This window comes from Microtus oregoni, unplaced genomic scaffold, assembly GCF_018167655.1.
Source record: "Microtus oregoni isolate MIOR12 unplaced genomic scaffold, Mior012 000018F_ref0000195, whole genome shotgun sequence".
Taxonomy (NCBI): Eukaryota; Metazoa; Chordata; class Mammalia; order Rodentia; family Cricetidae; genus Microtus; species Microtus oregoni.
Genome location: NW_024543077.1, coordinates 29,678,604 through 29,822,782, shown reverse-complemented (window position 1 = coordinate 29,822,782; position 144,179 = coordinate 29,678,604). Strand labels below are relative to the sequence as shown.

Genomic DNA, 144,179 nt, shown 5'->3' with positions numbered 1-144,179 from the left:
TGGAATCTTGCAGGTGGGAGAGGGGAATTCCACTATCTTCCTGAGAAAACATTCTGCTAGGAAATTTCTTCTCTTCCCTTTGATAATAAGGGGTGAGGGTCCCACACCTCTTGCTCCTGTGTCAAGGTGTTAAAGGTGTGCATGCCCACCAAGCAGCTAAAGGTGGGTCCTATTATTTCAAGCTATCCAGATTAGTGGAGGATTTTCCCATTCCAAAATCTTTAAGTAAAATCTCCCTCAGGTATAATTAATTCTTTGTGTATTGATTAATTCCAGAGGTAGTCAGTTTGACCACCAAAAATAGCCATTTCTACAGCCAAGACAAAAGAAATGAAAACAAAATTATTCTTGCTGGAGGCACAAAGTGCAAGGGAGTTATTTTCAAAACAGTGTTTTTCCTCAACAAAGGAAGAATGGGGATTTTCCTTAGGATGTCTGAACACACTCATGATATGTTCTCCCTTTTCTTAAGCATGCTAAATTAACAAATCCACTAGTGAACATGATTCCAATGTAAAAACAGATATTTAGGAAATCTTAGCACGAAGTCTTGTAGGAACATACGTAAATTAGACAAATGATGGAAAGAACTGACTCTGGCATGTTTATATTTTACCATAAGGTCTTAGTTGAAAATCAAGTAGATGACATTGTGAAAAGTAGATTGTCAATCTTGATGATCAATCTAAAAGATAACTGTACCAACACCGTATATCTCACAGACACAAAAGATAGAGAACACAAAACCAGAAAACTTCAAGGAAAAGTCACCTAAAAGCCCTCTATACAGTGCTCCTGGATGAACGGTTATGATGATCTCTGTTACTCTCAGAGCAAAGCTGGTTTTGCTCTGAGCAGGGTGGCAAGACAGAAGGCCACAGCTGCTTCCATGCAAGGTAAGAAGGAGTCCATTTTAACTAGACCTGGCTTGCTGTCTGTCTCAGGGTCAGGACATCACTGTAGAGAATTTCATTTTTTCTTTTCTCTAACCTTAAAGAAATCTTTAGTTATACAGTGTTTTGCTTGCATGTGCCTATGCACAGTACCTACAGAGGGCAGAAGAAGGGATGAGATACCTGGGACTTGAATCAGAACAAATGGTGTGCTAGCATGCAGGGTCCAGGAATGGAATCAGGGTCCTCTGTGAAAACACCCAGTGATGAGCCATCTATCTAGCCCCTCTTTTTAATTTAAAATTAATCTTTAAAATTTGTTAATCAAAAGAAAATACATCATTTTTTTTATTTCTTTATTCCATCCCTGCCACAATTCCCTGCCAACCTCATCCTTGTTAAGTGTGGGTAAATATGTATGCTGAAATACATAAATATGTTATACCCAAATCTGCAAAGTCTCCAAAAAGCCAACAAGGAGATCACATCCTATACATAAAAGCAAAGAGCCTTTATTTTATGCAAGTTTGCAAACTCGGTCTCTCTGCATGTCCTGTGTATTGGAATAACTGGAGAGCTCTGAACTGAGTTAGAGTTTGGTTTTGATAGTAGTCAAGGTGGGGGTGAGGGGTTTCTAAGGTTCAGGACCCCTGATTGGTTGACATTTGCCTAGGGGTGTCCTGGTGAGTGTGTGCTGGCAGGTGATCCTATCTAAAATGGTTGGAATGTTAAGCATTTCCTTTGGATGGTCTATTTTTGGGAGGTGCTTGGGTAATCTCAGTTTATATTGATATAGATTTTTGTAAATTGATACAAATTTACAGTTGTTTTGTTAGAAAATTATATATATATATACATATATTTGTTTTTAATCTCAATCAAAGTATTGTACCTATATACCTTATATAACAATTCAATGCAAATGTGTAGGCCTTTAAAGTTATTATATCAACTAATTAGAATATCATGAAATATAAATTAGTAGTCATCAATTATATTCCATCTTGTAGTTATATTAGGTATATTTTCAAGGTCAAGCTGAGATATATTTTAGATAGTCTATGACAATTGGGCATGACTTACCATGGGTATGTTTTTCTCTGTAAATATGACCAAAAAAAGGGAGTAGAAGTTTATGTTCTCTCTTTGTTAGTCAGAACTGGTGCAATCCTGGCTGTTGGTCATCATAGCTCTTGGGAGAATTACAGGACAGGAGCATCTAGAACAGTGGCATCTACCTAGTTCTCTATTTCTGAGTTTATTTTTCCTTTGAACCCTGAATAAATTGTAAAATACACTTTTGTGGTTTCTCACTTCAATAGGTAGCATGGTGGTGTGCACGCAGACTTGGTACTAAAGAAAGAGCTGAGAGCGCTACATCCAAATCACAAGGCAGCAGGTAGTGAAAAATACTTATATGTCCCTTGACCCAAGAATGAACAAGGAAAGGGGGCTACATTTACATAACTGAGTACTTCACAGTAAAATAATGACATCTTGAAATTTGCAGGCAAATGGATGGATCTAGAACACACTATATTGATTGAGGTAACCCAGACCCAGAAAGAAATATTGTATGTATTCACTCATAAGTAACATTTAGACATAAAGCGAAGAAACACCAGCCTAAAATTCACAATTCCAGAGAACCTAGACAACATGAGGACCCTAAAGAGGCATACATGAATCTAATATACATGGGAAGTAGAAAAAGACAAAGTCATGACATCTGTTAGTTCTCAAACACAGTGGTGTCTGTTATACAGCTTGTTCCCACGCAATAGAAAAGAACTTTTTCTTTTTTTTAATATTTATTTATTTATTATGTATACAATGTTCTGTCTGTGTGTATGCCGGCAGGCCAGAAGAGGGTACCAGACCTCATTCCAGATGGTTGTGAGCCACCATGTGGTTGCTGGGAATTGAAATCACGACCTTTGGAAGAGCAGGCAATGCTCTTAACCTCTGAGCCATCTCTCCAGCTCCTGGAAAAGAACTTTTTCAATCCTGCTATTGACATGATATTTTTATGAATTCTGATGTCATCATCACATTTCCAAACAATAATTATTTAGTTTCTACATTTCCTTATGCTAGAGGACCTGACAGACCCATATGGGATCTAATGTGTGCTATATATATATATATATATATATATATATATATATATATATGACAAAGCCTATTCCTGATTATATCTTGAACCTGAAAAAACAATGGAGTCAATTCTACATCATCTGGTATTAATTATGTGGTTTCAATATCCAAAGTTACTTTTTCTGCATATTGCAAATCAATAACTTTGTTGAGAAGTCCTTTAAATTCCCTTAGTACAGAAAATAGAACACTAAGACAAATAACTATTAAAGGGACTAAAGATAATCTAAGATAAACTATAATTATGCTCTAAACCTACATCATCCAAACCTCTCCAGAATCACAAAAGTTCTAATCAATTGATTATTCTTGCAGAAGGCCCAGTGTAGGTGTGGCATTCTTCTGGGAACAACTGTTCACAGATGTTTAGTCCTGTGCCATTAGGCAGAAATTCACAATGACTGGAAAGGTTACCGAGAAGTTTCTTTATGTCATGGGGACTAGAAAGCAGAGAGAAGGAATACACGAAAGGCCAGGGAAATATATAACTTGCACGGCACATCTCCAGTGACCTACTTCCTCCAACTATACTCTAAAGATCACACTAACCCCAAATGGTACCACCATCTGGGAAAAACAAGTCAATAAGCATGTGAACTATGGGCTCAATTCAATTTCAAACTCTAACCATGGCAATGAACTCCTAAGCACTAAAGCTAGACTTCACAATTGCTAGCCATTCTGTGTCATCGGTTTATCTAACATCTATCCATCTGTTCACACTGTTTTCATAATCTGCTTTCTAGGAGATCGCAGTGGGGCATGGGGGGATGTTAAAGTCCTTAGTGCAAGAATTAGATACCTGATTTTGGGTTCCCAGCACCCAAATAAAATGTCAGGTTCTGGATGCCTATGCCTGTAATTCCAGGTCAGGGGAAGAAGCAGACAAGAAGATTCCTGGAATTTATTGATTAATTAGAGTAGGAGAATTTGAGCGCTCCACTTTGAGATACTGTCTCAAAAAAATTAGAAAGACAGATTGATAGGTACATAGATAGGTAGGGAGATAAAGCACTTGGAGTCCAATCTCACGGCTACATGGAACTATCTGACAAACTAAACCAAAACTAAACAATGCTGACAGAATATCTGTAGTTGAGAGGCCTGAGAAGACAGGTGAGATTTTCTTGTAAGAAGAAGGAACTCAGTTTGAGCCCAAGAATCCATGCTGAAGAGAAAACGAAAAAAGTCACAAGGACTTTTAACACTAGTAATGGGAAAGGGACATGGAGACAAATGAGTACCTGGGGCTTGTTGGTCAGCTAGCCTAGTCTACTTGGAAAGTTACAAAGCAATCAGAGACCCTATCTGAAAAGAAATAGAAAATAAAAGTTTGATCAAATCAAAGGCCTGAAACCAGAGATTCACTTCTGTCTTCCAAATATATACACACACATATATACAATCACATACTTATATTTCCACAAGTATATACACACAGAATGCCCAAACATACACACACAGTTGTACAATAGCACATACAAATTCATACAATAGTACATACAATTCATTGCTAGCTCTGACTGTGTCTTTCTATGGTTATTTATGCTGGTTTATATTTGTAACACACATGCCCAGCTTTGAGTAGGTCTGATGTAAAAAAGATATCAGCTTCGTGACAGGTTTTGAATATTTTGCAAAGCAAATCTCATGTACAAGGAACATCTGTGGTGGGGTGATTATTCTGTTGTATACTCTGAAGAATTGTCACTCAATTTGCCTAAATAAAGCAATGACTGGCCAGCAGATAGGCATGAGACAGAGGGAGCATGTCTAGATTGTGTCACGCTAATAAATGTTTTACTATGTGGAGAATATGTGTTAACTTAAAAATGTGACAGGTAGTTAGTAATAAGCCTGATATATTGGTCAAGAATTTTCAATTATTAAAAGCCTTGATGTAGTTTTTGAACTGGTATGTAGGAAAGAAAAGACTGTGAAGGCGTAAGTCACAAACAATGCCACACCAATTCGGGGTTATGATTATTAGGGTGGTATTTATTTAAAGGGGAAAAAACTTACAGATCACTGTCCCAGGCAACAGCCCTCTATGCAACCAGGAAAGGAGTCTAGTTGCAGGAGGAGCAGGAAGTGAAGAGAGAGAGGAGAGGGAAGTGGCCGCTTTTTTAAAGGGAGAGAAACCACGCCCCAGTGGGCTGGTACCTCAGCGGTGATAGGCTGGAGGAGTGGGAGGACCTCCTGCAACAAGACTGTTTAAAAATGGCATTCCGGAAGAGCAGAGGCGTTCTGTAGGGCTGGATTGAAAGCCTCTGTCTAATAGCATCGGCCTGACCCCCAGTTGGGGGGCACCTAGCCAGGGGCTGTCCTCCCTTACTCTAGCCTTGCATGTACTTGGTATTAACCTAGACGCGGAGAGCGGGTCTCGCTCGGGGGTCAGAGAAGGAGGAGAGTGACCAGTCCTGGGCCCTTCCTGCATACCTGGTGGCGACCTGAACTCCAGCCCTAGGGAGTGGGCAGGACCTCTAGCCACGCCTCGCTCCCTGCTTTTCCTCTCCTTCAGCGTTGTCTACTAGCTACTTTTCCTGCTCTCTGTCCCAGGAGACGAACGTTTGAGCCTGAGATGGCAGCCACCCTGCTCATGGCTGGGTCCCAGATCAGACTTAATGCCAATGCCTTCTCGACATTTCTAACCATGTCTCTAATTTCAAGAAGAAAGGCTGGGACTAAACTCCTAGATGCTAAGTAGTGAGGAAGCATTGTGTGATTTCAGGCCCCTGTGACATTTGAAGATATGGCCATTTACCTCACTCAGGAAGAATGGAGACCTCTGGATCCTACACAAAGAGACCTTTACAGGGACGTGATGCAGGAGAATTAAGGAAATGTTGTCTCACTGGACTGTCAGATCAGGAACAAGAACGAAACAAACCCGAAAGAAGAGCTTAGTGAAGATGTGGAGTTTGTGACCATGTCCGAAGAGCCTATTGGGGATGCTGAGAAGAACCTGGAAAGCGAAGAAGTCTTTGAAAGTGGGGACAGGTCCGAAAGACAGTGGGGAGAGCTGACTGCAGAGGAGTGGGTCAGCTACCCTCTCCAGCAGGTCACTGACCTGCTGGCCCACAAAGAAGTTCACACAGGCATCCGCTATCACATATGTTCTCTGATGGAGGAAGGTCATTGGTTAAATAAAAAGAAACTGCTTGGCTCTCATTGGTTAGAAGATAGGTGAGAGGAGTAAACATAACAGAACGCAGGGAGTAAGAGGAAGTGAGCTAAGACTCCACAGCTCTCCTCTCAAGAGCAGACGCCTCAGAGAGACGCCATGCTCCCAGCTCCCGGGAAGATGGATGTGATGAAGCTCAGACCCAGGATGGACGTAGGCTAGGACCTTCCCGGTAAGCGCACCTAGCTGTGCTACATAGAATATTAGAAATGGGCTAGTCCAGGTGCAAGAGTTAGCCTAGAAGAGGCTAGCTAGAAATGGGCCAAGCAGTGATTAAAAGAATACAGTGTCCGTGTAATTATTTCGGGGCATAAGCTAACCAATCAGGCTGCCGGGGTGCTGGGAACGCAGCCCCGCTGCTCTTTTTACTACAGTTTTCAGTGTGGGGAGGCCTTCAGTCAGATTTCAGACCTCAATCGACACCAAAAGCGCACACGGGACACAGACCCTACAAGTGTTACAAATGCGGCAAGGGCTTCAGCCGCAGCTCCCACCTTATCCAGCATCAGAGAACACACACGGGCGAGCGACCCTATGATGGCAACGAGTGGGGGAAGAGCTTTGGAAGGAGCTCTCACCTCATTCAGCACCAGACAATCCACACCGGGGAAAAGCCGTACCACTGCAACGAGTGCGGGGAGAACTTCAGCCGCATCTCGCACTTGGTCCAGCACCAGCAGAGGCACAGGGGAGAGAAGCCCTACGAGTGCATGGCCTGTGGGAAAAGCTTCAGCCACAGCTCCCATCTGATCACACACCAGAAAATTCACACCGGGGAGAAGCCCTATGAGTGTAACGAGTGCTGGCAAAGCTTCGGGGAGAGGTCAGATCTCATTAAGCACCAGAGGACTCACGCGGGAGAAAAGCCCTACGAGTGTGTGCAGTGTGGAAAGGGGTTTACACAAAGCTCCAACCTCATCACCCATCAAAGAATTCACAGGGGAGTGAAGCCTTACGAATGTACCAAGTGTGACAAGAGTTTCAGCCGGAGCTCAGCTCTTATTAAACACAAGAGAGTCCATACCGACTAAGTCCTATATTCCTGAGTAAGAAATGACTCGTGGAGGTAGTTATATTTGATTTGATATCAGTGAGCTTCCTTTAGACTGACTTTCCTTATTGTTGGCCACATTTTCAAACATTGTAGAATACGACCCCTTTGAAATTCCGACCCACAGCGTTGGGGAAGTTTTCCCCTTCTCCAAAATAGTTAGTTTTCTTCACTGGTTTTATTACAAGAATCGCTTCATCAGAAGCAGCCCCCGTTCCTAGTAACTTGAAAGCTGAAGACCAGAGGACAAGATGCTGGTGGATGCTTAGTCCTGGAAATGGAGTAGGTTTTTAAAAAGTTGTTTTTTCCTCTCGTATCTTTGGCCCCAAAAGACTGTAGTGGGAATGTAGAACTGGACCAGGGTGGCCGCAGCTGCTCTGGAAGAAGGCATGCGGACTTGTCCTGGGTAGCCACTGTTCACACACCGCAGTGGCCGGGCTCATGCACTTCCCTTCCAAAGGGCTTTTTCCTTGAGTAGCTCATATTGGTACCTTGCCTTCTTGTGCACAGGATTCTGCACGCTGAAAGCAGTGACTGAATCACTTCCCTTGTTTCTCACTTGTATATAGCTTGCACACTTTTGAAAGCTACCCGAAGACACAGTGTGAAAGGAGAAGGGTACAAGGTTGAGGACCAAGGGCCCTTGGATGGTGGTGACCTTAGCAAGAGATACCCATTGATGCTGTCATTAATCAGGTTTATGAATTGTCTTCAGAAATCACTTTAGAGATCGCAGTGTGGAAACTGCCTTTACGAAAGGACAGGACCACAGGTGATGATGGAAGGAGTAGAAGTGGGTTGACTCCTTCAGGGAAGGGAGCACCGAGCCCTTCCCAGGGAGCGACAGTCATTTCTGTGTCCTTTGCCATCTAACTTTAACAGTTAGTTCACTCGCCCTTGTACTGCTAACTCTAGGGTTTGATAGGGCCACGCCCCAGTCTTTATCATAGCTTGCATAAAGGCATGTGTATGTATAGTGAAGTGTGTATTCTAATAGCAGAGACCGAATTCCTAAGAATCAGCATGTTCTTACGTGATGTAGACCATAAGATAGAACTGTAGGCATACTCCATGTGAGAGAATTCCTTTACTTTTCTTGTGTTATGGGAAAGAATTTGAACACTGGTGCGCAGGCGTGCACTCTCCTGTAAGGCTTGGTTTTGTACAGAACTAAACTCTTGCTCGTATGTGTCCATCAGTTGTGAGACAATGACTGGACAGTTAGGTCCTTTGCCCTTTCTCAGACTGAGTTATCTTCTCCTGTGATGAAACCTCTTTGGCCTCATCAGAAGAAATGAATAAGCCTAAAGAGGAGTGTGTTTCCCGCCTCCAGGTACAAAGAGTTACAGTGAGAGTTGCCCAGTGTCGCCCAGTACCTCAGTTCTCTTTATCTCAGCCCAGGCAGGAATTATGAGTAGCCCAGATATTGGTGCTTACTCCGTCCCCTGGGGATGGAAGTGGATGGAGCCCAGTGCATTTTATGGTGCGTAGTGCAGACTTGCAAATGTTAACATGTTTTTTTTTTCAAGAAACCTTTTTTTCTTTTTGCAGGGGTGGGGATTGGGGGTAGCACATGCCTTTAATCTCAGCACTTGGAAGGCAGAGGCTGGCAGATCTCTGTGAGTTCAAGGCCAGCCTGGTTTACAGGATCGAGGTCCAGGACTGCCAGGGCTACACAGAGAGTCCCTGTCTTGAAAAAAAAAACAAAAAACTTTTTTGTTGAAGTTCTTTGGGATTTGGCATTTAGTGCTTTCACTACAGAATCACTGCGAGCGTAGCTGGTGACACCTACCATGTCATTCACTAGTGACAGCCTCAAAAGCAACCAAATGAAAAGCACTCCGATTGGCCCCTCCCATTTGAGCATGAACTTGGGGCAGGCACGTGGTTTCTATTCTGTACGACATCTAGCCTGCTGTGGGTATTCACATTTTAACCGTTAGGTGACTTATGTATTCTTGGTAACTAAACTCAGATATGGCATCTGTATGTAGCCAATGACTTGGTTGAGTCATTGTAAGTGTCTGCTTGGGAGTAGCTTTTAGAAGACAGCACCTCTGATCCAACTTCATTTTACCCCTTTCTCTACCCGGTCCCCATCCCCCCAGCCCTGCAACACCACCTCCAGCCTAAAGGTTTTGCTAGTGTGCCATTTGCTGCTTTTGCCTTGTAAAAGAAAGGCTCAGGGAGGGTTTCTGATTGTCTTCCCATCTCCCCATACCTGTCTGCACCAGCTGAGTGCCCTCCCTCCTGCAGTCATCCGCGGCCCACTCCCAGTGCTGAGCTCTGTGGAAGTCATGCCTCTGTCACACTTCACCAATGCTGTTTGCATGCCTGCTGTTTGCAGGCCCCTGGCTGTTCCTGCACATATCCAGACACTCTGTGCCTGTGTTCTGTGGTTGTGGAGAGCGGATCCCATTGGTATTGGTCAGTTATCCTAGTGTCTTGTCTATGGCTGTATTATCCTAACAATATTCTATAATTAAAGGTATAATTTTTAAAGTAAAAAATAATAATAATGGCATTCCAATATGTGGCCAAAAATTTCAGATAAAATTTGAAACACCTTGGAAAAGGAATCTAAACACAAAACTACATAGACCAGTGAAGCTTCTCAGTAACTGCCCTTTTTTTGGTGGGCTATGCTAGAGATCAGTGATCAGAGGCTTGCCTCCTGTTACAGATGGCTTTCTGAATCAGCGTTTGCAGAAAATAGGCAGTTCTTTAAAGAGACATCAAGTTTACTCATATGGTGTCTTCTTTCTCTTTCTGACCTGAGAGTCTAGGTTATGAACCTGCTGGCCACACCCCTGTATTTCTGCAAATCAAAGAATGTTTGGATCCCTGACTTGATTCTCCAGGACAGACATGCTCAGGAGTTAAGGTCATGTGTTTGTGGCTGAAGCCCACCTTTAGTCTTTTATTCAACATGACTGCATCTTGAATAGTTTCTAGATAGCATTATTGGGAATTACCTTCAACACCTTCACAGAAATGTCCTTTCTTAGTCACTGTACTGATCTTCTTTGCTACTGTGCACTATATCATACAGAAATTTACCATACAGTTCTGTGTTCAAAGATATGATTGCTGACTTCTACTGCAGAATGGTATTTTCCCCATTTTTAATTCTGTGTCCAATTTCTTGATAGTTCAGAATTTTGAGTTATTTAAATGTATGATGATTGATTATGGTCTATAAACAAAAGTCAGGATAAGAGAAAATTTTAAACTTTGAATATAAAAGTGATGTGTTTACTGTCATTAATAGGTGCCACCAATAAATGATAACAACATGATTGCTCTTTCTGGCCAGCCAAGAATGATCTACAACCTTGTAGAATGAACTTAAGCATGGGTACACCTGAATAGTAAGTTTTTATGTTCCAATTATGGCCAATTGCTTTGGTTAAATAGCCAACTATCTTTTATTTATATTTATTTGTTTGTTTGTTTGTTTGTTTTTCGAGACAGTGTTTCTCTTTGGCTTTGAAGCCTGTCCTGGAACTAGCTCTGTAGACCAAGCTGGTCTCGAACTCACAGAGATCCGCCTGCCTCTGCCTCCCGAGTGCTGGGATTAAAGGCATGCACCACCATCGTCCGGCCGCCAACTATCTTTTAAAGACTTACATTTTCAGCTTGTTTCCTGATTATTTGTTTTGTACTTTTCCCTCAGTTGAGGAATATTTGGGCTCAGAAATTCTTTAAGAAGAAAGACTGCCAGGCGATGGTGGCGCACGCCTTTCATCCCAGCACTCGGGAGGCAGAGGCAGGCGGATCTCTGTGAGTTCGAGACCAGCCTGGTCTACAAGAGCTAGTTCCAGGACAGGCTCCAACACCACAGGGAAACCCTGTCTCGAAAAAAACCAAAAAAAAGAACAAAGACTAAATTAGTTTCCAATACTATCAGTCCTTTATTTCTTTTGGGCAAAGGATGAGTTAAGATGAACTTCGATCAGCCTTTTATACCTTACTGTTATAAATGACATGTTCATGAGGCTGAAAAGAAGGCTCAGCTCTTAGAACATTGGTGACTCATCCAGAGAATTTTTGATACCCAGCATCCATAAGACAGCTCACAATGTCTGTTCCTCCAGTCACAGGAGAGTAGACACTGTCTTCTGGTCATCACTAGTACCTGAGATACACTTGCTACACTCACTGGTCAAACTCCTACATCTAAGTTGAATTTCATTCCTTTTTAAGGTAACAGGCACATAAAGAAAACCTATTTAAAATATAGAATCAAATACACATCTGTCTTTTCAGTATTTGCCCATTTTGTACCCTAAGAGGCCAGAAGAATGCACCCGATCTCCAGGACCTCCAATTACAGGGAGTTCTATCCAATCAGATATGGTGCTATGAGTCAAACCTGGGTACCCAAGAGGAGCAGTACTCCTGAGACAACTCTCCAGGTCCCACATGTGTCATTATAATTCTTAAGGTAGAGGAGTCACATTGTTCCTTCTGTCTCTTATCACTTGAAGGATAAAGTCCACTATAGATGGTTGTCAAAGATTCAATGGAAGGAATGTGAATGGAATTTGTATATTGCTTCTTATTTTCATTGTTAAGAGACTTCTCTTTATGTGAGGGAATATTTAAAATGTTGGTTGAAATCAGTCTGACTCCAGGCAGATTTTATTAGGAAAACTTCCATAATTTGGGAGTCTTTGTCTTTTGTGATGTTTTTGAGATAGGATATGTCCACATAGCCATTGATGCCAGGTATGCATTATGTGGAACAAGCTGGCATCAAACTCACTGAGATTGGACCCACCCACACTCCTGTGTTCTGTGATTAGAGCCATGCACCTCTATGTTGAGCTGAAATGTTTGTAAAGGACTTATTGAGTAAAAAAAAAAAAAAACACATAATGAAAGACTTAAAAGGGAACATCATTGTTTTGATAAATAACAATATTTCTTCAAATTGTATTATTTAAATGGCCAAATAATTTCATATGTTCAAAATAATGAGTCATTGTTATTGCATTGTCAATTCCATCCATTTAAAAATGTTTGAAGTGTGCTTTTGTGACTACACCTGCGACATGATGTGCATGTAGCACAGATAGGAAAACTAACAGGGGTCTATGATCTACGTCCACGTTGTGAGTTTTAGTCCTTAAACCTTGGGAGTCATTTGACTGCAAATACACTGAAAGAAACTTCTTTTGGTTTAAAAATTATTTGTGAATGAGATGATGTAGGAGTGTGTATAAGTAACTGATGAAGTCAACAAATATGAAAAAATTCGTAAGAGTATTAGGGTAAACAAGATATAGAAGCCAGGTTATCAGACTTAGAGGCAATGAACTTTAATAAATGATGCAATTTTCTGGCATGTAATTTTGGTTTTGAGAAAGTATAAATACATGTCTTGTTCTCAGAATGAAGAAATTAAAAAAATCTGTGCTGGTAAGAATATTTTCACATGCATAGCAGATTGACTATTCAAATTGTCCCATGGTCCTCTCTTGTTGTATGAAATTGCATTTACAATTTGAAAAGAAAATAAGACTCTACTGTTGTAATATTTCTTCTAATTGAATTTGAGCACCAATGAGATGACTCAGTGGGAAAGGACTCTTATGGGCAAGACTAGAATCCCAACCTCGATTACATGTTGAATTTTTCAGGAAAATGGATGGAGCGAGAAAACATCATTTTGAGAGAGCTAACCCAGACACAGAAGACAATTATCACATGTAGTCAGTCATTAAGTGGATTTTAGTCATAAAGCAAAGAAACCCAGCCTACAAATCACAGTCCCAGAGAACTTAGACAACATGAGGACACTAAAGAGACATACAAAGTTCTAATATACATGTGAATTAGAAAAAGACAAGATCTCCCGAGTAAATTGGGAGGATGGGACCTTGTGAGAGTACTGAAGGGAAGGGAAGAGGCAGGAGGGGAGCAGCAAAAAAATGTAGAGCTCAATAAAGATCAAAAAAATTTACAAGAAAAGAACATTAATTATGGTGTCAGATAAACAGATGATTGCTGATTAGACTACATTATTACATCTATAAAACATGAATGAAAATACTTCTTTAAATACACATAAGGTATTTAACATTTCTTATTATTTATTTTATCAGTCATTTTAATGTGAATACTGTCAAATTCTGTTGAAAAACCACATACATTTGGAGCTCATCATCGACCCTTGGACTTGTATACAGGGGGCAGACATATGAGCATCATGAATTCAAAATAATCCCTGAATTTTTCCTGACATCCAAGCTAGGATTAATAACAAACAAAAGCTGAAGGGAATTTCTGAAAAGATAAAAATCTAAACCAGAAACAACCCAAAACATTTACTCAAAAAGTATGTTCCCACATGGCCTGACACTTCAATAACCAATGGGAAACAAGTATGATGGGTTTACCATTCTATACATTATAGCAGAAAAATACCCATCACTTGGTAAAGGCACAAAAAAAGATGAACAAAATCCATAGAAGTAATATAAAGACTACAAAATAGAATTCACTAAATGGATTTGCCACACATATAGCTCACTTTAGTACATACTTCAAATATTTCAATGTAGAAACCATAATGCAATGACCTCCACCAGTCTTGATTAAACATGGTATGTAATTTACTTCCCTCAAGGTTATGATAAAAATTTTTACTTAAAGCTAGAGAAAACTGTGATTTCTAAAGAAATTAACCAATTGTTGTCATGAATTGAACTTTCTTTTTTCTAAGAGTATGTTCCTATTTCCAGACTTCAAAAAGATATAAATAGACTAAAAATATATGAGGCACTAGAGTCATGCCTAGGTGAGAACTAATGTCAGATGTTTGACAGCTTCCTGTAATTTCTTCTGCAATAATATCCAAGGTATTATCTTTATGTGGATACAGAATGCACATTCAAATACACACAAATACACACACATACATCACATAACTACAATGAACAAAACTTTTAAGACAGTTTTTCACTCATGAAAACATTTCTCCTGTAAACATTCATTCATTTCTGTAAAAGAGGAGCTGAGAGTCATCGTACAGCTTACTTACACAATGAATTGGTTCATGTAAAGAAAAAGCAAACTTAGACTTGAAGTAAAAGAAATTAATTCTTCTAAGAAAGCTTTCCAGGCCGGGCAGTGGTGGTGCACAACATTAATCCCAGCACTTGGGAGGCAGAGGCTTTTCTAGGACAGGCCCCAAAGCTACAGAGAAACCCAGTCTCAAAAAACAGAAGAAAAAAAAACAAAAACAAAAAAAGAAGAAAGTTTCCCAGTAGAAATATCTGGTTCTGATCTCCTCTACTCTCAAGGGAATATTTCATAATATATGTCCAATTACTCTGTCATCTTCTGAACTAAGTTCCCAAACAGAGGCATCAATTGTATCTTGGCTCAACTCCAGGAGTTTCTGAAACATTCCAGTAAAAGAGGTATTCACATAAATCTTGAATCAGATTTATTTGAGAAGGAAGAAAACATGAGTATGAATACCTCTGCAAAGTGTGGAAAGGGACAGCTGCATGCTTAATGAGCATAAGGCTCAAATAGGACTTCTTAATAACCGAGAGCAAAGGAGATTTTGATGGTGGGAATTTGCTGGATTTCAATACCTGATCCTGAAAAAGCTCCGGGATGGGCTTGATTTTATGCCGAGGGATTCATTGCTTTTGTGCGCAGTGGACAAGGGTAGAGTTTGTTTTTATGGATCTGATTTGAGAGCCAAATTGTGTTTCTTTACTGGCCCCTTTTAACGTTGGCTGTTTTCAGAGAGATGTTGTTTCTTTAACTACTTCTAGATTCAGAGACAAGGTACTTTCTTTTGGCTCTGGTTTCAGGACCAATGTATGTTTCTTTAAATACCCTTTCTCCAACCAATAATGCTTCATAAAATGTTTGTCCATTAGTTTGCTACTTCAAACTAAAATAATAAGAGGTATCATGATGCTTGAACAAATTGTTGACACTATAAAATTCTTTTCTATACAATAACTGTTTTTGTTTAAAGAATAATTTACAATAAGCCCTCAGTTTTTTCCTCAGGTCCAAAGATTATGGTAATATGCACCACAAACTTAATCAGATTGATTACACACAAAAAGTCTTACTCCTATATGAAGCACAAATCATTCTGACACTGATTTTCATAGAGTATCACTACAGTATGATTTTTCTCATGTTTTTAAAGAACACACATATTAAACTCAGGGTTTCTCTATAAGATGTCTTATTTTACATATTTGGAGATGATTGGGAAAAAGGATTCAGGACAGATTTCATTCACATGTATCTCTCCAGTATGTGTTCTTTTATGCAATTGAAGATGATTGTGACATGCAAGTCCTTACCACATTGATGGCATTTATAGGGTTTCTCTCCAGTATGGGTTCTTTTATGATTTTGAAGAGCACAGTTGTGAGCAAAGACCTTACTTCATTGATTACATTTAAAGGATTTCACTCCAGTATGTGTTCTTTTATGCCTTTGAAGATGACTGTGTTGAGCAAAGGCCTTACCACACTGATTACATTCATAGGGTTTTTCTCCAGTATGTGTTCTTTTATGTTTTTGAAGATGACTAAGATAAGCAAAGGCCTTACCACACTGATTACATTCATAGGGTTTCTCACCAGTATGTGTTTTTTCATGGTATTGAAGGTGACTATGATGGGCAAAGGCCTTACCACACTGAATACATACATAGGGGTTCTCTCCAGTATGTGTTCTTTTATGCCTTTTAAGAGTACCACGTTGAGCAAAGGCCTTACCACACTGATTACATTCATAGGGTTTCTCCCCAGTATGTGTTCTTTTATGCATTTGAAGAGTACCACGGTGAGCAAAGGCCTTACCACACTGATGACATTCATAGGGTTTCTCTCCAGTATGTGTTCTTTTATGACTTTGAAGAGTACTAGGTCGAGCAAAGGCCTTACCACACTGATTACATTCATAGGGTTTCTCTCCAGTGTGTGTTCTTTTATGCGTTTGAAGATGACTGTGTTGAGCAAAGGCCTTATCACACTGATTACATTCATAGGGTTTCTCTCCAGAATGTGTTCTTTTATGCTCTTGAAGATTACTAAGATATGCAAAGGCCTTACCACACTGATTACATTCATAGGGTTTCTCTCCAGTATGTGTTCTTTTATGGTATTGAAGGTGACGATGATGTGCAAAGGCCTTACCACACTGACTACATTTATAGGGTTTCTCTCCAGTATGTGTTCTTTTATGCATTTGAAGACTACCATGTTGAGCAAAGGCCTTACCACACTGATTACATTCATAGGGTTTCTCTCCAGTATGTGTTCTTTTATGCATTTGAAGAGTACTAGGTCGAGCAAAGGCCTTACCACACTGATGACATTCACAGGGTTTCTCTCCAGTATGTGTTCTTTTATGACTTTGAAGAGTACTAGGTCGAGCAAAGGCCTTACCACACTGATTACATTCATAGGGTTTCTCTCCAGAATGTGTTCTTTCATGCAATTGAAGGTAATCCAGATGTGCAAAGTATTTACCACACTGACTAAATTCATAAGGCTTCTCTCCATTATGTGCTCTTTTATGCATTTGAAGATTACTTTTCTGAGCAAAGGCCTTACCACACTGATTACATTCATAGGGTTTCTCTCCAGTACGTGTTCTTTTATGTGTTTGAAGATTATCCTGACATGCAAAGCATTTACCACATTGAAAACATTCATAGGGTTTCTCGCTAGTATGTGTTCTTTTATTCTTTTGAAGATGACTGTGATCAGCAAAGGCCTTACCAAGCGCATTAAATTTATATGATTTTTCTTCATTATGTGTTCTTTTATGACTTTGATGAGTTTCATAATGAACACAGTCTTTACCATCTTGACTATATTCATAGGGTTTCTCTCCAGTGGGTGTTCTTTCATGCATTTGATGATGACTGTGATAATCAAAGGCTTTACCACATTGCTTAATTTCACAGCATTTTTCTCTGGTATGTGTTTTTTCATTCCTTAGAAGGTGAGTGTCATAAGACAAGGTTTTAGCATAGTGAGAACATACTGAAAATTTCTCTCCAATTTGATTTCTTTCAATCCTGCAAGGATAATTTACACATGTAAAAGCTTTACCACATTCAATATACTGTTGAACCTCAGATCTGTATGAATTAATTTCATAATTTGTTCCAGTTGTAAAAATGAATCAAATATTAATGTCTTATAACTTCATTTAAAATCATGTTTTCTTCTTTCATTAGGAAAAATATTTGTGATGATAATTCCTTTGTGTCATGGTTTACCATTTCATCTATACCTATCTCTATATTTTTCTATGATTTTTTCACATTTTTTAAAAGAAATGCATACACTGAGTGCCTTACGATCTTTACTGCATTCATAAATTTTACTGTGAATCCTTATACATTGACTAAGTGAACTAAGACACTAAGAAGTATTGGCAGACTTAGAACTCATGGGGCTTTTTTTTTAATGTGAAGTTGTTTATGTATTAACAATGATGGTAAAATACCAATTACTGTATACTTGCACTTAATTGAACAAGTATACTCTCCATGGGAACTACAGTTTATCTTCTAATTGTTCTTAATGAGTCGTATGCTACATCTTTCCATATCCATATTCTCATATGCTTGTATCAAGAGTTCACATATGATATACATAGTAAGGACGAATAGTAAATAAAAGATTTCCACATTGAATCCTCATGGTTTCACTTGCTGTTCCTCATAGACTTGTGGTATAGATATTAAGGTTTCTCCACAACAACTGCCCATTGACCCTTGACTCTAACTGCCACTTTCACTAAACTTAACAAGTCACAAAAAGTCTATGAGTAATCCAAGTCTTACCATGAGCTATTGATTTAGGAGAAAGTTTGCAGCTACACTCATCACTGAAATGTGTATAAAGTTATTGTCATAAGTAGCAAGAAAGAAATGGACTGGCAGATCTACTACATAGCCCTCACGTTGCTATGATTCAAATGGTGATTATCTGTTTAGTCATTGCTTCCTTGACTTTTTCTTTTTCTTTTTTTTTAGTTTTTTTCGAAACACGGTTTCTCTGTGGTTTTGGAGCCCATCCTGGAACTAGCTCTGTAGACCAGGCTGGTCTCAAACTCCCAGAGATCCGCCTGCCTCTGCCTCCCGAGTGCTGTTGACGTTTTCTTAAATGAATGCCTTGCACATGCAATTCACCTATGAGAAATTGAGGAATATGGATTTGTGAGAATTTAATAACCATCAATGCATTTAAAGCTGTGCTTATTTACAATGCTGCTTTTGATTCATTGTTCCAGGACATATTAGAAACTCATCAGAGGCACATTGTTATAAACTTGCACAGGAAAATTACCTTGTAGGTCTTCTAGAGCATTGACTATGTTCTTCAGTGTTACAGACCTCCAAAATGTACCCTGAAATACAGTACCAGAATATGTATGTTATATTATTTAATATTGTACAACAATTAGGTCATTCTCTTTTTTTAATTATTATTATTTTTTTTTGTTTTTCGAGACAGGGTTTCTCTGTGGTTTTGAAGTCTGTCCTGGAACTAGCTCTTGTAGACCAGGCTGGTCTCGAACTAACAGAGATCCACCTGCCTCTGCCTCCAGAGTGCTGGAATTAAAGGCGTGTGCCACCACTGCCCAGCTAGCTCATTATCTTAAGTGCACCTAAGAACTATGATTGTGTTACTCATCTCATTTTCTTCTTTCTAAATCAAATTACAGAACAACATTATAAGGCAAGGAAAGGTTGTCTCCATATTTTGAAACATGAAGGAAATTCATTTTTACCTGTAGTAGTGAGGTTCCTGAAGGTCTCCAGCATCACATCTTTGTAGAGATTTTTCTGGGAAGGACTCAGCAAATCCCACTCTTCCTGAGTGAAGTTGATATGTAGATCATCATAGGTCACTGCCTTCAAAAATATACCATACGTGTGTACATGTAAGCATGACAGTGACATCATTGGAAATGCATACTTCTTTGAAAGTACAGTTGTATGATTCTGGTGCTCCCCATTCTTATTCTGTGATATAGTCAGTTACTTTAGAAGTAAATTGAAAATTAGAGTCAATTCTGTCATTTCTATACAATCTGAATGGGATTTCACCTTATAAGAACAATATCTATTAACAGGGTGAGACAAGAAAAAAGATCAACAGTAAATTGTATGCATGAGAAAATTGTATGAAAAATTCCTCAGTATAGAAAGAAAAAAAGATACACAAATGGGTGTATTGGTTTATTGTGCCTTTAACCACAACACTGAGAAAACAGAGGTGGGTATATTTGTCTCTGAGTTGAATGCCAGTCAAGTCAATGCAATCAGGTCCAGGAAAAGTGGCAGTACACATTAAGACTCTGTCTCCATTGCAAACCTCAATAAAACAAACAATGGGATAGAAAAACTAACAGGCTTTTATTGAAGTTTCTACAAAGAGTTGTTTTCACTCCAGTTCTGTAGTCTTCTTCCAGACCCTGAAGTACCCTAATATAAACTTCAATACCAATAACATTTTGTAGAAAAAGAACTTCCTGTATAAAACAGTTAAAAGTGGACAGATGAAAACAGTAGAAATATATATGTTGGTCATAAATAATCAACACAGACCTGGAGAGGGGGCAGATTAATTCAGCACTCTTGCTGATCTTGAATGGAGATGGACAAATTTGCCTGTACTTACATGGGGATTATAACTATCCATTTTCCAGGGTAAGGATTTCTGATATTCTTTGATCACTTTCATGGTACATATCCATGCAGGCATATAAAACAGTCATATTGATTTAAAAAAATCAAAGCAAGCATAACAAGCAAGAAGATGTTCATACAGCTGCAATTTAATGACTCAAAATACTCAGGCAGTATTAATGCTATCAATCCATGGGATGGTATCCTGGGAATCAGAGAGATACCCTCTGTCAAATTTTAAAATTCAAGATAAGCATGAAGCTCAGCACAGCAGCATATACTTGACATAAAAAATACCTGCATTCCAGGGCCATCATCCAATAACATCACAACAAATAGAGCGAGGAATGATGCCTCCCTTTACTTTCAGGAATTTAGAGCCACACAATGACTCAGATAAAACAGCAGGTTACCAAACACTTGAGCACTGAATAAGAACTCTTTCTGCTATATCTTATGTGATTTAGAGATTGAGCCCATAATGATGGTAAACACATTTCAGTATAAATAGGAATTTGGCTGATTAATGTCAAGCACAACACAGTAGATATAAATGTCAGGAAATTACTTTAGGGTATTGAAACTCATAGCATACAATGAGGAATTTTATCTAGAAAGGCTTCTCCTGGTAAGGATCCACAGAAAATTGAAATAAAACCAATAAGGAGAGAAAGTTCTTCAAATACATGATATTTTCTGGTGGGTTGTTTATTTAATCAAGTACATTCTGAACCCAGTCACTATTGGTCCATGGTCAACAAATGAAAGAAATCATTTCATCACTTAGAAGATTCACATTTAATGATCCTTAAAGAAGGACTCTTAGAAGAAATGCAATACTAGCTCAGAATTGAGAAATAGATGTTTATTTATTAGGGATAGACTCACAAATCAGAATCCTATGCTCAAACTGAGATCAGAAACCGAATCATGCAGCCAGAAAGAGGCTGGACTCATGCTCTATACTGGCCTATATAAGAGGCCATGCCTTAGTGGTCAGGAAACCACTGGCTGTAAGATTTCCTACAGCGCCTTCTCCTTTTGTTTAAATAAGAGAGTTCTAAGCCCAATACACAATTCTATACTATGAATAAGAACAATATATTCATTAATTATCCTATCCTAACTAGTTTATGTCTTGTATAAAAACTTAGCCAAGTCATGAGAGGAAAGTAACTTCAACTATCTAGTCTTCAACCCCATCGAAGATCCAAGAAGGGAAATAATATTACTTGAGTAAGCATGAAGTGCAATCAAGCAACTTTCAAAATGTGTAACAAATTACAGAGACAACTGGCTCCCTGGGCAATCATCCAAAGTCTCATTTGCAATGTTGAAGCAACCAACTTTGGCAAAGACCTAGAATAACTGACCGACAACTTAAGGAGGTAGGAAAATTTTAAAAACCATCTTATCCTATCTTGGCAAGATTTAACAATCCTGCTTATCCATTTTGGATATCATGTATCTTGTCAGTAGTTGAGACATGAACATGTCTTTGCCTAAAGGCCAGTTTTGGCAAGAAGAAAACAAGCTCCAAGTGAAGTGACCGGTGTTCAACATTCTCTTGGAAATAGAATGATGCTACTAGGAGCAATTTTGTCTCACTTAAACATAATTCAAAGTTATTTAAATGCCATAATCTACAGCTCTTTGAAGTGGTTGAAGATTACCTATATATGAATATAATCTCTACGTATCTAAAGAACCTGATTATTCCAACTATAAAAACCATAAATGACTATTGATCTATAATTCTTAATACCTATAAACTTAAAAACTAAGGCTCATATTAGAATATTATACAAGGGGACTGGAGAGATGGCTCAGTGGTTAAGAGCATTGCCTGTTCTTCCAAAGGTCCTGGGTTCAATTCCCAGCAACCACATGGTGGTTCACAACCATCTGTAAAGAGGTCTGGTGCCCTCTTCTGGCCTGCAGGCATACACACAGACAGAATATTGTATACATAATAAATAAATAAATATTAGAATATTATACAATAAACAACTGAAACAAATGAGGACAATGACTTCAAAATGTAAACAATGTATAAGTATCTTGATCAGAGGTAGAAATGTATGTTGCAATATGATAAATATATATTAATCCATAAAAATGTTTTTAAGCAGAGGTAGAAGCATGAATGCATACAATATTCAATATAATATCACATTATATTAATATACAATAATCTATACCAATGCAATTGCCTATAAATAATAACTCACAATATTCACTCTATTTACTCACTATTATTATTAGTGTGAGTAAGCTCACACTAATCTATTATCCCATCCAATTTTCCCATTTTTTTTCAAAGTGATCCCTCAGCCTCTAAAATTTTCTCTCCATCTTGCAACCCTATACCAATTATAATCAACCCCTAAATGATATCCCTAATTCTGAGAACAAACTTTGTTGGGAGAGGAGACCTTGTCTTTTAGAATTACTTCCAGCTGTCATGGGGGGGAATTTTCTTTCTATGGGATCCTGTGAAAGTAAAATGATGGTTAAGTTCCAAGATTACTGTCTGGTATAATTGCAAATAGTCTCTGCATATTTGGTAAGGTTTTTCTGAGCTTCCTATTAGGAGGTCTGTCCAGAACATTGTAAAAAGTGCACCATTTCAGCTAACCAAGTTGGAACCACCTTGAGTAGCTGGTTCTCAAAACAGATCTTGTAGTAGCGCTATCATCATCATGACGTCATATCAACCAGGTTGAGTTGATGTTCTGGGGCCACATCTTCTTCCTGGAAATTTCAAAATTCACTGCAGGAAAATTTATTGTTCATTGTGCAAACCTTCAACATTAATTATATAGACATATACAGACAAATATATTCAGTGACATGGACAATAGAGACAAAAATAGATATAAAGAAAAGTAAATTTTTTTTCTAAATTCTTTTTTATTTCTGTCCCATGCTCCTGACATGAGACAGAAACTCTGAATTTTTCTTTTAACATGTTTGGATTTATAGAGGGACAGAGCCAGTGTCCAACTCCAAAGCCAACTCTATATATTCATAAACATTTATCCACCTACAAAAGGCACCCAAGGTAATGATAGAAAAAAAGTGTAGATTATTGAATCTACTCTTAAAAAAATCAAGAGGCATATATATGTATGATGAGATAAAAGGGTAGATCATTAAAATTAATTTAAAAAGTAACTACTTATTTAAATATTTTACAATGATATAGATATGTATGCTTCCTTTTGATAGTAATTTGATATTATTTTTGTTAAAACATACTGTCTATGATGTTATATATATATACTCAAGATATTTTACCTAAAACAACTAACTTAAACATGTAGTGAAAATGGTTGCCAGGCAGTGGTGGCGCACGCCTTTAATCCCAGCACTCTGGAGGCAGAGGCAGGCAGATCTCTGTGAGTTCGAGACCAGCCTGGTCTACAAGAGCTAGTTTCAGGACAGGCTCCAAAATCAGAGAGAAACCCTGTCTCGAAAAAGCAAAAAAAAAAAAAAAAAAAAAAAAAGAAAAGAAAAGAAAAGAAAATATTTAGTCCTTGAAAGTTATTATTATTAAAGTACTGCATATTAGTAGTTTGTTACTTATTACAGTTGAAAGTATAATCATATTAGGTATGTTTTAACATTATACAGAATTTTATTATGCCTGCTGTTCTTCTTCCAGGAACCTTGATGGTGGTGAATAACATCTGTGTTAGCCAACAGAAAAAGCAGTTATCTCAAAGTGACCCTTAAACTGTTGTTTCTGACCTCTAATTACTGATCTATCTTCCAACGACAGAAGTCTCATGATATGGATATTCTCTTAGCAAACAAAAGAGATCTCTTGTGATGGCTCTCCCGGCCCTAGTGCTTTCTTCTGGTTTAGATAAATGCTGCTCCACTATTACCCAATCCCAAACAACCTAGAGAAATGATTTGAAGAAAAGTGGGGGAAGCAGGTGGTTGGGGATCCCTGCCTGAGAAGTGGGCTTTTGGGGAGACTGGGAATGAGGATCCTTCAGCTACAGGTTCTGGGATGAGTTGGGGAGTCCCCAGAAGCCAGAAGGAACACTTCAAGGACAGCATCATTGAGGACCCAGAGCTAGAAGGTGATCAAAGCTTCAGGGAGTCAGGGAGATAGAGGAAGAGGATGAGAAATTAAAGGAGCTACAAAATGAGGTAGAGAAGCAGATGAATAAGAATACAACCCCAAAATAAGAGTACAACCCCAGGCAATGCTGGCTCAGTGATCTCATCTCTTGAGGAGAAGATGGAGGCTGATGCCAGTTCCATCTATGTTGGCAATGTGGACTATGGTGCAACAGCAGAAGAGTTGGAAGCTCACTTTCGTGGCTGTGGTTCAGTCAACCATGTTACTAATTTGTCAGTCTGTGACAAATTCAGTGGCCTTGGCAAAGGGTTTGAAGATGTAGAATTCATAGACAAAGAGTCAGTGAGGACTCCCTGGCTTTAGGTGAGTCCCTGTTTAGAGTGAGACAAATCAAGATGATTCTCATCACTACAACAGACAGGGGTTTCCCACAAATCCAATACCATGCCCAGACTACTAATTACAACATCTCCCTGTCTTGATTCTACAGTGGTATTAACAGCAGGCCCTGGGATCAAGTCTACAGGGGCCAGGCTAGAGTGATATCATGGTATTCCCCTTACTAAAAAAAGTATTGGAAAAAGAGAGGGGGAAAAAAGAGGAAAGAAGGGAAAAAAGAATGTAAAAAGATAGAAAACAAACGATGACCTCGATGGGAAAAAATCTTTTTAAAAAAGGTATACTGGGGGGCTGAGAGATGGCTCAGAGGTTAAGAGTAATGACTGTTCTTCCAGCGATCCTGAGTTCAATTCCCAGCAACCACATGGTGGCTCACAACCAATTATAATGACATCTGGTGCCCTCTGCTGGCCTGCAGGGCTAAATAAATAAATAAATAAATGAATCTTTAAAAAAAGTTATACTGTGGAAGGGGGAGAATCCCAAAATTAACTGTAGGGACCTGCTCTGGGCAGTAGGAGAGGCCCAGGGAATGGGGCAGGTGTGACATATTTCCTATGGAGATTCAACATGGACACTTCTCAAATGTGCAAACTGTTTCCTGTTTCTCTGCTCCACTTCACTCTCTTTAGGACTGCTCAAGGGTAGGTGGGTACGGGTGGTAGAAGAACTTCTTTTACACAGAGTTCTGGAAGGGCACCAATCTGTTCAGCTTATTTTCTTCCCTCATCTTCTCTCTGTCTTTTGCAGTCCCTGCCTGCTTCTGATTTACCAGGTCTAGGCACACGCCTAGGGCTCCAGCCTCTCCAGTTTTTTTTGGTGAACTATTTTGTTTGCTTTTTTGTTTATTTTTCTGTCTTGAGTGTCTTTCTTTGCAGGTTTTTGTACCAGAAAGAACTCACTCCCAGTGGATTCAGTGTGAATTCTACTTACCTTAGAGGAATACAGTACTTTGTTTTGTGAAGTTTTGCAGTGTTTTTTTTTAATTTATTCATCAGGTGTTCTGGTTTTATTTTATCTTTACATTTTCCCCTTTTATTTAAAAGGAATGGGAAGAAGTGGGAATAAGGAGGTGGGAGCTGGATTTTGTTTATTTTCTTAAACTCATTTAAAAGGGATGGGTTTTTTAAAATAATGTGTCATGGAGAATGTTGTTTATGGAAAACAAAAAAAAATGGTTTAAATTTATTTTCTGCTACATGGATTATGGTCCAAGATGTGGATTAAGCTCTATCTACCTGTCCAATACAATGCACACCTGAGAAATCTCTGCAGATCAGAAAATCCTTATTCCCCTGGAAGTAAGCTTCACTGGATCACACCATTGCAGCAAGTGGCAGGATCACAATAAAAGCATTCTGATCATGCATTGCTAGAAGGTCAATATCATCATTTCCTACCAGTTCCTAAACTATTTGTAATCCTTATAACACAAACCTGAAATTGGAATGCAATATTGAGAAATTCTGGAATCTAGACGTTCAGTTTTCTAATCTCTCTTCCCACTGCACACCAAGAGCAGTGTCCACGTGTGTACTCTGGACAATCACGATCATATGCTGAATTTCCAGAGACTCCTCTGCCCCAATAAATTCATATACAGGGAGGCTCAGAGAACACGGGCCACTGCCAACATGAACCACATGGACCAACATAACTACATGCTGGCTCATGATCAGGCCAAGTCACAGCAGAAATGACAGTTCAACAGACCTGAACACCTAACACTCACGATGGTATAGCTTGTGATCTTCCTTCCAACTCCAACTGCAGAGGCAGAATAGAATCATGGAAAGAACCCACACACTGTCTGCTACTAGTATTCCCTATTTCTAACCCTTCCCAGAATTCCTTACTGGTTAGGGCCACGTGGCTGAGCCTCAAAATATTAGCCGCCTCTCTATAGAAGATTCAGATATCAAAAGACTCCAGTTCTGCCCACCCAGCCCAGAAGACAGGGGCCTAGATTTTTTTTTTTTTTGGTTTTTCAAGACAGGGTTTCTCTGTGGTTATGGAGCCTGTCCTGGAACTAGCTCTTGTAGACCAGGCTGGCCTCGAACGCACAGAGATCTGCCTGCCTCTGCCTCCCAATTGCTGGGATTAAAGGCGTGTGCCACCACCGCCCAGCCAGGGGCCTAGATTAGAACATTTGTCTTTAGTACACATTATTCCACTCCCCTATAGCACATCCTATTCTTCATCCAAAGCACAGGGTCCTTTGTGTGCACATTGCCTTGCACACTCACTTTCCAGTGCAGCCATTCCATTCCCTCAGAGATGGGAAATCCTGAAGACAAACACAGGTCACAGTTATAAAGGAATCACTGTTCCTGTGTAACTGTGGTTACTTTGTAACTGTTGTTAAACAAAAACAGACCATGAATTAAAAAACAATCAGGATATGTTACGGCTTGGAGTGAGCAAAGACAATGTGGACATGATGAAGTTTTAATCTCAAAAATTATTTTGAAAACTTGAAACACACTGTATGGTCATGTGCTCCAGAGACGAAGGATTTGTATTAGAGCACAATAAATATTTCTCATGTATTTTCCCTAAATATGAAGATCGTATTCCAGAAAAGTAATGGTCCTGTTAAGCAGGGACACAACATTTTACCCAGATCATCTATTTTGGATAACTACTGTAAATATCACACATTAGGTTTCAAGATAAGGTCAGTCCATATCCAGATTGCCATTGTCTGTGGACTGCAAACAATGGTCAATCAGGATAATAATACAGCATCACAATTGACTACCTGATTCCACATAAGTAATCTCAGTCGAAAGAGGAAAGCTCTCACCCTCAGGCTAACCTCTCACTTCCTGTACTGTGTCTCCACCAGCTTCAAAGTTGGTCAATGAGTTCAATTCTTATAACAATCCCTCTATATTTCTATGTTCCCAGTAAAAGTCAGAAAGATCAACAGACACTCATTAACTGCTCTATTTTTCTTTCTATCTGACTAGTGAAGGACAAACCTGGAAGGAGTTGCAGGACTGTCGTCCCAGAACTGGGCAGCAGAGGCAGAATTAGGTGTTCAAAATAATTCTCAATTTTTTTTTTCGAGACAGGGTTTCTCTGTAGATTTGGTGACTGTCTTGGAACTAGCTCTTGTAGACCAGGCTGGCCTCGAAGTCCCAGAGATCTGCCTGCCTCTGCCTCCTGAGGGCTGGGATTAAAGGTGTGCGCCACCACCGCCCAGCAAAATAATTCTCAATTACACAGCATGAGGCAAGCCTAAAATATAGGAGACATTGATCTACATAGAAATCTACATAACTGGAAAGAAATGAAATGAAACTATTAATGACTTAGAAACAATGGATAACAGAAACAAATAGAGATAAGAGCAGCAATACACTTAAAGAAAGTGTTTGAGCAGGGCAGTGGTGGCGCATAATTCTATAAAAAATGGAGTAAAGACCTAAACAGAGAACTCAACAGAGGAATCTAAAATGGCTGAAAGACACTTAAGGAAATATTCAATATCCTTAGTCATCAGAGAAATGCAAATCAAAACAACTCTGAGATTATAACTGACACCTGAATATATGGCTAAGATCAAAAATACTGATGACAACTTATGCTGGAGAGGTTGTGGGGAAAAGGGAACATTTCTGCATTGCTGGTATGAATGCAAGCTGGTACAGCCCCTTCAGATGTCAGGGTGGCAATTTCTCAGAAAATTAGGAAACTACCTTTCTCAAGACCAAGAAATACCACTTTGGGGAATATATCCAAAGGATGCTCAATCGTGCCACAAGGACGTGTGCTCAACTATGTTCATAGCAGCTTTGTTTGTCATAGCCAGAACCTGGAAACAACCTAAATGCTGCTCAGCTGAAGAATGGATAAGAAAAATGTGGTACATTTACACCATGGAGTGCTACACAGCAGAAAAAATAATGACATCTTGAAACTTGCAGGGAAATGGATAGAACTTGCAAACATTATTTTGCATGAGGTAACCCAGACCCAAAAGACAATTATCACATGTACTCACTCATAAGTGGTTTTAAAGCACAAAGCAAAGAAAGCTAGCCTACAGACTGCAAATCCCAGATCTTAGACAAAAATGAGGATGCTAAGAGAGACTTACAGAGCTCTAATCTACATGGGAAGTATAAAGTATAAAAAGACAAGATCTCCTGAGTAAACTGAGTGCATGTGGACCGTGGGAGGGGTTGAATAGGGGAGTGGAGAGGCAGGGAGTGAAGAAAAGAAAATTGTAGAGCTCAATAAATACCAATAAAAAAATAGATCATATCTGCAAGGGATAGTTATCTAATTGCAAATTCAATGTTTCTTCACTCAAGATAACCTTCCTAATCTGGACACCCACACAATCTGGTCTGTGTTCATTCACATGACATTAATTTACACATGCTGGGCAATTACAAACCACTCCTGCTACCACAGTCAGGCCCTTTTACATAGTGGTGGCTCCAACAGCTGATTGCCTACGCTGTGCCCCCTGCAGTGCACACAATAATCTATTCTTCCTATTGTGATCTGAGGACAGAAGAAATGCTCCATATGCAAATCCTTTTCCTGCGACTGCATTAGGCAGTCAACTACACACCTTGAATGCATTATTTTACTTCACTGGGTTTTTTTATTTTGAGACAAGGTATCTCTGTAGCTTTGGTGACTGTCCTGGAACTAGCTCTTATAGACCAGCCAGGCTTCAAACTCACAGAGATCTGCATGCATCTGCCTCCCAAGTGCTTGGATTAAAGGCATGCATCACCACTGCCCAGCAAATACATAATTTTAATACTGTGAATTGGTACAGTCATTTAAGAACTTTGAAGGAGTAATATAGAGGACACTCAAGGTTGCCTAGGAAAGCAACAAAGAGGGACCAAAGCCACCTGAGTCAACATAACAGAAGTTGTCTCAGAAGCAATATTTCTATCGGGACAGAAATGCAGCTCTTCTAGAATTAATATGCCTTCCCTCTGAGAAATCACATCACACACTTAGGAGATTAATAAAGAAAGTATCTTTAATGATGTTATGCCTTGATCTCTGTCCAATGCTCAAGGGACAGAAGTTAGATAGATTGTGCATTCAATATATGCTGTTAGTCATAAGTATCCCATAGGATAATGGTCCAGATTATACTCTGAACAATTGAAATAGAAACAGGCAACTTGCCAGTCTAAATATTTAGGCAAAAATATTCTCAGACTATTTTCTCAAGTATGCCCATGGCCTGTTACAGCAGCTCATTCTTCACTGACAGGGTTCTAAGGTGAAGATCACAAGGGAGGAGAAAGACTGGACTGGACAAGTAAAAGATAAAAAAGATAGGGTGGGGAGGTGTTGCAGAAGATACGTCCCAGCCAAGTAAGCTTCTTAAGAAAAATAGCATCTTAGCTGAGCAGTGGTGGGGCATGTCTTTAATTCCTGCCAGCAGATCTCTGTGAGTTCAAGGCCAGCCTAGTCTATAAAAGCTTGTTCCAGGATGGGCTCCAAAGCTACAGAGAAACTTGAAAAACCAAAAAAAAAAAAATGAAAAAAGAAAAATAGCAACTTGTCAGGTGGTGGTGGCCTATACTTTTAATCCCAACACAGGAAGAAGAACCCTGTGCCTCTCTGTGAGTTCAAAGCCAGCCTGGACTATTACTTCCTAGGGGGAAATGAAGGAATTACATGAAGTCAGCAGAAACTATGATACAATGAGACAAATTTAGGGAGAGGCTAGTCCAACAATTCTACACAAAGAGTATACAGGTTATTTCGAAATCTTTGCTACGTCCAGAATGGCCTTGGTACTGAGAACCATAGCTCCATATGGTGGGAAAGGTTGAGTTGTCAAGATCTGAAGCAACCCCTCCACAAAGGCCTGGGCACCAAACCATTATGGGCTCTCCAATACACAGTCCTGTGATGGAGGAAGATCATTGGCTAATAAAGGAACTGCCTTGGCCCATTTTATTGGTTGAAAGATAGGTGGGAGGAGTAGGCAGAACAGGACGCTGGGAGGAAGAGGAAGTGAGGTCAGTCTAGACAGCTCTCCTCTCGGGAGCAGATGCCTGAGAGACGCAATGCCCTGCTCCCGGGATGAAGCTCCGACCCAGGATGGACATAGGCTAGTATCTTCCTGGTAAGTGCACCTTGGGGTGCCATACACAGATGATTAGAAATGGGCTAAATTAATATGTGAGAATTAGCCTAGAAGAGAATGGGCCAAGCAGTGTTTAAATGAATACAGTTTGTGTGTTGTTATTTCGGGCATAAGCTAGCTGAGCAGGCGGCTGGGGTGCTGGGAACGCAGCCCCGCCGCCCTTATTACTACAGTCCTGGTTTTAGAGAAAGAGCTCTGTTTTAGTATCAATACATCAGATCCTTAGGGAAACTCACAGGCTTATGTACCAGGCTGTTGCTAGGTCAGCAAGAATGTCCCTCCTCCCTGCCTGAGGTCCTAAAGGAAAGCCTTGATTGCTCAGGCTAGTCCTTCACACAACACTGTTTTACATTTCAAATATATGTCACCGGTAATATTGGTCTTCTGACAGAACTATGCCTCTCTCAAAAAGAAAACTGGAACTTTATGGCATGCCAGGTCTTAAGGTTGGTTGTGACCTGTAATGTCTCCTTGAGCAGCTTGTTAACAGGTCTATTCTTTGATATTTGGGTGGGTCTAGTAATTTTTTTTTTATTTTTCAAGACAGAGTTTCTCTGTATCTTTGGAGCCTGTCCTGGAACTCACTCTTGTAGATCAGGCTGCCCTTGAACTCATAGAAATCCACCGGCCTCTGCCTCAAGCATATTGGATTTAAGGTGTGCACCACCACCACCCAGCAGTGACTTTTTATTTTTAACTCAGTGATGGCTTCTTTGAAATGGTTTGGAGTCAAATATCTGGACAATCCCGATAAACAATGTATACCCAGGTATTCTAATCTCTACCAGCCCTCATTAGCATAGACTCACAGTTTGGGTGTTTTAGACGCATTTCTCCCTCTGATAAATTCTACTGTGTGAGAGTTAAATAATTTTTAAGCATTGGTAAATCTATTGTATCACCAATTCTACTCTTCTCCATTATGACACAGTAGTGGAGAGCTACACGACATGTAAGATGCCTTTGATAACATCCACAAATTTAAATATAAATTCAAATTATAGTTAAAGCTTAAATGCAAAGTGCTCGATATCGAGAAGATACTGGAGAAACGAGGCTTCCCTGAGTTTGGCAACTTGTTTCCATGAATGAAGGAAACTTGTTGAAGTTGACTAGGAAGGTGTTTTTACACGCAGCTTTCCACTCCCAAGACTCAAATGAGATGAAGCCACAGAGCAAAGTTATTCAGAGGCCTGCCCCTAGGTCCAGGAGTTAGCAGGGCCCATGAGGGACTTCACAATACAGAGACTATGGCGGCAGGTTCCCACCCAGGCCCATGGAGTTCACACCATAGTGTTTTCCGCACCTCACCCTCTGCTCCTCCCCATCAGGAGACATCATTCCCTCACTCACCATGTTGTGCTTCTCCATTTTCCCAAAGTTCTCAGCTCATCATCTCCCTGCAACAGCAACTGCACCCGAGAACAGGAATCCACTGGCGCCAGCTCCTCTTCAAAGCCAAGACTGAAGGCGGCTGCCAGGAAGAGACCTGCACTGCTTCTGACTGGCAGGTCATCTGGAGTGCTGATTGGCTAGTGAGTCCTGAGTGGCTAGAGCCCCGCCCATATAGGGTACAGTGTGCTTAAAGAGACAGAATACTAGCTCCTGTCCATTCCATTCACCCCAAGAGAGAACTTTCCAGATCTGAGAATACATGCATTTTAATAGCACTGGCCCCTGGCTACTAAAGCAATCAATGTCATCTTCTTGCACTCCTAGCAACTTTCCCTTTTTCTTCCAGCATTCTGTGTGACTTATACGGTGCACTGTGCTAGGTGGGTGGAGCAATTTCCTGTCTCACAGATGTAAGGATGCCTAGAATACTAACAACTAAAGAGAGTTTTAAAGTTACAAAATGAAATATTTGTTCTGTGGTCAGGACCTCTCCCACAGCATATTTAGGTGGGATCCTAGAGGCGAAACACATGGCTCCCAGTTTGCATGGGCTCCCCCGTCCTGATTCCCTGATTCCCAACATGGGATCAACCACTAGAGGGTGCTGTACTTAATAAAATGATGGATATTTTGATTTGTTTTCATTTCACCTAATTGAACTTCTATGTGCTAGCAGAGCTGCGCAATCTTAGGATTTTTTCTTACCAAGAAGGAAGCACAAAACACACAAGAAACACTCTTAGGAGATTATTAGAGGGGGCATGTAGAGGCCTGGGAAGTTAGTGTTCAGAGACAGGGAGGACGATGGCTCATCTAGATTTTAAAAGCTGCCTGGTGCATGCACACAGGGGTTGACATGGCTCCATCATATGCAGATGATCGGGCTCAAGGAAGCGGGCAAGGGTTTAGCTGAGTCATACGTGGATCATGCAGGAGGGAACCTTTAACATCCCCAGGTGACTGAGGGCTTGTGTGCCCCTGCATGACCCCTAGAACCTAGAAGTACCAACCATATGTGGCTTAATCCATTGCAGTCACCACCTTACCAAGTGATTTGAAATGCCCATCATGAGCTGAATATTACTGGATCTATCAAGTTATAAAGTAGGACATTTACAGCTACAACCTGTTATCAAATGGGAGTGGTATATTAGAGATCAGGACCACGTAGGTCCTGAAGACACAAGGAAGATACATGAAGAAATGGCCAACTTCCAATGGTTTCTACTCCTGTTACAATGCCTTCTGCTGTCAAGCATACACCTATAGTCTATTCCCTATGATTGGTTGAATGAGGAAGAGATGACTAGGTAGTGGGATTTTCTGAGTTTGAGACGAGTCTGGCATACAGAATCAGTTCCACAATTACACAGAAAAATCCAGTCTTGAAATCACCAAAAAAAAAAAAAACTGAATCAAACAATAACTATGACCCAACTTCAATCAGCATCTTACATTCTAGCAGCAGCAGTCACATATAAAGTATTTTGAAGAAGAAAAGTCTCTTTTTGCCTCTGTGCTTTGGCTCTGGCTACCAAGCTCATTCCTGTACTAGCATTAGTGCCTACGTCATTGTAATTTTGGTGAATACTTAAAATGAGCTGAGAAGTCAAGGTTTGTGGGCTGAACAACTGCTGGATTCTTCACTTGATCTTAGAGAAAAGGCTGAGAAGCAATCTATTGGATTCTTCAATTGCCATTGGTAAGCAGCTGTTCTTAAGTTACCTGGACCACAGCTTGTAAGACATTCTAATAAGCTCACTTTTTACATCCATGGTGAGAATCATTCTACCTGTCCTGTTCATGTAGAGAATCTTGAATACTGCAGCTGTATATTTTATTCACCTGACTGTAGAGGAAGATGTGCTGGCTGACAATAGTGCTCATGAAGACATTCTTTCTAGCTCCATTATTCTCTACATATTCAAATTTCCATGAACACTACCCTTTTTATTATTATTCATTCTCCTGGAGTTTGCTTCGAATTTAAGGAATAAAACCCATAAACAATGGAGTCATCATCCAGCTTTCCGATGGGGGAAAGACCAATCATCTTGATTGAGACCTGGTTCCTGCTTTTCTACTTCCTGTTGTGTAAAATCCCTGTTAAAACCACGTAAAAAGTACCTTCAGTTCATCTGACCTCAGAGTGAAGCCACAGAACAAATATTTCATTTTGTAACTATATTTTTTATTTATTTATTTTTTGTTTTTTCGAGACAGGGTTTCTCTGTGGTTTTGGAGCCTGTCCTGGAACTGGCTCTTGTAGACCAGGCTGGTCTCGAACTCCCAGAGATCCCCCTGCTGAGTGCTGGGATTAAAGGCGTACACCACCACTGCCCAGCTCATTTTGTAACTTAAAAACTCTCTTCTTGAGGGGCGGGGTGGAGCCGCGGCAGGAAGGCGAGGGGCGGGACCTGCTGGGAGCGCGGTGGCTGCAGCGTGCGCGGGCACGAGCGACGGGCCTGCTTCGTGCTCAGGCGCGGCGGGCGCGCGCTGCGGCGGGTGTGCGGGACGCGGTCTGTTGTGCTCCCGGTTCTGCTCGGTCTCTCCTCGGCGGCTGGCGGAGGCCCCGAGCGCTGCGCTGCGGGGCGCGTCCCTTCGCTGCTCGTCCTGCCTGGCTCCTCTGGCGCTGCGTGGTCTCTTGGAGGCCAGACCGGCCCGGTTCGGATATCGGTCGTGGACAGCAGAAGATTCAGTCTCAGCAGAAAAATGCCAAGCAGCAGACTGGACAAAAGAAGAAACAAGGACACGACCAAAAGGCTGCTACCAAAGCTGCCTTAATATACACCTGCACAGTCTGTAGGACACAAATGCCAGACCTGACTCTTCTACTGTCTCAGACCTAGGTAACAATCCTGCAGCTACTTTTTCTTTCTTTTTTTTTATTTTTGGAAACAGGGGTTCTCTGCAGCTTTTTTTTTTTGGGGGGGGGGGGGGTTCCTGTCCTGGAACTAGCTTTTGTAGACCAGGCTGGCCTCGAACTCACAGAGATCTCCTGAGTGCTGGGATTAAAGGCGTGCGCCACCATCGCCCGGCTGCAGCTGCTTTTTTAAACAAACTGGTTGATCAACAAAAATAAAGGGGCTACAGAAACATTCATTTTTATGCTGTTCCCTTTGAGCTTCATGCAAAGACAATTCTGTGTAAGTGTATAGTCAACTTTGATTTGGAAATCTGAAAAATCACTCCATTCTTGTCATAAAATTTTTTTACAATTGTAATTATATTGATGTTCATATTGTGTAAAATAACTCATTTAATAAAGTAGTGCTTTGATTTTACAACATCACAAGAAAAAAAAAACTCTCTTTAGTTGTTAGTGTTCTAGGCATCCTTACCCCTGCTGGACAGGAAATTGCTGGATCCACCTAGTACAGTGCACAGTACAAGCTAGCTAGTCACCATTGCATCCAACAGGAAGAAAGGAAAGTTCCTCTGGAGAACATGAAGAAGACATTGATTGCTTTAATAGCCAGGGGCAAGTGCTATTGAAATGCATGTATTCTCAGATCTGGAGAAGTTCTCTGTTGGGGTGAATGGATTGGACAGGAACCAGTATTCTGTCTCTTTAAGCACACTGTACCCCCTATGGGCAGTGCTCTAGCCACTCAGGACTCACTAGCCAATCAGCACTCCAGATGACCTGCCAGTCAGAAGCAGTGCAGGTCTCTTCCTGGCAGCCGCCTTCAGTGTTGGCTTTGAAGAGGAGCTGGTGCCAGTGGATTCCTGTTCTTGGGTGCAGTTGCTGTTGCAGGGAGATGATGAGCTGAGAACTTTGGCAAAATGGAGAAGCACAACATGGTGAGTGAGGGAATGCCGTGTCCTGATGGGGAGGAGTAGAGGGCGAGGTGTGGGAAACACTATGGTGTGTCCTTCCGTCATCTGCATGGAAACCTGCCGCCATAGTCTCTGTACTGTGAAGTCCCTCATGGTCCCTGCTAAACTCATGGGTCTAGGGGCAGGCCTGTGTATAATTTTGCTCTGACTCAATCTGCTTAAAGTATTGGGAGCAGGAAGCTGTATTTAAAAACACTTTTGGCCGGGCGGTGGTGGCGCACGCCTTTAATCCCAGCACTTGGGAGGCAGAGGCAGGCGGATCTCTTTGAGTTCGAGACCAGCCTGGTCTACAGAGCTAGTTCCAGTACAGGCTCCAAAAACCACAGAGAAACCCTGTCTCGAAAAACAAAAAAACAAAAACAACAACAACAAAAATACACTTTTGTAGTCAACTTCAACAGGGTTGATGCATTCACAGAAACAAGTTGCCAAGCTCAGAGAGGCCTAGTTTCTTCAACATAGTCTCAATATTGAGCACTTTGCATTTAACCTTTAAATGTAATCTCCATTTATATTTAAATTTGTGGAGGTTATCTAATGCATCTTACGTGTTGGGTAGGTCTCCACTACTATACGATAATGTAGAAGAGTAGAATTGGAAATACAAAGGATTTACCAATGCTTATGAAATAAGTCTCACAAAGTAGAATTTAGCAGAGGGAGGACTGTGTCTAAAACACCCAAAAGCTAAGTATATGCTAAGCAGGGCTGGTAGAGATTAGAATGCCCAGGTATACATTGTTTACCAGGATTGTCCAGATATTTGACTCCAAACCATTTCAAAGAAGCCATCACTGATATTTTTTAAAAAATTTGCTGGTGGGCAGCGGTGGTGCACACCTTTAATCCCTGTAATCCTGAGGAAGAGGCAGGTGGATCTCTGTGAGTCTACAAGAGCAAGTTCTAGGACAGGCTCCAAAGCTACAGAGAAATCCTGTCTCGAAAAATCAAAAGTAAATAAATAAAAATCACTAGGCTCATCCAAATATCAAAGAACAGACCTCTTATGAAGCTGCTCAAAGAGGCATTACAGAGTCACAGCCAACCATAAGGCCTGGTCTGATTTCAAGTTCCTGTTTTCCTTTTGAGAAAAGCATAGTTCTACCAGATGGGCAATATGATGCCAGGTGACACATATTTGAAATGTAAAACACTGTTGTGTGAAGGACTGGCCTGAACAATCAAGGACCTGAACATTTAGGACCTCAGGCAGGGAGGAGGGACATTCTTGGGAGATCTAGAAACAGCCTGGGACATAAGCCTTGTGAGTTTCCCTAAGGACCTGATGTATTGATAATAAAACAGAGCTCCTTCTCTAAAACCAGGAATATGCATTGGAGCTGGTAATGGTCTGGTGCCCAGGCCTTTGTGGAGGGGTTGCTTCAGATCTTGACAACCCAACCCTTCCCACTAGATGGAGCTCTGCGCTTAGCCAAGATTTCAAAATACCCTGTATACCCTTTGTGTAGAATTGTTGGACTAGCTTCTTCCTAAATTTGTCTCATTGCATGATAGTTTCTGCTGACTTCATATAATTCTTTCATTTCTCCTCAGGAATTAGTATACAGAATGCTAGACATCATCTTCTCTCTCTCTCTCCCTCTATTTTTTTCTTAATACAGTGTTTCTATGGCTTGAACTCACAGAGAAGCACAGGGCCCTTCTCCCTGTGTCTTGGGATTAAAGGCATATGCTACCACCACCTGGCTATTTTTCATAAGAAGTTTATTAGCATGGGACGTATCTTCTGCAACACCTCCCCACCCACGTCTTTTTTTTATTTTTTACTTGTCCAGTATTTCTCATCCCTTGTGACCTTCACCTTACAACCCTGTCAGTGAAGAATGACCTGCTGTAACAGGTCACTGGCGTACTTAAGAAAATATTCTGGGAATATTTCTTGTCTAAATATCTAGACAGTCATGTTGCCTGTTGCTATCTCAATTGTTCAAAGTATAATCTGGACACAGTGGTGGCGCATGCCTTTAATCCCAGCATTCAGGAGGCAGAGGCAGGCGGATCTCTGTGAGTTCAAGACCAGCCTGGTCTACAAGACCTGGTTCCAGGACATGCTCCAAAAACCACAGAGAAACCCTGTCTCGAAAAACCAAAAAAAAAAAAAAAAAAAGGGCTGGAGAGATGGCTCAGTGGTTGAGAGCACCTGCTGCTCTTCCAGAGGTTCTGAGTTCAATTCCCAGCAACCACATGGTGGCTCACAACCATCTGTCATGAGATCTGGCACCCTCTGGCGTGTGGACATACATGGAGGTAGAATGTTGTATACATAATAAATAAATCTTTAAAAAAAAACAAAGTATAATCTGGACAAAGTGCCTAAGAGATACTTAAAAGATAACAGCATATATTGAATGCAAAATCTGTCTAACCTGGTTCCACTTGAGCATTGGACAGAGATTTATGCATACTGTCATTAAAGAGACTTTTTTTCATTAATCTCCTAAGTGTGTGATGTGATTTCTCAGTGAAAAGGCATATTAATTCTAGAAGACTTTCGTTTCCGTCCTGATAGAAATATTGTTTCTGAGACAAGTTGTGTTATGTTGACTCAGGTGGCCTTGGTCCCTGTCTGCTGCCTTACAAAGCAGTGACCTTGAGTGTCCTCTATATTACACCTTCAAAATTCTTTTTTTTTAATATTTACTTTTATTATTTTATTGAGAAAAGGAGAAAAAAAACAAGTTTCCACCTCCTCCCAGCCTCCCATTTCGCTCCCCCTCCTCCCACCCCTCTCCCTCTCCTCCCACCCTTCTCCCCCTCTGCTCACTCCTCTCCCCCTCCCTCTCCAGTCCAAAGAGCAGTCATGGTTCCCTGCCCTGTGGTAAGTCCTATGTCCTCTCCCCTCTGTCCATAACTAGGAAGGTGAACATCCAAACTGGCTAGGCTCCCACAAAGCCAGCACATTACATAGGATCAAAACCCTGTGCCATTGTCCTTGGCTTCTCATCAGCCCTCATTTTTCGTCATGTTCAGAGAGTCCAGTTTTATCCCATGCTTTTTCAGTCACAGTCCAGCTGGCCTTGGTGAGCTCCCAATAGATCAGCTCCACTGTCTCAGTGGGTGGGTGCACCCCTCGTGGTCCCGACTTCTTTGCTCATGTTCTCCCTCCTTCTGCTCCTCATTGGGACCTTGGAAGCTCAGTCAAGTGCTCCAGTGTAGGTCTCTGTCTCTCTCTCCATCCATCACCAGATGAAGGTTCTATGATGATATGCAAGATATTCGTCAGTATTGCTATAGGATAGGGTCATTTCAGGTTCCCTATCCTCTGCTGCCCAAGGAACTAACTGGGGACCTCGGCTTGGGCACCTGGGAGCCACTCTAGGTTCAAGTCTCTTGCCAACCCTAAGGTGGCTCCCTTAACTAAGAATTGTGCTTCCGTGCTCCCCTATCCAACCTTCCTTTATCCCAATCATCCTTTTTCCCCAAGTTCCCCACATCCTCCCCTTCTCCCTTTTCTCTCCCCATCACAACTTACCCCCATCCCACCCCACCCCCAAGATCCCAATTTTCTCCCTGGCAATTTTGTCTACTTCCCATAGCCAAGATGATAACTATATGTTTTTCCTTTGGTTCACCTTCTTACTTAGCTTCTTTAGGATCACCAATTGTAGACTCCATGACCCTGATTTATGGCTAGAAACCAATTATGAGTGAGTACACCCCATGTTCATCTTTTTGGGTCTGGGTTACCTCACTCAGGATAGTGTTTTCTCTTTCCATCCATTTGCATGCAAAATTCGAGAAGTCATTGTTTTTTACCGCAGCGTAGTACTCTAATGTGTAGAAATTCTACAGTTTCTTCATCCATTCTTCCATTGAAGGGCATCTAGGTTGTTTCCAGGTTCTGGCTATTACAAATAATACTGCTATGAACATAGTTGAACAAATGCTCTTGTCATATGATAGGGCATCTCTTGGGTATATTCCCAGGAGTGGTATTGCTGGGTCCAGAGGTAGGTTGATCCCAAATTTCCTGAGAAACCGAAACACTGACTTCCAAAGTGGTTGCACAAGATTGCATTCCCACCAGCAATGGATGAGGGTACCCCTTCCTCCACAGCCTCTCCAGCAAAGGCTATCATTGAAGTTTTTTTTTTTATTTTAGCCATTCTGACAGGTGTAAGATGATATCTCAAAGTTGTTTTGATTTGCATTTCCCTGATCGCTAAGGAGGTTGAGCATGACCTTAAGTGTCTTTTGGCCATTTGAACTTCCTCTGATGAGAATTCTCTGTTCAGTTCAGTGCCCCATTTTGATTTATTTATTTATTTACTTAACTTTATTATGTTTGTTGGTGTGAAGGTGTCAGATCTCATGGAACTGCATTTTCAGACAGTTGTGAGCTGCCATGTGGGTGCTGGGAATCGAACCCGGGAACTCTGGAAAAGCAGTCAGTGCTCTTAACTGCTGGGCCATCTCTCCAGCCCATCAGTGCCCCATTTTTTAATTGGGTTAATTAGCATTTTAAAGTCTAGTTTCCTGAGTTCTCTATATATTTTGGCGATCAGACCTTTGTCTGTTGTGGGGTTGGTGAAGATCTTCTCCCAGTCAGTAGGTTGCCTTTTTGTCTTGTTGACAGTGTCCTTTGCTTTACAGAAGCTTCTCAGTTTTAATAGGTCCCATTTATTCAATGTTGCCCTTAATGTCTGTGCTGTTGGGGTTACACATAGGAAGGGATCTCCTGTGCCCATCTGTTGTAGGGTACTTCCCACTTTCTCTGCTATCAGGTTCAATGTGTTCTGACTGATATTGAGGTCTTTAATCCATTTGGACTTGAGTTTTGTGCATGGTGATAGACATGGGTCTATTTTCATTCTTCTACACGTTGACATCCAGTTATCCCAGCACCGTTTGTTGAAGATGCTTTCTTTCTTCCATTGTATACCTTAAGCTCCTTTATCAAAAATCAGGTGTTCATAGGTTTGTGGGTTAAAATACGGGTCTTCTATACGATTCCATTGGTCGACTTCTCTGTTTTTATGCCAGTACCACACTGTTTTCATCACTGTAGCTCTGTAATAGAGTTTGAAGTCAGGGATGGTAATGCCTCCAGACAATCCTTTATTGTATAGGATTCTTTTGGCTATCCTGGGTTTTTTGTTTTTCCGTATAAAGTTGATTATTGTCCTCTCAAGATCTGTGAAGAATTTTGATGGGACCTTGATGGGGATTGCATTGAATCTATAAATTGCCTTTGGTAGAATTGCCATTTTTACTATGTTGATCCTCCCAATCCAAGAGCAAGGGAGGTCCTTCCATTTTCTGGTATACTCCTCAGTTTCTTTCTTCAATGCCTTAAAGTTCTTGTCAAATAGATCTTTCACTTCCTTGGTTAGAGTTACCCCCAAGATATTTTATGCTGTTTGTGGCTATCGTGAAAGGTGAAGCTTCTCTAATTTCCCTCTCTGCTTCCATATCCTTTGTTTATAAGAGGGCGACTGATTTTTTTGGAGTTGATCTTGTATTCTGCCACATTACTAAAGCTGTTTATCAGCTGTAAAAGTTCTTTGGTGGAGTTTTGGGGGTCGTTTATGTACACTATCATAACATCTGCAAATAACAAAAGTTTCACTTCTTCCTTTCCAATTCGAATCCTGTTGATCCCCTTATGTTGTCTTATTGCTATTGCTAGAACTTCAAGCACTATATTGAAGAGGTATGGTGAGAGTGGACAGCCTTGTCGTGTTCCTGAGTTTAGTGGGATGGCTTTGAGTTTCTCTCCATTTAATTTGATGTTAGCTGTTGGCTTGCTGCATATAGCTTTTATTATATTTAGGTGTGACCCTTGTATCCCTAATCTCTCCAATACTTTTTTTTTTTTTGGTTTTTCGAGACAGGGTATCTCTGTGGTTTTGGAGCCTGTCCTGGAACTAGCTCTTGTAGACCAGGCTGGTCTCTCCAATTCTTTTATCATAAAGGGACATTGAATTTTGTCAAATGCTTTTTCAGCATCTAATGAAATGATCATATGTATTTTTTTCTTTCAGTTTATTTATATGATGGATTACGTTGATAGATTTTCGTATGTTGAACCAGCCCTGCCTCCCTGGGATGAAGCCTACTTGATCATAATGGATAATTTTTCTTATGTGTTCTTGGATTCGGTTTGCCAGTATTTTGTTGAGGATTTTTGCATCGATGTTCATGAGTGAGATTGGTCTATAATTCTCTTTCTTGGTTGAGTCTTTGTGCGGTTTTGGTATCAGAGTAACTGTAGCTTCATAAAAGGAATTTGGCAATGCCTCTTCTGTTTCTATATTGTGAAATACATTAAGGAGTATAGGTATTAGGTCTTCTTGGAAGTTCTGGTAGAATTCCGCATTGAAACCATCTGGTCATGGGCTTTTTTGTAGGGAGGTTTTTATAACCTCTTCCAATTCTTCGCGACTAACAGGTCTATTTAGATTGTTCACCTGGTCCTGGTTTAACTTTGGTATATGGTATTTATCTAAAAAAGTGTCCATTTCCCTTACATTTTCCAGTTTTGTGGCATATAGGCTTTTATAGTAAGATCTAATGATTCTCTGAATTTCCTCTGTGTCTGTGGTTATGTCCCGCTTTTCATTTCTGATCTTATTAATTTGCAAATTCTCTCTCTGCCATTTGATTAGTTTGGATAAGGGTTTGTCAATCTTGTTGATTTTTTTTACTTGTCCAGTATTTCTCATCCCTTGTGACCTTCACCTTACAACCCTGTCAGTGAAGAATGACCTGCTGTAACAGGTCACTGGCGTACTTAAGAAAATATTCTGGGAATATTTCTTGTCTAAATATCTAGACAGTCATGTTGCCTGTTGCTATCTCAATTGTTCAAAGTATTATCTGGACACAGTGGTGGCGCATGCCTTTAATCCCAGCATTCAGGAGGCAGAGGCAGGCAGATCTCTGTGAGTTCAAGACCAGCCTGGTCTACAAGACCTGGTTCCAGGACATGCTCCAAAAACCACAGAGAAACCCTGTCTCGAAAAACCAAAAAAAAAAAAAGGGCTGGAAAGATGAGAGATGGCTCAGTGGTTGAGAGCACCTGCTGCTCTTCCAGAGGTTCTGAGTTCAATTCCCAGCAACCACATGGTGGCTCACAACCATCTGTAATGAGATCTGGCACCCTCTGGTGTGTGGACATACATGAAGGTAGAATGTTGTATACATAATAAATAAATCTTTAAAAAAAAAACAAAGTATAATCTGGACAAAGTGCCTAAGAGATACTTAAAAGATAACAGCATATATTGAATGCAAAATCTGTCTAACCTGGTTCCACTTGAGCATTGGACAGAGATTTATGCATACTGTCATTAAAGAGACTTTTTTTCATTAATCTCCTAAGTGTGTGATGTGATTTCTCAGTGAAAAGGCATATTAATTCTAGAAGACTTTCGTTTCCATCCTGATAGAAATATTGTTTCTGAGACAAATTGTGTTATGTTGACTCAGGTGGCCTTGGTCCCTGTCTGCTGCCTTACAAAGCAGTGACCTTGAGTGTCCTCTATATTACACCTTCAAAATTCTTTTTTTTAATATTTACTTTTATTTTTTTATTGAGAAAAGGAGAAAAAAAAACAAGTTTCCACCTCCTAATGAACAAAAGCTAATTCTTGAATTTATGAAATCCTATGGGTAGGAGAAAAGGCTAGTCAAACACATCCTGATCCAGAAATGAGATCTAAAGTAAAACACTTTATCTCTGAATCTAGAACTGGTTATCGAAACAATATCACCCTGAAAACAGAACCAAAAAGATAAAAAGGGCCAGTGAAGAAAACACACTTTTGCTCTCAATCCAGAGCCAAAGAAACACTCTTCCCTTGTTCAACTGAGCACCAAAGCAACCAATCTCTGAGCACAGAATTCTGCCCATGTCTCAGCTTGTTCAAACTCAGGGACTGAAATCTGACAAATTTCCACCTTCAAAATCTCCTTAGATCTGGTTGTAAGAAGCCCTATATGATTCATATTGCTCATTCAGTTAGCAGCTGTTTTTTCCACCTTGGCAGAGGCAGTCACTCTCTTCCCTCCCAAATAAATCTCCTGACTGAGGTTTCTGTGAAGAACTTCTTTCACTGGAATGGATCAGAAAGTCCCTTGTGGAGTTGAATTGAGACATAATTGATACTTCTACTTGAAAGTTATTTAACCCAGAGGAGCACAGCAGCAATGGACACCTCTTTTGAGGCACTACGTTAGGGGAGTGGAGCAGATCAGCAACAGGCATTTCTGCTGGGAAACTCTCTTAGAAGAATGGAGTGGATCCCAGCTGTGATGGCTGTCTCTCAGAGAGGAACATCATTGCCTCATCTAGTGTGGTGCCCTTCTCTTCACAACTGTAGGTGTTTCCTTACTCCAGGCAGTAAGGGTACCTTTCCCTTCAGAACTGTAACTCTTGAGTTGTGAATTTGAATGATAATGTAACTCTTTTAGATTTTATACTTCTTCAATTGCAAGACCTAAGTAATTAAGGTATAAGGGTTTATGGATGGGTACTTGGGTCTTTTGTTTTGTTTATCAAGACAGGGTTTCTTTGTAGCTTTGAGCCTGTCCTGGAACTAACTAGTGTTGTAAATGTTTTAAATTCTATTTAGCTCACTTTTAAGTCTGAGGTAGGAACAAACTCATAATGAAGAAGTTCATATTCATGAAAAGAAAATGTTAATGGCTTTAAACATCACAGATTTCTTTAGCTTCAAGAAAAATAATTTTAGCCGGGCGATGGTGGCACACGCCTTTAATCGCAGCACTTGGGAGGCAGAGGCAGGCGGATCTCTGTGAGTTCAAGACCAGCCTGGTCTACAGAGCTAGTTCCAGGACAGGCTCCAAAGCCACAGAGAAATACTGTCTTGAAAAACCAAAAAAAAAAAAAAGAAAAAAAAAAAGAAAGAAAAAGAATTTTTTATCATAGCCTTGCAAGAAGTAAATTACATACCATGTTCATTCAAAACTGATGAGGAGATAATTGCATTGTGGTTTCCATTTTTAAGCATTTGAGGTAGTCACTAGATTGTGCTGTACGTGTGGCAAATCCATTTAGTGAAGTTTAATTTGTAGACTTTATATTCCTTCTATGAATTTTTTCATCTTCTGTTGTGCCTGTACCTTGTGATAGGTATTTCTGCTGTAATGTATGTAATGGAGCCCTTATTATATAATTTTTCTCAATGGTTATTGAAATATCAGGCCATGTTTAAGCATACTTTCATAAAACAGTGGTGATTTATCTTTCTGGTTTTGATTTTTTTCATTTCACAAGTATTTCATTGAAATTTTGTTATTTGATATCCATCTTATCTTGGATATCAGTAATGATTCAGGGATACATTTGAACTCATGAGTACAAGTCCAAGGGTAGATGATGAACTACCAATGTGCTGTTTTTTCAAGAGAATTTAACAATGTTAATTTTAAAATGACTGATAAAAATTATAAGAAACATTAAATACCCCATGTGTGTATTCAAAGAAGTATTTTCATTTATCTGATATGAATGTAATAATTTATGAGAATCAGCAAACATCTGTGTATGTAATTCCATAGCTTGAGGTTCTATAGGAATTGAGGTAAGATTTCTAGTCTTGCTCCCAACAGTGCTTTCCCACTGAACCATTTCAGTGGTGCTCAAATTCAATTTGAATAAATATTACACTAGTAAAATATGTTCATTTTGAGGAGTAGACATTTATTTATAACACTTTTTCAGAACCAAAATTATACACCAGGAAATTGCCTCATTTAGTAAAGATCATTGCTGCTAAGTCTGATGACCTGGGATGTATCTCTGGGTTATGCACAATATCTTTACAAGTTTTCTCATATTTATTTACATTAGCAGTTACCCATAGACATGCCTCAAAGAACTCATTCATTCATGAATAATTTTTAAACCCAAAGAAGTGTCATTAAGGTCATTTGTAGGCAAATATCTCCATAGGTTTAATCACTAGAACGCACCAAGTGGAAGTAGATTATTGATCCCTGCTAGATTTCCTGTCAGTGCTACATACACATCATGGCACAGGGGTATTCACACAAACACACTCCAAACAATTTTAAACAGATGGAACTAACAATGCAAAGAAAGTAACAAATTACTGAGACCATATGAAATAATTTGGCCATTTAAGTTATAGAACAGCAAGAAACATTGCTTATTTTATTATTTCTTTCTCTGATTCAAATCAATTAAAATTAAAATTCAGTACATTTAAAAACACATATTTCAACTGGACATAGAATTTTATGGCCATAATTACAACACACAGGAGTGTGGGCTGGGCTGATCTCAGTGAGGCCAGCATATTCCCCAAAATAAATTCCTGGTATCCACGGCTATGTGAAGGTAACCTGTCTTAGAAATAAGAAAAAAACTTAAATTATGGATCTTTTTTTTTTTTTTTTTTTTTTTGGTTTTTCGAGACAGGGTTTCTCTGTGGTTTTGGAGCCTGTCCTGGAACTAGCTCTTTTAGACCAGGCTGGTCTCGAACTCACAGAGATCCGCCTGCCTCTGCCTCCCGAGTGCTGGGATTAAAGGCGTGCGCCACCACCGCCCGGCCTAAATTATGGATCTTATGTTCATAAAATATGAGTGGTTCTTGGTTGGTCAGTACAACCACCTTGTTTTCATTTATTGGTGGCACCAACTATTGGTGACAGTAAAAATAAAATCACTTTTGTATGCTTACACATAACAAATTTCTCTTATCCCGACTTTTGTTTATAGACCACAATTAACCATCATGCATTTAACTAATTCATCATTCTGAACTATCAATTAATCAGATACAATTAAAAACAGGAGATGGAGCAATCCACAGTAGAAGTCAGCAAACATGTCTTTAACTCCAGAACTTTGTGGTAAATTTTTATAGGGTCTAGTGTGTGGTAATCAAGTAGATCAGTGGTACTGACTAAGAAAGTACATTTCCGGGAAGGAGTTGGAGGTAATTCCCAGTAATGCTGCCCAGAAATTATTCAAGATGCGGTCATGTTGAATAACAGACCAGACATGGGCTGGAGCCACAAACAAATGCATGACCTTGATACCTGTGGGTTTCTGTCATAGAGAATTAAGTCAGGGCTCCACACATTTTTTGATTTACTGAAATACAGAGAAAGTGGCCAGCAGGTGCGTGACCTGAGCCCTCAGGTCAGATAGAGAAAGAAGACACACAAACAGTAAACTTAGGATCTCTTAAGAGAGCTGCTTGATTTGTTGCTAATGCTGAGTCATGAAGCCCTTGGTTGAAGGAGGCAAGCCTCTGGTCACTGCTAATAAGCATAGCCCACCAAAGAAAAGGCAATTACAAAGACATTGCATTTGACTATGTTTTTGGGTGTTCAGAATTTTTTCAAGTTATTTCAGATTTTTTGTGAAAGTTTTGGCTACACATTGGAATGCCATTTGTGAACAGACTTTTTTTTTCCTAACTGCCAGCTCAAGATTACCAAACAGAGGCTTTTAAGATTTTAAGAATTGAAAATGTTTACCCAAAAATCATAGTTATTACTAGCCTGCTCTTACATTTTAAATTAACCCATATTCCCCATTTAGTGTCTTCCACTGGTAGAACATTTATCAGCATGGCACATTCATGTCTTCCTCCCTCTGCCTCATTCCCAGCTTCTGGCCTATCAGTGTTTTATTAAACCCATTTGAGTGACAAATCATTGGAGTATACAAGAGAATTATTCCAACATAGATGTTACTTAGAAATGGGATTTAGTTTACCAAAAACCTTAGTACTCATGGAACTGTGACTTCATTTTTATGTAAAATCTACTCAATGGCTGGGAATGTTCATGTTACAAATATAAATAAGCATACGTAAACATTTAGAAAGCTACACAAAGTTAGTATTGATTTGTATGTATATTTGTAGGTGCAAGTGTATATCTGTGTGGAGATGTATGTATGTGTATGATTCTGTATGTGTTTATGATGGGGACGCTCTATTAACCAATCATGCCTAGTTAAGACATGGCTACCTGGAACCCAGGAAGAAAACTGGGACTTACCAGGTGCTCACTCCAAAGCTACAGAGAAACCCTGTCCCGAAAAACCAAAAACAATAAAAAAAGAAAAATATGGTACAGTTGATGATTAATATGTACAAATTTTACTTATAGCACAAAATACATTAATCCAAGTTAAAAAAATTTGCAAACTTGATGATCAAGTAGAACAGAAATGTTTAAATAAATTTCTGTAGAGTACAATGGTGAAATGCAACAGATAGAAATCATTTTTAAAGAATTATTGGATTATAGGAAATTATCATGATGTAATCAATGGGAGGGGAAATATGCAGACCATAAAACATTGTATTAACTTCTGTCCTAATCATATTTTTTTTTAATTATTGTCCTATGGATATATGTTTAGGTCTAGAAAGTTCTGGAAAATTGTGGTGAGATAGTAATAGTTGCTTCCTTTCTGGGCAATGTGGTTACAGATAACTACTCTTCTTTTCACCTTTTTAGTAATGTTAGGTATTTCTAAAAAAATATGGCCTTGGACCAAAGAAATGATGGAATTCTTTTTAAGAAAGCAGGGGACACCTTGTTCCAAACAGATGGGCTCCATGAGGGTGTAAGTGATGGAGATGGTGATGCAAGCTCAGCCATGTGGAAAGATAGACAGAGAGGGTCAAAAATAAAAGTAGGAAATATTGACATGGATGAATAAAATAGTTGGGAGAAGGACATATGTGGGATAGAATATGTGATTTACCTATACTATTTGCCATCCTAGAAAAGGGTGAGGAAGAGGGAAGACTGTGGGCTTCAGGAGATTTCTTGGATGGGTAGAGATGCTACTGCCATCTACTGTGGTGCAAAAAACATGTGCAACACAGGTAGCCTGTGCTGGGGAACTCCTGCAGTCAATAGCCTTTAAAATACCTGCCCACCTTGGGCATCATCTCATGTATGATAAATACAGACAAAGCCTCTTGGCTGTTGGATTTGGTTCCCATTCCCATTGCTCACAGAAGGCTCTGGACTAGTATTCTTTCTGTTAGTTTATTTCCAGATTAGTAAACCTTTGTTATCTCTATTCTGGACTATTTAGGAACTCTTTGTACAACAACAAATTGGTGACCAAATGGCCAGAATCCTCACTATTGCTGGGTCTCTCCTGCAGCCTTCTCCCACCACACACAGCTGAACTACCTCTCTGCAACTTAACCACCTCCCCTCTGGCACACAGCTGTGCACCATTATGTTGGCCTCCTGAGTCGGAGCTGGGGCATGGCGTCCCCCTGAGGCGTCTGCTCTGGAGAGGAGAGCTGTGGAGTCTGAGCTCACTTCCTCTTCCTCCCAGCATTCTGTCCTGTTTATTCCTCCCATCTATCTTCTAACCAATGAGGACCAAGCAGTTTCTTTTTATTTAACCAATGACCTTCCTCCATCATTTCCCCTTTTTCGGTTTAAACAGAAAAAAAAAAAGGCTTTAACTTTAACATAGCAAAATTACATATGACGAAACAGTTATCAAGTAAAAGTTACAATAATCTTTATCATAACTAAGGAAAACTATAAATATAACTTACTATTCTTAACTCCATCAAAGACACCAGAAAGATACAATACTACCTAAGCAAACAAGAAAAAGGCAACTTTTAAAACTCTAGAAATGACAGAGACATCTTGCTGCCTGGACAGTCACCCAAACAACAACAAAAACAAAAAACAAAAAAACCAGACACTAAAATTCTAACTAACCCAATTTATTTATTTATTTATTTATTTGTTTGTTTATTTATTTGGTTTTTTCTTTTTTTTTTTTTTTTTTTTTTTTTGGTTTTACGAGACAGGGTTTCCCTGTGGCTTTGGAGCCTGTCCTGGAACTAGCTCTGTAGACCAGGCTGGTCTCGAACTCACAGAGATCTGCCTGCCTCTTCCTCCCGAGTACTGGGATTAAAGGCGTGCGCCACCACCGCCCGGCCCCCTAATTAACCCAATTTAAAAATGGATGGGGAGCTGAACTGAACAGAGAATTCTTAACAGAAGAAGTTCAAATGGCCAAAAGACACTGAAGGTCATGTTCAACTTCCTTAGTGATCACAGAAATGCAAATCAAAACAACTTTGAGATACCATCTTACACCTGTCAGAATGTCTAAAATCAAAAACACCAATGATAGCCTTTGCTTGAAAGGGTGTGGAGTAAGGGGAATGCTCACTCATCCACTGCTGGTGGGAATGCACACTTGTGCAACCATTTTGGAAATCAGTGTGGTGGTTTCTCAGGAAATTCAGAATCAACCTACCTCAGGATCCAGCAATACCACTCTTGGGAATATACCCAAGAGATGCCCAATCATACTACAAAAGCATTTGTTCAACTATGTTCATAGCAGCACTATTTGTAATAGCCAGAACCTGGAAATAACCTAGTGGCACCTCAATGGAAGAATGGACAAAGAAAGTGTGAAATATATATACATTAGAGTACTACTCAGTAGTAAAAAAAATATATATGACATGTTGAATTTTGCATGCAAATGGATGGAAATAGAAAACACTATCCTGAGTGAGATAACCCAGACCCAAAAAAATGAATTTAATATGTACTCACTCATTTGTGGACACTAGCCATAAACCAAGGACATTAAGGCTATAGTTCACAAGCCTAGAGAAGCCAAATAGCAAGGTGAACCCAAAGAAAATCATATATAGATCCTCCTGGAAATTGGAAGTAAACAAGGTTTCTGGGCAAAAGTTGTGAGCATAGGGGTGGGGGTGAATTGGGGGGAAGGGGAGAGGGGTAGAGGAAAGGGAGAAAGAAAGGTCTGACAAGTGCTTGCGGGAGGGGAAGGGTGGAGATGGAGGAAGGGCAGATATAGGAGCCTGGAAGAAGATACCTACATTAAGGAATCCATTTTAGGGTTCGCAAGAGACTGGGCTCTAGAGGGGATCCCATGTGACCACCGGGATATCGCCAGCTAGGTCCTTGGACAGCAGAGGAGACGATGCCTGAACTATCCTTGCCTCACTATCACACTGATGATTATCTCGAATATCACCATAGAATCTTCATCCAGCGATGGATGGAGATAGAGACAGAGACCCTCATCAGAACAATGGACTGAGCTCCTAAGGTTCAGTTGAAGGGCAGAAGGAGGGAGAACATGAGGAAAGAAGTCAGGACCGCGAGGGGTTGGTCCACCCACTGAGACAGTGTGCCTGTTCTAATGGGAGCTCACCAAATCCAGCTGGACTGGGTCTGAATGAGCACGTGATCAAACAGGACTCTCTGAATGTGGCTGACAATGGGGGCTGACTGAGAAGCCATTGCTAAAGACACTGGGACTTGTTTTATGGCATGTTCTGGCATTTTGGGACCTTAAGTCTATTTGGATGCACAGCTCCCTAGGCCTGGATATAGGGGGGACGGCCTTGGACTTCCCATATGGCAGGATTCCCTGCCCTCTCTCAAGCAGGAGAGGGAGGGAGGAGGTAGATTGGGGAGTGGGAGGGGATTGGGAGGAGGGAAGGAAGTGTAAATATTTGAATGGAAAAATAAAAAAAAGAAGGAAATAAAGAAGGAATGAGCAAAACAAAATATTAGAAACCAAGGACACAGGAGGGAGATAATGAGAGGAGAAAATAGCTTTGAGCCTAAAGGAAAAGAGGGTTCAACTGCTCTCGAATGAGTGCTGATAATAACTGCCTCACAAGAAGAACACATGGTAGGGAGTTCAGGGAAGATTTAAACACACATTTGTCAATTGTGTGTGACTGTGAAAGTCTGGGAGAAGACTGGGATCTAGGCAGGCAGGCAGGCAGCTGTGAGGTCCTGCTGATGAGCATCTTTTTCATCTTGAGGGTAGTAAGGAGCCATTTGTGACTGTCAGTCAGGAAATGATGCACCCTTAAATAGTAATTAAAATGGTACTCCCAGCGACCCACTGGTACTGGTACTGGTCATACTATGTAGCACAAGATGACATTAATTTAACCATCAATCTGCCTTAACTTCACAAATGCTGGTATTATAGTTGTGAATGAAGGGACCTAACCAAGGCTGAAGTCTTTTTTTTTTTTATTTTCCGAGACAGGGTTTCTCTGTAGCTTTGGTGCCTGTCCCGGAACTAGCTCTGTAGACCAGGCTGGCCTCGAACTCCCAGAGATCTGCCTTCCTCTGCCTCCCGAGTGCTGGGATTAAAGGTATGCACCACCACTGCCTGGCCAAGGCTGAAGTCTCAAGATTAGATCAGATTAAGGTGCTGGGTACTAGCTCAGGCAAGTTCAGGACAGGAGAAAAATTGGGGAGTCACACTGACAATTTTAGTGAGACTTAGTCTGTGTCTCTGCAGTGGAGGTTCCCAGAGTTCTATAATCTACTCTGCATTGGTATTGGCATTTGATGACATACAGAGAAAGTCAAGATCCCTATCTTTGCAGATCACTGCCTGCTTTATGGGTGTGAGCACAATGCTGAGGACTGTGAAGACCATGTTAGAGATACAGTCCTTTATGTTTAAAGGCTTCAAGTACATGAACATGATGATGCTATAGAAAAATAGGACCACAGCAAGGTACTCCAAGCAAGTGAAAAAGCATTTGCAAGGCCTGCTGGCTGAGGACACCTTCAGGAAGGTGACCAGGATTGGCATGTTGGAAAGGCAAATGAGGTACTTGAGTAGAGGCAGCAGAAGAATGGCACCCACAGGGACAAAGTCATTGCTGACTGATGTGTCACCACAGGCCAGCTTCAGCACACCCAGGACCTTGCAGGTGAAGTGTCTGAATACTTGGTGGCAATTCAATGGCACTCTCATGGCAATGACTGTTTCTGTCTCCAACCTGAAGAGGTAGAGTACCCAGAAGACTCTTGGAGGCATTGAGCAAAACCTGTTGTTTGTGTGCATGGGTACCTACGTAGCTGACAAATAGCAAGGTAGTGATCACAGGCCATGATGACAAGCAGCAGGCATTCTGTGGAGCCTGTGGAATGTCTCAGATGCATCTGGATGTCACAGCCATTAGAGAAGATGGTCTTCTGGGATGAGAGAAGGTGGAACAGCATCAGAGGCACAAAGGAGATGTGTAGCAGATTCTCTAAATGGAAATATTACTCAGAAATTGTATATGAGTGTGTGTAGGCAGAGATCCAACATGCACACGACCATGAAGGCAGTGTTCCAAGCAGGGTTACCAGATACATAACTGAGCACAGAAGAAAGAGTAGAGGCTCCAGGGATGAGTAGTCAGAAAATTCCTTCAAGATAAACTCAGAGACTTTTGTCCTGCTTCTCAGCTACATTGTTGGGAGCAGTGAGACCCCAGATCCTAAATTTCTTATAATCTTCTGATCTGAGTGCCTACAGCTGCTCTGAGCATGAGACCTTCAGGAGTTCCTGATGGTTTTTGGTGGGTTTGGCTGGGGTGTGGCTATCTGTATATAATCTGTCCCTAGACACAATAAAGGGGGCATTCTTGGGGAATTCAAGGATGACCATGTTGCTGTCTCTCTGTCTGTGTATATTAACCTCCAGCCCCTTGCCCGAAGCTCAGTTACTGGGTGCGCGGCAATTGGAGGTCTTCCACCGAGATTTGATCAATTGGAGGTCCTAGCAGAGATATCGGGAACAAGGGAATGCTGAGAGGTCACCCTCAGAAGGTGAGGGTGGATTGGGGTATATGTGTTAATCTTGACATCCTTCGCTCAGTTTGGCAGCATGTGGACCCAACCAAGAAAGAGAGGTAAGCAAACAGACTTTTCCCCAGCCGGAGGGGACGTATATATTGGGAATAGATAATGTATATACCTTAAAAAGATAAATGTGTACAGATGTATGATATGTTGATTCTGTTGTCTTTTGTGTTCTGGACTGGAGAAAGACATTTGATTCTAGGAACTACTAAGAAAGTATCTTGACTTTAAAATATGGGCTTAAGAATTTGATGTTTTCCCGGGCGGTGGTGGCACACGCCTTTAATCCCAGCACTCAGGAGGCAGAGGCAGGTGCATCTCTGTGAGTTCAAGACCAGCCTGGTCTACAAGAGCTAGTTCCAGGACAGGCTCCAAAACCACAGAGAAATGCTGTCTCGAAAAAGTAAAAAAAAAAGGGGGGGGGGGATATATTACCTAAGTAAATGAGAAATAAGCAACTTACAAAACTCTAAAAATCACAGAGACATCTCACTTCCTGGACAGTCACCCAAAGTTTCTCTGTACAGTTGGGGCATCCATCTTCGGCCTACAGGGCCATAGTTTCCAGCAGACATTTCAATGAAGCAGGAAATTTCAAAGGCAGTTCAGTCTCTATCTGCTGTGTCCTGCAGAATGTCTCGCAGACTCTTATATGAATCAGAAACCCCAAAGGATCATCTCACCTTTAGGCAAGTTCAGCAGTCCTCTCTCTGAGGGTCTTCTGTGTCCAGTTTATACAGTACTCCAGGCAAGAGCAGTTTCTACCCAAATGGCTATCAAACTCCATAAGGAGGCTCTTCAATGCCCATCTTCCTCTTGAAGTAGCTGATGTTGCCAGGAGCAGATGTGTCTCATTGCCATGCAAAACCCTAAGTTATTAAAATATTTTACATGCCATATTCTGCAGTCTTTGTAGATATGTAGAATGCCTATCTAAAATATATCTATGCACATATAAAGAATCTAATATGACTACAAACTTGACTATTATAGATGAATATCTATTAATAACCTATATACATTACAGTTTTAAATAAACTACACAATCACAATACCTTAATCAATATCAGAAATATATACACACAGAACAAAATTGACCTTAAATTAGTATCAGTAAACCAAGATTTATATCAATCCAAATTATTTATGTCTATATCACCCTTGAAATGTAAAAGAACATTTATAAACAATATTTGGTAATATGGACGTAGATATTTCTCCAAACTGCTTCCTGCTGTATAGGGGCACTGTTAAGCAGGTCTTTGAGAGTATAACCTGTGTGCTAGATTTGTCTCAGTCAGCAGCTGAGTTAAGCAATTTTCTGAAGGTGGTCACAGCAACCTTTCAGGAGGGCGTGGTCTATCATACCATATTAGAATAGAAGCAATCCATAGGGTCTTATCCTGTGAAAACAAAAGAAGAATCTCTCTTCCAAAGTTTCATATCCTTAGATCCAAATTCTGAAGTCAAGGTATTTTCAAAATATCTATCTTGGATTAGTTCAGCAGCATTTATAAACAAATATCTTTTGGCAGATGTTGCTCTTTCCTCACCATTAAAACAATTCAAAGAGAGCACAATAGCATACAGTATCAAGATTCTCTGTGTAGTTTCCATCTTTGTGGGGCTTTACTTTAACCTCTATATCTTTTATAATTTTATTTTATATTCTCTGTATATCTTTTTTTTAAATATTTATTTATTTATTATGTATACAATATTCTGTCTGTATGGATGCCTGAAGGCCAGAAGAGGGCACCGGACCTCATTATAGATGGTTGTGAGCCACCATGTGGTTGCTGGGAATTGAACTCAGGACCTTTGGAAGAGCAGGCAATGCTCTTAACCTCTGAGCCATCTCTCCAGCCCTTCTCTGTATATCTTTGTCCTGGAATAACTCTGTAGACCAGGCTGTCCTTGAACTCTCAGAGATCTGCCTGTCTCTGCCTCCCAGGCACTGGGATTAAAGGCATGTGCTACCACACCTCGAAGTCACAGAAGTCAACCTCCCTCTGCCTCCCCAGTGTTGGGATTAAAGGTGTGTACTACCACACCCAACTACTCTCTTTCTTCCCTTTTTTTGTTTTTTACTTTAAGAACTTTAACTTTTAGCCTGCATATATTTTTAACACACTGTAAATCATTTAAAGGTTTTCTTTGTTTTTGAATCTCTCTTTACTATATATCTCCCTCTCTTTTTCTGACCACATGAGCTTTTAAACTACTGAGCAATATGGGCAGGATTAAAGCCGTGGCTTTGGTGGCTAGATCCAGTGCGTTCCTTAGCTTTCAGCCTCATGGTGGAGGTACCAGCTGTAGCAATGTTTATTGCCACAAGTCTATTGCGTTTCAAGGTCCCTGCCAGCAAGCAAACTGCAGCATTCTACTCCCAGACCACACTCAGTTAACTGCCTGCCTGACTGAAAGAGTCAGAATCTGCCCTGGCAGGACAGCCCAGAAGGGGGCATTTTAAAATGTCACTTGTTTCCTGCTACTGCAGAAAACAAACAAGCATTCAGTTGGCTTTTATCAAGACCATTTAAGTGTTTCTTGGCAGCACCTCTTAAGAGCTGCAGGGTTTTGCAGCTAAAGCTCAGTCAGGAAGCCTCTCTTAGATGAGAGTGCTTGCTTGCCTCTAGCAAGCAGAGCACAATGAGAAATTGCTACTACCAAGAAAACATGCTTTATTCTTTCCCAAGCTTTCTCAGTCTTTATGTGGAAGTAGTTGTCCACATGGGCACCATTCTGTTAAAGGAGCTGCTGTCCACTTCCAGCCACCCAGTTCCCAGCTGCATGGCTAGCTTATGCCCCAAAATAACAACACACAAATTGTATTAATTAAACACTGCTTGGCCCATTATATCTAACCTCTTCTAGCCTAATTCTCATGTATAAATTTAGCCCATTTCTAATCTGTGTAGCACCACAAGGTGCGCTTACCAGGAAAGATTCAGCATAGTGGACCTGGTGGCTGACTGCTTGGCATCTTCCTCGGACAAGAGAGGAAATGATGTCTGCTTCACTTGCCTCTTCAGCCCAGCATTCTGTTCTGTCTACTTCACCCACCTAAGGGCTGGCCTATCAAATGGGCCAAGGCAGTTTCTTGATTAAACAATGACCTTCCTCCACCTACCACAAATTTCATTCATCATTATCTCTACAGTAGGTGTTATTTTATGCCTTTCAAGAGTACAGGGGTCAGTAAAGGTCTTACCACACTGATTTCACTCAGAAGGTTTTTTTCTTGTGTGCATTCTTTTATGAATGTGAAGACTAGTTTCATATTCAAAGGTGTTAACACACTGATTGCATTCATAGGGTTTCTCTCCAGTATGTGTTCTTTTATGTTTTTGAAGAGCACTGTTGTCAGCAAAGGCCTTAGCACACTGATTACATTCATAGGGTTTCTCTCCAGTATGTGTTCTTTTATGCACTTGAAGATGACTACTATGTGCAAAGGCCTTACCACACTGATTACATTCATAGGGTTTCTCTCCAGTATGTGTTCTTTTATGTTTTTGAAGAGCACTGTTGTCAGCAAAGGCCTTAGCACACTGATTACATTCATAGGGTTTCTCTCCAGTATGTGTTCTTTTATGCACTTGAAGATGACTACTATGTGCAAAGGCCTTACCACACTGATTACATTCATAGGGTTTCTCTCCAGTATGTGTTCTTTTATGCAATTTAAGCGAACTATGATGTGCAAAGGCCTTAGCACACTGATTACATTCATAGGGTTTCTCTCCAGTATGTGTTCCTATATGCAACTGAAGATGACTATGACGTGCAAAGGCCTTGCCACACTGATTACATTCATAGGGTTTCTCTCCAGTATGTGTTCTTTTATGCAATTGAAGATGACTATGACGTGCAAAGGCCTTGCCACACTGATTACATTCATAGGGTTTCTCTCCAGTATGTGTTCTTTTATGTTTTTGAAGAGCACTGTTGTCAGCAAAGGCCTTAGCACACTGATTACATTCATAGGGTTTCTCTCCAGTATGTGTTCTTTTATGACTTTGAAGATGACTGTGCTGGGCAAAGGCCTTACCACACTGATTACATTCATAGGGTTTCTCTCCAGTATGTGTTCCTATATGCAACTGAAGATGACTATGACGTGCAAAGGCCTTGCCACACTGATTACATTCATAGGGTTTCTCTCCAGTATGTGTTCTTTTATGCAATTGAAGATGACTATGACGTGCAAAGGCCTTGCCACACTGATTACATTCATAGGGTTTCTCTCTAGTATGTGTTCTTTTATGCACTTGAAGATGACTACTATGTGCAAAGGCCTTAGCACACTGATTACATTCATAGGGTTTCTCTCCAGTATGTGTTCTTTTATGACTTTGAAGATGACTGTGCTGGGCAAAGGCCTTACCACACTGATTACATTCATAGGGTTTTTCTCCAGTATGTGTTCTTTTATGACTTTGAAGATGACTGTGCTTGGCAAAGGCCTTACCACAGTGATTACATTCATAGGGTTTCTCTCCAGTATGTGTTCTTTTATGCAATTTAAGCGAACTATGATGTGCAAAGGCCTTACCACAGTGATTACATTCATAGGGTTTCTCTCCAGTATGTGTTCTTTTATGACTTTGAAGATGACTGTGCTGGGCAAAGGCCTTACCACAGTGATTACATTCATAGGGTTTCTCTCCAGTATGTGTTCTTTTAAGTTTTTGATGAGCACTGTTGTCAGGAAAGGCCTTAGAACACTGATTACACTCATAGGTTTTCTCTCCAGTATGTGTTCCTTTATGAGTTTGAAGAACACTGTATTGAGTAAAGTCTTTACCACACTGATTATATTCATCGGGTTTCTCTCCAGTATGTGTTCTTTTATGCCTTTGAAGATGATTGTGATGAACAAAGGTTTTATCACATTGCTTAATTTTAGAGCATTTTTCTCCGGTATGTATTTTTTCATTCCTTAGAAGATGAGCGTTATAAGAGGAAGCTTTAGCACAGTGAGAATATACGGAAAATGTCGCTCCAGTTTGATTTCTTTCAATCCTGCAAGGATAATTTACGCATGTAAAAGTTTCACCACATACAATGCACTGTTAAACCTCATATCTATAGGAATTAACTTCATATTTTTTCCAATTGTAAAAAGGAATCAAACATTATGGTTTTATAACTTTGTTTTAAATCATGTTTTGTTCACCCATTAGGGGTCATTTTGCATCTCAAAAAATATCTCTGATGATAATTTCCTCTGTACCATGGTTTACCTTTTCATCTATACCTATATTTTTCTATTATATTTTTTACATTTTTGAAGAGAACTGTATACACTGAGTGCTTTACCAACTTTACTACATTTATAAATTTTACTATATTGTGAATCATTATACATTTGCTAAGTGAACTAAGACATCTAAAAGTATTTGCACAGACCTAGAACTCATCGTGGCTTTTTCGTAATGTGAGTTTATGTATTAACAATGATGGTAGAAAATGAATTAACTTTGTATTCTTGGATCAAATTCAACAAGTATACTCTACATAGGAACTATATTTTATCTTCTTAATTGTTCTTAAGGAGAGGTATGCTAAATCTTTCCATATCCCTATGCTCATACTCTTATGTCAAGAGTAACATATGATATATATATATAGGAAAGGAAGAATAGTCATTAAAAGATTTCCACATTGAATCCTCACGGTTTGAATTTCTGCTCTTTACAGACGTGTGGTGTAGATATTAAGGTTTCTCCACAACATCTGCCCCTTGATCCTTGACTCCAACAGCTGCTTTCATTAAACTTAACACAGTCACAAAAACTATATGAGTAATACAAGACTTACCATGGGCTATTGATTTAGTAGAAAGTTTTGCAGCTATATTCATCATCACTGAAATGTTTATACATTTTCTGTCATAAGTAACAAGAAACAAACAGACTGGCAGATGTATAATATAGCTCTCATGGTTAATGGTAAAATCTGTTTAGTCATTGCTTCCTTGACTTTTTCTTAAATGAATGCCTTGCAAATGCAATTCACATACAGGAAATTGAGCTATATGGATTTGTGAGAATTTAATAACCCTCAATGCATTTAAAACTATGCTTATTTACACTGTTGCTTTGTTTAAAAGTGTCATAAGACATTACAAACTCATCAGAGGCACATTGTTATAAACTTGCATAAGAAAATTACCTTGCATGCCTTCTACACCATTGACAATGTTCTTCAGTGTTATGGTCTTCCCAAATGTATCCTAAAATACAGTACCAGAATATGTATGTTATATTATTTAACATTGTGAAATAATTAGCCTATTATTCTAAGAACTATGACTGTGTTATTCACCTCATTCTCCTTCTTTCTAAATCAAATTACAGAACAACAACATAAACCAAGGAAGAGTTTTCTCCATATTTTGAAACATGAAAGAAATTTATTTTTACCGATAGTAGTGAGGTTCCTGTAGGTCTCCAGCATCACATCTTTGTAGAGATTCTTCTGGGAAGCATCCAGCAAATCCCACTCTTCCTTAGTGAAGTTGATATGCACATCATCATAGGTCACTGCCTTCAAAAATATACCACACATGTGTACAATGTAAGCATGAAGTGGCAACATTGGAATGCATACTTCTTTGAAAATACAGTTGTATGATTCTGGTGTTATCCACTCTTATTCCATGACATAGACAGTCACTTTAGAAGGAAATTTAAAAAGAGAGTCAATTCTTTTATTTCTGTTCCCTTTGTACCACCTAATAAGAGAAATATCTATTCATAGGGAGAGAAAAACAGAAAAGATCAACAGTACATTGTATGCATGAGAATATTGAAAAAAAATTACTGACTACAGAAAGGAAAAGAAGATGGACAAACTAGGTGTATTGAAGTATTGTGCCTTTAACCACAACACTCAGAAAACAGAGGTGGGAATGTTTGTCTCTGAATTGAATGCCAGTCAAGTCTAAGCAATCAGGTCCAGGAGAGGTGGAAATACACATTGAGACCCTGTTTCCATTGCAAACCGGAATGAAACAAACAATGGGATAGAAAGAACTGACAGACTTTTATTGAACTTCCCACAAAGAATTGTTTTCACTCCCGTTAATGACTCAGAATACTCAGGCAGTATTAATGTCATGAATACATGGCATCTTGGCAATCAGAGTGATGCCCTCTGTCTATTTTTAAAATTCAAGAAATTATGTAGCTCAGCATAGCAGCATATACTTGACATAAAAAATACCTATATTCTATCACCATCATCCAATAACATAATAACAAATAGAGCCAGGAATGATGCCTCCCTTTAGTTACAGGAATTGAGAGCCACACAGTTACTCAGATACGCAAACGAAACAATTAAAACAGCAGGTTACCAAACTCCTGAGGACTGAATAACAACTGTTTCTGCTATATCTTATGTGATTTAGAAATCGAGCCCATAATGATGTTAAAAGCATTTTAGTATAAGTAGGAAGCTGGCGGATTAATGTCAAGCATAACACAGTAGATTTAAAAATCAGGAAATTACTTGAGGGTATTGAGATTCATTGGATACAATGAAGAATTTTATATAGAAGGGCTTCATCTACTAAAGATCCACAGAAAATTGAAAGAAAACCACTATGGAGAGAAACTTGTTCAAATACATGATCTTTTCTGGGAGGTTGTTCATTCAGTCAAGTACATTGTGAACCCAGTTACTATTAGTTCATGGTCAACAATGGAAAAAATGCATTTAGTCATTTCAATGATTCCCATTTAATGTTGCTTCAAGAAGGATGCTTTAAAGAAATACAACACCAGCGCAATATTGAGAAATAAATGTATACTTATTTAGGGATGGACTCTTAAATCAGAATCTTATGCTTGAACAGAGATCAGAATCTGAATCACACAGCCACAAAAGAGGCCAAACTCATGCTCTACATTGGCAAGTATAGTGTAAGATGCCATGCCCCAATGGGCGGGAAACCACTGGCTGTAATTCTTTCTACAGCATCTTTCCCTTTTGTATAAATAAGAGAGTTCTTTTTTTTTGGTTTTTTTGTAATAAGAGAGTTCTAAGCCCAATAAAAAATTATACACAATAAGAATAATATATTCAACAATTTGAGCATCCTAAGTAGTTTAATTCTTGTTTAATAAATAATTTGGACATGTTATGAGAGGAAAGTAACTACAAGTATCTAGTTTTCAACCCCATTGAATCTGAGAAGGGAAATATTACTTGGGTAAGCAGGAAGTGCAATCAAGCAACTTTTCAAAATGGGCAACAGGGCTGGAGAGATGGCTCGGAGGTTAAGAGCACTGACAGCTCTTCCAGAGGTCCTGAGGTCAATTCCCAGCAACCACATGGTGGATCAGAGTCATCTATGGTGAGATCTGGTGTCCTCTTCTGGCAAGCATACATGGAAGAATGTTGTATACATAATAAATAAATAAATCTTTAAAAAAAAACCAAATGAGCAACAAATTACAGAGACAACTGGCTACCTGGGCAATAATGCAAAGTCTCATTTGCAGCGTTGAAGGGACCAACTTTTGCTAAGACCTAGAATAACTGACAGATCATTTTCAGAGGGAGGAAATTTTTCAAAACCATCTTACCCTGGCTTGTCAAGATTTTTTTTTTTTTTTTTTTTTTTTTTTTTTTTTTTTGGTTTTTCGAGACAGGGTTTCTCTGTGGTTTTGGAGCCTGTCCTGGAACTAGCTCTTGTAGACCAGGCTGGTCTCGAACTCACAGAGATCCGCCTGCCTCTGCCTCCCAAGTGCTGGGATTAAAGGCGTGCGCCACCACCACCCGGGTTCTTGTCAAGATTTAACAGACCTGTTTATCCATATTCAGACACAATCTATCTTTTCAGTAGTTGAGGCATGAGCATGTTTTTGTCCAAAAGACAGTTTTGCCAAGAAAAAAACAAGCTCCAAGTGGAGTGCTTTTGGTGCTCAACATTCTCTCTGGAATAGATCATTGCTACCAGGAGCAATAATGCCTCACTTCAACAGAACTCTAAGTTAGTTAAATGCCATATTCTACAGTTCTTTGAAGTGGTTGAAGATTACCTATCTATGCAGAATATAATCTCTACTTATCTAAAGAACCTGATTATTCTAAGTATGACAAATATAGATGACTATTGTTCTAGATTTCATATGAGAATATTATACAATATTGCAACAAATGAGGACAATGACCTCAAAATGTAAACAATGTATAGGTATCTGGATCAGTGGTAGAAATGTGCATTGCAATATGATAAATATGTATCAATATATAAAATATTTTAAAGAGAGGTAGTAGCATGAATGCATATAATATTCAATATGACTTAACATTATATCAATATAAGAATCTATACAAATGGTTGGGCGGTGGTGGCAAACTCCTTTAATCCCAGCACTCGGGAGGCACAGTCAGGAGGATCTCTGTGAGTTTGAGGACAGCCTGGTCTACAAGAGCTAGTTCCAGGACAGGAACCAAAAGCCACTGAAAAACCCTGTCTCGAAAAGTCAAAAAAAAAAATCTATACAAATGCAATTGCCTATAAATTATACCTCACAAGCATTCACTCTATTACTCACTATTATTAGTGTGTGGAAGCTCAGACTAATCTATTATTTCATCCAATTTTCCCATTTTTTTTGAAAGAGATCCCCGAGCCTTTAAAATTTCCCTTCCTGCCGGGCGGTGGTGGTGCATGCCTTTATTCCCAGCACTTGGGAGGCGGAGGCAGGCGGATCTCTGTGAGTTTGAGACCAGCCTGGTCTACAAGAGTTAATTCCAGGACAGGCTCCATAACCAGAGAAACCCTGTCTTGAAAAACCAAAAAAATAAATAATAAAAAATAAAATTTCCCCTCCAACCCAAAATCCTATACCAATTATAACCAACCCCTAAATGATGTCCCTAACCCTGAGGACAAACTTTGTTGGGAGAGGAGAGGAAGTCTTTTAGAATTACTTCCAGCTGTCATGGGGGTGATGTTCTTTCTTTAGGATCCTGTGAAAGTAAAATGATGGTTAAGTTCCAAGATTACTGTCTGGTATAATTGCAAATAGTCTGACTATTTGGTAAGGTTTTTCTGAGCTTCCTATAAGAAGGTCAATCCAGAACATTGTAAAAAGTGTACCATTTCAGCTAACTAAGATGGAACCATCTTGAGCATCTGGTACTCAAAACAGATCTTATAGTAGTGCTATTATCATCCTGATGTAATGATATCAACCAGGTTGACTTGTTGTGGGGCCCCATCTTCTTCCTGCAAATTTAAAAAGTACTGCAGGATAATCCATTGTTCATTGTGGAAAACTTATTATTTATATAGACATATACAGACATATATATTCAATGGCATGTACAATAGAGACAAAAATAGATATGAAGAGAAGTGAAAATTTTTCTTAATTTTAAAAGAAACTACTTATTTATACATTTTACATTGATATAGATATGGATGCTTCCTTTTGATACAAACTTGACATTATTTTTGTTAAAACATACTGTCTATGATGTTATATTCTTACTCAAGATATTTTACCTAATACAACTCACTTAAACATGCAATGAAAATTTCTAGTCCTCAAAAGTTTTATCATAAACAAATTAGGATATAAAGTACTGAAGGTGAGTAGTTTGTTACTTATTATAATTGAAATTATACTCAAGTCAGGTATGTTTTCAACATTATACAGAATTTTATTAGATGATTCAACTGAACATACTTTAGAGAAAATGTTTGCTGAAGTAAAGCAAACTTTGTCTCCTTGGGGATTAAAAATATACAGAATATTCTGAAAATATACAAAAGGGAGATTCTATTATTTATTCAGCATGTAAAATACTTTTACAAAAATTTGAGCCCTAAATTTAAAAATTAGGAGAGATTATTTGAGGAATCTTAATAATTTTCTGAAATTGCTGCAAGGCATTTACCATCTATAGTCCAATATTTGGGTAAAAAATTCAAAACAGTAATTAGAACCAAACTATAAAAGGTGACAAAGATTTAAATAGTCAAAGAGAATTATCATCTAAAGCAGTGAAAAAAATTGGTTTAGTGGAAATAAAATTATAGGACGCACATACGGATGGTTTGGATCTGAAGTTTGGTTATATTCAAGACATTTTCTTAATACAGGGTTTCTCTGTAGCCTTGGAACATGTACTGGAAGTAGCTCTTGTAGACCAGGCTGGCCTCAAACTCCACCTGCCTCTGCCTTCCAAGTGCTGGGATTAAAGGCATGAGCCACCACCTCATGGTCTTCATTCTAGGCATTTTAACCTCTATGCATTCCCCTATAGGAATTTTACTGCAGAGGAAAGATATTATTTTAAAATCAATATTTTTCCCACATAAACAGACAAAAAGCTATAAATTTATGTGGAAAAACATCTGAGTTGATATTAAAAAGAAAATTGAAACTTCATCTATTAGCAAGAATTGAACAAGGTTAAATTATAGACTGTTTTACTAATGTTAAAATTGAAACATAGTGGACAGCAAGTAAACACTGGCAAAGTGCTTGCAGTAATTTCTTGGGAGAGATTAACAACAAATATCTCTTTTGCCATAATATTAATAATCATAATGATCATCCTGAGTAATTTCAGACTTAAGGAAGCCTTTTGAGTTCAAGCATACCTGCTGTACTTCTTCCAGTAACCTTGAGGGCTGTGAATAACTTCTGCGTTAGCCAACAGAAAAAAGCATTTTGCCCAGCTGAAAGAGTCCATTTTTTCTATTAAGATTTGTGCTAGTGTTGGCCAGCCAGGGGCACTCCTTGTTAGTGATTAGAAGCTGCTTAGCTGAATCAGATAATGCACAGGTTTGAGCTGCCTCCAAGCACAGTGCAGGGAGGTTGGGAGCTGGCTGTACTGCTTTTTGATCTGCCTTTTGGCTATATTTAGTATATATGCTGGCTGAGAAATATACTCAGGCTGTTTTCTATTGACCTTTCATCCTCTAGGTCTAACCTATGATTCTGTCTTCATTTCTCTTAATCTAACTTTTCCTTAGCCTCAGCATCCCCTCCAAGGGAACCCCTAGGTGAATTTTGCTAGACTGATTAAATGGGGTATCCTGTCTCTGTAAGTCCTCAGACTGAATGTTGTTTCTACAAAACACTCAACCCTCAGCTCCTCTCTCATACCACCTTATATTCCTCTCTGTGTCCAGACATGTCACTTCCTATCTGCAACTCCTTAGAGATAGGATTAAAGATATGAGACACCAGCATTTGACGCTACAACAAACTAGTGTGACTACTGGGATTAAAGCTATGTGTCAGCCTTGCCTGTGGTGTAAGGCTGGCCATGGCATCTGTTTTACTTCATGATCTTCAGGCAAGCTTTATTATTAAAATATAAATGAAAAAATAAAGTTAAATAATGAGAAGCAAGCATCTGAGATCAAGAAGAGAAATGTAGAACTGTTTATCACCAAAGAGTATAAGAAATATTATGAGTACAAATTGGTGAAGGTCCATCATTTTCAAAGACAATGAATGATATGATTAAATTATAATTCACAAAATCAGCAATACAGATGACACTATTGACAAAACAAGAGACAAACACAAATATATACATATATATGTTTCTTAAAGAAGAACTGTAAGATTCTAATCAAAATCAATTCCAGAGAAATCACTGGCCATCATGCATCCTGTACTCTCCCTTTTTTTTTTTTTTTTTTTTTTTTGGTTTTTCGAGTAGAGACAGGGTTTCTTTTTTTTTTTTTTTCTTTTTGGTTTTTCGAGACAGGGTTTCTCTGTGGTTTTGGAGCCTGTCCTGGAACTAGCTCTTGTAGACCAGGCTGGTCTCGAACTCACAGAGATCTGCCTGCCTCTGCCTCCCGAGTGTTGGGATTAAAGGCGTGTGCCACCACTGCCTGGCTCTTGTTCTCTCCTTTACCAATAATAGAAAATGGGTTGAGTATTTCACCAAAATTTATAATATTCTCTTGAAGTCTTCTGATGTTTTTACTTTACAGAAAATAGTTTTGATTACTGAAAGCATCTCATTCTCTTTTGATAAGGAAAATGATGTCTGTTAGGATCACTACCATGTTGTTTCCTACAATTGGTGATTGAAACCAAGTCTGCACCACAGTGAGGAAATGAAATCATTTTAAATGGAATTTCAAGAGAACAGATTTTTAAAGAATCAGTGTACATGTAAAGCAACTTGCTTTACTCCAACTGCTCTATAAGTTCCAAGCACTTTTGAAAATAAGGTTACTGATATTTTTGTGTGTTTGTGCATGACAGAGAATATCACATACACAAAGACACACACACACATACAAAGACATATAGAAAGGAAGGTTGCTCAATTGGGAATATTAGAGATTTGTTAACTGTAGGCCCATATTTCTGTATGGTGTAGCAGTCAAGCATAAAAGCCATAGGCCTGGTATGAGCTAATCATGTAGCTCATCAGACAAGCTGTCTCTGCATAACAATAGCAAGAATGTATAGTTCCTTTCTTCTTTTATTAGAAATGTAGATCTCCTGAGGAGAGGTGTTGGCTGAAACTGGTCAGGATGTTTGGTGCCTATTTCTTGGTAATTTGGAAGAAGTCTTATACAGATGCTAATTGATGGCCTGCTAGACTGCTAGCATACACTTAGGTGAGGACCTGACTAAAAGCTCATTCACCTGGTTGCCTAGGAGACAGCCTAATGTGTTTTCCCACTCAATAATAAACGAAAAGAGATCTTCGAGAGATCTTGCCCTACAAGGATGACCCTGTAAATTGCATCTGATCATTCCTCGTGACTCCATTCCAGTCCAGTTAGGGAAAATAATTATCTGTGTTGGACCCACACGGGCTTCAACAATTAACCGATCAACTAGCATGTAGGTATCTGAATTCAGGTCATACACAAAAAGAATATGTGCTGAGCCACCTGCCCAGACACATAAAAGTCCAGTAAGTCAAGTCTTTCTCAGATTAATAAAACAAGAAAAACAAAACATAAAAAAAGAAAAAGATGACCCTTATGAAGACGATCTATAAAAATTATGATTATGTGTATGATAAGTTTTTACCATTAAATGAATACAAATAGCTTTGCCCAACAATTTATAACTGGACAATTGATAATAACTCAATATTCACAGTGGAAACACTCAGAAAGCTCAAGGGATTATGTATTGATTATACCAACACTTAAGTAGCAAAGATTCAAACATGAAGAAAGCAACAACTGGAAAACATAGAAATGCCAGGAAATAGAAAGAAGCAGGCATCAAAGATGAATAAAAGCAGTCTTTTAACATAAACTTTCCAAAAAACAATAATGACCTGATAAAATTAGAAATTTTCTGAATAAAATTGATGAAGGTCCATTATTTTAAAGATAACTAATAATATATTTAGATTACAGTCAGATTACAGAAAAAGTAGTATAAAAATCATGTATAATGACTTCTATACTTTCCACAATTAAATATAAATTAAAAAATGTGCACAATTTTTCTGAAAGCATTAAGGGGAAGGATATAAAAAGGCAAAAGCAGATGCAGAAATATATAGTCAACTTTTAATCAAAAGACCAAAGCAAACTCAGGCAAGGAAAAGTGTGATCTTGACCAATGTTACTCAGCTACCTTTGATTATATGTGTACAGAAATTAAATAAACACTGGGCTGGAGAGATGGCTCAGAGGTTAAGAGCATTGGCTGCTCTTCCATGAGTTCAATTCCCAGCAAGACTTGGTGGCTCACAAACATCTATAATGAGATCTGGCACCCTCCTTTGGCATGCGGGCATACATGGAGGCAGAATGTTGTATGCATAATAAATAAATAAATCTTTAAAAAAAAGAAAATAATAAACACAAACTGCACAACTTTCAAAAAGTTATATGAAAGTAACACTTAAACTGTTGTTTCTGGCTGGGCGGTGGTGGCACACGCCTTTAATCCCAGCTCTCTGGAGGCAGAGACAGGCGGATCTCTGTGAGTTTGAGGCCAGCCTGGTCTAAAAAGCTTGTTCCAGAACAGGCTCCAAAGCCACAGAGAAACCGTGTCTCGAAAAAAAAAAAAAAAAAAAAAAAAAAAAAAAAAAAACTTGTTTCTGCGCTGGAGAGATGGCTCAGAGGTTAAGAACACTGTTCTTCCAGAGGTTCTGAGTTTAATTCCCAGCAACCACATGGTGGCTCCCAACCATCTATAATGAGATCTGGTGCCCTCTTCTGGCCCGCAGGGATATGTGCAGGAAGAACCCTGTATACCTAATAAATAAATAAATAAACCTTTAAAAAAAAAACAAAAAACAAAAAACTGTTGTTCCTGACCTCCAATTACTCATATGTCTTCCAAAGACAGAAACCTCATGATATAGTTGCTCTCTTTGCAAACAGAGGCGATCTCTTGTGATGGCTCTCTAGCCCTTTGTGCTTTCTTCTGATTTCAGATATATGCTGCTCCACTGATGCCCAATCCCAAACAACCTAGAAAACTGATTTAAGGAGTAGTGGGGAAAGCAGGTGGTTGGAGATTCGTGCCTGAGCATTGGGCCGGGGGCCTATGGGGAGCCTGAGAGGGAGAGCCAGGGGTGCAGGGGACCATGGGAACAGCCTTCCCAAAGAGCACTGGTCCTGTGCCCCCCTCTACAGTTTCTGGGCACACCTGGGGAGTCCCTGGCAGGCAGGAGAAGGAGGAAGAGCCAGGACTACTTAAGGTGAACCCCAGGGATAGCATCATTGAGGGCCCAGAGCTAGAAGTGGTCAAAGCTTCAGGGAGTCAGGGAGATAGAGGAAGAGGATGAGAAGTTAAAGGAGCTACAAAATGAGGTAGAGAAGCAGATTAATAAAAGTACAACCCCAGGTAATGCTGGCTCAGTGATCTCATCTCTTGAGGAGAAGATGGAGGCTGATGCCAGTTCCATCTATGTTAGCAATGTGGACTATGGTGCAACAGCAGAAGAGCTGGAAGCTCACTTTCATGGCTGTGGTTCAGTCAACCCTGTTACTACAGTCTGTGCCAAATTCAGTGGTCCTGCCAAAGGATTTGCCTATGTAGAATTCTTAGACAAAGAGTCAGTGAGGACTTCTCTGGCTTTAGATGATTCCCTGTTTAGAGGGAGACAGATTAAGGTGATTCCCATTAGCACAACAGATGGGTTTCCAATGTGCCCAATACCGTGCATGAACTGCCAATTACAACAGCTCCCAGTCTTGATTCTGGGATCAAAAAAAAAAAAAAAGAGTTAAAAGAAAAGAAAGAAAAACAGAAGATGGAAAAATATTTTTTAAAAAAGATATACTATGGAAAGGGGAGAATCCCATAACTAACTGAGGAGGGACCTACTCTGTGTAGTAGGTCAGGCGCAGGGACTGGGGCAGTGGTGACATGTTCCCTCTGGAGATTCAATATAGACACTTTTCAAATGTGCAACCTGCTCACTGTTTGCCTGCTCTACTTCACTCTTTTGGGCCTGCTCAAGGGTAGGTGGGCATGGGTGGTAGGAGGGCTTTTTTTCAACCAGAGCTCTGGAAGGGCACCAATCTGTTCAGCTTGTTTCCTTCCCTCATCTTCTCCCTGCCTTTTGCAGACGCTGCCTGCCTTCTCCTGTCCTTTCAGTTCTAGGCAAAGTCTGCCTTTCTTTCCTAGGGGCTCCTGCTCCTCAAGATTGTCTGGTGAACTATTGTTTGCTTTTTTTTTTCTTTTTCTGTCTTGAGTGTCTTTCTTTGCAGGTTTTTGTACAGAAAAAAACTCACTCCCAGTGGATTCAGAGTGAATTACACTTACCCTTGAGGAAATACACTACTTTGTTTCGGGAAGTTTTGCAGTGTATTTTTGTTGTCGTTGTTGTTCAAGGAGGAGGAAGCTGGATTTTGTTTATTTTTTTAAACTCATTTAAAAGAAATGGGGTTTAGGCTGGGCGGTGGTGGTGCACGCCTTAAATCCCAGCATTCGGGAGGCAGAGGCAGGCGGATCTCTGTGAGTTTGAGACCGGCCTGTTCTACAAGAGTTAGTTCCAGGATAGGGTCCAAAACCACAGAGAAACCGTCTCAAAAAACAAACAAACAAAAAAAAAAAGCATGGGGTTTTTTAAAAACTGTGTCATAAATAAACTTGTCTATGGAAAGAAAGAAATATGATTTAAAATTTATTTTCTCGCATGGCAATGGTGGTGCACGCCTTTAATCCCAGCACTCGGGAGGCAGAGGCAGGTGGATCTCTGTGAGTTCGAGAACAGCCTGGTCTACAGAGCTAGTTCCAGGATAGGCTCCAAAGCCACAGAGAAACCCTGTCTCAACCCCCCCCCAAATAATAATAAAATAAAAATAAAATAAAATAAAAATAAATAAATAAAAAAATTAAAATTTATTTTCTCCTACATGGATTATGGTCCAAGATGTGAATTATGCTCTATCTACCTGCCCAACACTATGCACTCCTGAGAAAAGTCTGCAGATTAGAAAGTCTTTTGTCCTCTGGAAATAAGCTTCACTGGATCACACCTTTGCAGCTAGTGGCAGGATTACATTAAAAGCATTCTAATCATGCATCGCTAGAAGATCAATATCATCCCTTCCTTCCAGTTCCTAAACTATTTGTAATCTTTATAACACAAATCTGAAATTGGAATGCAATACTGACAACTTCTGGAATCTAGATCTTCAGTTTTCTTATCTCTCTTCCCACTGCACACCAAGAGCAGTGTCCACGTGTATACTCTGGACAATCAGCATCATATCCTGAATTTCCAGAGTCTCCCCTTCCCCAATAAATTCATATACAGGGAGGCTCAGAGGATAAGGGCCACTGCCAACATGAACCACATGGACCAACATGACTACAGTCTTGTTCATGATCAGTCCAAGTCATAGCAGAAATGACAGTTCAACAGATCTGAACACCCAACACTCACCACGGTATAGCTTGTGATCTTCCTTACTACTCCTTCCAGCAGAGGCAGAATAGAATTATGGAAAGAACCCACAACCTGTCTGCCACTAGTACTCCTGATTTCGAACCCTTCCCAGAATTCCTCACAGGCTAGGGCCACCCAGCTGAGCCTCACAATATGAGCAGCTCCTCTATCAAAGATCAAATGACTCAGACAGCACAGTCCTTCCAGTTCTGCCCTCCCAGCCCAGCAGACAGGGACCTAGTTTAGAAAGACTGTATTTAGTACACCTTATTCTACTCTCCTACAGCACATCCTGTTTCTCATCCAAAGCACAGGGTCCTTTCTGTGCACATTCCATTGTACACTCACTTTCCAGTGCAGCCATCCCACTGCCTCAGAGATGGGAAATCCTGCAGACAAACACAGGTCACATTCATAAAGTAATCACTCTTCCTGTGTGACTGTGTTTATTTTGTAACTGTTGTTAGACAAAAACAGACCATGAATTAGAAAACAATCAGGATCATGTTAGGGCTTGGAGGGAGCAAAGACAATGTGAATATGTTGTACTTTTAATCTCAAAAATTATTTTGAAAAGTTGAAACAGGCTTTATGACCCTGTGCTCCAGAGATTAGGGATTTGTATTAGAGCACAATATATATTTCTCATGTATTTTCCCTAAAGATGAAGATCTTATTCCACAAAAGTAATGGTCCTGTTAAGCAGGGACACAACATTTTACCCAGATCATCTATTTTGGATAAACTACTGTAAATATCACAGATTAGGTTTCAAGATAAGGTCAGTCCATACCCAGATTGCCATTGTCTGTGGATTGCAAACAATGGTCAATCAGGATAATAATACAGCATCACAACTGACTAACTGATTCCACATAAGTAATCTCAGTTGAAAGAGGAAAGCTCTCACCCTCAGGCTAACCTCTCACTTCCTGTACCATGTCTCCACCAGTTTCAAAGTTGGTCAATGAGTTCAATTCTTATAACAATCCCTCTATATTTCTATGTCCCCAGTAAAAGTCAGAAAGATCAACAGACACTCATTAACTGCTCTATTTTTCTTTCTAACTGACTAGTGAAGGACAAACCTGGGAAGAGTTGCAGGACTGTCCTCCCAGAACTGGGCAGGAGAGGCAGAATTAGGTGTTCAAAATAATTCTCAATTTTTTTTTTCGAGACAGGGTTTCGCTGTAGATTTGGTGACTGTCCTGGAACTAGCTCTTGTAGACCAGGCTGGTCTCGAACTCCCAGAGATCTGCCTGCCTCTGCCTTTTGAGTGCAGGGATTAAAGGTATGTGCCACGACCGCCCAGCAAAATAATTCTCAATTACACAGCATGAGGCAAGCCTAAAGTATAGGAGACGTTGATCGACATAGAAATCAACATAACTTGAAAGAAATGAAATGAAACTATTAATGACTTAGAAACATTGGATAACAGAAACACATAGAGATAAGAGGAGCAATACAATAAAAGAAAGTATTTGAGCCGGGCTGTGGTGTCGCACGCCTTTAATCCCAGCACTCGGGAGGCAGAGGCAAGCGGATCTCTGTGAGTCTGAGGCTAGCCTGGTCTACAAGAGCTAGTACCAGGACAAGCACCAAAAGCTATGGAGAAACCCAGTCTCGAAAATTCAAAAAAAAAAAAGAAAGTATTTGAAACTGATACCAAAAAGTGTTTTTTTTTTCTTTTTCTTTTTTTCTTTTTTTTTTTTTTTTCGAGACAGGGTTTCTCTGTGGTTTTAGAGCCTGTCCTGGAACTAGCTCTTGTAGACCAGGCTGGTCTCAAACTCACAGAGATCCACCTGCCTCTGCGTCCCGAGTGCTGGGTTTAAAGGCGTGCCATACCACCGACAGGCCCCAAAAAGTGTTTTTTAAAGTGATGATAATAATGCACTTTTAGATGGGCAGTGTGGCTCATCCCTAGGAGAGGGGATGTCATTAACAAGAGATAGATTGATGGTGCCCATATACATATGTTGACTTCTGAGATCTGTAACCTGACACATAGAGTTAGGAAATGGCCTGTTTTGCAAATCTCCAAGTCGACATAACTCTGTCAAGCAAGATTGATCATATTTCTTACCAAATTGAATTTCTTACCAAATTACAGATTGAATACAATGCTCATCAAAATCCCAGAAAATTTCTTCAAAGATTTCAAAAGAATGGTATTCAAATTCATATGAAAAAAAACAAAAAAAACCCAGGAAAACCAAAACAATCGTGTACAATAAAAGAACTTCTGGAAGCATCACAATCCCTGACTTCAATCTTTACTACAGAGCTACAATACTGAAAACAGCCTGGTATTGGCATAAGAACAGACAGGAGGAACAATGGAACCAAACAGAAGACCCAGATATCAACCCACACATCTTTGAACACCTGATTTTTGACAGGGAACCAAAAAAATATCAAATGGAAAAAAAAGAAAGCATAGTTAACAAGTGGTGCTGGCATAACTGGATATCAACATGTAGAAAAATGAAAATAGACCCATATCTATCACCATGCACAAAACTCAAGTCCAAATAGATCAAAGACCTCAACATGAAGCCAGCCATACTGAAACTTATAGAAGAGAAAGTGGGAAGTACTCTTGAAGGCATTGGCACAGGGAACCACTTCCTAAATATAACCCCAGCAGCACAGACAATGAGAGAAACAATTAAATGGGACCTCTTGAAACTGAAAAGCTTCTGTAAAGCAAAGGACATCGTCCACAAGACAAAGTGACAGCCTACAGAATAGTAAAAGATCATCACTATCCCCACATCAGTCAGAGGTCTGATCTTTAGAATATACAAAGAACTCAACAAATTGGACACCAAAAGAACACATCATTCAATAAAAAATGGAGTAAAGACCTAAACAGAGAACTCAACAGAGGAATCTAAAATGGCTGAAAGACACTTAAGGAAATATTCAATATCCTTAGTCATCAGAGAAATGCAAATCAAAACAACTCTGAGATTATAACTGACACCTGAATATATGGCTAAGATCAAAAATACTGATGACAACTTATGCTGGAGAGGTTTTGGGGAAAAGGGAACACTTCTGCATTGCTGGAATGAATGCAAGCTGATGCAGCCCCTTTAGATGTCAGGGTGGCAATTTCTCAGAAAATTAGGAAACTACCTTTCTCAAGACCCAGTAACAGGCTCCAAAGCTACACAGAGAAACTGCGTCTCAAAAAACCAAAACAAACAAAAAAAAAACAGAACAAAACAAAAAACTACAATAAGAAAATTGTAGAGCTCAATAAATACCAATTTAAAAAAGCTTTTTTTTTTCTCCAAAAGCTATGGAGAAACCCTCTCTCGAAAATCAAAAAAAAAAAAAAAAAAAAAAGGAAAAAGAAAGAAGGTATTTGAAACTGATACCAAAAAGTGATTTTTAAAGTGGTGATAATAATGCACTTTTAGATGGGCAGTGTGACTCAGGCCTTTAATCCCAGCACTCAGGAAGCAGAAGCAGGCAGATCATTGTTAGTTGGAGGCCAACCAGGTCTACAAGAGCTAGTTCTAGGACAGGCTCCAAAACTACAAAAAAATCCTTTCTCAAAATACCAAAAAAAAGTGCACTTTTAAGATTAAATAAAATTTTCTATATTGACTTTAAAAAAGAGTAGTCTCTTCCCTAGGAGAGGGGATGTCATTAACAAGAGATAGATTGATGGTGCCCATATACATATGTTGATTTCTGAGATCTGTAACCAGACACATAGAGTTAGGAAATGGCCTGTTTTGCAAATCTCCAAGTCGACATAACTCTGTCAAGCAAGATTGATCATATTTCTTTTTTTTTTTTTTTTTTTTGGTTTTTTGAGACAGGGTTTCTCTGTGGGTTTGGACCCCATCCTGGAACTAGCTCTTGTAGACCAGGCTGGTCTCGAACTCACAGAGATCCGCCTGCCTCTGCCTCATATTTCTTACCAAATTAAATTTCTTACCAAATTACAGACTGAATACAATGCTCATCAAAATCCTAGAAAAATTCTTCAAAGACTTCAATAGAATGGTATTCAAATTCATATGAAAAAAAAAACAAAAAAAACCCAGGAAAGCCAAAACAATCGTATACAATAAAAGAACTTCTGGAAGCATCACAATCTCTGACTTCAATTTTTACTACAGAGCTACAATACTGAAAACAGCCTGGTATTGGCATAAGAACAGACAGGAGGAACAATGGAACCGAACAGAAGACCCAGATATCAACCCACACATCTTTGAACACCTGATTTTTGACAGGGAACCAAAAAAATATCAAATGGAAAAAAAAGAAAGCATAGTTAACAAGTGGTGCTGGCATAACTGGATATCAAGATGTAGAAAAATGAAAATAGACCCATATCTATCACCATGCACAAAACTCAAGTCCAAATGGATCAAAGACCTCAATATGAAGCCAGCCATACTGAAACTTATAGAAGAGAAAGTGGGAAGTACTCTTGAAGGCATTGGCACAGGGAAGCACTTCCTAAATATAACCCCAGCAGCACAGACACTGAGAGAAACAATTAAATGGGACCTGTGAAACTGAAAAGCTATTGTAAAGCAAAGGACACGGTCAACAAGACAAAATGACAGCCTACAGAATAGAAAAAGATCATCACTAACCCCACATCAGTCAGAGTTCTGATCTTTAAAATATACAAGGAACTCAAGAAATTGGACATCAGGGCTGGAGAGATGGCTCAGTGGTTAAGAGCATTGCCTGCTCTTCCAAAGGTCCTGAGTTCAATTCCCAGCAACCACAGGGTGGCTCACAACCGTCTGTAAAGAGGTCTGGCGCCCTCTTCTGGCCTTCAGGCATACACACAGACTATTGTATACATAATAAATAAATAAATATAAAAAAAGTTTAAAAAAAAAAAAGAAATTGGACATCAAAAGAACACATAATTCAATATAAAAGGGAGTAAAGACCAAAACAGAGAACTCAACAGAGGAATCTAAAATTGCTGAAAGACACTTAAGGAAATATTCAATATCCTTACTCATCAGAGATATGCAAATCAAAACAACTCTGAGATTATAACTGACACCTGAATATATGGCTAAGATCAAAAATACTGATGACAACTTATGCTGGAGAGGTTGTGGGGAAAAGGGAACATTTCTGCATTGCTGGTATGAATGCAAGCTGGTGCAGCCCTTTAGATGTCAGTGTGGCAATTTCTCAGAAAATTAGGAAACTACCTTTCTCAAGACCAAGTAATACCACTTTGGGGAATATATCCAAAGGATGCTCAATCGTGCCACAAGGACATGTGCTCAACTATGTTCATAGCAGCTTTGTTTGTCCTAGCCAGAACCTGGAAACAACCTAAATGCTGCTCAGCTGAAGAATGGATAAGAAAAATGTGGTACATTTACACCATGGAGTGCTACACAGCAGAAAAAATAATGACATCTTGAAACTTGCAGGGAAATGGATAGAACTTGCAAACATTATTTTGCATGAGGTAACCCAGACCCAAAAAGACAATTATCACATGTACTCACTCATAAGTGGTTTTAAATCACAAAGCAAAGAAAGCCAGCCTACAGACCACAAGTCCTAGATCTTAGACAAAAACGAGGATGCTAAGAGAGACTTACAGAGCTCTAATCTACATGGGAAGTATAAAGTATAAAAAGACAAGATCTCCTGAGTAAACTGGGTGCATTTGGACCTTGGGAGAGGGTTGAAGTGGGGAATGGAGAGGCAGGGAGTGAAGCAAAGAAAATTGTAGAGCTCAATAAATACCAATAAAAAAAGATCGATCATATTTGCGGAGGATGGTTGTCTAATTGCAAAATCAATGTTTCTTGACTCAAGATAACCTTCCTATTCTGAACACCCACACAATGTGGTCTGTGTTCATTCACATGACATTAATTTACACATGCTGGGCAATTACAAACCTCTCCTGCTACCACAGTCAGGCCCTTTTCCACAGCGGTTGCTCCAACAGCTGATTGCCTATGCTTTGCCCCTGCAGTGCACACAATAGTCGATTCTTCCTATTGTGGTCTGAGGAGAGAAGAAATGCTCCATATGCAAATCCTTTTCCTGCAACTGCATTGGGCAGTCAACTATATGCCTCAAATGCATTATTTTATTTTATTGGTTTTTTTTTTTTTTGAGACAGGATATCTCTGTAGCTTTGCTGACTGTCCTGGAACTAGCTCTTGTATACCAGCCTGGCTTCAAACTCACAGAGATCTGCATGCATCTGCCTCCCGAGTGCTTGGATTAAAGGCATGCATAACCACTACCCAGCAAATACATAATTTTATTACTGTGAGTTGGTACAGTCACGTAAGAACTTTGAAGGTGTAAAATAGAGGACACTCAAGGTTGCCCAGGAAAGCAACAAAGAGGGACCAAAGCCACCTGAGTCAACATAACAGAAGTTGTCTCAGAAGCAATATTTCTATCGGGACAGAAATGCAGCTCTTCTAGAATTAATATGCCTTCCCACTGAGAAATCACATCACACACTTAGGAGATTAATAAAAAATAGTATCTTTAATGATGTTATGCAATGATCTCTGTCCAAAGCTCAAGGGACAGAGGTTAAATAGATATTTGCATTAAATATATGATGTTAGTCATAAGTATCCCTTAGGATAATGGTCCAGATTATACTCTGAACAATTGAAATAGGAACAGGCAATATGCCAGTCTAAATATATAGGCAAAAATATTCTCAGAATATTTTCTTAAGTATGCCCGTGACCTGTTACAGCAGGTCATTCTTCACTGACAGGGTTCTAAGGTGAAGATCACAAGGGAGGAGAAAGACTGGACTGGACAAGTAAAAGATAAAAAAGATAGGGTGGGGAGGTGTTGCAGAAGATAAGTCCCAGCCTAGTAAGCTTCTTAAGAAAAATAGCATCTTAGTAGAGCAGTGGTGGGGCACGCCTTTAATTCCTGCCAGCAGATCTCTGTGAGTTCAAGGCCAGCCTAGTCTATAAAAGCTTGTTCCGGGAAGGGCTCCAAAGCTACAGAGAAACTTGAAAAACCAATAAAAAAAAAAAAAAGGAAAAAAGAAAAATAGCATCTTGCCAGGTGGTGGTGGCTTATACCTTTAATCCCAAGACACAGGGAGAAGAACCCTGTGCCTCTCTGTGAGTTCAAAGCCAGCCTGGTCTATTACTTCCTAGGGGGAAATGAAAGAATTACATGAAGTCAGCAGAAACTATGATACAATGAGACAAATTTAGGGAGAGGCTAGTCCAACAATTCTACACAAAGGGTATACAGGGTATTTCGAAATCTTTGCTACATCCAGAATGGCCTCGATACTGAGAACCATAGCTCCATATGGTGGGAAAGGTTGAGTTGTCAAGATCTGAAGCAACCCCTCCACAAAGGCCTGGGCACCAAACCATTATGGGCTCTCCAATACACATTCCTGGTTTTCGAAAAGGAGCTCTGTTTTAGTATCAATACATCAGTTCCTTAGGGAAACTCACAGGCTTATGTCCCAGGCTGTTACTAGGTCAGCAATAATGTCCCTCCTCCCTGCGTGAGGTCCTAAAGGAAAGCCTTGATTGATCAGGCCAGTCATTCACACAACAGTGTTTTACATTTCAAATATATGTCACCCGGTAATATTGCTCTTCTGACAGAACTATGCCTCTCTCAAAAAGAAAACTGGAACTTTATGGCATGCCAGGTCTTAAGGTTGGTTGTGACCTGTAATGTCTCCTAGAGCAGCTTGTTAACAGGTCTATTTTTTGATATTTGGTTGGGTCTAGTGATTTTTTTTTGTTTCAAGACAGGGTTTCTTTGTAGCTTTGGAGCCTGTCCTGGAACTCACTCTTGTAGATCAGGCTGGCCTTGAACTCACAGAAATCCACCTTCCTCTGCCTCAAGAGTATTGGAATTAAAGGTGTGCACCGCCAGCACCCAGCAGTGACTTTTTATTTTTAACTCAGTGATGGCTTCTTTGAAATGGTTTGGAGTCAAATATATGGACAATCCTGATAAACAATGTATACCTGGGCATTCTAAACTCTACCAGCCCTCATTAGCATAGACTCACAGTTTGGGTGTTTTAGACGCATTTCTCCCTCTGATAAATTCTACTTTGTGAGACTGAGTTATTTTTTAAGCATTGGTCAATCTATTGTATCACCAATTCTACTCTTCTACATTATGACACAGTAGTGGAGAGCTACACGACATGTGAGATGCCTTTGATAACGTCCACAAATTTAAAAATAAATTCAGATTATATTTAAAGCTTAAATGCAAAGTGCTCAATATCGAGAAGGTACTGGAGAAACGAGGCTTCTCTGAGTTTGGCAACTTGTTTCCATGAATGCAGGAACCCTGTTGAAATTGACTAGGAAGGTGTTTGTACACGCAGCTTCCTGCTCCCAATACTCTAAGCAGATGAAGCCACAGAGCAAAGTTATTCAGAAGCCTTCCCCTAGGCCCATGAGTTACCAGGGACCATGAGGGACTTCACAATACAGGGAATGTGGCGGCAGGTTCCCACCCAGACCCGTGGAGGTAACAACATAGTGTTTTCCGCACCTCGCCCTCTGCTCCTCCCCATCAGGAGACAGCTTTCCCTCACTCACCATCTTGTGCTTCTCCATTTTCCCAAAGTTCTCAGCTCATCGTCTCCCTGCAACAGCAACTGCACCCGAGAACGGGAATCCACTGGCGCCAGCTCCTCTTCAAACCAAGACTGAAGGCGGCTGCCAGGAAGAGACCTGCACTGCTTCTGACTGGCAGGTCACCTGGAGTGCTGATTGGCTAGTGAGTCCTGAGTGGCTAGAGCACCACCCATAGGGGGGTACAGTGTGCTTAAAGAGACAGAATACTCGTTCCTGTCCAATCCATTCACCCCAACAGAGAACTTCTCCAGATCTGAGAATACATGCATTTAATAGCACTGGCCGCTGGCTACTAAAGCAATCAATGTCGACTTCTTGCACTCCTAGGAACTTTCCCTTTTTCTTCCAGCACACTGTGTGACTTGTACGGTGCACTGTGCTAGGCGGGTGGAGCAATTTCCTGTCCCACAGATGTAAGGATGCCTAGAATACTAACAACTAGAGAGTTTTAAAGTTACAAAATGAAATATTTGTTCTGTGGCTTCACTCTGAGGTCAGATGAACTGGAGGTACTTTTTACATGGTTTTCACAGGGATTTCACACAACAGAAAAGAGAAAAGCAGGAACCAGGTCTCAATCAAGATGATTGGTCTTTTCCCCATCGGAAAGCTGTATGATGACTCCATTGTTTATGGGTTTTATTCCTGAAATTCGAAGCAAACTCCAGGCAAATGAATAATAATAAAAAGGGTAGTGTTCATGGAAATTTGAATATGTAGAGAATAATGGAGCTAGAAAGAATGTCTTCATGAGCACTATTGTTAGCCAGCACTTCTTCCTCTATAGTCAGGTGAATAAAATATACAGCTGCAGTATTTAAGATTCTCTACATGACCAAGACAGGTAGAATGATTCTCACCATGGATGTAAAAAGTAGGCTTCTTAGAATGTCTCACAAGCTGGGGTCCACTTAACTTAAGAACAGCTGCATACCAATGGCAATTGAGGAATCCAATAGCTTGCTTCTCAGCCTTTTGTCTAAGATCAAGAGAAGGATCCAGTAGTTGTTCTGCCCACAAGGATCTGTGACTCAGCTGATTTTAAGTATTAACCAAAATTACAATGACTAATGCTAGTAAAGGGATGAATTTGGTAGCCAGTGCCACTGCACAGAAGCAAAAAAAAAAAGATTTTTCTTCTTCAAAATACTTTATACGTGACTGCTGCTGCCAGAAATTAAGATGCTGATTAAAGTTGGGTCATAGTCTTTGTTTGATTCAGTTTTTTGGTTTTTTGTTTGTTTGTTTTGTTCTGTTTTGTTTTTTGTGATTTCAAGACAGGATTTTTCTGTGTATTTGTAGAACTCATTCTGTAGTCCAGACTGGTCTCAAATGTAGGGAATCCCACTACCTCTGCTCATGAGTGATGGTGTTAAAACTGTTCACAGACATGGGTGGGAGAGATGGCTCACTGGTTAAGTGTGCAGAAACACCAAGCAGCTTAAGGTGGGTCCTATCATCTCAAATTATACAGATTAATGGAGGATTTTCTCATTTCAAAAACCTTTAAGTAAAATGTCCCAGGTTTAATCAATTCTTTGTGTATTGGATGATCCCAGAGGTAGTCAGTTTTACTACCAAAAATAGCCAGACATTTCAACAGCCAAGACAGACGAAATGATAAAAAAAAAAAAAAAAACCTTGCCTGAGGTAGGCACAAAGAGCTTGGGAGTTGTTATCAAAACAGTGTTTTTCCTCAACAAATAAAACATGGAGATTTTACTTAGGGAGTCTGAATATGCTCATGCAATGTTCTCCCTTTCCTTAAGCATGCTCAGTTAACAAATCCACTTGTCACAGTGTAATAGCAGAGACATTTAGGGATATTCTTACCTCAATATTATGTAGGAACAAATGTATATTAGACAAATGATGGAAAGAAATGTGTCTGGTATGTTCATATTGTGCCATTAAGGTCTTGCTTGAAAATCAAGAGGATGACACTGTGAAAAGTCGACTATCAATCTTGATGCTTATTCTAAAAGATAACTTTATCAACACCATAATTTTCACAAACACAAAAGAAGGGGACACAAAACCAGAAAACTTCAAGGAAAAGTTACCTAACAGCCCTATATACAATGCTTCTGGAGGAACAGTTATGATGATCTCTATTAATCTCAGAGAAAACTGCTTTTGCTCTGAGCAGTCTGACTAGGCAGAAGGCCACAGCTGCTATATAGTCTACAAACAAAAAAATTACACAACCCAGGAAAAGAAGAAACCTGAATAACATACCCCGGTACAGGAAGACAATTATCACATGTACTAACTCATATGTGATTTTCAAACATAAAGCAAAGAAAGCCAGCCTACAAACCACAAATTCAGAGAACTTAGACAACAATATGGATACTAAGAGTGCCTTACATAGATCTAATCTACATGGGAATTAGAAAGTAGAAAAAGACAAGATCTCCTGAGTAAATTAGGAGCATGAGGATCATAGGGGACGACTGAAGGGGGAAGGGGAGAGACAGGAAGAGGAGCAGAGAAAAATGTAGAGCTCAATAAATATCAATCAAAAATATGCAAGCACATGCCATTAATTCAATTCACTGAGAAAAACTGAACATTTGACAGTGGGTCACAGAAATTACTTGGTACAAGTGAGAAGTGTTAAGTCTGGACCTTAGCCTCCAGCCCCTGGCATCCATCCCAGCCCCTCTGGTCTGGGAATTGCATTATCCTGGACTCTAAATCCCAGCATTCCAGGTCCTGACCTGTCCCTGGGGAGGGGTTGGGACCACTCCCACAGTGCCTTTAGGTGGGTTCCTAGAGGAGAAACACGTGGTTCTGGGTTTGCATGGGCTCCCCGTTGTCCTGTCTCCCCCACATGTGCTCAGTCACCGGAGAGCACTGTATTTAATAAAATAATGGGCATTTTGATTTGGTTTCATTTCACTTAATTGGACTTCTTTGTGCTGGCAGAGCTGTGCCTTCTTGGGTTTTTTTCTTAACAAGAAAGAAACACAGAACACACAGCGAACACTCTTCGGAGTTTATTAGAAGGGGTGTGCACAGGCCTCGGAAGTCAGTGTGTAGAGAGAGGGAGGAAGATGGCTCATCCAGCTTTTAAAATCTGCCTAGAGCCGGGCAGTGGTGGCACACGCCTTTAATCCCAGCACTCGGAAGGCAGAGACAGGTGATCTCTGTGAGTTCGAGGCCAGCCTGGTCTACAAGAGCTAGTTCCAGGACAGGAACAAAATAGCTATGGAGAAACGCTGTCTCGAAACCCCCCCTCCCAACAAAAAAGCTGCCTAGTGTATGCACACAGGAGTTTGATATGGATACTACATATGCAAAAGAAAACTAAAGAAGATCATGGGAATCCAAACTGCAAAGGAAGACGTTGAGCTTTTGCTATTCACAGATGATATGATAGTATACATAAGTGATGCCAGAAACTCTATCAGGGAATTCCTACAACCCATAAATAACTTAAGTAAGGTGACAGGAAACAAGATGAGCTCAAAAAATGAGTAGCCCTCCTATATACAAATAATATAGAAGAGCAGGGCGATGGTGGAGCACGCCTTTAATCCCAGCACTCAGGAGGGTGAGGCAGCTGGATCGCTGTGAGTTCAAGACCAGCCTGGTCTACAGAGCTAGTTCCAGGACAGGCTCCAAAGCCACAGAGAAACCATGTCTCAAAAAAAAAAAACCCAAAAGCAAAAAACAACAACAACAACAACCAAAATAGCCATTTCTACAGCCAAGACAAAAGAAATGAGAAAAAATTACTCTTGCAGGAGGCACAAAGTGCACGGGAGTTATTTTCAAAACGGTGTTTTTCCTCAACAAAGAAAGAATAGGGATTTTCCTTAGGATGTCTGAACACACTCATGTAATGTTCTCCCTTTTCTTAAGCATACTAAATTAACAAATCCACGAGTGAACATGATTCCAATGTAAAAACAGATATTTAGGGAATTCTTACCATGAAGTCTTGTAGGAACATATCTAAATTAGACAAATGATGGAAAGAAATGTCTCTGGCATGTTCATATTTTACCATAAGGTCTTAGCTGAAAATCAAGTAGATGACATTGTGAAAAGTTGATTGTCAATCTTGATGATCAATCTAAAAGATAACTGTACCAACACCATATATCTCACAGACACAAAAGATAGAGAACACAAAACCAGAAAACTTCAGGAAAAGTCACCTAACAGCCCTCTATACAGTGCTTCTGGATGAACGGTTATGATGATCTCTGTTACTCTCAGAGCAAAGCTGATTTTGCTCTGAGCAGGGTGACAAGACAGAAGGCCACAGCTGCTTCCATGCAAGGTAAGAAGGAGTCCATTTTAACTAGACCTGGCTTGCTGTCTGTCTCGGGGTCAGGACATCACTGTAGAGAATTTCATTCTTTCTTTTTCCTAACCTTAAAAAATCTGTGTATAGGCTTGCATGTGCCTATACACAGTACCTACAGAGGGCAGAAGAAGGGATGAGATACCTGGGACTTTAATCAGAACAAATGGTGAGCTAGCATGCAGGGTCCAGGAATGGAATCAGGGTCCTCTGTGAAAACACCCAGTGATGAGCCATCTATCTAGGCCCTCTTTTTAATTTAAAATTAATCTTTAAAATTTGTTAATCAAAAGACAATATATCATTTTTTATCTCTTCCATCTCTGCCACAATTCCCTTCCAACTTCATCCTTGTTAAGTGTGGGTAAATATGTATGCTGAAATACATAAATATGTCATGCCCAAATATGCAGTCTCCAAAAAGCCAACAAGGAGATCAAGTCCTATATATAAAAGCAAAGAGCCTTTATTTTATGCAAGTTTGCAAACTCAGTCTCTCTGCATGTCCTGTGTATTGGAATAACTGGAGAGCCTTAAGCAGAGGTAGAGTTTGGTTTTTATAGTATTCAAGGTGGGGATGAGTGGTTTCTAAGGTTCAGGACCCCTGATTGGTTGACATTTGCCTAGGGGTGTCCTGGTGAGTGTGTGCTGGCAGATAATCCTATCTAAAATGGTTGGAATGTTAGGCATTTCCTTTGGATGGTCTATTTTTGGGTGGTGCTTGGGTAATCTCAGTTTATATTGATATGGATTTTTGTAAATTGATTCAAATTTACAGTTGTTTTGTTAGAAAATTATATATATATATATACACATATATTTGTTTCTAATCTCAAAGTATTGTACCTATATACCTTATTTAACAATTCAATGCAAATTTGTAGGCCTTGAAAGTTATTACATCAACTAATTAGAATATTATGAAATATAAATTAGTAGTCATCAATTATAATCCATCTTGTAGTTATATTAGGCATATTTTCAAGGTCAAGCTGAGATATATTTTAGATAGTCTATGACAATTGGGCATGACTTACCATGGGTATGTTTTTTTTTTTTTTTTTTTTTTTTGGTTTTTCGAGACAGGGTTTCTCTGTGGTTTTGGAGCCTGTCCTGGAACTAGCTCTTGTAGACCAGGCTGGTCTCAAACTCACAGAGATCCGCCTGCCTCTGCCTCCCGAGTGCTGGGATTAAAGGCGTGCGCCACCACCACCCGGCCCCATGGGTATGTTTTTCTCTGTAAATGGGACCAAAAAAAGGGAGTAGAAGTTTATGTTCTGTCTTTATTAGTCAGAGCTGGTACAATCATGCCTGTTGGTCATCATAGCTCTTGGGAAATTTACAGAACAGGATCATCTAGAACAGTGGCATCTACCTAGTTCTCTATTTCTGAGTTTATTTTTCCTTTGAACCCTGAATAAATTGTTAAATACACTTTTGTGGGTTCTCACTTCAATAGGAAGCATGGTGGTGTGCACGCAGACTTGGTACTAAAGAAAGAGCTCAGAGCGCTACATCCAAATCACCAGGCAGCAGGTAGTGAAAAATACTTATATGTCCCTTGACCCAAGAATGAACAAGGAAAGTGGGCTACATTTACATAACTGAGTACTACACAGTAAAATAATGACATCTTGAAATTTGCAGGCAAATGGATGGATCTAGAAAACACTATTTTGACTGAGGTAACCCAGACCCAGAAAGAAATATTGTACGTACTCACTCATAAGTAACATTTAGACATAAAGCGAAGAAAAACCAGCCTAAAATTCACAATTCCAGACAACCTAGACAACAAGAGGACCCTAAAAAAGGCATACATGAATCTAATATACATGGGAAGTAGAAAAAGACAAAGTCATGACATCTGTTAGTTCTCAAACACAGTGGTGTTTGTTTATACAGCTTGTTCCCATGTAATAGAAAAGAACTTTTCCATTCCTGCTATTGACATGATATTTTTATGAATTCTGATGTCATCATCACATTTCCAAACAATAATTATTCACTTTCTACATTTCCTTATGCTAGAGGACCTGACAGACACATATGGGACCTAACATGTGATATATACATATGACAAAGCCTATTCCTGATTATATCTTGAACCTGAAGAAACAATGGAGTCAATTCTACATCGTCTGGTATAAATTCTGTGGTTTCAATATGCAAAGTTACTTTTTCTGCATATTGCAAATCAATAACTATGTTGAGAAGTCCTTTAAAATCCCTTAGTACAGAAAATAGAACACTAAGACAAATAACTATTAAAGGGACTAAAGATAATCTAAGATAAACTATAATTATGCTCTAAACCTACATCATCCAAACCTCTCCAGAATCACAAAAGTTCTAATCAATTGATTGTTCTTGCAGACGGCCCAGTATAGGTGTGGCGTTCTTCTGGGAACAACTGTTCACAGTTGTTTAGTCCTGTGCCATTAGGCAGAAATTCACAATCACTGGAAAGGTTACTGAGAAGTTCCTTTATGACATAGGACCTAGAAAACAGAGAGAAGGAATACACGAAAGGCCAGAGAAATATATAACTTGCACGGCACATCTCCAGTGACCTACTTCCTCCAACTATACTCTAAAGATCACAATAACCCCAAATGGTGCCACCATCTGGGAAACAAGTCAATAAGCATGTGAACTATGGGCTCATTTCATTTTCAAACTCTAACCATGGCAATGAACTCCTAAACACCAAAGCTAGACTTCACAATTGCTAGCCATTCTGTGTCATCGGTTTATCTAACATCTATCCATCTGTTCACACTGTTTTCATAACCTGCTTTCTAGGAGAGGGCAGTGGGGCACGGGGGGATGTTAAAGTCCTTAGTGCAAGAATTAGATACCTGATTTTGGGTTCCCAGCACCCAAATAAAATGTCAGGTTCTGGATGCCTATGCCTGTAATTCCAGGTCAGGGGAAGAAGCAGACAAGAAGATTCCTGGGATTTATTGATTAGTTAGAGTAGGAGAATTTGAGCGCTCCACTTTGAGATACTGTCTCAAAAAAAATTAGAAAGACAGATTGATAGGTACATAGATAGGTAGGGAGATAAAGCACTTGGAGTCCGATCTCAAGGCTACCTGGAATTATCTGACAAACTAAACCAAAACTAAACAATGCTGACAGAATATCTGTAGTTGAGAGGGCCTGAGAAGACAGGTGAGATTTTCTTGTAAGAAGAAGGAACTCAGTTTGAGCCCAAGAATCCATGCTGAAGAGAAAACGAAAAAAGTCACAAGGACTTTTAACACTAGTAATGGGAAAGGGACATGGAGACAAATGAGTACCTGGGGCTTGTTGGTCAGCTAGCCTAGTCTACTTGGAAAGTTACAAAGCAATCAGACACCCTATCTGAAAAGAAATAGAAAATAAAAGTTTGGTCAAATCAAAGGCCTGAAACCAGAGATTCACTTCTGTCTTCCAAATATATACACACACATATACACAATCACATACTTATATTTCCACAAGTATATACACACAGAATGCCCAAACATACACACACAGTTGTACAATAGCACATACAAATACATACAATAGTACATACAATTCATTGCTAGCTTTGATTGTGTCTTTCTATGGTTATTTATGCTGGTTTATATTTGTAACACACATTCTCAGCTATTGAGTAGGTTTGATGTAAAAAAGATATCAACTTCGTGACAGGTTTTGAATATTTTGCAAAGCAAATCCCATGTACAAGGAACATCTGTGGTGGGGTGATTATTCTGTTGTATCCTCTGAAGATTTGTCACTCAACTTGCTTTAATAAAACAATGACTGTCCAGCAAGATAGGCATGAGACAGAGGGAGCATGTCTAGATTGTTTCATGCTAATAAATGTTCTACTATGTGGAGAATATGTGTTAACTTAAAAATGTCACAGGTAGTTAGTAATAAGCCTGATATATTGGGCAAGTATTTTCAATTATTAAAATCCTCTATGTAGTTACTTTGAACTGGTATGTAGGAAAGAAATGACTGTTTAAAAATGGCATTCTGGAAGAGCAGAGGCGTTCTGTAGGGCTGGGTTGAAAGTCTCTGTCTAATAGCATCGGCCTGACCCCCAGTTCGGGGGGCACCTAGCCAGGGGCTGTCCTCTCTTAATCTAGCCTTTCATGTACTTGGTATTAACCAAGACACAGAGAGCTGGTCTCGCTCCGGGATCAGAGAAGGAGGAGAGTGACAGGTCCTGGGCCCTTCCTGCATACCCTGAGGCGACCAGAACTCCAGCCTTAGGGAGTGAGCAGGGCCTTTAGCTGCCTCGCTCCCTGCTTTTCCTCTCCTTCAGCATTGTCTACTAGCTACTTTTCCTGCTCTCTCTCCCAGGAGATGAACATTTGAGCCTGAGATGGCAGCCACCCTGCTCATGGCTGGGTCCCAGATCAGACTTAATGCCAATGCCTTCTCGACATTTCTAACCATGTCTCTAATTTCAAGAAGAAAGGCTGGGAATAAGCTCCTAGATGCTAAGTAGTGAGGAAGCATTGTGTGATTTCAGGCCCCTGTGACATTTGAAGATATGGCCATGTTCCTCACTCGGGAAGAATGGAGACCTCTGGATCCTACACAAAGAGACCTTTACAGGGAAGTGATGCAGGAGAATTATGGAAATGTTGTCTCACTGGACTTTGAGATCAGGAGCGAGAACGAACAAAACCCGAAAGAAGAGCTTAGTGAAGATGTGGAGTTTGTGACCATGTCCAAAGAGCCTATTGGGGATGCTGAGAAGAACCCGGAAAGCGAAGAAGTCTTTGAAAGTGGGGACAGGTCCGAAAAACAGTGGGGAGAGCTGACCGCAGAGGAGTGGGTCAGCTACCCTCTCCAACAGGTCACTGACCTGCTGGCCCACAAAGAAGTTCACACAGGCATCCGCTATCACATATGTTCTCAGTGTGGGAAGGCCTTGCTTTTCTGCTTAGTGGACAAGGATAGAGTTTGTTTTTATGGATCTGATTTGAGAGGCAAATTGTGTGTCTTTACTGGCCCCTTTTAATGTTGGCTCTTTTCAGAGAGATGTTATTTCTTTAACTACTTCTAGATTCAGAGAAAAGGTACTTTCTTTTGCCTCTGGTTTCAGGACCAATGTATGTTTCTTTGAATACCCTTTCACAAACCAATAATGCTTCATAAAATGTTTGTCCATTAGTTTGCTACTTCAAACTAAAATAATAAGAGGTATCATGATGCTTGAACAAATTGTTGACACTATAAAATTCTTTTCTATACAATAACTGTTTTTGTTTAAAGAATAATTTACAATAAGCCCTCAGTTTTTTCCCTCAGGTCCAAAGATTATGGTAATATGCACCACAAACTTAATCAGATTGATGACAAACAAAAAGTCTTACTCCTATATGAAGCACAAAACATTCTGACACTGATTTTCATAGAGTATCACTACAGTAAGATTTTTCTCATGTTTTTAAAGAACACACATATTAAACTCAGAGTTTCTCTATAGGATGTCTTATTTTAAATATTTGGAGATGATTGGGAAAAAAGATACAGGACAGATTCCGTTTACATGTATCTCTCCAGTACGTGTTCTCTTATGCAACTGAAGATGATTGTGACATGCAAAGTCCTTACCACATTGATGGCATTCATAGGGTTTCTTGCCAGTATGTGTTCTTTTATGATTTTGAAGAGAACAGTTGTGAGCTTACCTCATTGATTACATTCAAAGGGTTTCTCTCCAGTATGTGTTCTTTTATGCCTTTGAAGATGACTGTGTTGAGCAAAGGCCTTACCAGACTGATTACATTCATAGGGTTTCTCTCCAGTATGTGTTCTTTTATGGTATTGAAGGTGACTATGACGTGCAAAGGCCTTACCACACTGATTACATTCATAGGGTTTCTCTCCAGTATGTGTTCTTTTATGTCTTTGAAGATTATCCTGACGTGCAAAGCATTTACCACATTGATGATATTCATAGGGTTTCTCTCTAGTATGTGTTCTTTTATTCTTTTGAAGATGACTGTGATCAGCAAAGGCCTTACCAAGCAGATTAAATTTATATGATTTTTCTTCATTATGTGTTCTTTTATGACTTTGATGAGTTTCATAAAGAACAAAGTCTTTATCATCTTCACTATACTCATAGAGTTTCTCTCAAGTGTTTGTTCTTTCATGCATTTGATGATGACTGTGATAGTCAAAGGCTTTACCACATTGCTTAATTTCACAGCATTTTTCTCTGGTGTGTGTTTTTTCATTCCTTTGAAGGTGAGTGTCATAAGACAAGGCTTTACCACAGTGAGAACATCCTGAAAATTTCTCTCCAATTTGATTTCTTTTAATCCTGCAAGGATAATTTACACATGTAAAAGCTTTACCACATTCAATACACTGTTGAACCTCAGATCTGTATGAATTAATTTCATAATTTGTTCCAATTGTAAAAATGAATCAAATATTAATGTCTTATACCTTCATTTAAAATCATGTTTTCTTCTTTCATTAGGAAAAATATTTGTGATGATAAATTCCTTTGTGTCATGGTTTACCATTTCATCTATAACTATCCCTATGTTTTTTCTATGATATTTTTCACATTTTTTAAAAAAAACTGCATACACTGAATGCCTTACAAACTTTACTGCATTCATAAATTTTACTATGAATCATTATACATTGGCTAAGTGAACAAAGACACCAAGAAGTATTGGCAGACTTAGAACTCTTGGGGCTTTTTTGTAATGTGAAGTTGTTTATGTATTAACAATGATGGTAGAAAACCAATTACTGTATACTTGGTCTTAATTGAACAAGTATACTCTCCATGGGAACTACAGTTTATCTTCTAATTGTTCTTAATGAGTCGTATGCTATATCTTTCCATATCCATATTCCCATATGCTTGTATCAAGAGTTAACATATGATATACATAGTCAAGGAAGAATAGTAAATAAAAGATTTCCACATTGAATCCTCATGGTTTGACTTGCTGTTCCTCATAGACTTGTGGTATAGATATTAAGGTTTCTCCATAACAACTGCCCCTTGACCCTTGACTCTAACTGCCACTTTCACTAAACTTAGCAAGTCACAAAAACTTAATGAGTAATCCAAGTCTTACCATGAGCTATTGATTGAGGAGAAAGTTTGCAGCTACACTCATCACTGAAATGTGTATAAAGTTATTGTCATAAGTAGCAAGAAAGAAATGGACTGGCAGATCTACTACATAGCTCTCACGTTGCTATGATTCAAATGGTGATTTCTGTTTAGTCATTGCTTCCTTGACTTTTTCTTTTTCTTTTTTTTGGGTTTTTTTGAGACAGGGTTTCTCTGTGGCTTTGGAGACTGTCCTGGAACTAGCTCTGTAGACCAGGCTGGTCTCAAACTCCCAGAGATCCGCCTGCCTCTGCCTCCCGAGTGCTGTTGACTTTTTCTTTAACGAATGCCTTGCAAATGCAATTCACATATGAGAAATTGAGGAATATGGATTTGTGAGAATTTAATAACCATCAATGCATTTAAATCTGTGATTATTTACACTGCTACTTTTGATTCGTTGTTCCTGGACATATTACAAATTCATCAGAGGCACATTGTTATAAACTTGCACAGGAAAATTACCTTGCAGGTCTTCTAGAGCATTGACTATGTTCTTCAGTGTTACAGTCCTCCAAAATGTACCCTGAAATACAGTACCAGAATATGTATGTTATATTATTAAATATTGTACAACAATTAGTTCATTATCTTTTTTTTTATTTTTTTAAATTTATTTATTTATTTTTTTTGGTTTTTCGAGACAGGGTTTCTCTGTGGTTTTGGAGCCTGTCCTGAAACTAGCTCTTGTAGACCAGGCTGGTCTCAAACTCACAGAGATCCGCCTGCCTCTGCCTCCCGAGTGCTGGGATTAAAGGCGTGCGCCACCACCGCCCGGCTAGCTCATTATCTTAAGTGCACCTCAGAACTATGATTGTGTTATTCATCTCATTTTCTTCTTTCTAAATCAAATTACAGAACAACATTATAAGGCAAGGAAAGGTTGTCTCCATATTTTGAAACATGAAGGAAATTCATTTTTACCTATAGTAGTGAGGTTCCTGAAGGTCTCCAGCATCACATCTTTATAGAGATTTTTCTGGGAAGGACTCAGCAAATCCCACTCTTCCTGAGTGAAGTTGATATGTAGATCATCATAGGTCACTGCCTTCAAAAATATACCATACGTGTGTATATACCATAAGCATGACAGTGACATCATTGGAAATGCATACTTCTTTGAAAGTACAGTTGTATGATTCTGGTGTTCCCCATTCTTATTCTGTGATATAGTCAGTTACTTTAGAAATAAATTGAAAAGGAGAGTCAATTCTGTCATTTCTATACAATTTGAATGGGATTTCACCTTATAAGAATAATATCTATTAACAGGGTGAGACAAGAAAAAAAGATCAACAGTAAATTGTATGCATGAGAAAATTGTATGAAAAATTCCTCATTACAGAAAGAAAAAATGATACACAAATGGGTGTATTGGTTTATTGTGTCTTTAACCACAACACTGAGAAAACAGAGGTGGGTATATTTGTCTCTGAGTTGAATGTCATGCAAGTCAATATAATCAGGTCCAGGAGAGGTGGCAGTACACATTAAATCTCTGTCTCCATTGCAAACCTCAATAACATAAACAATGGGATAGAAAAACTAACAGGCTTTTATTGAAGTTTCTACAAAGAGTTGTTTTCACTCCAGTTCTGTAGTCTTCTTCCAGACCCTGAAGTACCCTAATATAAACTGCAATACCAATAACATTTTGTAGAAAAAGAACTTCCTGTATAAAACAGTTAAAAGTGGACAGATGAAAACAGTAGAAATATAAATGTTGGTCATAAATAATCAACACAGACCTGGAGAGAGGGCAGATTAATTCAGCACTCTTGCTGATCTTGAATGGAGATGGACAAATTTGCCTGTACTTACATGGGGATTATAACTATCCATTTTCCAGGGTAAGGATTTCTGATATCCTTTGATCACTTTCATGGTACATATCCATGCAGGCATATAAAACAGTCATATTGATTTAAAAAAAATCATAGCAAGCATAACAAGCAAGTAGATGTTCATACAACTGTAATTTAATGACTCAAAATACTCAGGCAGTATTAACGCTATCAATCCATGGGATGGCATCCTGGGAATCAGAGAGATACCCTCTGTCAAATTTTAAAATTCCAGATAAGCATGAAGCTCAGCACAGCAGCTTATACTTGACATAAAAAATACCTGCATTCCAGGGCCATCATCCAATAAGATAACAACAAATAGAGCCAGGAATAATGCCTCCCTTTACTTTCAGGAATTTAGAGCCACACAATGACTCAGATGAGCAAACAAAACAATTAAAACAGCAGGATACCAAACTCTTGAGCACTGAATAACAACTGTTTCTGCTATATCTTCTGTGATTTAGAGATTGAGCCTATAATGATTATACATTTCAGTATTAATACGAATTTGGCTGATTAACGTCAAGCACAACACAGTAGATATAAATGTCAGGAAATTATTTATGGTATTGAAACTCATAGCATACAATGAGGAATTTCATCTAGAAAGGCTTCTCCTACTAAGGATCCACAGAAAATTGAAATAAAACCAATAAGGAGAGAAAGTTCTTCAAATACATGATATTTTCTGGTGGGTTGTTTATTTAATCAAGTACATTCTGAACCCAGTCACTATTGGTCCATGGTCAACAAATGAAAGAAATCATTTCATCACTTAAAAGATTCACATTTAGCCGGGCGGTGGTGGCGAACGCCAGTAATCCCAGCACTCGGGAGGCAGAGGCAGGTGGATTTCTGTGATTTCGAGACCAGCCTGGTCTACAGAGCTAGTTCCAGGACAGGATCCAAAACCACAGAGAAACCTTGTCTCGAAAAAACCAAAAAAAAAAAAAAAAGATTCACATTTAATGACCCTTAAAGAAGGACTCTTAGAAGAAATGCAATACTAGCTCAGAATTGAGAAATAGATGTTTATTTATTAGGGATAGACTCACAAATCAGAATCCTATCAAATCAGAACTGAGATCAGAAACCGAATCATGCAGCCAGAAAGAGGCTGGACTCATGCTCTATACTGGTATATATAATATAAGAGGCCATGCCTTAGTGGTCAGGAAATCACTGGCTGTAAGGTTTCCTGCAGCACCTTCTCCTTTTGTTTAAATAAGAGAGTTCTAAGCCCAATACACAATACTATACTATGAATAAGAACAATATATTCATTAATTATCCTATCCTAACTATTTTATGTCTTGTATAATAACTTAGCCAAGTCATGAGAGGAAAGGAACTTCAACTATCTAGTCTTCAACCTCATCGAAGATCCAAGAAGGGAAAATAATATTACTTGAGTAAGAAGGAAGTGCAATCAAGCAACTTTCAAAATGTGTAACAAATTACAGAGACAACTGGCTCCCTGGGCAATCATCCAAAGTCTCATTTGCAATGTTGAAACAACCAACTTTGGCAAAGACCTAGAATAAGTGACCGGCCACTTAAGGAGGTAGGAAAATTTTAAAAACCATATTATCCTATCTTGGCAAGATTTAACAATCCTGCTTATCCATTTTTGGATATCATGTATCTTGTCAGTAGTTGAGACACGAACATGTCTTTGCCTAAAGGCCAGTTTTGCCAAGAAGAAAACAAGCTACAAGTGAAGTGACCAGTGTTCAACATTCTATTGGAAATAGAATGATGCTACTAGGAGCAATTGTGTCTCACTTAAACATAACTCAAAGTTATTTAAATGCCATAATCTACAGCTCTTTGAAGTGGTTGAAGATTACCTATATGTGAAGAATATAATCTCTACGTATCTAAAGAACCTGATTATTCCAACTATAAAAACCATAAATGACTATTGATCTATAATTCTTAATACCTATAAACTTAAAAATTAAGGCTCATATTAGAATATTATACAAGGGGGCTGGAGAGATGGCTCGGTGGTTAAGAGCATTGCCTGTTCTTCCAAAGGTCCTGAGTTCAATTCCCGGCAACCACATGGTGGTTCACAACCATCAGTAAAGAGGTCTGGTGCCCTCTTCTGGCCTGCAGGCATACACACAGACAGAATATTGTATACATAATAAATAAATAAATATTGGAATATTATACAATGAACAACTGAAACAAATGAGGACAATGACTTCAAAATGTAAACAATGTATAAGTATCTTGAACAGAGGTAGAAATGTATGTTGCAATATGATAAATATATATCAATCCATAAAGAGGTTTTAAGCAGAGGTAGAAGCATGAATGCATACAATATTCAATATAATTTCACATTATATTAATATACAATAATCTACAGGAAATAATAATTTCCTATAAATAATAACTCACAATATTCACTCTATTTACTCACTATTATTATTAGTGTGAGTAAGCTCACACTAATCTATTATCCCATCCAATTTTCCCATTTTTTTTCAAAGTGATCCCTCAGCCTCTAAAATTTTCTCTCCATCTTGCAGCCCTATAGCAATTATAATCAACCCCTAAATGATATCCCTAATTCTGAGAACAACCTTTGTTGGGAGAGGAGACATTGTCTTTTAGAATTACTTCCAGCTGTCATGGGGGGGGGGGATTTTCTTTCTATGGGATCCTGTGAAAGTAAAATGATGGTTAAGTTCCAAGATTACTGTCTGGTACAATTGCAAATAGTCTCTGCATATTTGGTAAGGTTTTTCTAAGCTTCCTATTAGGAGGTCTGTCCAGAACATTGTAAAAAGTGTACCATTTCAGCTAACCAAGTTGGAACCATCTTGACTAGCTGGTACTCAAAACAGATCTTGTAGTAGCGCTATCATCATCATGACGTAATATCAACCAGGTTGAGTTGATGTTCTGGGGCCACATCTTCTTCCTGGAAATTTCAAAATTCACTGCAGGAAAATTTATTGTTCATTGTGCAAACCTTCAACATTAATTATATAGACATATACAAACAAATATATTCAGTGACATGTACAATAGAGACAAAAATAGATATAAAGAAAAGTAAATTTTTTTCTAAATTCTTTTTTCTTTCTGTCCCATGCTCCTGACATGAGACAGAAACTCTGAATTTTTCTTTTAACATGTTTGGATTTATAGAGGGACAGAGCCAGTGTCCAACTCCAAAGCCAACTTGATATATTCATAAACATTTATCCACCTAGAAAAGGCACCCAAAGTAATGATAGGATAAAAGTGTAGATTATTGAATCTACTCTTAAAAAAAATCAAAAGGCATATATATGTATGATGAGATAAAATGGTAGATCATTAAAATTAATTTAAAAAGTAACTACTTATTTAAATATTTTACATTGATATAGATATGTATGCTTCCTTTTGATAGTAATTTGATATTATTTTTGTTAAAACATACTGTCTATGATGTTATATTTTTACTCAAGATATTTTACCTAAAACAACTAACTTAAACATGTAGTGAAAATAGTTGCCAGGCAGTGGTGGCGCACACCTTTAATCCCAACACTCGGGAGGCAGAGGCAAGGAGATCTCTGTGAGTTCGAGACCAGCCTGGTCTACAAGAGCTAGTTTCAGGACAGGCTCCAAAACCACAGAGAAACCCTGTCTCGAAAAAGCAAAAAAAAAAAAAAAAAAAGAAAAGAAAAAAAAATATTTAGTCCTTGAAAGTTATTATTATTAAAGTACTGCATATTAGTAGTTTGTTACTTATTAAAGTTGAAAGTATAATCATGTTAGGTATATTTTAACATTATACAGAATTTTATTATGCCTGCTGTTCTTCTTCCAGGAACCTTGATGTTGGTGAATAACATCTGTGTTAGCCAACAGAAAAAGCAGTGATCTCAAAGTGACCCTTAAACTATTGTTTCTGACCTCTAATTACTGATCTATCTTCCAACGACAGAAGTCTCATGATATGGATATTCTCTTAGCAAACAAAAGAGGTCTCTTGTGATGTCTCTCCCGGCCCTAGTACTTTCTTCTGGTTTAGATAAATGCTGCTTCACTGATACCCAATCCCAAACAACCTAGAGAAATGATTTGAAGAAAAGTGGGGGAAGCAGGTGGTTGGGGATCCCTGCCTGAGAAGTGGGCCTTTGGGGAGACTGGGAATGAGGATCCTTCAGCTACAGGTTCTGGGACCAGCTGGGGAGTCCCCAGAAGCCAGAAGGAGCACTTCAAGGACAGCATCATTGAGGACCCAGAGCTAGAAGGTGATCAAAGCTTCAGGGAGTCAGGGAGATAGAGAAAGAGGATGAGAAATTAAAGGAGCTACAAAATGAGGTAGAGAAGCAGATGAATAAGAATACAACCCCAAAATAAGAGTACAACCCCAGACAATGCTGGCTCAGTGATCACCTCTTGAGGAGAAGATGGAGGCTGATGCCAGTTCCATCTATGTTGGCAATGTGGACTATGGTGCAACAGCAGAAGAGCTGGAAGCTCACTTTCGTGGCTGTGGTTCAGTCAACCGTGTTACTAATTTGTCAGTCTGTAACAAATTCAGTGGCCTTGGCAAAGGATTTGAAGATGTAGACTTCTTAGACAAAGAGTCAGTGAGGACTCCCCTGGCTTTAGGTGAGTCCCTGTTTAGAGTGAGAAAAATCCAATACCATGCCCAGACTACTAATTACAACATCTCCCTGTCTTGATTCTACAGTGGTTTTAACAGCAGGCCCTGGGATCAAGTCTACAGGGGCCAGGCTAGAGTGACATCATGGTATTCCCCTTACTAAAAAAAGTATTAGAAGGAGAGAGGGGGGAAAAAAGAGGAAAGAAGGGAAAAAAGAATTTAAAAAGATAGAAAACAAACGATGACCTCGATGGGAAAAAATGTTTTTTAAAAAAGATATACTGGGGGGCTGAGAGATGGCTCAGAGGTTAAGAGTAATGACTGTTCTTCCAGCGATCCTGAGTTCAATTCCCAGCAACCACATGGTGACTCACAACCAATTATAATGAGATCTGGTGCCCTCTGCTGGCCTGCAGGGATAAATAAATAAATAAATAAATAAATCTTTATAAAAAGTTATTCTGTGGAAGGAGGAGAATCCCAAAATTAACTGTAGGGACCTGCTCTGGGCAGTAGGGGAGGCCCAGGGAATGGGGCAGGTGTGACATATTTCCTATGGAGATTCAACATGGACACTTCTCAAATGTGCAAACTGTTTCCTGTTTCTCTGCTCCACTTCACTCTCTTTGGGACTGCTCAATGGTAGGTCGGTACGGGTGGTAGAAGAACATTTTTTACACAGAGTTCTGGAAGGGCACCAATTTGTTCAGCTTATTTTCTTCCCTCATCTTCTCTCTGTCTTTTGCAGTCCCTGCCTGCTTCTGATTTACCACATCTAGGCACACGCTACCCTTCTTTCCTCAGGGCTCCAGCCTCTCCAGTTTTTTTGGTGAACTATTTTGTTTGCTTTTTTGTTTATTTTTCTGTCTTGAGTGTCTTTCTTTGCAGGTTTTTGTACCAGAAAGAACTCACTCCCAGTAGATTCAGTGTAAATTAACTTACCTTAGAGAAATACAGTACTTTGTTTTGGGAAGTTTTGCAGTGTTTTTTTTTTTATTTATTTATCAGGTGTTCTTGTTTTGTTTTATTTTATCTTTACATTTTTCCCTTTTATTTAAAAGGAATGGGAAGAAGTGGGAATAAGGAGGTGGGAGCTGGATTTTGTTTATTTTCTTAAACTCATTTAAAAGGGATGGGTTTTTTTTTAAATAATGTGTCATGGAGAATGTTGTTTATGGAAAACAAAAAAAATGATTTAAATTTATTTTCTGCTACATGGATTATGGTCCGAGATGTGGATTATGCTCTATCTACCTGTCCAATACAATGCACACCTGAGAAATGTCTGCAGATCAGAAACTCCTTTTTCCCCTGGAAGTAAGCTTCACTGGATCACACCATTGCAGCAAGTGGCAGGATCACATTAAAAGCATTCTGGTGATGCATTGCTAGAAGGTCAATATCATCAATTCCTACCACTTCCTAAACTATTTTTAATCCTTATAACACAAACCTGAAATTGGAATGCAATATTGAGAAATTCTGGAATCTAGACCTTCAGTTTTCTAATCTCTCTTCCCACTGCACACCAAGAGCAGTGCCCATGTGTGTACTCTGGACAATCACAATCACATCCTGAATTTCCAGAGACTCTCCTGCCCCAATAAATTCATATACAGGGAGGCTCAGAGAACAAGGGCCACTGTCATCATGAACCACATGGACCAACATGCTGGCTCATGATCAGTCCAAGTCACAGCAGAAATGACAGTTCAACAGACTTGAACACCCAATACTCGCCATGGTATAGCTTGTGATCTTCCTTCCAACTCCTACTGCAGAGGCAGAATAGAATCATGGAAAGAACCCACAAACTGTCTGCTACTAGTACTCCCCATTTCTTACCCTTCCCAGAATTCCTTAATGGTTAGGGCCACATCGCTGGGCCTCAAAATATTAGCTGCTCCTCTATAGAAGGATCAGATATCAAAAGACTCGGACAGCATAGTCCTTCCAGTCCGCCCTCGCAGCCCAGAAGACAGGGGCCTAGATTAGAACGTTTGTCTTTAGTACACATGATTCCACTCCCCTATAGCACATCCTATTCTTCATCCAAAGCACAGGGTCCTTTGTGTGCACATTGCATTGCACACTCATTTTCCAGTGCAGCCATCCCATTCCCTCAGAGATGGGAAATCCTGAAGACAAACACAGGTCACAGTCATAAAGGAATCACTGTTCCTGTGTAATTGTGGTTATTTTGTAACTGTTGTTAAACAAAAACAGACCATGAATTAGAAAACAATCAGGATATGTTACGGCTTGGAGGGAGCAAAGACAATGTGGACATGATGAAGTTTTAATCTCAAAAATTATTTTGAAAACTTGAAACACACTATATGGTCATGTGCTCCAGAGACTAAGGATTTGTATTAGAGCACAATAAATATTTCTCATGTATTTTCCCTAAAGATGAAGATCTTATCCAGAAAAGTAACAGTCCTGTTAAGCAGGGACACAACATTTTACCCAGATCATCTATTTTTGATGAAATATTGTATATATCGCAATTAGATTTCAAGATAAGGTCAGTCCCATACCCAGATTGCCATTGTCTGTGGACTGCAAACAATGGTCAATCAGGACAATCATACAGCATCACAATTGACTAACTGATTCCACATAAGTAATCTCAGTTGAAGGAGGAAAGCCCTTAACCACAGTGCAACCTCTCACTTCCTGCACTGTGTCTCCACCAGCGTCAAAGTTGATCATTGAATTCAATTCTTATACCAATCCCTCTTCATTTCTAAGTCCCTAATAAAAGCCAGAATGACTAGCAGACACTCATTAACTGCTCTATTTTCCTTTCTCACTGACTAGTGAAGGACAAACCTGGAAGGAGTTGCAGGACTGTCTTCCCAGAACTGGGCAGCAGAGGCGGGATTAGGTAGGTGTTCAAAACAATTCTCAATTACATAGCATGAGGCAAGCCTAATGTATAGGAGACATTGCTCTCTCTACATAGAAATCAACATAACTTGAAAGAAATGAAATGAAACTATCAATGACTTAGAAACACTGGAGAACAGAAACATAGATTACAGCACTCAGGAGGCAGAAGAAGGCAGATATTTGTGAGTTTGAGGCCAGCCTTGTCTACAAGAGCTATTTCCAGGACAGGCTCCAAAGATACAGAGAAACCCTGTCTCAATACACCAAAAAATGCACTTTTAAGATTAAATACAATTTTCTATATGGACTTTAAAAAAGAGTAGGCCCTTTCTTAGGAGAGGGGATGTCATTAACAAGAGACAGATTGATTTTGCCCTTACATATGTTGACTGCTGAGCTCTATAACCTGACACATAGAGTTAGTCAATGGCCTGTTTTTCAAATCTTTGAGCCGACATTACTCTGTAAAGCAAGATCCATCATATTTCCTACCAAAATCAATCTACAGATTGAATACAATGCCCATCAAAATCCCAGCAAATTTCTTCAAAGACTTTGAAAGAACACCACTCAAATTCATATGAAAAACAAAAAACCCAGGATAGCCAAAAAAATTCTATACAATAAAAGAACTTCTGAAAGCCTCACAATCCCTGACTTCAATCAGTACTGAAAACAGCCTGGTATTGTCATAAGAACAGACAGGAAGACAAATGGAGCTGAATAGAAGACACGGATATCAATCCACATATTTCTGAACACCTGATATTTGACCAAAAAGCAAAAAATATCAAGTGGAGAAAAGAAAGCATATTTAACTAGTGGTGCTGGCATAACTGGTTATCAACATGTAGAAAAATGAAAATAGACCCATATCTATCACCATGCACAAACCTCAAGTACAAATGGATCAAAGACCTCAACATAAAGCCAGCTACACTGAAAATTATAGAAGAAAAATTGAGAAGTACACTTGAAGGCATTGGCACAGGGAACCACTTCCTAAATATAACCGCAGTAGCACAGACACTGAGAGAAACAATTAAATGGGACGTCCTGAAACTAAAAAGGTTCGGTAAAGCAAAGGACATGATTAACAAGGCAAAACGACAGCCTACAGAATGGGAAAAGAACATCACTAACCCCACAACAGACAGAGGTCTGATCATCAAAATATACAAAGAACTCAAGATATTGGACACCTGCCGGGCGGTGGTGGTGCAAGCCTTTAATCCCAGCACTTGGGAGGCAGAGGCAGGAGGATCTCTGTGAGTTCAAGACCAGCCTGGTCTACAAGAGCGAGTTCCAGGACAGGCTCCAAAACCACAGAGAAACCCTGTCTCGAAAAAAAAAAAACAAAAAAAAAACAAAAGATATTGGACACCAGAAGAACTCATAATCCAATAAAAAAAAAACAGACCTAAAGGGAGAACTCTCAACAGAGGAATCTAAAGTAGCTGAAAGACACTTAAGGAAATGTTCAATATCGTTAATCAGAGAAATGCAAATCAAAACTCTGAGATTCCATCTACCACCTGAAAGAATGGCCAGGATTAAAAACACCGATGACAACTTATGCTGGAGAGATGGTGAGGAAATGGAAACACTTCTGCATTGCTGGTGGGAATGCAAGCTGGTATAGTCCCTTTGGATGTCAGTGTGGCAATTCCTCAGAAAATTAGGAAACAACCTTTCTCAAGACCCAGTAATACCACTTTTGGGTATGTAACAAAAGGATGCTCAATCGTAACACAAGGACATGTGCTGAACTATCTTCATAGAATCTTGGTTTGTCATAGCCAGAATGTGGAAACAACCTAAATGCCCCTCCATAGAAGAATGGATAAGAAAATGTGTTACATCCAGGTCTACAAGAGCTAGCTCCAGGACAGGCTCCAAAGATACAGAGAAACCCTGTCTCAAAAAACCAAAAAAAAAACAAAAGAAATAAAAGGAATATGTGGAACATTTACACAAAGGAGTGCTATACATAATGACATCTTAAATTTTGCAGGAAAATAAATGGATCTAGAAAACTTTATTTTAAGTGTGGTAACAAAGACACAGAAAGATAATGATCACATGTACTCACTCATAGGTGGTTTTTAAGCATAAAGCAAAGAAAGCCAGCCTACAAACAACTATCCCAGATCTTAGACAAAAATGAGGATGCTAAGAGAGACTTACATACATCTAATCTATATGGGAAGTATAAAGTAGAAAAAGACAAGATCTCCTGAGTAAATTTGGTACATGGAGACCTTGGAAGAGGGTTGAATGTGGGAGTGGAGAGGCAGGGAGTGAAGCAAAGAAAATTGTAGAGCTCAATATATATCAATAAAAAAAGATCGATCATATCTGCAGAGGATAGTTGCCTTATTGCAAATTCAATGTTCCTTGACTCAAGATAACCTTCCTAATCTGGACACCCACACAATCTCATCTGTGTTCATTCACATGACTTTAATTTACACATGCTGGGCAATTACAAACCACTCCTGCTACCACAGTCAGGCCCTTATTCATAGTGGTGGCTGCAACAGCTGATAGCCTATGCTGTGCCCCCTGCAGTGCACACAATAATCCATTCTTCCTATTGTGAGCTGAGGACAGAAGAAATGCTCCATATGCAAATCCTTTTCCTGTGACTGCGTTGGCAGTCAACTACATGGTTCAAATGTGTTATTTCATTTTATTGGTTTTGTTTAAGACAGGGTATCTTTGTAACTTTGGTGCCTTTCCGGGAACTAGCTCTTCTAGACTACACGAGCTTCAATTTCACAGAGAACTGCCTGCCTCTGCCTCCCGAGTGCTTGGATTAAAGGCATGCACCACCACTGCCCAGCAAATGCATAATTTTAAAACTGTGAATTGGTACAGTCATTTAAGAACTTTGATGGTGAGCCAGGCGGTGGTGGCACACGCCTTTAATCCCAGCACTCGGGAGGAAGAGGCAGGTGGATCTCTGTGAGTTCGAGGACAGCATGGTCTACCAGAGTGAGTTACAGGACAGGCTCCAAAGCCACAGAGAAACCCTGTCTCAAAAACCAAAAAAAAAAAAAAAGAACTGTGAAGGTGTAATATAGAGGACACTCAAGGTCACTGTCCAGGAAAGCAACAGACAAGGACCAAAGCCACCTGAGTCAACGTAACAGAAGTTCCATCAGAAACAATATTTCTATCAGGATGGAAATGCAGCTCTTCTAGAATTAATATGCCTTCCCACTGAGAAATCACATCACACACTTAGAAGTTTAATAAAGAAAAGTCTCTTTAATGATGTTATGCATTAATCTGTGTCCAATGCTCAAGGGGAGCTAGGTTAGACAGATTTTGCATTCAATATATTCTGTTATTCATAAGTATCCCTTAGGATAGTGGTCCAGATTATACTCGGAACAATTGAAATAGAAACAGGCAACTTGCCAGTCTAAATATTTAGGCAAAATATTCGCAGACTATTTTCTCAAGTATGCCCGTGATCTGTTACAGCAGGTCATTCTTCACTGACAGGGTTCTTTTTTTTTTTTTTTGATTTTTGAGACAGGGTTTCTCTGTAGAACAGGCTGGCCTCGAACTCACAGAGATCTTCCTGTCTCTGGCTCCCGAGTGCTGGGATTAAAGGTGTGTACCACCGCGACCCGGCTGGCTGACAGGGTTCTAAGGTGAAGATCACAAGGGAGGGGAAAGTCTGGACTGGACAAGTAAAAGATAAAAAAGATAGGGTGGGGAGTTGTTGCAGAAGACACATACCATGCCTAGTAAGCTTCTGAAGAAAAATAGCATCTTTGCTGGCGGTGGTAGTGCACGCCTTTAATCCCTGAACTCAGGGATTTTTCAAGACAGGGTTTCTCAGTACCTGAGGAGCCTGTCCTGGTACTCTAGTAGATCATGCTGGCCTTGAACTCAAAGAAATCCATCAGCCTCTGCCTCAAGAGTGCTGGAATTAGAGGTGTGCACAATCACCGCCTTTAAATCAGTGATGGCTTCTTTGAAATGGTTTGGGGTCAAATATCTGGACAATCCTGGTGAACAGTCATTCTAACAGGCATTCTAATCTCTTCCAGCCCTAATTAGCATATACTTACATTTTGGGTGTTTTAGACGCAGTTCTCCCTCTGATAAATTCTACTTTGTGGGACTTAATTATTTTTTTTATTATATATTTATTATGTATACAATATTCTGCCTCTGTGTATGCCTGCAGACCAGAAGAGGGCACCAGACCTCATTACAGATGGTTGTGAGCCACCATGTAGTTGCTGGGAATTGAACTCAGGACCTTTGTAAGAGCAGGCAATGCTCTTACCCTCTGAGCCATCTCTCCAGCCCCCGATTTAATTATTTTTTAAGCATTGGTCAATCTATTGTATCACCAATTCTACTCTTCAACATTATGATACAGTAGTGGAAAGCTACACAACACGTGAGATGCCTTTCATAACCTAAATTACATATATTATTTATATATAAATTTATATATATTATTTATATATAAATTCAGATTATATTTAAATCTTAAATGCAGAGTGCTTGATATTGAGAAGATACTGGAGAAACGAGGCTTCTCTGAGTTTCGCAACTTGTATCCATAAATGCATGAACCCTGTTGACGATGACTACAAAGGAGTTTGGGAGCTTCCTGCTCTCAATACTCTAAGGTGATGAAACCACAGAGCAAAGTTATTCAGAGGCCTGCCCCTAGGCCCATGAGTTACCAGGGACCATGAGGGACTTCACATACAGGGAATATGGCGGCAGGTTCCCACCCAGACCCATGGAGGTAACAACATAGTATTTTCTGCACCTCGCCCTCTGCTCCTCCCCATCAGGAGACAGCGTTCCTTCACTCACCATGTTGTGCTTCTCCATTTTGCCAAAGTTCTCAGCTCATCATCTCCCTGCAACAGCAACTTCACCCGAGAACAGGAATCCACTGGTGCCAGCTCCTATTCAAAGCTAAGCCTGAAGGCGGCTGCCTGGAAGAGACCTGCACTGCTTCTGACTGACAGGTCATCTGGAGTGCTGATTGGCTAGTGAGTCCTGAGTGGCTAGAGCACCACCCATAGGGGTACAGTGTGCTTAAAGAGACAGAATACTGGTTTCTGTCCAATCCATTCACCCCAACAGAGAACTTCTCCAGATCTGAGAACATACGCATTTAATAGTACTTGCCCCTGGCTACAAAAGCAGTCAATGTCTTCTTGCACTTCTAGGAAGTTTCCCTTTTTCTTCCAGCACACTGTGTGACTTGTACGGTGCAGTGTGCTAGGTGGGTGGAGCAATTCCTGTCCCACGGAGGTAAGGATGCCTGGAATAATAAGAACTAAAGAGAGTTTTAAAATTACAAAATGAAATATTTGTTCTGTGGCTTCATTCTGAGGTCAGATGAACTGACGGTACTTTTTATATGGTTTTTAAGATGTGGTTCTTCCGTTTCTCTTTTCTGTTGTGTGAAATTCCTGTGAAAACTATTGAAAAGTATCTTTAGTTCATGTGACCTCAGCTGGAAGCCACAGAACAATCATCTTTTGTTACCTTAAAGTTATCTTTAGCTGTTAATATTCTGTGCACCTGTCCCCATGAAGTACAAGAAATCACTGCATACAGCTAGCACAGCACAGTTTACAGTACAAGCTAGCTAATTACATTGTGTCCTGGAGGAAAAGGGGAAATTTCCTATGGAGTGTAAGATTGTGACAGTGTCTCCTTTTGGAGCAAGGGGCAAGTGCTATTGAAATGCAAAGCTTGGCCAATCTAGAAAAGATCTTTGACTGGGGTGGAAGGAATGGCCAGGAACTACTGTACTGTGTCTTTAAGCACACTGTAGCCCTGTGGACAGTGTTCTTGCCACTCAGACCGCACCAGCCAATCAGGCCCTCCAGGTCACCTGCCAGTCAGCAACAGTGCAGGGCTCTTCCGGGCACCCGCCTTCAGACTCAGCTTTGTGGAGGAGCTTGTGCCAGTTGTCTCCTGTGCTGTGGTGAAGTTGCTGCTGCAGCGAGATGATGAACTGAGAGCTTTGGCAATCTGGGGAAACACAACATGGTGAGCAGGGGAATGCTGTCTCCAGATGGGGAGGAGCAAAATGTGAGGTGCGGGAGACAGCCAGGTGCATCCTTGTGCATTGGTGTGGAAACCTGCCGCCATATTCACTGCCTAGTGAAGTCCCATGTGGTCCTGTTAATTCATAGACCTAATGCTGTGGGCTTAATCTGCTTAGCGAATTGGGAGCAGGGTGCTGTGTGTACAAACATCTTTCTTCTCAACTTCAATACGTCATACTCAGATAGGCCTTATTTCTCCAGTATCTTCTCAAAATTGAGCACTTTGCATTTCAATTTACACACAATATCCACTTGTGTTTAACTTGTGAATGGTATCAAGGCATCTCACCTGTACGTAGCACTGCACTTCTAAGATGCCACGTAGAAGAGTTGAATTGCTGATATAAAGGATTTTCCAATGCCTTGGAAATAGTTCAGTCTTACAAAGTAGAATTAGCTGAGAGAGGACTGCCTCTAAATCACCCAGATGATAAATATGTTTTATTCAGGGCTGTTAGAGATTAGGATGCTAGGGCACACTTTGTTCAACTGGATTGTACAGATATTTAGCTCCAAACTACTACAGAGAAGCCACCACTGATTTAAAACCAGACACCAGGTGTTGTTCTTTTTTTAAAAATGCTCCAAGATCCCCACGGCAGTAGGCAGCAGAAATGCTGTAAGTCCAAATTGTGGCGGCAGGTCATGTGGTGGCAGGCAGTGGGCTCTGGGAGCAGCCAGTCCCAGGCAGAAATGGCTGCCGGTCCCAGAGTGGTGGCCTGAGCGGTGGCAGAGGGCCGTGTGACGGCAGACAGTGGGCCCCAGGGAGCAGCCAGTCCCAGGCAGAGACGGCTGCTGGTCCCTGAGCAATGGCTGGTTCCAGGCAGGGAGACCCATGGCAGGCAGGCAGAAGACAGAAACATGGATAGACACGACATGCAGGGTGAGGTTGAATGTTTATTCAGGGGGTTATGGAGGAGGAAGGGTAAGGGGGGACAGAGAGAGAGAGAGAGAGAGAGAGAGAAGAGGAGAAAGAGACAGAGAAGGGGGGAAAGAGAGAAGTGGGGAGAGAGGCAGAAGCAAAGCTACCTCTCCGAGAGGAAGATGGAAAAGAGAGCTAGCTCAGGCTGGAAGCTGATGATCAGCCTGCCTCAGCGGATGGGGAGGGGAATGGGTGTGGCTTGTCTCTTAAAGGGACCAAAACCATAACATTCCCAGGTCTTCCTTATAATAAAAAGCACGCATGTCAAGGAAGCAGAAAAGGAAGGGCCCAAGATGGCAGCGGGCAGGTCAGAGGTAATGGGAGTGGGCATGGCTTGTCCCTTAAAGGGACAGGAAAGCACAACATTCCCAGGTCTTCCTTATAATAAAAAGCAGGAGACCAGGCAGCACAGCCCAAAGGAACTGAGGCAGCGAACTCTCAAGACTGCTTCCAGCTGATTTGGGGCGTCGTCTTTTGGGGGGGCTTGAGAGAAGGCTGGGTGCTGGTCACATCCTGGCATAGCTGGTCTCTTTGCTTCTGACCGATGTCTGTGGTGGCTGATTGTTGGCGTCGTCTTTGGGGGAGGGCGAGAGAAGGCTGGGTGCTGGTCACATCCTGGCATAGCTGGTCTCTTTGCTTCTGACCGATGTCTGTGGTATGGGAATGTCTGGTGTCTGTAAGGTATTGGCAGAACCAAGAACAAAGTTAAATTAAGGGAAAAAAATTTTAGGACCAGGGAATTGAGGGGGATGTATCTGACCTGTTTAAAGTGGATTCTTTAATTCGGCTCCCGGAACTCACGAGAACTCCTTGGCTTTGTGAAAACAGAAGTTTTAGAGATATAATGACTGTAGCATAAGAGATAAATTTGGTTTGAAATTTGTTTGGTGAGGTCACCTTGCAAAACCTCTCACCAGTTTAAAATATATGTATTATTATGTATAGAAAGAGTGAACAGGAATTGGGCAATGTGGACAACTCTGATGGGCCCTATCAGAGACATGCCATTGCTCAAAACACATTTAACAGAGTTAGCATGAGGAGTTTAGTGAAAACCAAGTGAAGAGGCAGGGTAAAACCAGGAGAGTGTGGTTACGTGATATGGCCCTCAGCCAAGATGGCAACCGCCACATGTAGTCTCTGTTGGAGAGCCTGCCATGCTATAACAAAAGCCGCAGAGGGGAGGGGCAAAATGCTGGAACAGAAAAAATAGGCCATTTAAATTTTTTTAAGGTAGTTGGGGCCATTTTGGATAGAGACTGATAAGTGTGAGGCATTTAAGGCATGAGGCCAGAGTGATAGGTCTGGATCGCTTGGCTCCCATGATCAAGGCCATGAAAACACCCGCAAAAACCGTGGCACCTCAAGCCTACAATGAGAACAGCTCCCCGTTAAGGCAAGACGCAGATGGCACGAACACCCAGGCCCTGTGAACAGGCGTCCGAGCTCACAGGGGGGGTGCTATAACCTGGCTGAATCGACTCGAGCCTCCGACGGGAGAGGGATTCCCGGGCAGGAGGGATTCAGCCAAGGTCAGGCCGCACCGTAGCGGCATGCTGCACCGTAGCAGCAGTTACGACGAAAGGAAGGAAGAAAAGGAATGAAAAAAGAAAAACAGGGAGAACTGGAGACCCTGGGCCTCCAGGCATGGGTGAGCTGAGGGGCTGGCTAAGGCCAGCTGTCTGAGGCACAGGCTTAGCACAGGAGACAAGCTGAATTGAATGCCAGCGAAGGGAACAACCGAGGCCCTGAAAGCCTGCGGTTGGAGGTCCCCCCATCCCTAAAAACTGTGAAGGGTTGCCGGGAGCTCAACGGTCAATCCCTTGGGTTAAAAGAGATGGTTAAGCTAGCCGAGATGGGGACACTCACGATTAGTTGATTTGTTGTTTGGAGGAGCTGCGTCCAGGCAGATGGAACACGTGGGTCATTGTAGAGAAGGTCCTCGAGTCCTGATTCTGCCCCAGGAGGGAGCTCAGAGTCCCAGAAGGTGCCTACAGCCGGAACTCTGGCCCCAGGTGAAAGTCTGGGGCGGGCGAATCATCCGAGTCACGTGGCACCAAAATGTTGTTCTTTTTTAAAAAATGCTCCAAGATCCCCGCGGCAGTAGGCAGCAGACATGCTGTAGGTCCTAAATGGTGGTGGCGGGCCAGGTGGTGGCAGGCAGCGGGCCCCAGGCAGAGACGGCTGCTGGTCCCCGAGCAATGGCTGGTTCCAGGCAGGGAGACACATGGCGGGCAGGCAGAAGACAAAAACATGGATAGACACGACATGCAGGGTGAGGTTGAATGTTTATTCAGGGGGTTATGGAGGAGGAAGGGTGAAGTGGGGGACAGAGAAAGAGAGAGAGAGAGAGAGAGAGAGAGAAGAGGAGAAAGAGACAGAGAAGGGGGGAAAGAGAGAAGTGGGGAGAGAGGCAGAAGCAAAGCTACCTCTCCGAGAGGAAGATGGAAAAGAGAGCGAGCTCAGGCTGGAAGCTGAAGATCAGCCTGCCTCAGCGGATGGGGAGGAGAATGGGTGTGGCTTGTCTCTTAAAGGGACCAAAACCATAACATTCCCAGGTCTTCCTTATAATAAAAAGCACGCATGTCAAGGAAGCAGAAAAGGAAGGGCCCAAGATGGCAGCGGGCAGGTCAGAGGTAATGGGAGTGGGCATGGCTTGTCCCTTAAAGGGACAGGAAAGCACAACACCAGGTACATCCCCATATAAAAAAAAAAACCTCTAGCAAGCTTTTCAAGGATGCTTTACAGTTTCCTAAACAACCTTAAGTCCTGATGAGTCTCAAAGTTCCAGTTTTCTTCTTAAGAAAAGCACAGTTCTTCCAGATGGGCAATAGGACACCAGGTGACATATTTGAAATGAAAAACATTGTTGTGAGAAGGAGTTACCTGAACAATCAAGGGTTTTATTTATTCCCTCAGGCAGGGATAAGGGACATTCCTAGGAGATCTAGGAACAGCCTTGGGGCTAAGCCTTGTGAGTTTCCCTAAGACCTCAAGTATTGATAATAAAACAGAGCTTCTTCTCTAAAACCAGGAATATGCTTTGGAGAGCTGGTAATGGTCTGGTGCCAAGGCCTTTGTGGACGGGTTCCTTTAGGTCCTAAGATCCCAACCCTTTCACCATATGAGCTATCTTTATCAGTTCCCAGGACCCTGTGCTCTTAGTAAAGTTTTTTTTTTGTTTGTTTGTTTTTGAGACAGCGTTTCTCTGTAGCTTTTTGGTTCCTGTCCTGAAACTAGCTCTTGTAGACCAGGCTGGCCTCGAACTCACAGAGATCCGCCTGCCTCTGCCTCACAGAGGTCCGCCTGCCTCTGCCTCCCAAATGCTGGGATTAAAGGCTTTAGCCACCACCTCCCGGCAGTAAAGTTCTTGAGATAACCTGTGTTCCAATTAAGTAGAATTGTCTACTAACCTCCTTCCAAATTCTTATGATATTGTTTACTGACTTCTTATACTTCTCCCATTGCCTTCCTTTTCTTCTCTGGAAGTATCCAAGATGCTATTCTTCTTATACTCCTTTTATTAAAATTTTTAGAAACAGTGTTTCTCTGTAGGACTTGTCCTACATTACACCTTTAAAATCTTAAATGATTCTACCACTAGTTTCAAAGTTATAAATTTGAGTTATGAAACTGAATATCCATTGCAGGTAAAGGAAAAGGATTTGCATGTGGACAGTGGTTTCTACCTCAGTCCAGAATAGAAGCAACAGATGGATAGACTTCACCTTAATTTGCCTGTTTTTTTTTTCATTTATCTAGTTTTTTTTATCTCCAGAATTCCTTCAGCGTGCATTCTTTTACATGCTTCATGCTTCCATCAAGGAGTTGCAGATAGGAAGTGGAATGCCTGGGCAGAGAGAGGAATATAAGTTGGTATGAGAGAGGAGCTGAGGATTGAGTGTTTTGAAGAAACAGCATTCAGTCTGAGGACTTACAGAGACAGGATACCCCATTTGGTGAGTCTAACAACATTTATCTAGGGATTCCCTTGGAGGGGATGCTGAGGCTAAGGAAATGTTAGATTAAGATGAATGAAGACAAAACCATAGGTAGACCTAGAGGATGAAAGGTCAATAGAAAACAGCCTGAGTTTATTTCTCAGCCAGCATATATACTAAACACAGTCAAAAGGCAGATCAAAAAGCAGTACAGTCGCCGGGCAGTGGTGGTGCACGCCTTTAATCCCAGCACTTGGGAGGCAGAGGCAGGCGGATGTCTGTGAGTTCGAGACCAGCCTGGTCTACAAGAGCTAGTTTCAGGACAGGCTCCAAAACCACAGAGAAACCCTGTCTCGAAAAAACAAAAAAAAGAAAAAAAGGAAAAAAAAGCAGTACAGTCTGCTCCGTACCTCCCTGCACTGTGCTTGGAGGCTGCTCAAACCTGTGAATTAACTGGTTCAGCTCGGCAGCTTCTAATCACTAACAAGGAGTGCCCCTGGCTGGCCTATACTAGCCCAAATCTTAATAGAAAAAAATAGTCTTTTTCAGCTGAGCAAAATGCTTTTTCTGCTGAGAAACACAGATGTTACTCACAGCCCGCAAGGTTACTGGAAGAACAGCAGACATGCTTGAACACAAATGGAATCTTTGTGTCTGAAATGACGCCAGATGGAAACCGAGTCACATGTGGGCTCCCATATTGGACTGCGAATTTCATAAAGTTAAGAACTAGTGGCTGGATGCTGGGCTTCTCTAATCTTTCAGCTTTCAGACCTACTATCTGACTACAGATTTTATGAATAAGATCAATTTTCACTACATCTAAAATCTAATTTTCAAAAGGGGTTCTTCTTAATTCCTGTTCATGCTTTTGGGTCTAAATCTCTATCAAGTAACTTAAAATTTAGTTTTTGAATTCTGTATATAAATAAAAAACTATGCTCCTTTAAACTCTTTGAGCTTTACTAGATACAGCACTTAAAAGGTTTTCTAGTAAACCATGATCATTCTTAGCAGTGACCATTAAAATCTTAAACAGGGGCTTAGGGCCACACACCATTGATTCCTCCTAGAGTGTGGTATGCCACTAAACTGACTACCCTCCAAAAGTCAGCTTTGGGCTCTGTATAATTCAGGACAAGTCCAAGATTACTATCTAAGATGGTCCTCATGTACTACACTAGCCAGAACTTGAGATAATTCCTCCACTTTCCCATTACACAAAGACTGGACAAGAGATAATACAGGCAATGCTCCCATGAATGAAATTATCCTAAGTTTATTTCAGGGACCCTTATAGATGCCATTGCCCATAGATATCAAAAAATAATTTTTAAAACATGGTTCCCATATTTCCAAGAGTTGGGGGGAAGCAGTTTGGTCATGTCTTAGGTCATGATTTATGTCATCATTGAGGTGGAGGTGGTAACAAGTTACTATGGGTAATGGTAAAATATATAAACAAAGGAGCTTATATTCAGTTATCTTGTTCTGAGAAGAAAAATGGAAGACGTATAAATTATAGGATAAATGATGGATTACTCAATACACTTTAAAAAAACAATTATTTTTATTAAATATTTTACATTAGTTTGGCTTTTGTATATTAATACATATTTGAGGTTATTTTTGTTATATTATAGATGTTTCTAATCTTATTTAACATATTTGTGTATTCATGCAAATTCAAAATTATTTTTTGATAAAACATTCTGTAAATATATTTCTACTCTTATGTATTGTGGTGTGCCCAATAAGTCACTTTACGATGTAAAACAAATCTCTCGTCCTTAAAATTACTATTATAAGCTATTTAAATTAATAAAATTACAGGTTAATAGTTACATATTATACTTATGGTCATGTTAGGGAGTCTTTCAAGGTGAAACCAAAAGACATTTCATTTCCATTTTTTTCATGATAGGGTTCCTTTCTATTACTCTGGTTTTCCTGGAAATCACTTTGTAGACCAGCCTGGCCTGGAGCACACTGAGATCAACGTTCTTCTCCCACACAAGTACTGGGATTAAAGACATGACCATTACTCCCTGGCCAAAAATACATTGTAAATAAGTCATCAAACATTTTCTGTAGTAATAAGGGCAACGGCAGGGCTGCGTCCCCAGCACCCCAGCCACCCGCACGGCTAGCTTATGCCCGAAATAACAACACACAAACTGTATTCATTTAATCACTGCTTGGCCCATTTTATTGGTTAAAGGATAGGTGGGAGGAGTAAACAGAACAGAACGCTAGGAGGAAGAGGAAGTGAGCTCAGAGTCTCGACAGCTCTGCTCTCTGGAGCAGATGCCTGAGAGAGACGCCATACTCCCAGCTCCCAGGCAGACACACGCCATGAAGCTCCGACCCAGGATGGACTAGGCTAGAATCTTCCCGGTAAGACCGGTTCTCACAGATTATTAGAGATGGGTTGATCGGGATATCAGAATTAGCCAGAAAGGGCTAGAGCTAAAGGGCCAAGGCAGTTCCTTTATTAGCCAATGACCTTCCTCTATCAATTTTCTATCCAAAATATGGCATTTAAGATGTTATGATTATATAAGGCTTTTATGGCAAGACATGTCTGTTCCTGACAACACAAATCTACTTCAGAGAAATGATGGCTATCATAGAAATGACTAAATGTAGTTAACTTTCTTGCGGATAAGAGTTAGGCTCTGGCAAGAAACTACCCTTTGAGTTAACTACTGACAGTATATGGTCCAAGTTAGATAGGCAGGACACGGAAGAATGTGACAGCTGAGCATTGCCATGGCAAAGCAGGACAATCCTTCAAAATTCCTGCTTTACAGAAACTTGCTCATATCTTCTATGTTTACAGGCTAAAGTTAAAAGTCCAACAATACAATGGAATCTTGGGTGACTGTCCAGGCTGTCAGTTGTTTTTGTCATTTCTTGGTTTTTTAAAATTGTTTATATTGAGGTATATATTTTTCTCTGCTCTCTTCCCTTCCTCCCCTCTTCTACCTTCTCCCATGATATCCATGCTCGCAATTAGTTCAAAAGATTCTGTCTTTTTCTACTTTCCGTCTAGATTAGATCCATGTATGTCTGTCTTAGATTCCTCTTAGTTATCTAGGTTCTCTTGGGTTGAGAATTGTAGGCTGGTTTTCTTTGCTTTAGGTCTAAAAGCCACTTATGAGTGAGGACATTGTATGTTTGTCTTTCTGGGTCTGGGTTACCTCACTCAATATGATGTGTTGATGCATAAATTTGCCTGCAATTTCCAAATGTCATTATTTTTTTTTCCTGCTGTGTGGTACTCCATTGTGTAAATACAGCACATTTTCCTCATTCATTCTTTGGTCAGGGAGTGTTTAGGTTGTTACCAGGCTAATACTGATAAGGATATAGCTGCACACATGCCCTTGCCGTATGATTGAGAATCAGTTTTTATACCCATAAGTGCTATTGCTAGGTCTTGAGGTAGGTTGTGTCCTAATTTTCAGAGAAAGCACCATTCTGAATTCTAAATTGATTGTACCAGTTTGCATGCCCACCAGCAATGTAGAAGTTTTCCTTTCACCCCACATCCTCTCCAGCATAAACTGTCCTCAGTGTTTTTGATCTTGGCTATTCTTTCAGGTTTAAGGTGGGATCTCAGAGTTGCTTTTACATTTCTTTACTGGCTAAGGATGTTGAGCATTTCCTTAAGTGTCTTTCAGTCATTTTATAGTCATCTGTTGAGAGTTCTCTGTTTAAGTCTGTGCAATTTTTCCCCCATTGGCTTATTTGTTTTTCTGATAACCAGTTCCTTGAGCTTTTTATATATGTTGGAATCAGCCATCTGTTTGAAGTGGGGTTGAAGAAGACCTTTTTCTATCTTGTAGGCTGCCATTTTATTAAACATTTCTTCTGCTTTTCAGAATGTTCTCAGTTTTAGGTGGTCCCATCTATTAAATATTGCTATTATTATTATTGTTATTGTTATTATTATTATTATTGTTATTTCATGCTGCTGGGGTTATATTTAGAAAGTGGTCTCCTGTACCAATGTGTTCAAGTGTACTTCCCACTTTCACTTCTCTGAAGTTCAGTGTGATTGTTTTTATGTTTTGATCTATTTGGACTTGAGATTTCTGCATGGAGATAGATGAACACTATACTTTCTGTTTACTCAGGTAGTATTATATCCTTCTCAGGTCTCTAATGGAGTTAAATACTAGATAATTGTGGTTCTCTCTTTATTACCAGATTGAAGCAAATCAGAAACTAGCATGAAATATGTAAGGTTAAGAGATATAAAAAGTTTATTTTAGGTTGGGATAAAAACTGCTTTAGTTACAACACTTGGACTTACCTAGATAGGATAGATAATAAAGTATTTTCTCTAAATTTACCAAATACAAATGTATTGTTCATTGTTTCCTATATATATTTGTATATAGTTGTTGTATGTTTTGTATATAGCTTTACTGTGTTAGTTAAATTCTTCACTTTTATTTAGTAAGAAAGGGGAAAAGGTATGACATTTTGATCATGTTCTCATAATAAAGCTTGCTTGGAGTCAGGACACAGCTAACAACAACCTGACTGAGAATTACCCTAGAGGTTTGAAGGACTTTGGCCAGGTAGGAGTCAGAATTATTAAGACAGGCTTGAGGAAGACATGGGCTCTTTTCTTGCATGGAGAAATTGAAGAGATAGTAGTCTCCAGTGGCTGATCATTTGGTTTTCTGATCTTTCAAGTTCTTACCCTGCTGTCTGATGCCTGAGTCTTATTTTATATTATTTCAGTTTAGTTTAGTTTTTCTGAGACAAGGTTTCTCAGGGGCTTTGGATTTTGTCCTGGAACTCAATTTTGTAGCCCAGGCTGGCCTTGATATCACAGAGATCTGCCTGCCTCCTAAGTGCTGGAATTAATCAATTAGATTAAAGCTTCAGTAGGGATAGAGCTATTTAAGTAAGCCCTTGGGGGAAAAAGCCTCACCAGTCATTGGTGGTGCATTCTGTGAGTTCAAGGCCAGTCTGGTCTATGAGAGCTAGTTCCAAGAAAGGCTCCAAAGCTACAGAGAAACCCTGTCTCAAGAAACACAAAACAAAACGAACAAACAAACAAAATATGTAGCCCTTGTACCTGAGAGAGAACCACAGGATTTGGCATTTGCTCTGATGAATTTTCATCTTTCTTTGACCCAATCTTCCCTCATTTGTCCTCATTCCTCTCTTTCATTAGTCCTTTGTTTCTTCTTCTTTTTTTTACCTTGACTGCAGTGCTTCCTTCCACCATTCATCTCAGTCTCACATTTCCCCAAAAACTCTCTTCTTTGTTTACCTTTAGAATCCCATACATATCAACAAAACATGGTGTCTTGTTTTAGTTAGGGATTCTGCTGTTGGGATGAAACACCATGACCAGAAAGCAAAATGGGGTGAAAAGGGCTTAGTTGGCTTATATTTCCAAATTGTTGTTCACTATTAAAGAATACCAGGGAAGGAACTCAAGGAGGGCAGGATCCTTGAGTCAAAATTTGATGGAAATATGATGGGGGCATGCTTCTTCCTTTCTTACCTCACATGACTTACTCATCCTCTCTTCTTATAGAACCAGCACAGGGACTGCACAACTCTCAATGGGCTGAGCCCTCTGCCATTGATCGGTCATTGAGAGAATGCCTCATTTCTGAATCCCGTGGAGGCATTTTTTTTCCCTGAGGCTCCCTAATCTCTGATATCTTTAGGTCATTGTCAAGTAGACATGGAAAACCAGCCCACATACATGGTACAACAAGTTAAATTAAGCCTATGCAGGATCCATATAAAGCCTGGATATAGAAACCCAGTATGAGGAAAGCGGTCTCAAAAGCTGTCAAATGAGTTAAAGTACACCCCACATATACACACACACAGTCTTAGGAGTCCCACAAAACACCAAAGTATGAACTGATCACATATATGCAAAACATTTAGCACAGGCCCCTAGAGGATCACGAGTCTCTGTAAGCACTAATAATTCCTGCTTAGTTGATTCTGTGGGCTGTGTTAACCTAGTGTCCTCAACCAAGGTAGGGGTTGGTTGCTATGATACCAGGGTCTCCTTAGCTCCTCTTATTGTTTGAATGCCTGTGTCTGCACCTGGTGCTTTCATTTCCTGGAACAGGCCAGTCTGATAACAAGTGGATGAGGTAGCATTCTATGAGAATAGCAGAATATCATGAGACATCATTTCATGGACTTTTTTCCTATCTTGTTTGGTTCTATCATAGACCTGTAGTGTAGAGAGCTTAAGGTCTTGGTCATCCAATTAGGATGGGCATTGTCTCCCTCTAATGGAATGGGCCTGAAGTTACACAAGTTATTTGTTGTTTACTCCACAAGTTCTGGGGATCAAATAACTCAAAATATCTTGTAAGCAGGACTATATGTAGAGTGAAGGTACTGTTGCTGGGTTGGTGTCTCTTTCCCAAAATTGAATACTTTGCCTGGTTAGAGAAGACTCAACAGGCTTCTTATCCCCCTTTCTTAAAAGTCCTTGCTAGGGGCATTTTCATACAATCCAATGAATATTTACTGTATTAGGTACAATACCAACTCCCAAATGTGCCCCAATTCCTGTAGTTTTCCCCATTCCATCTACATCCAAACTGGGTGTATTGACTCATGCCTTTAAGCTCAGACCTTCAAAAGCAGAGGCAGGTATATTTTTCTCTGAGTTAAATGCCAGACATGTCTATGCAATCAGGTCCAGGACAGGATAGTAAGACCCTATCATCCAGGAAGTGGTGATGCATGCCTTTAATCCCAGCAATCAGGAGGCAGAGTCAGGTGGGTCTCTGTGAGTTTGAGTCCAGCCTGTTCTATGAGAGCTAGTTCCAGGACAGGCTCCAAAGCTACAGAGAAACCCTGTCTCAAAAATCCAATAAACAAACAACAAACAAACAAAAAGGCACTGTCTCTATTGCAAAGATCAGTGAATCAAGCAAGAATAGAAGAACTCAGAAGTTTTTAGTGAATTTCCTACAAGGAAGTATGCATTCACTCCACTTCTCTATTTATCTTCCAAACATCCCAAGTGCCCTATTTAAACTGTAATACCAATAACATTTTACAAACATAGCTTTATGTTTAAACAGTTACAAATGGACAGATGAAAACATTAGGAATAAAAATCTTGGGCATAAGTAATAAACACAAGCTGGGAGAGATGACTGAGTACTACCTAGCTTTTGATGGTCTTGAATACATGTGGCAGAATTGCCAGTACTTATTTGTGGATCATAACTATCCATTATTCCAAGTTCACACACTCTGAGATCCTTTGATCATGTTGAGAACCAGGTACCCATGTGGTCCATAGCCATGCTGATGCATCAAATAGTGTTATTAATTTAAAAAATGTAAAGTAAGCATAACAAGCAGGAAGAAGTTCATGCACCTACAATTCAATGACTCCGAATGCTTAGGAAGTACTAATGTCACGCCTACTGAACGACTTCCAGACCCTAAAATTGGGGAAAAAATCTACTTCTATCATAGGCAACACAGACCAGAATACCAAAGAGCAGGTAGAAACCAAGGAATAAACATGCATCCAACAAAGACAAACAGAGACACTGGCACCTAGACCTGCAGTCACCTCAGACCCAGATACCTGACAACAGCACAATAACATGATCAACAACAGACAGAACAATACCTCACTGCCATATTCAAACTCTCCTACTACAGCACACCCTGAATATTCAAACACAGTCAAAGTACAATTAAGTTAGTCAACTATGAAGATGTTTTATGTCCTCAAGAAGATAGTGAATGAATTCTTAAAAAAGCAGGGGAAAAATAAATGAAATCTTGGAGAATAATAATAAACCCCTTAAAGAAAGTCAAACAAGCAAACAGTTGACAGAAATGAATATATCAGTTCAAGAATTGAAAATTGAAATAGAAGCATGTAAAAAATGCAAGCTGAAGGATTCTGGAGATAAAAAACTAGATAAATGAAAAGGAAAAACTGGGAAATTAACATGAAGTCTATCCTTTCTTTGTGAGTCTAAACTTTTATATATAATTTACACACACCATAACTAAGGAAAATGTTAACGATATAATCGTTTTCAACTCAATCAAAAAACCCAGGGCATAACATTAGCTTGGAAGATCTGTGGCAGCAAAAGCAGGGCCTCTTTTCCAAAGTAACATATTTTGAAGTCAAGATACCTTTAAAGTATGTGTGGTGTTACCATTGCAACCCCCAAATCAAATGTCTCTCTCTGCAGTCCAAAATTCAAAGAAAGCATAATGTGTAACCCAGACTCTGTGTGTATTTTCTATCTTTTGAAGCCCATTAATTGTTTTACTTACTTTTTCTTTAAGTACCTCAGTGTAAATTCCTTAAAAATCTATTTCTAATCTATGACTCTGTATATATTTATCCTCTCTGTCTTAAGCCCATGTGTAGGGATAAGTCCCGCCCCTTAGGGGGCGTGTTTGCCTCGGGCTAATGTCTGCCTATAAATTTGGCCAGCCTGCTCCCAGCATAGCTTCTGCTTTCCTGGTCTGCACTGGAATGGTGGTTCTGTAAGTCTCTTTCGACATTAAAGCTATATATATATTGTTACAATCTGTCTGCATTCGTTTACGCCACTACATTTTGGAGTCCAACGTTGGGCTATTCTGCTACCGACTCAAGCAGGTAGCCCGCTAGCTAACACAGCACCCTTCCGGGTGCTGTTTTTCAGTTCGTGACTCCGTCCCCAGTGCTGAGTCCGAGACATACTCGGCCACACAGGCCCATTCTGCCTGCCTTGGCTAAGTTTTGCAGTGGAACCCCACTGCCTGAATTAGCAGAATCTCAAGTACCTGCGGTTTTGCAACGAAAGCTGCCACAGCGGCAGATTTGGTCTGATACAAAGTGACTTGCCCAGGCAGTGGTGGCCCACACTTTTGATACCAGCACTTGGGAGGCAAGGGCAGGCGGATCTCTGTGAATTTGAGGCCGGCCATGCAGTGGTAGCACACGCCTTATATCCCAGCACTTGGGAAGCAGAGGCAGGCGGATCTCTGTGAGTTGAGGCCTGCCAGGCGGTGGTAGTGCACGCCTTTAATCCCAGCACTTGGGAGGCAGAGGCAGGAGGATCTCTGTGAGTTTGAGGCCAGCCTGGTCTACAAGAGCTAGTTCCAGGACAGGCTCCAAAAACACAGAGACCACCACTGGCAGAAACCTATCATTGCAGGTAAAAAATTTTCTTTCATAAATAAAATGTCTGAACACGTTAGTATTCAAGAATTTAACAGTCTTTTTAATTGTACCATGTGGGAGATTTTACAAGAGGTATCTATCACCCCACATCTATGGATCCTTCTGGGATTTGTAGTTTTCATTGGCACCAAATGGTTTGATAATAGAAATATGATAAAGTCTTTATGAGACAAATGCAGGACTCTTAAGGCAGAGATTGAATGCTTAAAAACAATTGAGAATGAAAACAATCTTCTCAAGAATCAGTTTGAAGTTCTCCAGGCTGACAACAATCTTCTCAAGAATCAGTTTGAAGTTCTCCAGGCTGATGTTAAGGAGAAATTCATTACTATGGAAGAGGGAACAGCTGATCTGGATTGTAAGCTTCAGTCCCTTTCTGTAGGAACTGAAACATTAGTGGCTGATATTAAGGAAAAATTCATTACTATGGAAGAGGGAACAGCTGATTTGAATTGTAAGCTTCAGTCCCTTTCTGTAGGAACTGAAACATTAGTGGCTGATATTAAGGAGAAATTCATTACTATGGAAGAGGAAACAGCTGATTTGGACGATAAGTTTCAGTCCCTTTCTGTAGGAAATGAAACATTAACTGAGAGAATCAAAACTGCTGAATGTGACAACCGGACTTTGTCTAAAGCTTATGACAGATTGGCGGAAAGATTGTCAATATAAGAAGGCACAGTTTATGCCATAAAAATTATGTCCAAAGATGAGATGTTATCTCTAATGGACAGACTTCGTACTTTAGAATCCTCAATGAAGGCTTTGGTACATAATTCTGGACAGGAGATTCAGACATTGCAGAAGGCAATGGTGAATAGAATTGGAAAGATTGAGGAATTTCTAAATTCTGATGAAGAAGAGCAAAGGGTAGAAAGGCAAATTTTAACTACATCTGTGGGTAAGTCTCTCCGGGACAATTTCCACAAAGCTCTACCTACAGCTCTACCTGCCTTTCCAGTAATAACAACAGAGAAGGTGATTGGTTCCAGAAACCCTAGGGTCATCAAGGAGGATACATGGGAGCCTGTCCGTATGAATGACCTCAAGGAAATTAAACCTGCTGTCATGACTTTTAGAATGCAAGCCTCTTTTGTTAAAGAGATGCGAAGATCTTGGGACACGACATGCAGAGCAAACCCCTCGGACTGGCTCCAGATGAGCTCTGCGGTACTTGAGAGTGGATCGCAATTGAAATGGAAATGCTTATTCAGGCAAGAGGCTAGACTTTTAGAACAGCAGGAAAAAGCGAAGGGAATTGACATTTCCCTAGATAAAATTCTAGGTGAAGGGCTCTTTTCCAACCCTCAGGAACAAGCTAATTTGGATGAAAACACACTCTCCATGTGTACTACAGCAGCCTTAAGGGCTTGGGACAGGGTACAAGACCCAGGACAGAGAATGGAATCATTTGTCAGAGTTAAACAGGGTCAGAGAGAACCCTTTAGTGACTTTTTACAAAGATTAACTAAGGTGTACAAATAGGGATATCTGACCCAGAAGCAAGACGTATAATGATTGAGTCTTTGGCTTATGAAAATGCAAATGTGGAATGCAAAAGGATTTTGGGGCCTTTAAAGCTCAGATCAGCACCTTTGAAAGAATGGGTCTTGCATACACTCAATGTTGATACATTTGATTATGGCACAGAAGCATGGGTAGAAGAAGCAATTTCCAATGGTAAAAGGAGACACCAGAATACCAAATGTTTTAATTGTGGCAAAATGGGTCATATGAAAAGGAATTGTAGACAACGGATTTTCAGAAATAATAATAATGATAATGATGCATCTTTCAGAAATAATAATAATAATGCATCTTCTAGAAATAACAGAAATAGGAGGACTCAGCCTTCAGGTTTATGTAGAAGATGTGGAAAAGGCAGACATTGGACGAATGAATGCAGGTCTACAAGAGATAGACAAGGCAACCTGATACAGTCAGGAGACTTGAGAGGGTGGCCTCACAGGCCCCCATGGCAAACATGGTTCAGTCATATCCAGTTTCTGCAGAGAACATACCTCATCAGGACAATTAGGAAGCCCCATGCCTACTGTTACAAGCAATAATGATCAGAAAGATAAGTTACGTGTGTTTTGGCAAACTTCTATAAATGATCAAAGACATAAAGTGAGAGTGTGTGTAAATGGCATTTTTATTACTGGCCTGCTGGACACAGGTGCTGATGTAAGTATCATTACCCCAGAATCTTGGCATCCGTATTGGCCTCTTCAGATTGTAAATGTTCAGCTCCTGGGAATTGGAACCCTAGCTCAAGTAAGGCAGAGCACAAGATGGGTTGAATGTATAGGGCCAGAGGGACAAATAGGAAAATTAAAGCCATATGTAGCCAATATCGCAATGAATTTATGGGGTCGTGACCTATTACAACAACAAAATACCAAAGTTAACATTCCTGCTACTTCCAGAGCCTATATTTCTGAGAATAATATTAAAAGATATTACAAATGGAGAAAACAGGCCATTCGGGCTGTACAAGAACAAGCAATTGATGTCCCATCAGAGATACCAACAGCCTTGCCTCTAAAATGGTTGACTGAGAAACCAATATGGACAAAGCAATGGCCTTTAGCTGAGGAAAAGTTACAGGCTTTAGAACAGCTGGTACAAGAACAATTAGATGCTGGACATATAGAAGAATCTACCAGCCCTTGGAATTCTCCTGTATTTGTGGTTAAGAAAAAATCAGGTAAATGGAGAATGGTGACAGATCTCAGGGCCATCAACAAGGTTATTCAACCTATGGGCCCTCTGCAATCTGGAATTCCTTTGCCGACTTTATTACCAAAAGGATGGCCTCTCATAGTTATTGATTTAAAGGATTGTTTTTTCACTATACCTTTGCAAAAAGAAGATAGAGAAAAATTTGCCTTCACCGTGCCTACTTATAACAATTCTCAACCTTCGAGGAGGTACCACTGGACCGTTCTCCCCCAGGGTATGTTAAATAGCCCCTCCCTGTGCCAATATTTTGTGAACCAACCATTGCAAATAATACGCAAGAAATTTCCCAAATCTATAGTATACCGTTACATGGACGACATCTTGTTATCTGATTCAAACATGGATAACTTGAACAGACTGTTTGAAGAAATAAAGATACTTTTACCTAAATGGGGATTGCAAATCGCTCCAGAAAAGATTCAGAAGGGAGATTCTGTTAATTATTTAGGTTATAAAATAGGTTTGCAAAAAATTAAGACACAAAAAGCACAAATTAGGAGAGATCGCCTACGGACTCTTAATGACTTTCAAAGACTGTTAGGAGACATTTCCAGTCTACGACCAGCTATTGGAATAACACCTGATCTAATAATTCATTTGAACAAAACCTTGGATGGTGATAAAGATTTAAACAGTCACAGAGAATTAACAGCTGAGGCAGAAAAGGAACTGACAATGATTGAGGAAAAATTACAACAGGCACATGTGGACAGGGTGAATCCAGAGCTCGATTGTATTCTGGTCATACTACCATCAAAAATTTCTCCTACAGGAATTTTAATGCAGAGAGATGATATTATTTTGGAATGGATCTTTTTACCACATAAACCAAGTAAGAAACTGAAAACTTATGTGGAAAAAGTCTCTGAGTTAATTATAAAAGACAAGCTGAGACTTCGTCAACTAGCAGGCATAGACCCAGCAGAAATTATAGTGCCTTTCACTGCCGATGAACTGTAGTAGTAGGGGCGGTGGGGCTGCCTTCTCAGCAACCCGGCCGCCTGCTCGGCTAGCTTATGCCCCGAAATAACAACACACAAACTGTATTCATTTAATCACTGCTTGGCCCATATCTATCTAGCCTCTTCTAGTCTAACTCTCGCACCTGGACTAGCCCATTTCTAATATTCTATGTAGCACAGCTAGGTGCGCTTACCAGGAAGATTCTAGCCTATGTCCATCCTGGGTCGGAGCTTCATCTGCCTGGGAACTGAGAGCATGGCGTCTCTCTGAGGTGTCTGCTCCCGAGAGGAGAGCTGTGGAGTCTGACCTCACTTCCTCTTCCTCCCAGCGTTCTATTGTTTACTCCACCTACCTATCTTCTAACCAATGAAATGGGCCAAGGCAGTTCCTTTATTAGCCAATGACCTTCCTCCTTCAATGAACTAAAGAAATTATGGGAAGATAAAGAACCATGGCAAAGAGCTTGTGCTAATTTTTTGGGAGACATTAATAACAACTATCCAAAAAGCAAGCGGCTTAACTTCATAAAGAGAACTTCTTGGATTCTTCCTCGAATCGTCCGTGATGCTCCAATAACTGGAGCGTGTACATTCTATACTGATGCCAATAAATCAGGGAAGGCAGTTTACAAATCAGAAGACTTGGATAAGGTGGAACAAAGTCCGTATAATTCTGTCCAGAAGGCGGAATTATATGCCATTCTTATGGTGCTAAGGGATTTTAAAGAACCTATTAATATAGTTACTGATTCACAATACGCAGAAAGAGTTATTTTACATATTGAAACTGCTGAATTTATACCTGATGATACTGAACTAACCTCATTGTTCCTCCAGGTTCAAGATTTGATCAGGAACAGGCTTTGCCCTATGTACATAACACACATCTGATCCCATACGGGTCTGCCAGGTCCTCTAGCACAAGCTAATGCAGAAATTGATCAATTATTGATTGGTAGTGTGCTACAAGCCTCTGAATTTCATAAAAAACATCATGTTAATAGCAAAGGTTTGAAGAAAGAATTTTCAATTACATGGCAACAAGCTAAGGAGATTGTAAAGAAATGCCCTACTTGCTCTTTTTATAACCAAACGCCACTGCCTGCAGGGGCTAATCCAAAGGGCACCCAAAGGAATGAAATCTGGCTAATGGATGTGTTCCACTTTGCAGAATTTGGCAAATTAAAATATGTTCATCACACCATTGACACTTATTCAGGCTTTCAGTGGGCAACTGCTTTAAGTTCAGAAAAAGCTGATTCAGTAATCATTCATTTATTAGAAGTCATGGCTATCATGGGTATACCTACACAAAAAAAGACTGATAATGGTCTTGCTTATGTCTCTAGGAAAATGAAACGGTTTTTTGATTATTACAATATCAAGCATGTTACAGGTATACCATACAATCCTACAGGTCAAGCAGTCACAGAAAGATCAAATCGAACTATAAAGGATATGTTGAACAAACAGAAAGGGGTGGAAAACACCCCCAGAAATAGGTTACATAATACTTTGTTAACCTTGAATTTTCTCAATGCTAATGAGAAGGGAACAGCTGCAGAAAGACATTGGATAATGGAAAAGTCTACTGAACTAAATCAACCAGTTTATTTCAAGGATGTGCTGACCTCACAATGGAAGCCAGAAGATGTGCTGCATTGGGGAAGGGGTTTTGCTCTTATCTCCACAGGTGAGGAAAAATTGTGGATACCGTCAAAACTAATAAAGGTTCGGTTTGAAGAAAAGAAGCCACTTGGAAAAGATAAATAGCAATTCATTCACAAGGATGGCGAACATACTGATGGTAAGAAATACAGATAGGTTGGAGGCAGGGTTCTTTTCTTATCTCCGCAGGAAAATATTCATCTTCAAAGAAATTGAGGGACCCTGAATATTTAATTACTGATGGATGGACACATTTTGTAAGTATTAATTTATTCATATATATATATGTCTTATTAAACATTTCTTTATAAATATATAGAGCTGCTTTTGAAGTTGGACTCTGGCTCAGTCCCTCTTCAATTCCAAGCCTGTTAGTAAGAGAAAAACCCAGAGTTTCTGGAGTTTCCGTCTCATGTCAAGAGCCATGATATGGGACAGAAAGAAATATGAGTTTAGAAAACATCTTTGCTTTCCTCCATATCTATCATACTTTTCATTGAATATATCTATCATGCCTTTCATTGAATATATATATGTATGTCTATATGATTAATGTTTAAGTTTTTCATAATGAACAATGAGTTTTTCCTGAAGTGACATTTGAAGTTTCCAGGAAGAAGATGGGGCCCCACAACAACAACTCTACCTGGTTGATATGACGTCATGATACTGATAGTGCTACTACAAGACCTGTTTTGGATACCAGCTGCACAAGACGATCCCAACTTAGTTAGCTGAAATGGTGCACATCTTGTACAACATTCTGGCCAGACCTCCACAAAATACTCAGAGACTATTTGCAATTTTAAAAGACATTGATCTTGAAATTTAACCATCATTTTACTTTTACAGGATCCCCCAGAAAGAACGTCGCCCCCATGACAGCTGGAAGTAATTTTAGAGGACGATGTCCCCTCTCCCAGTAAAGTTTACCCCTGGGTTTAGGGACATCATTTAGGGGTTGGGAGGTTGGGGGAGGAATTTTATAAGCTCAGGGATCATTTTGAAAAAAAAAAAGAGGGAATGATGTGATAATGGATTTATAATTGTGAATTACTGCTTTTAGACAAATATATTGGTATCAATTTTTGTATATTGATACAAAGTTAAATTATATTGACTATTGTATGCATGCATGTTTCTATGTCTGTTTAAAACATTTTTATGTATTGACATATATTGTATTGATATATATATTGTATATATTTACCATATTGCAATGTACATTTCTACCTCTGATTAAGATACTTATATAATGTTTGTGTATTGATATATATTTGCCATATTGCAATGTATATTTGTACAGTGTTTATATTTGGAGGTCATTATCCTCATTTGTTACACAGTTGTTTATTGTCTTAGTCTTTAAGTTAGATAGATATTGAGAATTATATAGATAGTCATCTAAGTTTGTCATTTATAATCAGACTAATCAGGTTCTTTAGATATATAGAGATTATACTCAGTATAGATAGATAATCTTCAACCTCTTCAAAGAGCTGTAGAAAATGGCCTTAAATCTAACTCAGAATTTTGTGATAGTGAGACACAATTGCTCCTAGCAACACCGCTCTATTCCCGAGAGAATGTTGCGCACCAAAGACACTCCACCTGGAGCCTTTCTATTTGGCAGAACTGGCCTTTGGGCAAAGAAATGCCCATACCTCAACCACTGACAGAGATACAGAGCATGCATCAATGGATAAAACAGGACTGTCATATCCTGCCAAGACAGGGTAAGATAATTTTGAAAAGTTCCTTGCCTTTAATAATGGTATGTCAGTTATGCTAGGCCTTAGCCAAAATTGGTTGACTCAACATTGCAAATGAGACTTTGGGTGATTGCCCAGGTAGTCAGTTGTCTCTGTCAATTGTTGCACATTTTGGATATATCTCGTTTGTTGAGTAGTGTTTATTACCTTCTCAGATCTTTGACTGAGTTGAAGATTATATAATTGTAGTTACTCTTTACATTATTTTGACTCCTTGAGATAGAATGTTTAGCAAAGCTTTTGTTCTCAATATTGTTTGTTATATTTATTATTTGTTGTTATTGTATGTAGTTGTATTTGGTTTAGTTCTGTCTTATTTAGACAAAAAGGGGAGATGTAGGGATAAGTCCCGCCCTTCGGGGGCATGTTCGCCTCGGGCTAATGTGTGCCTATAAATTTGGCCAGCCTGCTCCCAGCATAGCTTCTGCTTTCCTGGTCTCCGCTGGAATGGTGGTTCTGTAAGTCTCTTTCGACATTAAAGCTATATATTTATTGTTACAATCTGTCTGCATTCGTTTATGCTGCTACACCCATGGACATTTATCAAATAAACTATCACACACACTCAGAGGCCTTTTTATCTGGAAGTTTTTTACTGTATATCTATAATCCTTTCTTGATGATTAGTGTTTTTGTAATTGAAAGCTGCATTTGACTTCCATTTGTGTGCTTTTAAAACCCCTTATTTTAAACCTTCTTAGGGTTTATGTGGATTTAGTTGCCTAACTGTTGGTGTCATAATGTAAATGGGGACTGCACTTTCATCTTCTGGCTGCCTAGACACAAATAATCACACACAAACTATATAATTACATCAGCATTTTAAAAATGCCTCAGGCATATTCCTAGTTAGATTTTACATGTTTAATTCATCCATCTCTATTCATCTATGTATCACCACGTAATGCTTTGGGATATTTCACCTTTAGTGAATACATGGCATCTCTTTGATCTTCCCAAATAGTGCACCTACCAGTCTGGTCTGTCTTAATTTAAAAAAAAAAAACAAGTAACAAATGCTGGAAAGTAATGAAATTGCTCTCCAACTACAATCAGATCCTTTTTCATAATTGGGACTCCACAGTCCTATTTTCCTGTGCAGTGCACACTCAAAACTGTTGCTTCTATTCTGGACTGAGGTAGAAAACACTCTCCACATGCAATTCCTTTTCCTTTACCTGCAATGGATATACAGTCTCTTAACTCAAATTTATGATTTTGAAACTGGTGATAGAATCATTTAATTTAAAATTTTAAAGGTGAAATGTAGGACAAGGTCATTGCTCAGGATAGGAGAAGACAGGAACCAAATCCTCTTATGTCAAGATAAGACAGAGTGTCAAAAAATTTTTCTGAAATACTAGAAATACAGCAGTTCTAGAATTAATATGACTTCCTAGGGAGAAATCCCACATGTTTGCGAGATTAATAAATAAAAATCCTTTAATAATATTTACATACATTTCTGACTAATGGTCAAAGAGGACCCAGGCTAAAATAATTTTTTGCATTTCACTTATTTTCTCATCCTTATGTCTTTTAGGTTCAGGCTCCACACTCTGAACAATTTAAATAGGGGTGGAAGGCTACAAGTCTACCCACCTGGACAAATGGAAGACTTACACAGTAAAGTCTTCCCAGCATTATTTATTACATAAACCAGTGACCTTAAACAGTAAGACCATCTTCAGTGACAGGATCATGAAATGTCAGACTTTTCTTTCATTTTTACAAGCTTTTCATTAGCCTCTTAAATGAGTTGATGGCCCTGATTTTAGTACATTTCTATCCAGTTACAAGATGGAGATTCCAGGGATGTGAAGGAGGGGAAAAGTATAAGGCAGAAAAGATAAAAACAGGTTAGGGAAGTCTTGCACAAGCTATGTCTCATGTCAAGTAAATTCCTTTTTTTTAAATGATTTATTTAACTTTATTTTCATTGGTGTGAAGGTGTCAGATCTCATGGAACTGCATTTTCAGACAGTTGTGAGCTGCCATGTGGGTGCTGGGAATTGACCCGGGTCCTCTGGAAGAGCAGTCAGTGCTCTTAACTGCCGAGCCATCTCTCCAGCCCTCAAGTAAATTTCTTAAGAAGAATAGATTTGGGCTGGAGAGATGGCTCAGCGGTTAACAGTGTTGACTGCTCTTTTAGAGGACCTGGTTTAAATTCCCAGTACCCACATGACAGCTTCTAAATATCTGTTAATCCAGTTTCCCAAGATCTGATACCTACATACCAACACATATAAAATAAAATAGAATAACTCATAAAATATCCACTATTTTTACTGGCTGAGAAATAACTTGGGGCTCTTTCATATTGACTTTCAGTCCTCTCAGTCTGTTTTATGGTTCTGTCTTCATTTCTCTTAATCTAACATTTCCTCAGCCTCAGCATCCCTTCCCAGGGAACCCCCAGCTTAATTCTGTTGCACAGACCATATGGGGTATCCAACTATGCTTGAACAAAATTTACTGCAGTTTCTGTATGATGCTGCTTTTGATACAATGAATTACTTTGCATATTCTGTCCATAAATTAGAAGCTTAGCTGAATAGAGCCTTACACTTTAGGGCACTTTGGTAAGATTTAAATGTAAAGCAAGGGCATTCTCTTTAGCTGTGTAAAATCCTTGAAAATCCCTCTTGCTTTCACTACTGGACAGCCATCTAAAACAAACTAGTGCTTTTTTCCAAACAAAAACATGGATTTTTTTTTCTTTCGTTTTATGTGTTTCTTTTGCACTGTAGATTTGAAGGAGTCAGCAGTAATAACCATCCATCAGAAATAATATTTTGTCTTAGATATCAGTCCATTAATTTTTAATTCTGCCTTAGTCACTTTCTTGGGACATGGAGACATTAAGAAAGATGGGGGGCCAAAATGTCACACAATTGATCTCCAGCAAACTTTTTATGAAGTTTTCTAAGCTCCTGTACTTACATACCAAATAAATATATAGGGCCAAAATAAATCAATAGGGCCACAAGGAATAAAGCCAGGCTTGGGCTGGAGGGACCAGAACAAGATGAGGTTATGAGAGCAATCAGAATTATTATATCTTTATCAGAAACAGAAAATAAGGTAATTTCCAGGATCAATACCATGTACTTGCCAGGATATCATGAAGACTGCAAGCTATACAGGGAATACAGGATTGTGGTCTCAGACCAAGTGTACTGTTGAACTTCCCTACTTCCTCGACCACTAAGGGATAACTCAGAGAAACACAGATTAGCCTGAATGACTCATTGCTCGAGGGAGTGCATCACCATGTCAGCAACTTAAAAAAGCACACTGTGCCCAAGGAGCCATGGATTTTAATGTGAAATAACTAAGACACATGTCTCTCACAGTAGATGGTCCAATCCAACTCCTTTGTTCCCTGCAGAGTTCTTTGCCCACTAAAATCCTATAACCTCGACCTCCACTGCCTGCCACTACCCTCAACGCTCCTGTCTTTCAGGTCCTACAATGACAGTCAGTTAAGCTGTGTAGAGTTTTCTATGACTTTTGCCATCTAAAGTCCTGTTAGCTTGAAAATTCTTCCACAGTCAATATTCCCAAGTCCATCGCAGCAACAAAACCACTTTTATGGTACCACTTTTATTCCAACTTGCTACATTGTTCCTGTGATTAAAGTACCTAACCTAAAGCAACTCTGGCAATGGACAGGTTGATTTGTTTTTTACCCCTAAGTCAGAATCCACCACTGTGGGAGCTTAGGATAGGAACTCAAGTTAATCACCCGAGGCAAAACATTTGGAACCATTGTTTCCTGGTTTTCTCTTGTGCTTTGTCACTGTTTTGTGCTCAGCTAGCCCTCTTAATCAGCCCAGATCCACTTGCTTAGAGACACTGCCAACGTAGTGGAAGAGTCTTCTTCCAACACCAATCAATCAACATAATCACTTTCAGACTGAAATCAGACATTCTGATATAAGCACACACTCAATTGATAATTCCTCAGATGACCCTAGGCTTTGTCTTGTTGACAGCTGAGGCTAATTATCACACAAAGACAGTATTGTATGAGAATTTTTTGTTTTGTTTTGTTTTGTTTTTCGAGACAGGGTTTCTCTGTGGCTGTATGAGAATTTTTTGTTGTTGTTTTTCAAGACAGGATTTCTCTGTGGTTTCGAGCCTGTCTTGGAACTAGCTCTTGTAGACCAGGTGGTCTAGAACTCACAGAGATCCTCCTGCCTCTGCCTCTAGAGAGCTGAGATTAAAGATTTGCACCACACCGCCTGGTGTGAATTTTTTTAAAGAACCCAAAATATAATGTATTATTTCTGTCAATCACTTAAGGAACACCTAACCATGAGGATAACAATAAATGGAAAACACAGATTGCCAGAAAACAGAAAGAGAAAAGGATCTAAGATCAAGAAGAGAAAACTAAAACTGTCACTCCACAGAAACTATTCAAAACAAAAACTTAAGGAACTGATAGCAGAGGAAATAATCTGAATACAAATTGATGAAGGTCCGTCATTTTTGAAATTTTAATGATATAATTCGATTATGGTTCAAAAAAATCAACATAGATGACACCAATGCCAAAACAAGACTCAAAGACAGATCTATGAATATATATTATGGTCCCTTAAACAAGAACTACAAGATTCTAGTCAAAATCAAATTCCAGAAAATCACTTGCCATCACTCATCCTATAAACTCCAGTTCTCCCCTTTACCGATAACTGAAAAAGGGTTGGGTAAAATGGGCCCTTCCTCCAAAATTCAAAAGATTCAATGGACAGCCAGGCGGTGGTGGCACACACCTTTAATCCCAGCACTCCGAGGGGGAGGCTAGCGATTCCAGGCAGGCCTGATTTAGAAGAGCTAGTTCCACGACAGGAACTAAAAAAGCTACAGAGGCTGGGCGGTGGTGGTGCATGCCTTTAATCCCAGCACTCTGGAAGGCAGATGCAGGCGGATCTGTTTGAGTTCGAGGCCAGCCTGGTCTACAAGAGCTAGTTCCAGGACAGGAACCAAAAAGCTACCGAGAAACCCTGTCTCGAAAACACACACACACAAAAAAAAAAAAAAGATAAAAAAAAATAAAAAAGCTACAAGAAACCCTGTCTCGAAATAAAAAAAAAAGAAAAGATTCACTTGACACCATCTGATATTTTTGCTTTTTGGAAATAGTTTTGATTACTAAAAGGATCTCATTCAATTATGATAAAGAAAATGATGTCTGTTAGGATCACTTAGACACCATTTCATTTCCTACAATTGGTGATTGCCTCTAAGTCTGTATCAGAGTGAGGAAGTATAAACTTTTTAAATGAAATTTCAAGAGAACAGATTTTTAAAGAATCACTGTACATGTGAAGTAACTTGCTTTACTCTGACTGTTTTATAAATCACAATTTTGAAAACAAGGTTATTCCTATTTTCGGAGTATGTTTGTGCATGAGACAAAATGCCTGTGATATACAAAACAATGATTGTCAGATCTCTTGGATTGGGAATAGTAGAGATTTGTTAACCTGCAAACTTGAATGTAGGTTTAAACTTGGGTCATCCGCAAGGAAAAAAAAAATATGTGCTGAGTCACCTGCCAAGATGAATAATAAATTTTATTAAATAATCCAAGTCTTTCTCAGATTAATAAAAAAACAAGAAAAACAAAACATAAATAAAGAAGTAAAGCCAGGAGGTGGTGGCACACGCCTTTAATCCCAGCACTCGGAAGTCATAGGCAGGCAGATCTCAGTAAGTTTGAGACCAGCATGGTCTACAAGAGCTAGTTCCAGGACAGGCTCCAAAACCACAGAGAAACCCTGTCTGAAATACCAAACCAAGAAAAAAAAGTAAAGAAATGATTTTTGGGAATATGTGGCATCAGAATTAAGATGATATGTAAGGTAAATATGCAGCATTAAATGAATACAACTCAATAACTTCATCTAACAATCTATAAGAGGAAAGCTAATCACAAAGTAACAATCATAGTGGAAACACTCAGAATGCTCATTGGGTTTGTGTGTTAATCACATCAACATTTAAGTATCAAAGACTCAAATGTGAAGATAGCAACAGCTGGAACACACAGATATGCTAGGAAATTGAAAGAGGTAGGCATCTAAGATGAAAAAACAATCTGCACAGAAACATCCCCCAAACCTCAAACTTAAGGAACTGATGATGTAAGAAATTTTCTGAATAAAATTGGTGAAGGTCCATCATTTTCAAGAAAATAAATAATAAATTATATATCAGTTGTAGATTACAAAAAAATCATATACAGATTCATATAATATGCTTTCTGCATTTTTCACAAAGATCCATCAATCAAGAATGTGTACAATGTTTGTGAAAGAATAAAGGTGTTAAAGAGGAAAAGCTGTGAACAAAAGCAGGAATAGTAGTCAATTTTTAATCCAAAGACCAAAGTAAACTTAGGCAAAGAAAAGTGTGATCTTGATTATTGCTACCCAGCTATCTTTGATTATATGTGTACAGAAATTAAATAAACATAAACTGTACAACTTTCACAAAGATATCTCAAAGTGACCCTTAAACTGTTGTTTCTGACCTCCAGTTACTGATCTGTCTTCTGAGATGCAGCCACATGATATAGATGTTCTCTTGGAAAATAGAGAAGATCTCTTGTTACAGCTCTCCAGATCCTTGTGCTATCTTCTGGGTGAAGGTAAACACAGTCCTACCGATGTCCAATCCCAAAACAACCTAAAAGATGATTTAAAATCTGCTTCCTGCTACATGCATAATGGCAGAATTGGTGGATTGTGCCCTATCTACCTGGTTATCACAATGCACACCTGAGAAATCTCTGCACATCAGAAACTCCTTTTGGTCCCCCTTTTAAGCTTCACTGGATCACACCATTGTGGCAAGTGGCAGAATCACATTAACAGAATTCTACTCAAGTATTGCTCAACCAGTTCCTAAACAGTTTGTAATCTTTAGAACAGAAACCTGAAATTGGAAAGCAGTATTCAGGTAGTCAATATTCTAGAAATTAGAACTTCAGTTTTCTAATCTCTCTTCCCACTACACAACAAAAGCAGTTCCCATGTATATACTCTGGACATAGATACAACCAGCACCATTTCCTTCCATTCCAGGGCTGCCGAGTCTCCTCTTCCCCACTAAATTTACACACAAGGAAGCTCAGAGAACAAGGGCCACTGCCAGCATGAACCACATGAACCAACATAACTACAGTCTGGCTCATGGTCCTTCCAAGTCACAGAAGAAATAACAGTTCAACAGACCTGCTCTATACACCACCCTCACTCAGTATGGGATAGCTTGTGGTCTTCCTTAAAGCTACCTACTACAGAGGCAGAGGAGAGTCATGGAAAGAACTCACAAATTATCTGGCCCTGGTACTCTTGATTGCCAATGCTTCCCAGAATTCCCTCATTGGCGAGGACCTCCCAGTGGGACTCACAATATTAGCAGCTCCTCTACTGGAGGATCAGAGATCAAATGACTCAGACAGCACAGCCCTTCCAGTTCTGCCCTCCCAGCCCAGCAGACAGGGCCCCAGTTTAAAAACTTTGTATTTAGCACACATTATTCCACACTCCTAGAGCACACACATCCTGTTCCTCATCAAAAGTGCAGGGTCGCCGGGCGAATGTGGCGCATGCCTTTATTTCCAGCAATCGGGAAGCAGAGGCAGACAGATATCTGTGAGTTCAAGACCACCCTGGTCTAGAGAGCTAGTTGCAGGACAGGCTCCAAAGCCACAGAGAAACCCTGTGTCGAAAAAACAAAAAAACAAAAAACAAAGTGCAGGGTCTTTTAGGTGCTCATTCCATTACATACTCACTTTCCAGTGCAGCCATCACCTTGTCTGAGAGATGTGAAATTCTGGAGAAATTCAGGTCACATTCATAAAGTAATTACTCTTACTGTGTAACTGTGGTTACTTTGTAACTGTTGTCAAAATGACAGACCATGAATTAGAAAACAATCCAGGCATATTAGGACTTGAAGGCAGCAAAGAGAATATATATGACATAGATTTCATCTCAAAAATTATTTTGAAAACTTGAAACACACTTTATGGCCATGTGCTCCAGAGACTAGGGATTTGAATTCATGCACATTAAAGATTTCTCATATATTTTATCTAAAGATGAATGTCTTAATGCAGAGATGTAGCAGTGCTTTTAAGCAGGACCACAACATTTTACCTAGATCTTCTATTTTAGATGAACTTCTGTAATTAGAGCAATTAGGTTGAAAGATATGGTCATTCCCTTTCCAAGATTCTTCACTGCTTTGGTCTGTGGACTGCAAACAGTGGTCAATCAGGACAATCATAGAGCATCTACAATTGACTCCCTCATTCCACATTGCTAATCTCAACTTCTATTGAAGGACGAAAGCTCTCACCCTCAGTCCAACCTTTTTGTTTCTGCCCTGTGTCTCCACCAGCTTCAAGTTGGTCAGTGAGCTCAAATTTGCACAGGTTCCTCTGCATCTAAGTCCCCCAATAAAAGCCAGAATGATTAGCAGACACTCATTAACTACTCTATTTTTCTTTTTCATTGACAAATCAAGGTCCAACCTGTAATGAGTTACAGGACTGTTTTCTCAGCACTAGGCAGCAGAGGAAAGATTGATTAGGAGTTCAACATGATTCTCAATTACACAGCATGAGGCAAGCCTAAACTATAGGGTACATTGTTCTACAAGGAAATCAATAGTCAACATCACTTGAAAGAAATAAAATCCCACTATTATTGACTTTGAAATGTTGGAGAACAGAAACAGAAACAAGAGCAGCAATACACTCAAAGAAAACATCTGAAAATGACACCAATAAGTGATTTTTTAAATGACAAAAGTAGTACTAGCACTTTTAAGATTAAATAAAACTTTCTATATTGACTTTGAAAGAGTCTTCTCTTTCTATAAGAAAGGAGATGTCATTAATAAGAGATAGATTGATGGTGCCCATATACATATGCTGGCTGCTGAGATCTGTAACCTGACGCATAAGAGTTAGTCAATGGCCTGTTTCTCAAATCTCTGAGTTGACATAACTGTGTCAAACAAGATCAACCACATCTGCAGAGGATAGTGGCCTAATTGCAAATTCAATGTTCATTGGGCCAAGATGACCTTCCCAATCTGTACACCCACACAAATGATCTGCATTCATTCACATGGCATTAATTTAATAACACATGCTGGGAAATTACAAATTCACTGAACCTACAACAATCACACCCTTTTTTATAATGGTGGCTTCAATAGTTGATTGCCTAAACTGTTTCTCCTGCAGTGTACACAATAAACTATTCCTCCTATTCTGGTCTGAAGACAGAAGGAATGCTCCATATGCACATCCTTTACTGTGACTGCATTGCATAGTCAACTACATGACTCAAAAGCTTAAGTCCAAAACTGTAAGGTTTTACAGTCATATTTTAGGGGAATTTTGAAAGTATAGTATACCAAGGACACCTGAGTCAAAGTAAGAATTTGTCTCAGAAACTATTTTTCTAACAGGATGGAAATGCAGCTGTTCTAGAATTAATATGCCTTTCCATTGAGAAATTACTTCATACACTTAGGAGATTAATAAAGAAAGACCTCTTTTATGATGGTATACATCAATCTCTGGCTAATGCTTAAAGAGGAGCTAGCTAGACAGATTCCACATTTGCTGTTGTCCTTAAGCCTCCTTTGGGGATAGGCTCTAGGTTACACTTTGAACAATTGAAATAGAAACAGACAACTTGCCAGGCTAGACATTTAGGCAGATAGGAGAGTTACAGAGCAAGTATATTTCCAAGATAATTTCTTATGTACACTGGTGACCTGAATCAGCAGATCATGCTTCAGTGACAGGGTCCTGATTTGAAGGTCACAGGGGATGACAAAGTTAGGAAAAGTAAAATGGGAAAATTTAAAAATTTAGGGTGGGGAGGTCTTGCAGATGCCTAGTAAGCTTCCTGAGAAAAACAGCAACTTGCTGGGCACTGATGGCACATACCCTTGCTGAGCCAAAAGACCTCTATCAGTTCAAGGACAACCTGGTCTACCCAGTGAGTTCCAGGATAGTCAGGACAGTCCTACAGAGAAACACGGTTTCAAAAAATTTCATAAAAAGGAGTAAAAGCAGAATAGCATCTTGGATACTTCCAGAGGGGAAATGGAAGGAAATGGGAGAAGTATAAGAAGTCAGTAAAGGGGGCTGGAGAGATGGCTCAACGGTTAAGAGCACTGCCTACTCTTCCAAAGGTCCTGAGTTCGATTCCCAGCAACCACATGGTGGCTCACAACCATCTGTAATGATATCTGGAGCCCTCTTCTGGCCGCAGGCATACATGCAGACAGAATACTGAGAATACTGTACACATAATAATAATAAATAAATAAATCAAAAAAAAAAAGAAGTCAGTAAAGAATATCATGTGAATTTGGAAGGAGATTAGTCAGATAATTCTACTCAATTGGAACACAGGTTATCTCGAAAACTTTACTAAGAGCACAGTGGCCTGGGAACTGATAACCATAGCTCCATATGGTGAAAGGGCTGGGCTCTTGGGCCTGAAGGAACCCTTCCACAAAGGCCTTGGCAATAGACCATTACCAGCTCTCCAAACCATATTCCTGGTGTGAGAGAAGAAGCTCTCTCTTATTATCAATACATCAGGTCCTTAGGGAAACTCACAAGGCTTAACCCCAAGGCTGTTACCAGATCTCCTAGGAATGTCCCTGCTCCCTGCCTGAGGGAATAAAAAAAACCCTTGATTGATCAGGTAACTCCTTCTCACAACACTGTTTTTCATTTCAAATATATGTCACCTTCCTTCTCACAACACTGTTTTTCATTTCAAATATATGTCACCTGGTGTCCTATAGCCCATCTGGAAAAACTGTGCTTTTCTTTTGTGTGTGGTTTTTTTGGGTTTGTTTATTTGTTTCTTTGTTTTTTGAGGATTTCTCTGTAGCCCTTGTGGTTTGCTTGGTTTTTCAAGACAGGGTTTCTCTGTGGCTTTGAAGGCTGTCCTGGAACGAGCTCTGTAGACCAGGCTCAGAGTTCCACCTGCCTCTGCCTCCCAAGTGCTGGGATTAAAGGCGTGCGCCACCATCGACCGGGGAACTGTGCTTTTATTAAGAAGAAAACTGGAACTTTGAGCCACATCAGGCCGTGAGGTTGTTTGGGAACCTGTAAAGCCTCCTTGAAAGCTTGCAAGAGGGTTTTTTTTTAATATACTTATTTATTTATTTATTTATTATGTATATAATATTCTGTCTGTGTGTATGCCTGCAGGCCAGAAGAGGGCACCAGACCCAATTACAGATGGTTGTGACCCACCATGTGGTTGCTGGGAATTGAACTCAGGACCTTTGGAAGAGCAGGCAATGCTCTTAAACTCTGAGCCATCTCTCCTGCCCAAGAGGGTTTTTTTTTAATATGGGGATGTGCCTGGTGTCTGGTTCTAAATCAGTGGTGGCTTCTCTGTAGTAGTTTGGAGCTAAATATCTGGACAATCCAGTTGAACAAAGTCTGCCCTAACATCCTAAACTCTAACAGCCCTGATAAAAACCCATTTATCATCTGGGTGATTTAGAGGCAGTCTTCCCTCAGCTAATTCTACTTTGTGAGACTGAACTATTTCCAAGGCATTGGAAAATCCTTTATATCAGCAATTCAACTCTTCTACGTGGCAGCTTAGAAGTACAGCGCTACCCAACAGGTGAGATGCCTTGATACCGTCCACGTGGTTAAATATATATGGAGATTGTATGTAAGGTTAAATGCAAAGTGCTCATTTTGAGAAGATACTGGAGAAACTAGGCCTCTCTGAGTATGGCATATTTAAGTTGAGAAGAAAGGTGTTTGTACACACAGCACCCTGCTCCCAATTCTCTAAGCACATTAAGCCCACAGAATTAGGTCTAAGAATTAACAGGATCACATGGGACTTCACTAGGCAGGGAATATGGCGGCAGAGTCCACACAGATCCCGCAAGGATGCACCATGCTGTCTGCCGCACCTCACCCTCTGCTCCTCCCCATCTGGAGACAGCATTCCCTCGCTCACCATGTTGTGGTTCCTCAGATCGCCAAAACTCTCAGTTCATCATCTCCCTGAAGAAGCAACTTCACCACAGCACAGGAGACAACTGGCACAAGCTCCTCCACAAAGCCGAGTCTGAAGGCGGGTGCCCGGAAGAGCCCTGCACTGTTGTTGACTTGCAGGTCAACTGGAGGGTCTGATTGGCTGGTGCGGTCTGAGTGGCAAGAACACTGTCCACAGGACTACAGTGTGCTTAAAGACACAGTACAGTGGTTCCTGGCCATTCCTTCCACCCCAGTCAAAGATCTTTTCTAGATTGGCCAAGCTTTGCATTTCAACAGCACTTGCCACTTGCTCCAAAAGGAGGCACTGTCACAATCTTGCACTCCATAGGAACTTTCCCTTTTTCCTCCCGGACACAATGTGACTAGGTAGTTTGTACTGTGCACTGTGCTGTGCTAGGTGGAGCAGTGATTTCTTGTCCTACAGGGGGACCAGTGCACAGAATATTAACAGGTAAAGATAACTTTAAGGTCACAAAAGATGATTGTTCTGTGGCTTCATGTTGAGGTCACATGAACTGAAGATACTTTTTACATGGTTTTCTTTTTCTTTTTTTTTTAAGATTTATTTATTATATACCCAGTGTTCTGCTAGCATGTATGCCTGCATGCCAGAAGAAGGCACCAGATCTCATGGTTGTCAGCCACCATGTGGTTGCTGGGAATTGAACTCAGGACCTCTGGAAGAGCAGGCAGTGCTTAACCTCTGAGCCATCTCTCCAGCCCTTTCCATGGTTTTCACAGGGATTTCACACAACAGGAAAGAGAAAAGAAGGAACCAGATCTTAAACAAGTTGATTGGTCTTTCCCCAACTGATGGCTGGATGTTGGCTCCATTGCTTTACAGATTCTATTCCAGAAATTCAAAGCAAATTCCAGGCAAATGAATAATAATAAAAAAGTGAAGTGTTCATGAAAATTTGAATACATAGATAATAATGGAGCTAGGAAGAATGTCTTCATGAGTATTATTGTTAGCCAGCACATCTCTTTCCATGGTCAGGTAAATAAAATATACAACAGCAGTATCCAAGATTCTCTACATGAACAAGACAGGTAGAATGAATCTCACCATGATTGTCAAAAGTAGGCTTATTAGAATGTCTCACAAGCTGTGGTCCAAGTAACTTAAAAATAGCTGCCTGCCAATGGTAATTGGAAAAATCCAGGCCATCTCTTCTCAATGTTTTGTCTAAGATCAAGTGAAGAATTCAGTAGTTGTTCAGTCCATGAGACTAGCTATTGTGTGTGTTTTGTTTTCTGCTATGAATTTGAGTAGTGTGCTTTCAAGGTCTGGGAAGAAGTGTTTTGGGATGTTGATGGAGATTGCATTAAATGTATTAATTGCTTTTGGTATGGTTGCCATTTTTATTATGTTGATTCTACCTATCCAAGAGCATCTTTCCATTTTCTAGTATTTTCTTCAGTTTCATTCTTTAAAGACTTAAATTTTGAAATAACAGGTCTTTCACTTCTTTGGTTACTGTTACCTGAAGATATTTTAAATTACTTGTGGCTATTGTAAATGGTGATGCTCCCATGATTTCCTTCTTAGCTTCTTTTTTATTTATGTATAGGAGGGCTGCTGATTTTTTTCAGCTGATCTTGTATCCTGAAAAATTACTGAAGGTATTTATGGGCTGTAGGAGCTCCCTGATAGAGTTTGTGGGGTCACTTATGTATACTCTCATATCATCTGTGAATAGCAAAAGCTTAACTTCTTCCTTTCCAGGTTGGATCCCCATGATATTTTTTTGTGTTCATCTTCTCTAGCTAGAATTTCAAGAACTATGTTTACTTGGTATGGTAAGAGAGGACAGCCTTGAATTGTTCCTAATTTTAGTGGGATCATTTTGAGTTTCTCTCCATTTAATTTGATGTTTGCTCTATGCATTCTGTATATTTCTTTCATTATGTTAAGATATCTTGCATATCATCATAGAACCTTCATCTGGTGATGGATGGAGATAGAGACAGAGACCCACACTGGAGCACTGGACTGAGCTCCCAAGGTCCCAAAGAGGAGCAGAAGGAGGGAGAACATAAGCAAAGAAGTCGGGACCACGAGGGGTGCACCCACCCACTGAGACAGTGGAGCTGATCTGTTGGGAGCTCACCAAGGCCCGCTGGACTGAGACTGAAAAAGCATGGGATAAAACTGGACTCTCTGAGCATGGCGAACAATGAGGGCTGATGAGAAGCCAAAGACAATAGCACGGGGCTTTGATCCTACGTAATGTGCTGGCTTTGTGGGAGCCTAGCCAGTTTGGATGTTCACCTTCCTAGATATGGACGGAGGGGGGAGCACCTAGGACTTACCACAGGGCAGGGAATCCTGACTGCTCTTTGGACTGGAGAGGGAGGAGTAGAGGAGTGGGGGAAGGGGGAGAAGGGCGGGAGGAGAGGGAGAACGGTGGGAGGAGGGGGAGGGAAATGGGAGGCTGGGAGGAGGTGGAAACTTGTTTTTTTTTCCTTTTCTCAATAAAAAAAAAATAATAAATGAAAACAAAAAGATCTGGTTCCTCCTTTTCTCTTTTCCGTTGTGTGAGATCCCTGTGAAAACCATGTAAAAAGTACCTTCAGTTCATGTGACCTCAGCATGAAGCCACAGAATAATCATCTTTTGTGACCTTAAAGTTATCTTTACCTGTTAATATTCTGTGCACCATATCCCGTGTAGTACATGAAATCACTGCATCCACCTAGCACAGCACAGTGCACAGTACAAGCTAGCCACATTGTGTCATGGAGGAAAAGGGAAAGTTCTTATGCAGTGTAAGATTAAGATTGTGACAGTGTCTCCTTTTGGAGCAAGTGGCAAGTGCTATTGAAATGCAAAGCTTGGCCAATCTAGAAAAGATCTTTGACTGGGGTGGAAGGAATGGCCAGGAACCACTGTACTGTGACTATAAGCACACTGTAGCCCTGTGGACAGTGTTCTTGCCACTCAGACCGCACCAGCCAATCAGGCCCTCCAGGTGACCTGCCAGTCAGAAGTGGTGCAGGGCTCTTCCGGGCACACGCCTTCAGACTCGGCTTTGTGGAGGAGCTTGTGCCAGTTGTCTCCTGTGCTGTGGTGAAGTTGCTGCTGCAGGAAGATGATGAACTGAGAGCTTTGGCGATCTGAGGAACCACAACATGGTGAGCAAGGGAATGCTGTCTCCAGATGGGGAGGAGCAGAGGGTGAGGTGCAGCAGACAGCATGGTGTGTTTTCCCGGGATCCCTGTGGTAACTTGCTGCCATATTCCCTGCCTTGCGAAGTCTTAAGTCCTAGACCTTGTCCTGTGGGCTTAATCTGCATAGAGAATTGGGAGCAGAGTGCTGTGTGTGCAAACATCTTTCTTCTCAACTTCAATATGTCATACTTAGAGAGACCTAGTTTCTCTAGTATCTTCTCAAAATGAGCACTTTGCATTTAACCTTACATACAATCTCCATATATATTTAACCACGTGGACGGTATCAAGGCATCTCACCTGTTGGGTAGCGCTGCACTTCTAAGCTGCCACGTAGAAGAGTTGAATTGCTGATATAAAGGATTTTCCAATGCCTTGGAAATAGTTCAGTCTCACAAAGTAGAATTAGCTGATGGAAGACTGCCTCTAAATCACCCAGATGATAAATGGGTTTTCATCAGGGCTGTTAGAGTGTAGGATGCTAGGGCACACTTTGTTCAACTGGATTGTCCAGATATTTAGCTCCAAACTACTACAGAGAAGCCACCACTGATTTAGAACCATACACCAGGCACATCCCCATATAAAAAAACCCTCTGGCAAGCTTTTCAAGGAGGCTTTACAGGTTCCTAACCAACCATAAGGTCTAATGTGCCTTAAAGTTCCAGTTTTCTTCTTAAGAAAAGCACAGTTCTTCCAGATGGGCTATAGGAAACCA

The 144,179-nt window shown here is 39.9% G+C and overlaps 1 protein-coding gene and 6 pseudogenes across 1 annotated transcript; 4 read left to right on the top strand and 3 right to left on the bottom strand.

Annotated features, from left to right (window-relative positions):
* The first annotated feature begins 5,631 nt into the window (after positions 1–5,631).
* LOC121458736 lies at positions 5,632–7,265 on the top strand (annotated as a pseudogene).
* An 8,450-nt stretch (positions 7,266–15,715) lies between these two features.
* On the bottom strand, positions 15,716–19,998 carry LOC121458823 (zinc finger protein 431-like). The gene is made up of 4 exons (XM_041668156.1): positions 19,978–19,998; positions 19,085–19,208; positions 18,640–18,700; positions 15,716–17,276 (listed from the first exon to the last, which is right to left on the bottom strand). Exons 1-4 carry the CDS (start codon positions 19,996–19,998, stop codon positions 15,716–15,718), a joined length of 1,767 nt encoding a protein of 588 aa, XP_041524090.1.
* A 4,008-nt stretch (positions 19,999–24,006) lies between these two features.
* Positions 24,007–24,647, top strand: LOC121458822 (annotated as a pseudogene).
* A 27,558-nt stretch (positions 24,648–52,205) lies between these two features.
* LOC121458821 lies at positions 52,206–56,410 on the bottom strand (annotated as a pseudogene).
* A 218-nt stretch (positions 56,411–56,628) lies between these two features.
* LOC121458820 lies at positions 56,629–62,353 on the bottom strand (annotated as a pseudogene).
* Positions 62,354–69,088: 6,735 nt separating this feature from the next.
* LOC121458819 lies at positions 69,089–79,727 on the top strand (annotated as a pseudogene).
* A 9,162-nt stretch (positions 79,728–88,889) lies between these two features.
* On the top strand, positions 88,890–98,127 carry LOC121458817 (annotated as a pseudogene).
* Positions 98,128–144,179: the final 46,052 nt, after the last annotated feature.

Excerpts from the sequence above, each read along its gene's own strand:
- LOC121458823 (XM_041668156.1), bottom strand. The coding sequence starts at position 19,998 with ATGGATAGTTATAATCCCCAT. Across the intron at positions 19,209-19,977 it reads TGGATAGTTATAATCCCCAT|GCAGTGACCTATGATGATCT; the intron begins GTAAGTACAGGC and ends ATATTTTTGAAG. Across the intron at positions 18,701-19,084 it reads CAGGAACCTCACTACTACAG|GGTACATTTTGGAGGTCTGT; the intron begins GTAAAAATGAAT and ends ACTGTATTTCAG.